The sequence below is a fragment of the Lutjanus erythropterus genome, chromosome 17, assembly GCF_056507025.1.
Source record: "Lutjanus erythropterus isolate fLutEry1 chromosome 17, fLutEry1.hap2, whole genome shotgun sequence".
Lineage (NCBI taxonomy): Eukaryota > Metazoa > Chordata > Actinopteri > Lutjaniformes > Lutjanidae > Lutjanus > Lutjanus erythropterus.
This window is the reverse complement of record NC_139333.1, coordinates 20,270,826-20,414,349: the sequence shown is the minus strand read 5'-3', so window position 1 is coordinate 20,414,349 and position 143,524 is coordinate 20,270,826. Positions and strand designations below refer to the sequence as shown.

At 39.0% G+C, this 143,524-nt stretch overlaps 10 protein-coding genes across 11 annotated transcripts in view; 3 read left to right on the top strand and 7 right to left on the bottom strand.

Moving 5' to 3' along the window:
* Positions 1-10,269, top strand: part of LOC146312150 (uncharacterized) — a 22,234-nt gene extending 11,965 nt beyond the window's left edge. The window contains exon 7 of the mRNA XM_084741092.1: positions 9,554-10,269. Within this exon, the coding sequence (XP_084597218.1) occupies positions 9,554-9,721 (168 nt within the window). The 3' untranslated portion in view covers positions 9,722-10,269. The remainder of the gene's footprint in view (positions 1-9,553) is intronic.
* A 15,381-nt stretch (positions 10,270-25,650) lies between these two features.
* On the bottom strand, positions 25,651-31,435 carry bub3 (BUB3 mitotic checkpoint protein). Of its 2 annotated transcripts, XM_084741553.1 has the most exons (8): positions 31,293-31,435; positions 29,657-29,851; positions 29,495-29,564; positions 29,206-29,357; positions 27,766-27,924; positions 27,446-27,623; positions 27,004-27,220; positions 25,651-25,951 (listed from the first exon to the last, which is right to left on the bottom strand). In XM_084741553.1, the coding sequence occupies exons 2-8, from the start codon at positions 29,849-29,851 to the stop codon at positions 25,942-25,944; spliced, it is 981 nt and encodes a 326-aa protein (XP_084597679.1). In that variant the 5' UTR covers positions 31,293-31,435; the 3' UTR covers positions 25,651-25,941. The 2 variants fall into 2 exon arrangements, with proteins under 2 accessions (XP_084597679.1, XP_084597680.1); XM_084741554.1 differs by lacking the exon at positions 25,651-25,951 and having other exon boundaries at positions 26,484-27,220.
* Positions 31,436-34,120: 2,685 nt separating this feature from the next.
* Positions 34,121-36,525, bottom strand: hmx3b (H6 family homeobox 3b). Its single transcript, XM_084740965.1, has 2 exons — positions 35,708-36,525; positions 34,121-34,897 (listed from the first exon to the last, which is right to left on the bottom strand). The coding sequence occupies exons 1-2, from the start codon at positions 35,988-35,990 to the stop codon at positions 34,302-34,304; spliced, it is 879 nt and encodes a 292-aa protein (XP_084597091.1). The 5' UTR covers positions 35,991-36,525; the 3' UTR covers positions 34,121-34,301.
* A 3,765-nt stretch (positions 36,526-40,290) lies between these two features.
* On the bottom strand, positions 40,291-45,613 carry acadsb (acyl-CoA dehydrogenase short/branched chain). The gene is made up of 11 exons (XM_084741137.1): positions 45,467-45,613; positions 44,976-45,141; positions 44,732-44,832; positions 44,420-44,626; positions 44,142-44,312; positions 42,932-43,057; positions 42,752-42,844; positions 42,576-42,665; positions 42,340-42,477; positions 41,550-41,649; positions 40,291-41,060 (listed from the first exon to the last, which is right to left on the bottom strand). The coding sequence occupies exons 1-11, from the start codon at positions 45,497-45,499 to the stop codon at positions 40,984-40,986; spliced, it is 1,302 nt and encodes a 433-aa protein (XP_084597263.1). The 5' UTR covers positions 45,500-45,613; the 3' UTR covers positions 40,291-40,983.
* A 180-nt stretch (positions 45,614-45,793) lies between these two features.
* LOC146312146 (zinc finger protein Pegasus-like) lies at positions 45,794-48,320 on the top strand. Its single transcript, XM_084741138.1, has 4 exons — positions 45,794-45,948; positions 46,184-46,339; positions 46,426-46,614; positions 47,288-48,320. The coding sequence occupies exons 2-4, from the start codon at positions 46,204-46,206 to the stop codon at positions 48,211-48,213; spliced, it is 1,251 nt and encodes a 416-aa protein (XP_084597264.1). The 5' UTR covers positions 45,794-45,948; positions 46,184-46,203; the 3' UTR covers positions 48,214-48,320.
* A 1,899-nt stretch (positions 48,321-50,219) lies between these two features.
* On the bottom strand, positions 50,220-53,701 carry pstk (phosphoseryl-tRNA kinase). Its single transcript, XM_084740886.1, has 6 exons — positions 53,409-53,701; positions 52,364-52,619; positions 51,721-51,922; positions 51,526-51,601; positions 50,657-50,750; positions 50,220-50,555 (listed from the first exon to the last, which is right to left on the bottom strand). Exons 1-6 carry the CDS (start codon positions 53,625-53,627, stop codon positions 50,338-50,340), a joined length of 1,065 nt encoding a protein of 354 aa, XP_084597012.1. The 5' UTR covers positions 53,628-53,701; the 3' UTR covers positions 50,220-50,337.
* Positions 53,702-54,629: 928 nt separating this feature from the next.
* Positions 54,630-66,825, bottom strand: adam9b (ADAM metallopeptidase domain 9b). The gene is made up of 22 exons (XM_084741458.1): positions 66,656-66,825; positions 66,234-66,334; positions 65,816-65,892; positions 65,652-65,730; positions 65,492-65,568; positions 63,730-63,925; positions 63,572-63,634; positions 62,610-62,681; positions 62,336-62,505; positions 62,134-62,224; positions 60,812-60,939; positions 60,510-60,681; positions 59,971-60,060; positions 59,050-59,239; positions 58,381-58,492; positions 57,660-57,840; positions 57,420-57,506; positions 57,231-57,336; positions 56,041-56,182; positions 55,409-55,502; positions 55,232-55,269; positions 54,630-55,110 (listed from the first exon to the last, which is right to left on the bottom strand). Exons 1-22 carry the CDS (start codon positions 66,720-66,722, stop codon positions 54,987-54,989), a joined length of 2,457 nt encoding a protein of 818 aa, XP_084597584.1. The 5' UTR covers positions 66,723-66,825; the 3' UTR covers positions 54,630-54,986.
* A 676-nt stretch (positions 66,826-67,501) lies between these two features.
* LOC146312143 (poly(ADP-ribose) glycohydrolase) lies at positions 67,502-93,910 on the top strand. Its single transcript, XM_084741041.1, has 17 exons — positions 67,502-68,061; positions 68,185-68,273; positions 68,379-69,136; positions 69,645-69,767; positions 70,319-70,405; positions 70,661-70,730; positions 76,604-76,698; positions 78,221-78,375; positions 80,498-80,577; positions 81,408-81,468; positions 81,653-81,728; positions 83,780-83,927; positions 87,625-87,703; positions 88,101-88,209; positions 91,496-91,601; positions 92,626-92,754; positions 93,360-93,910. The coding sequence occupies exons 1-17, from the start codon at positions 67,946-67,948 to the stop codon at positions 93,533-93,535; spliced, it is 2,457 nt and encodes an 818-aa protein (XP_084597167.1). The 5' UTR covers positions 67,502-67,945; the 3' UTR covers positions 93,536-93,910.
* Positions 93,911-117,117: 23,207 nt separating this feature from the next.
* On the bottom strand, positions 117,118-133,188 carry chatb (choline O-acetyltransferase b). The gene is made up of 15 exons (XM_084741264.1): positions 132,993-133,188; positions 132,310-132,426; positions 130,138-130,329; positions 128,779-128,897; positions 126,764-126,817; positions 125,690-125,870; positions 122,403-122,580; positions 122,132-122,301; positions 121,960-122,060; positions 121,748-121,876; positions 121,537-121,659; positions 120,545-120,686; positions 120,219-120,281; positions 119,272-119,409; positions 117,118-117,815 (listed from the first exon to the last, which is right to left on the bottom strand). The coding sequence occupies exons 2-15, from the start codon at positions 132,352-132,354 to the stop codon at positions 117,543-117,545; spliced, it is 1,908 nt and encodes a 635-aa protein (XP_084597390.1). The 5' UTR covers positions 132,355-132,426; positions 132,993-133,188; the 3' UTR covers positions 117,118-117,542.
* Positions 133,189-133,821: 633 nt separating this feature from the next.
* On the bottom strand, positions 133,822-136,865 carry slc18a3b (solute carrier family 18 member 3b). Its single transcript, XM_084741657.1, has one exon. It carries the CDS (start codon positions 136,178-136,180, stop codon positions 134,609-134,611), a length of 1,572 nt encoding a protein of 523 aa, XP_084597783.1. The 5' UTR covers positions 136,181-136,865; the 3' UTR covers positions 133,822-134,608.
* Between the last annotated feature and the right edge of the window lie 6,659 nt (positions 136,866-143,524).

The following is a 143,524-nucleotide window of genomic DNA, read 5'->3' as shown; positions in this document are numbered from 1 at the left end:
AATACATGATAATATTGAATTATTGCACAGACCTTTGCAGTAGCATATTTAATAAGACCAAGATTTTCCCTGTTAATGATTCTCTGACATCATCCAATTTGGCATCAAATGCTGGATTTCATCTCCAACAGAAACTTTTCTTTGGCCACTGGCCAGGATGTTAATTTTATCTCAGTAAAGCTCAGCTATTTGTTTTTGGAGACTCAGGATATTACAGTGATCCCCACAGTGTAGGTAGTGAGATATGATCAATAGGGACTCATGAATAATGAAGAGGCCGAGTGGAGCAGAGACACTTAATTACAGTTTCAAAAGCCATTCTCGTTAATTGAGGAGAATAAAGGTGGTGAAGTGGACTGAATGGCAACATTAGAATTTTTTTTTATCTGTGGCTTTCTTTTTTATTATTATTATTATTATTATTATTATTATTATTATTATTATTATTATTATTATTATTATACAGCAAAACCCTCAGGCTGGATTGCACCAACAAGGATTAATTTCTAAAACCTGATTAAATTATGGTTTACCTTTTGTTGTACCAACCTTTAAAACTAGCTTAACAAGAAAGTTTCAGTTTAAACCTCTTTTAAAACTTCACCTTAGTTATTACTCTAAACTTAGATTACGATTTTTCCCTTACTGAGCTGTTTTTACATCTTATATCATTTGTTGCATGTTGCATTAATTCAGCCAAGAAGTTATTCTTAAAGGAGGAGAAATGATACCTTCTCTGCTGAGCCATCATGAGTAGGGTAGCTAGTAAACTGTAGTATTTTGTTCATTTTTTAGCTGGCTAGCAAACAATAAAGGCACACATTTTATTAAGATATACAGAGCAGCTGTAAGTTAGCAGCTTTCACCCTTATTTTAGCACTACTGACTAGGTCCTGACAACATTTAGATTTATTTTTATTTATTTATTTTAATTTGGGCAAGCAATATGTTTGCGACAGGAAAGAGGAAGACTCCTGTATAATATAGGATCATCCTGTATTGGGAAAAAAAATGCACTGTTCATTACTGAATCAATACGGGATGCCAGTTGTCTGGTTTTACAGACTGTAATATAATACTAACCAATTGGACACTGGTTAAAAATAATCTATTGTTAGTCTGTTGGCTAGCAGATCCTTTTATGAGAGCTTTTTGGACTCTTCATTTCCTTTCATTTATGTTGAGAGTAGCAGAGGACTTTCAGACAGAGGAACATCATGCATAAAAGTACAAGTTGGTGCATAAAAATTCACCACAACGCAGGAAATAAAGTTTCTCACACTTAAAAATCTCATGGTGAAGGACCCCTAGACTCTCACTTGACCCCCGATCATGGGGGGTCCATAAACTTGGATTCACTAAACTGAGGTTTTTAATTGTGCAGCAGAGCCCTGCTTAATGTTGAATCTGGATTTACTCACTTTAAACATAGTTTTGCTAAATTCTGCTTAGAACTAATCTAATTAAATAAACTTTTGTTGGTATAACCCAGATGGTAATTAGCAAGGTCTCACTGTTTTCTGTTTGACATTTAAAACCCTAGTTTATTTTTGTCTATTTCCTCTGACCACCTGTACGCAGACTATCGTTCTTTTAATGTAGAGGATAATAGGCTGCATATCCAGACAGTGTGTGTGTGGCCGCTGTGTGCAGCAGATACAGTATATAATTGACAGCCCTGCCATCTGTTACAGTTATGTGAAATTATGGGTAAACTAGTTAACAGACACTTTGGCCCATTGTCTGTTGTTTTGATAATCACCCTTAATAACGGACGGCATCAATATGGTCTTTAAACCTGATTTGGGAGTTAATGGAGTCAGATGGGGGCAGTCAGTGTATGCTCTGGGGGTAATGCTGTTAGAGATGTTTGTAAAGAGCAAATTAAATCAGTCATAGATTGTGCCCTCTCAAGTCAGCCAGACAACCAGACCCATTGAGGAGAAAAAAGCAGGGGGATTCATATTTGAACCTCTCGCAGAAAATGCACTTATGAGGATGGAAATAAAGTCAGAGCTGGGTGAATGGATGTAAATGGTTATTGCTCCGAGTCTAATGGCTTCCTGTTAGCTGAGGTAGGTTGGTTGCAGGCAGAGTCGTAGCTATTTCAGAACTTGACCAGCAGGTCTTTTGCGTTCAAGACAAATGTAGTTAATGACGTAGGTGGTAATGTCACCAAACCAGAGTTTAGGCATCTTAATGAACGATCCACATCTGGAGTAGACCTATGTAAGAGTTCACTCATGTTGTTTGATTATGATGCTACTAGACTGATACGTTTATCAAGTTATCCTCCTCTTCAGCTAAAATGATTAGTCGATCAGTTGGTCAACAGAAAATTATTTGTCAGCAATTTTGGTTACCAGTAATCAGTGAAATCTTTTATCAAGGAAAATGTTGAAAATGTGATCCAGATTCTCAAATGTAAAGATTTCTTGCTTTTCTTTGTTTTATATAATTTTAAAATTAATACCTATTGGTTCTGAACTCTTCATTCATCAAAACAAGCAATTTGAAGATGTCGCTGATGCATTTTCCCACTATTTTCTGACATTTTATGCACTAAACAATCAATCAGCTAAAGCTGGGGAAAGCAGTTTACTTTTGGCCTCATTGGGTTAAAGTTCCATAATAACATTTAAGCATGATGTAATTCAAGTGGTCAGAGAGAAAACCAGACTTCTGCTCCTCCTCTTGGCTCTGTTTTCAGGCTTGCAGAAATTCTAGCCTGAGACACGAGATTTTGGCCAATCACAGGTCGGTACGATAGCTCATTTTTGAGTCTTGTTCCCAAAATGTCAGTATTTGACAACCTGGAAATGAGACTCAACATTCAGCTGTCTTTCTTTATCTTATCATACCTCTAATTAATCAGTTATAAATTAATGCAAAATCAGTGCATTGCTGCTACTGTCACAGCAATCATTACCACTAGACAAATAACACAATTTAAATTCTATATTGGCCCGAAGAAAGGGAGACGCTATATATTTTATATTTCAGGTTCAGGTGTGTTGTACCAGGATTATTTTCACAACAGGGAAATGACTAAAATGTCAGAAAAAAGACATTGATGCACACTTTTTTCAAATTTTGCTTATTGATTTTCTCCACAAGATGGCAATAAAGCAAGGTGCAATCACTCAATACACAATAAACAATTGTAAACAGAATCCCATCCACCCACACCATAGTACATACCTCAAAATACAATAAATGCCCTTAAAACAACCATAGTACATACCAGCATAGGCATAAACCATAATAAATTAGACCAACAGCAAGGTGACTGTATTAATAAAAGAAAAGAAAAAAGGACATTTCCACAACAAAAGTTTCCTCAGTCTGAAACTGCCTGAAAGACAGTATTCTTGACATGTGAAAGAAAGGGATTCCAGATTTGTTAGAGGAATCAGATAAGGTTAGTCAAATGTTTTCTACTTTGAGAAAATACGGCATATCCAATCCAATGTGTATGGGTAGGCAGAATTGGGGATTTCCATTTAAACAATGTCAATTTCCTGGTCAACAGAGAGTAGTGAAAGCTGTGACGTCTTTTAGAGGAAGAGGGATTCGAGTGAGTGTGTCACCCTGAATGAAACAGTGATGGCACTGGAAGTCAGATTTTCACTGGATACTTTAGATAAAGCGTCAAGAATCTCAGTCCAGTATTTACTGAGAGAGGAGCAAAGCCAGAACACATGCAAGTCTTTGTTAAGTGTTTTTGGCGCGATTTAGCCTTCGTTTGATAAAACGGCTTGCAGATAGACAGGAAATAGCGGGGAGAGAGGGGGAAGACACGCGGCATCGGTTGAGGGGTTCAAACCCACAGCTCAGCCTATGTACATGGGCCACACGCTCTACCAGCAGAGCACCCGGGGCGCCCACATACGCATATAATTTGAGTTCGTTGACATCGATGATACATACTTTACATGTTCATATCCATGTAACCTTTCATAGTATATGCAGTCTGTGAAAGTTCTACATAGTGCTTGTGCCCACGCTTTGCCACAGTGGGCGTTGATTTACTCTTTTATTCCCTTTAAAAGATATCGAATATGATCCTTTAAAAAGGCTGTTCTTCTGCTTGACAGCTCTGTTTCCTATCTTAGTATTTAGTGAAAAAACAGACACATTTTGTGTCTTTAAGCATAAACTTAAAAGCAGTTCTACTGTCTGCTCACCTTGTTGGAGAATAAGGATAGTTTCACACTAATTGTGTATGTGTATGTGTATTAAATGAATATACAGATCTGTGACCTGTCAAAAGGAATCATAACAATAATCTATCTTGAATTGAATCACTAACTTGAAGAATTTAATTTATAATAATATAATCCAGTGATTCGCACCTCTACTCAGCAGGTTGTTAATTTATTCACCCGTTGAGCCAAACCACACAGCGTTTACCTAATTGCCTTGTTAAATCCAACTGAAATGACAGCGAACCGCTTTTGGTCCGATTCCATCGCATTTGGCTCGTCGACGGAGATGTTTGGTACGCCAGAGGTGTGTTACTCAGTGTTCCTCCCCATGTGTGTCTGGTGAGACACGGCGTGGAACAAAGAGCCCGTCGTCTGAAGCTGGTGTGGCGTTACGCTCACTCAGAGTTCACCTGAAACACTGCACCCATGGCTCCAGGTAACGGCCCCTGCTGACTGATACCCCACCGGGATTCTTTGACTTTATCGGGGGAAGAATCTGAACTTTGTGAATGGCAATACAAGCAGGTGATGACACGTCCCTACCCAATTACACAGCTCCTCATATTATTCACGTTTGTCAGGGCTGTCAAGACCTTTAATCAAAAATAATCGCATTTAGACTGGATTGCACCAATAAGGATTAATTTAATCTAACATTAGTTCTAATAAGAGTTTAGTGAAACTTGATTTAAAATGAGTAAACCCAGTTTTAAGATTAAGCAGAGCTCTGTTGCACAATAAAAACTAATGTCAGTTTAATAAATCCAAGTCTGCTGATGTAAACCAAGATTAAAAAGAGTTAATACTTAAAGTTAATACTGTGTCACAGTTTAAATTGGAGTTTAAAGAGTTTAAGAGAGATTTAAATGTAATCTTTCTTAATTCAAGATAGTTTAAAAGTTTTGTTCAACATAAATTTAAAGGTTTAGCCATGATTTAATGGGGTTAAAAAAGAATTCCTTGTTGGTATAACCCAGTCTTAGATTTAGTTTTTTAGTTTTAGAAGTAATTCTGGTTTTCGGAGTGGTCATTTTGATGAGAGTCTGCGCCATAAACATCCCTGCAGGTATAGAGGATAAGCAAACCTGTGAGATCGCCATCAGCCATTTGTGAGGAGCTGTTTTGGATGGAGGATGAGCCGTCGTCTTGAGTTTAAGAGGTTAAAAGGTGAACAGTGAACCAGAGGCAGGATTTATGACTATTAGCAGACGGTAAATAAAGGAGACAGAGTTTGTCTCGTTGAAATGTGAGGACTGATGTCATTCACACGACTCCCCTGACACAGAAAGTGAGAGGGCGGATCAGGGGTAGACACCGTTAGGTGAGCTCTCAGCCCTTTGTGTGACACCCAACCTTAGCCCCAAGGGTCCTGTCCTCGCCGTGAAGTGTTATACACACACATTCAGGCCTGCCTCTGCTTGAAATACTAATGATTCTCGTACTTGTGGACAATACGCAGAGAAAAGTATTTATTTTTAGTGTCTATTGATCTGTTCTTATGGGCTTGTTGTGCTGTGCAGTTGTGACATGCTGCGTTTCATCTCAGGTGTAGGATGCAGGTTGCACTTTGAATGACGTTGTTTTTTTAGTGTCAGTATCTCTTTTACACTTTGTTCTGCTACTGTAAGTTAGATACAGTATCGTCTTTAGCCTCACACACTTGCCTCAAGTGGGTGAGGAGGTAACGTGCAGTGACAGGTCGTGTATCTGACACACCACCAGCTTGTCTAGACCACACAGAGCTCACCGCTTTGAGTTTGTGCCAAGGATTGCCAGCATATTTCCTTCCTGTGTGACACGCTTAATTCAGCAGTTAATCAAACGTGTTTTAACGCATTTGATTTATATAATTCAGTATTACTTTGTAGCTTCTCTGCTTGGTAAAAACATTTTATTTTTATGTTTTTAAGTTTGTGGCATGAAGCAGTGCATGCATGACTTAAAGAAATGTCTGTACATTAATTAAGGCAACAATTAAGGCATTTCAATCATCATCATTTTCGAGTTATTAAAGATGTTCTTATCCTCTTCAGAGGTAAGTCTGCAGTGCAAAAAACGGGACAGGGCAAAACACTGACCAGTTACAGCAGTTCTCAGTGTTGTAATCATCATTAACTAAGCATCGTGCTTCATGACTTCATCATGTTTGTGGACCTTCAGATGAAGTCGGCCCTTCTGTATGTTTTTGCATTGTGTATTTGGAAAAAATACAAATTCAGGACAGGCCACCACTTTATTTTACGGGCCACAAACATAATGAAGTAATGCAAAAAGTCATGATTGGTTAATAATATATCAGCACTGCTGTGACTTTTCAGGACATGAACATCATTAATAAGAAATAACTCTTACCATAAAGTGTTACCAAAATATCTTATGTCTTGTCATATGAGCAAATGTAGTTTTTATTGTATTTGTAGTTTCAAGATGAATCTATCGGTATAGGGTGTGTGCATGTTAGCTTCACTGGTGTTAAACTGGTGTATTCCCAATATTTTCTGGAGGCCTACAATAATTGTTTAGATTCGGTCATTTTCAGTTTCCAGATTGCACTTCTGAGTAGATGTTCATGCCATTTACACATTTGTGCACCCTGTAACCTTTGAGCTACAGTGCACCTGGTGCATTTGCAAGCAAATTAGATGTCATGTGCTCGTATGAACTCAAAGTAATCCTGCAAAATTTGATTGCAATATGCCTTTTGGATGATGCTGCAAAAACAGGATAAATTTAAATGGCTACAAATTAAATTTGGCACGATTCATCCTCATACAAAAATGTAATATTCTCCAAAGAAGTCATTGCCTGCCTTCAGCCAATCAGCATCACTGTCTATTATTATTATGCATATTTCAGTTGAGATCTGGATTTTCAATTAGATTATTTTAAGAAGAGAAAACCCAGATTCATCAGTTGCAGCCCTAAAAATAACATTTAGATGATTGTGCAGCCTTGATGGCGCTAAATGTTCTTTGGCTGCTTTCCCACACAGGCAATATGTGTGTTTGAAAGCCTCTTGAGCTGCTCTTTCTATATGAATTGAATAGTTTTTCTACATCTGTCCACCAGTATTGTGTCTGCGTCTCCGCAGCGCCACAAAGATGGAAGTCCTCAACTTTAGTTCCATTAAATTAGTTAATTGCTGATTACCTACGATTACATTTGGCTATAATTTGTTAGAATAATTCCTCTGTGATGTCTTTGTGTCGGTTTATGTGCCTCTCTGCCACCAGCTGTCATGAAGCTACTTTTTCATGCATCCCAAATTAATAGACACTCACTCGTTCTGAAGTGTCGGATGCTATTGTTAATACAAGCCATGTGGCATTCGGCCAGGGCTGCAATATAAGACACAATTGTTCCGTTTTTTTTTTTCCTCTCTTTCTGCCTGTTTTAATGCACAGTAATAAGTAAGTAAATGGTGGAAAGATGTGTGTCTGAAATCGCAGCGGCCTTTGTTGGAGATAATTAGGTTAGCAGCAAGAGTGTGCAGGTGTTGAGGGTGTGCTGTGCGCTCGTGTTGTGTTATCGACTTGCTCATATTCGTAGGCTGTCAGGGGTGTCGCACTTCCCATCAGCCCCAAAGCTCACCAACCTCTTCACTATTAAAATGATCACTTTCAATAGCAGACAAAGGAAAGAGGGAACATATCTAGTGCAGGGTATTTTCCCCACCTCTAATGCTTATCTGCCTTTTGATGTCGGCGTAATAAAAGGCCTATTGGGCTTCCACAATGACCTGCAAAATGGACAAGGGCCGATATACTAGGCTCTGACTGTCGCTACCATTAACTAAAAGGCCCAGACATTATGGAGAGCCGGGGATGAAAGAACAGGGGAAAAAAAAGTAATAATTGAAAAATTGCCTAATGCTAAAGTGAAAGAAAATGGAACTGTGAAAAGGCACTGTAATATTCTGTTATCCCCTGTAAATGCAGCCAAACAACAGATGCGGCGAGGCATTCTTTTTGAAATGGATGTGGTTCAATTACCTGCATGTCTAAATCTAGTTAAGGCTTCCATTGTCGGGCTCAAACATAACAGGCAGTTTTGATGTAGTGTTAAAGCGTATTATGCCCTACAACCTACATAAAATCAAGAGAGGTATGACTCCATTCAAGATGTGGAGGGAAATTAAAAAAGCTCACAGCGAGAACAAGGTTAATTTAATATTTATTCCGTTTCAGACCGCTGTTGAGATCACTGTTCCAAAAGAGATGCGCAATATTTTTGCAGGGGTTAAGGAAAATTTGACAGGTTTTTTTATTTATTTTATTTTAAACACCATTTCAGTGGATGACTAATTGGTTCCTAAAGAGGATATTCTCTCGAGTATTATCTTCATATAACATCAGAATTGGCCTCTTATGCCGTGTAATACATTTGGCAAAGTAGAAAACTACAGACATATTCACACTGGAACTGGAATCGACCTCCAAATAATTGGGGGTGGTTAGGGTACAGCGTAGTATTGCAGTGTTTTGCGTGGCAGTATTGTATCAGAGCATCAGTGCTGATATTGTCCGAATGATCAATACCGCAAATACAAAATAAACTTTTCTGTACTAGAATAATAAAATCAGTTGCTGTTTTAGTCCACTAGATGGTGCTGAGTTTTTTCAGCGGTCACAATTAGCAAATGGTTGGTGAATGTGTTTGCTTGATTGCATTTTGCTGCAAAACAAAAAGGATTGGAGTGAGACGAACACACTGAAAACTTTATCTTAGAAAAAGGAGATGTTGAGTTTTCCGTTGGGGACAAATTTGCAGTTGATGAAAAGTTGGAGTTGGAGTATTCATCATATCACTAAACGTTATATATTAAATATATTATTATGACTTAAGGATCACAATAAAATCAGCAGATTAAACAGTTGGTCAATTAATAGAAAATGAATTAGGAACTCTTTTATATAATCATTTGTGTAATTTTGCTTGTAAAAATCCCAATTGAATATCTTTGGGTTTTGGACTGTTTGTTTAGATGAAACAAGCATTTTTTGGTTCTTAGAAATAAGGATTTTTCAACAGCTGATAGACTAAACAACTAATCCTTCCATCAAGAAAGACCACTACTGAACTGAACCTGTGTATTATCTGAAAGCTGGGACCGTAGTCCATGCAGAACTTAGTCTTTGGGCTTGTAAACTGAAGAACTGAGCAACAGCTTGTACATTTAGATATCTAAAGTGAAAGTCATGAGTGTCTGCTTATCTCCAGACAGAGGTCAGGAGCTCTCAGTCAGGGTCATGACCCCAACAAAAGTCCTGAAGATCCAACTTGAAGACAGTTTGACTTTAATGACCTGTCTTTTCCTGTTAACTTCTCTTTGTCCCACTCTGCAGGTAACAGTTAAAATGTACAAGCGTGGATCTCAGGGCTGGCTGGGTAAATCCGTAAACGCCACCACCACCATCCCCTCCAACACCTTTGTGATCTTCAGGATCAGCGGCGAGGAAACGGACGCCAAAATCCCAGCAAACACCATTCACAGCATCACACTCAGCATGTGACAGTTTGTCAATGAAGAGGATAGCCATCATAACATGGCGCTGCAGTGAGAGGAAGTCTTCTTAATTACAAGTATCCAGATGCAAAAAACAGTTACACTGGGTTGCACCAACAAAGATGAATTTAATCTAAGATTAGATCTAATAAGAATTTAGCAAAACTAAAACAAAAAACTAGAGAATTAAACAGAGCTCTGCACAATTTAAAAACTAATCTCAGTTTAGTTCCAAGTTTAGTGACTTAAACCAAAATTAATCAACTTGGAGATGCTTGCTTACCCAAATTAAAATAAATAAATAAATTAAAAATAATTTTGAGTACTGTCAGAACCTAGTAAGTGTAAAAGGGGGGAACTGTCAACCATTATTAATCTGCTGTGCATTTACTAGCAAGCTAGCTAAAAAGTTTACAAAACATTACATTGTTTTCTAGCTAGGCAAAAAGTTATTGAAACATTACAATGTTTACTAGCTATTTAAAAAGTTAACAAAATGTTTTTCTAGCTAGCTAAAAGGTTAAACAAACAATATATTGTTTGCTAGATAGCTAAAAAGTTTAGCCTACTCATGATGGCTCAGGAGAGAAGCTCTAATTCCTCCTCCTTTCAGAAAAACTTGTTGGCCAAATTATCAAGTGGAGTGAAAGAAAGAAGAGATGCTTCATAAAACTAAATTAGGTTCGGTTTGTCCCTTAACTTTCTTCGAGGAACTTGATTGTTTTTCGCAATCTCAAAAAAAAAGTGGTCAATGGATCGATGGATACATACATAACATACAGTTAAATTTAAACTAGGGTTAGAGTAAAATCTGAAGTTTAAAGAGAGGTTTAAATATATTTTTCCTCATTTTAAGCTACTTTAAAAGTTATCATTTAAAGCTAAAACATGATTTATAAAATAAAGTTAAACCATTTAATCAGCTTTAAAAATGAATCCTTGTTGGTGCAACCCAGCCTTAATGTAGCTTCATCCTAAACACATTTTACTGAGTGCCTTTACTATGCAGTGTTTGTATTTTGTATATTGTATTAACACAAGTATTGAATGTCTTTAAGAGAGCATTTACGGAAAAGAAAAGAAAAGAAAAGAAAAGAAAAGAAAAGAAAAGAAAAGAAAAGAAAAGAAAAGAGAAGAAAAGACCCGTTTTCCAATTTCCCTGCTTCTCCAAACCTCAGTGGCAATATTATGTTAATGAAGATGGTTTCAGACAATTAGTCTGATTAACTTTCTCTTGTTTTGAATTTGTAGGGCTGGCCCACACTTTACACAAGCCATTAATTAATCATTATGTTAGCTGATTGTGTCACATCGGTTCAGGATTGAAGTGTTTAATGTGTTAATTGTGGCGGTTAAAAACTGGTGGCCTCTAGCACGATGAGGGCCCAGCATGCTACTGCCTCTGTGGGTCTAATGGGCGGTGATTTACGGTCTGTTTAGATGGTGTAACTGTAAGGTGCTTTATTAATATGCTCCACCGCACAGAGGAGATGATAACATATTCAAGGGCGCACAGGCGCAGCCACCAGCTCCATTCATAACTGTGTCTGAGTCACTTTCCATCAGTTACCAGGCTTACACAGCTGCGCTAACAGCTAGCAATTGTATTTACTGTGCCTGGTAGCGGCCAAAATGAAGTTATTTCTATCAAGATATCAGTGCCTTTAGCTAATGCAATAGAAGGAGCTCTCTGTGTTGATGGTATCTCTTTGCATGGCATCTCTCTACCTGAAACATCATTACACTGTACTCAAGCTCCTCACTTTTTTCAAATGTCTGTTTTAATGTTTTACCTGAGGCTCAGATCATCGGCGGTCGTACAGAACAGCACTGTGCTGTTCGCATTTGTAGGCGCACATTTTTCAGACTCTGGTTGTTCTCACATCTTGGTAAACATTGCTTGAATTTCCAAGTGTTTTGATGAATTTGTTGTCTTTGCATATTTAAACTTCACGAGTGTCCTCAGGAACCGTTTCCTCCACAACACTTGACAAACAATATTGACAATATCAGATGATCTGGGATTGGAAGGAAACTGCTTTATGTAATTCTGTTAAGTGATGGGTGCATGCAGGTTTTACTGTAGTTTCATTATACCTTAAAGGCATAGTTTGGGTTTTTTAAAGTGGGGTTATATGAGGTACTTAACCATAATTGTAGATGGTGGTCAGCTGGCCCCCGGCTTGATAAAGCAGAAGGAGTACTGGTGGGGAAAGCTAAGCAATACAAAGCTGTGGACAGTGTCGGCAGCAAAATGTATTTTAGGCTCCCAAAAGAATAAATGTCAGTTTAAATGTGCCCTATATTTAGAATATTTTCACTGCTTTACAGGAAACCATTGCTATATAAGCCAAATCTCACTTAGCAAAAACACTGATTTAACCTCACAGAGCACAGGAGTTGCTGCTGCCTCATTGGGTTATTTTGTTCATGTTATCGTGTGACTTTGGTGTTTTAAAAGGTTAGTTTGGATAAACTGAAATCACACAAACTAACCAATCGTGGTAGTCGTAGACAAGCAACTCCTGCCTTCTGCAAGTTAAAATGAATGTTTTTGCCAACGGAGTCTGGTGGCTTTCGGTGTGCGACGTAAATGGGTTTTTTCACTTGCCCGATTTGGCAAGTAGGACAGATATCTACTTGCCTGAAGTTAATTTTTATCACCCCTGTAAAAATTGTTTTATGTATTAGCTGTTATCAAGTAAAAACCCAAGATATTCTGTTTAATATGTTAATAAACAGAGAAAAGTGGTGAATCTCTGTTTGAGAGGCTGAAAACAACATTTTCTGCCATTTTTGCTTGAAAATTCACCTTAGCAATTAATTAACTATAACCAAAATATTTAAATTCTTTTTACCACTTGCCTGGTTGCAACTGTGGTTTTAAAGTCAGAAAAGACTACGTGGATGTTTTTTAAAGTGGCTAAAACACTGCCGTTGACCTCATTCAACGATTTCGAAAAGCCCAAACTATCCCTTTCATATAAACGTTTTGTTCTTTTTTTTTTTTAACTTCAAGCACTTTCAGCATCAAGCCAACAAAAGAAGCATGATTGTTTACCGATTGATTTAAGCATGGTTGTTTTATTCATTGGTGTGTGTGTGTTTTTTAGTCATGGTATTATGAAGTGTTTTTATGTTTACATGTATTTGTACTATCTGGTCTCATAATAAAAATATTTGAAGCAAAAAAATAAGGTGGTTTCCTTCACTTTGGTTGCATCCTCCAGATCTGCGTGGTTCAAATGATCTGTAATATTTAAAATCATTTGTCCTACTGGGTCACAAGATTTCCTCAAATCTTTGTTTGGGGGATGGAGGGCGTCCATCAACTGCTCGCTCTGCCCTTTGAAAGCATGTAGCACATCTCCAGCGCGGTAAAAGACTGGATATTAGGAATGGATGACTGGCCACAGGGACAATGCGAGCTCTGTTGGGCAGCGTGGTGGCGAGAGGGAGGGGAAGCTGAGCGGAAATGGACATGGAGATCAGACCAGAACATAGTGTGACAAGGTAACAAGGTAAACTGATCCAGGCTGCAATTCCTCTGGAAACTGAATCAATGAGGGTTCTGTTCAGATGGAAGTCCTCCCGGATATCGAGTTATGGTGAATCTATAGCACAATAGAATCAGCTGTAAATATGTGGTGGTTGTCCTCTGCAGTAAACATGTACGTCATGCAGCCTACAGATATTCTGACCATCTCTAAGTTACATGTTTGGACATATGGGAAGAGTTGGTGAGCCTGGGAAGTAAAGAACCAAAACTCTTGACCCTGCAGTAAGACCATGTGTCCAAATCTGACATCTTCCCATTCGGTCAGTCCCCAGGCTTGGCAGGTCAGGTGACTGGATTGATCTTTCTTTTGTTCTGGACATGGAACTGTGGACTGGGAAATCCTCCACCGCAGCGCTGTATTCAAGGACATAACTGTTTTCCTTTCACCTGCTTGAACACAGATGCAGTTTGACAGCCGAATTTCAGCGCTGAACAAACTCCTCAACCGGTTTGACCAGCTTATGTGAACCCCCCCCCCCCCCCCCACCCCATCATCTGTGATTTTGCTGCTTCAGCTTGACTGGTTCAAAGGTTGTGATCAGGCGCAGGTCAACACACTCTTTTTGACTGTAATATTTTCTGAGATGCAGCCTGTTTCGTCTGTAAAGGGCCCTAGAGATGAGATTGTGTTGTACTGAGAGTCTAACCCCGTGGGGAATGCTGTGTTTACTCTAAGTGGGGAAACAGTTAGGAATGACTCTTGGCTCTTATTGCACCCCTACGTAAACACAACGTGAACACCAACATGCAGTGTGACTGTTACTGCATTAATATTCAGCAATTCTTGAATCTCTTATCCACCTGTAATCATGGCAGCTGGTTGACTTCAACTGCTTCAGTAATAAAAGCATTTTATAACCATTATGGCAGCTTATAGGTCAGTTCAACTGTTTCTTTTTAAAAAGTTAATTTTCTCACTGAATGCTAGGATCTAGCCATGCAAAGAGATTTGGTTTAAACTTTATTTAAACAGAACTAAAGTCATGTTTAAGTCATGCTAGTAGCTGTATAAGCACAGTGGTGCTTTGAGCTAAATGCTAATGCCAGCACATGATGACACAATGACAATGCTAACATGCTGATGTTTAGCGTGTAGCTATAATGTTTACCATTCTCATCAACTTTCGCAAATTCGCATGCAAATATTTGTGAATTAGTACTAACACAAGGCCCAGCTGAGACCAATGGAAATGTCATTAGTTCTGCAGGTGTAGAGCGATGCAGGGATGACGTATTTCTTTAAGTCAAGTTCCCATTTACCCACTTCAGCATCGCTCTGGTTCCCTCCACAACAGGCCAATGGAATTTTTGGATTAGTGCAGAAATAAATAAGATCTGTGGACAAAATGTCCGATACTTGCATGTTCTGTTGAGAAAGCTAATCTTCACACCACTTTTATGATTTTTGAAGCATAAATGCAACTGGACAAATTAAAATGTTACAATTCACGACTGTAGCATGGCCGTCCATCAGTCCAGTACTTTTCAAGACATCTCAGTAACAAACCACAAACATCGATCTCATTGTTACACTAAAGGAGAAGTGAAGGGATCACCAAAGACATTAGGATATATTGTCTGCCCATCATGAATATCTGCACCAAATTTCATAACAATCCATCCAGTAGTTGTTGAGACACAGCACTGTTGTGGTAAAAAGACCAGTTTGTTTACCTGTCACAAGTGAACATACTCTTTTGGGAACAATTCTTAAACTGACGGAAGGGTGTGGTACAGTCAGGCTGCTGATGTTTCAGAGCCATGGTTAGGGCCATAGATTCTAACTTGCACAAACCTCAGTCAAATAAAGCATCGATGAGTCAGGCGGACTAGACTAAACAATCCTTCTACATTCTCTCTGCAGCTAGAGAATTTAGAAGAGGGATGGCAGGTTAACAGAGAGGATGCATTTTGGTCATTTTCTAACCAGGGACGTGTCATCCCCCTTCATATCGTCCACTGGCTGTCCCAAGTTACTCTGGTCAATCCAAAGACCCTGCTGTCAACAGTTTCACACAAACTACTTTATACTAAAGGCATAGTCCAAATAAGAACTGTTGATATTCTCCCCAACTTTGAGGCCGTGTGCCAGTGCTTCCCAACCTTTGAAACCAATGGTGGTGCCTAACATTTTCTGTTCTATTCTTGCAAAATACTTTAGAGCTCAATCCATTCAGGCTCCATAAAGTTTTTTGAAAGAGGGAAAATAACTCTTTGATGCTCACAACTCATAGATATGCGACATAGATATTCGGGGGTCAAAAGCGAAACAGTCTGAGAACCACTGGCACACAACATTGCTGTATAACTCTTGTGAACATGTAAATGCTCACATAAATACAGGATAAATACATACAGTGACTGAATCGCACCTGAAAAAGCAAATAGATATTTCCCCGAGACCTTTCTTAGCCGCAGTACTCATTCAAAGCTGATGTATCAGAAGGTTAAGAGTGCTTATGAGAAAAGAAATGCACTGATGTAATATACTGAAAAATCTTCTAATGCATTTTACAACAGGATAAAGTGTAATTGTGGTGAAAACATAACTACAAGCTACTTTTTGCAGGCTTTTATACAACTACTACAATGTGATGATGAAAGGAGTCAGGCTGTCCCTCTAATGCCCACCAACCTCTATTCTGTGACCGCTACTTTACTGAACAGCATCAAAGCTTTCAGAGCGTGAAAGCAGGAGGATTCATAAGAGATTAAATGTTTTTCCACCTCTTGCAGATGTTCAAAATTAAGTAGGGTACTCAAAAGTATCATCAAGACACTATTAAAGGTTTAGTTATTAATACACTTCAGTGTCCAGCATAAAAAAGAAAGAATCTTTCAATTGTGTATTCATGAAATAATAAATAAATGGGCACATGGGTAACAACAGGCAGGGGGCTGCAGAAATTAGCCAGTTTTGAAACAACTCTCAAAAGCAACACACTTGTAAAAACCCACAGCACAACAAAAGACTGACAGGAGTGAATGAAATGAAGCTTCCTTGCCAATTACTGCTGCGAACGTGGCGGCGGTGGGGCTTTTTGTGCTTCACACAAGCAGTCTTTTCTCCCCTTGTCCCCGGCTATTGAGAGGGATACATTAGGAGTGTGGAGAGTGTGGAGTGGAGAGGAGCAGAGCGGAGCGTTGGCAGTCATACAGCTCACTTCACGCCTGGTGTTACAGACCTCTCTTATGACTTCACTCACAGTGCTCGCACAGAATGTGATTTTTTACAATGTCATTTCATTCTACCCCATTTCTAAGACTCTGACAAAAATCCAGACATGTAAAATATCTGCCCTCTTTCATCTTGTTTGGATAAATTGCCTACATTCATGTGTGGTTTAATTTCTCATTGTGCTCATTTAAAATCTATTTTGTTGATTATTTACTATACTATAGTAAACAGTCAACTATAATCCCCCCCCCCACACACACACACACTTTTTCAGGACTATTTTCAAAGTTAAAGATCCAGTACATAGGATTTACTGGGATTTGGAATTAAATGTACGTAACATTCACAAGTACATGTGAAAATTAAACCCATATTATTGTAACTTGTTGCTGCTGTTTACATTTTCCCCAGATGCAAATTTTAAAAAATGTAGCACAGAATTATTTCCTGGGTGTTTACATGTAGGGGAGACTGGGGATGGTTACAACACTTTCTGCATTTCTCACAGTCACTCAGAGATTATTTTGATGAGACCATCCCATTACATATCATTTACAATATTTATTTGAATCAAAGAAGTCAGACAATGACAAAAACTTATGATATTGTCCCAACAGTATTCTGAAAATCCCTTCCTACAAAAACAGTATGACCCTGCAACGCTGCGATTGTGATGTATCACTTGTGACGCTGCAATGACGTCACTGCAACATTACAGTTACAACATTGCCATTAGTTATGATGCTTTTGCGTTTTTGAAATGATACAATTGAACAGATATTCTACTGTATTTTTGCAACATCTGTTCAAAGTCCTCTGCAGGATGTTTCCTACTATATGATGGCGTTGCTGCAAAGTTGCTAAGACATCACAGCATCTCAAACATTGGGACACTATACTGGCAACATTTAAAATAATGTTTTAAACTAAGTAAGATTTGAGCTTTGATTAATTCATACAAAAGTGGTCCTCTAATATTTTTTCCAGAGGCATCCTCTCATGGTTTTGTTCAGAAGACCTTCTGAACATCTAAATTAAAACCTGCTGAAATGTGACTGAAAAAAAAAAAAGAATATTTTTAGGCATTCAGATACAACTGTTGTTTTGACTTCATTTCAGTGACTATACTTCAACTTGTAGTCTGCGTCACGATGAAACATGACCATTCAAATACTGTTATAAAACAATAATTATTTAGACAACCAAAACACTAGACATATTATGACCTGCAGATGCTTGCTGGGCCGTAACACTGTGTGATGTTTTATTGCATTCTTTCACGTAAATGCCACTGGACCACTTCCATGAATGCTCGGCTTTTTGCAGGCTCTGCAGGGTCACAGCTATGTGCGGGTAAATGTGTTGCCTGTGACAACTATTAGCAAGGTTAATGCTGCAGATAACAGCATCCATCATTCAGTTTCATTAGCGCTGTCCTCTGACCTGTTCCACATAATGTTGTCAAATGTGTCAGGCGGCAGATTATTGGGAGGTATGATGATCAATAGAGAAATAAGAGAGAGCTGTGAGGCATGGCTGCAGAATAAACCTCCATCCAGCATTCTGCTGCCTGTCACAAATCTGAAAAACAAATGGACTAGCCTGAGGCAAGAGCCATCAATAATAATATAATGTGTGGACGATGATGAGTTAGAGCCAGATGTCTCAATGCATTGCTGTTCTACGCAGGGAAACATCAGCAGATGAATGCATTGATCTCTGGGCTCACATTAGTTTGCTTAATCTGCATTTAAGTCGATGAAACAACACAGTGTTTCACTTCACTGATTTCAGAGAATTTAATTATGTCCAATAATCAAAAGCTGTTTATGAGAGCACCTCTTTTTTGTGTCATTGATTTGACTGTGTAATGCACTGCGGTGTCTGATCACTCAGACAGAATGCACTTAGGAAATGACAAATGTATTTTATATTCAATAACATATAGATTTTTCCCTGCTTAGCCACAGGTTGGAGCTTAAACACACAGCCAAAACATTAATGTCCACATCCATAATAAGTATAGACATTAACTACTAGTAACATTCAATTCTTTCATTGAACTCTACCCTTACTTGACGTCTAAATATCTGTTTTAAAAATCTGCCTCCCAAACAAGATCAGGCAAACTAGCTCTTTAAACTTAGTTAAGGGTCCAGTTTGTTGGATATGTGGGGAATCTGTGTGCAGAATGTGGCAGAAATTGAATATAATAATAATACAGGCCCTCTTCCACATAGCTCACCATGTTGCATTGATATGTTTCTACAGTAACCCATAATGGACAAATCAAATACTTGCTCTAGATACAACCTTTTGCGTTTTGCACGAGTTTCATATCCACTGCAGGTCCTACATGCTTGGAAGGGGACAGTGAGACAAGGTGTTTGCAATCTTTCTTAGTGAAACAGGAGGCTGAGTTGAAGATTGATTGATGGCTGGATGTCAGGTGTTAGCAATTATAATAATTAAGGTTCTGTTCCCTTTGATGTAGCAGAGCCAATCAATATGGATGCCATAAAAAAGGTCAAATGGTTGGTTCAAACCAACCATATTTAAAGTCATATTTTGCAGGGCTTGGCTATAGGGATTGCCCAATTGTCCCGGGCAGGTAAAATGCCATATCAAGCTAATAAATCTTGCAACTTGCCTACCTGATTGTGCAAATGGTAAAAAATAATTAAACACATCATTTTTTTCCAGAGCTGATGAGCAGTAACAATTACGCTCTTGCGAGATGTAGCAGTGGGTAAAGTTAATGAGCTGAAGCACAAGCAAGCATTTCAATTATCCTAGAAGTTGGATGCAATGCACACTTTTCTGCAGGAACAAGAGAGGACACTGGGTCATTTTTCAAAGGCACATTAGACTCAGTGTCTCTTATCGACCTCTTTTCAACCAGCTAAAATGCAGTAACGTCATCAACGCGGCACAAAAAATATTTTGTTCATGTTTACGTTGAAAGAGTGACAGTATTTCTCCAAAGTCATACTTCACCGGTAGTCGAAATGTGGTTTAGACTAAAATGTGATTTCAACGCGTGTGATGTTTCACATAAAATGTCATAAATATGCTATTTGCACATTGTAGAGGATAAAAACTTTTCACTGTTTCAAAACATGGTCTAACAGTGAATGTCAGATGTCAAATAAATCATTTTTTAAACATCCTTTCAATGGAGAAATGCTCAATGGGATATATTCTGTAACAGTGTACGATATGGCCAGGGATGTGATCTAACAGGCATTTGACAGAGTCTTTACTGTTGGACCTATAACTTAAGAAGATGCATTCACATTACAGCCTACATATTTGCTATAGTTCTCAAACAATGCTGTGGTCAACCTACATAAACTTCTGTGGATTCACACATAAACTATGTAATATTACACAACACAGAGAAAACTAATATCAGAAAACTGCTTGGAGCTGCTTCATTTTAGCAGCGGTGTCACTTAAGAACCATGAGATCCCCACGGCCCACAGCTGCTACGACAAAAGCCTTGGTGTAAATGTTCCTGCGTGAGATCACAGAGTCTTGACCTAAATGTCACCGGGCATACCAGACGAGAAAATAATGACAAAACAGAGAAAAAATGTGAGAAAAAATATAGATTGACAATAGAACGGAAGTGGCCCATATTGATCTGAGGTGAAAACGAGGGCGACTCAGGAAGCCTTAGCTCTGCATGTCGCTGATCGTTCAGACCCTTGTGTGAATATATTTAAAACTATATAACCTGCGCAAGTTTATCCCTTTCCTCTGACTGTCCATTGTGACACCGACACTTAATTGGCTGATAATAGCTGGCTGGAAATGGTATTCTTCAGGGGATTTTGCCAATACCATCTAATAAAGCAGGTTGAAATGGATACAAGGAGTCAGTTAAATCTCGCTCAGAGGCACACAGGAAACTTGAGCCTCAAAGATGTGGTGCATTAGTTCTGCTAAGCTAACCGTGAATGCTAATTGCAGGAAGGACAAACTGTAACCCTTGCCCTGTGGCCATGAACCCATTAAACAGCACAGAGGGCTTCATAGACATGGAGAGCGTACAAAGAGGCTGGCCTGAAAAGACCTGCAATCTGATTTTCAGTTTAAATGGGGATAACATGTTACTGTTTTCCAAAGTCCCCCCTGGGATCTGCCCTCGTCGTATTTTTTCGCCGGCGCAAAGAAAACTGCCTGTCACTCCAAAGCTGACCGCAAATCATCGACACAATGCAACAGGTTCTATGTCTTCAAGTGGAATATGTTGTGTGATCCATGGTATGGTTCTCATAGAGCATAGCAGGTGGCTCTATAGGACGTGGATCAGTTATGTTTAAGTGCCTGTGGTTTCACCCCTTGAGGAAATTAACTAACAAGCCATGGTATAATATGACACCCTCTATACGGGAAAGGTGTCCTTCATCAAGCATGGTCTCTTTTTTTAGTAGACAACACCTGAAATATTTAATCAGAACAAACCCCTGAATAAATCCATCAGTATACATATACAACTGTGCTGAGCTGTTTCCTTTTCTCGGTGAGGAAAAGTGATAAACAAGAGTTCACTTTTCTCTTCACCTTTAATCTCTGCAGCTCTGGAGCCCCCTGGCCATACATTTTCAAACATGACCCCAATGCACTGACTGCCCCCACTTTCTTTACACATACATTCATCAGTTTGACAGGCGGCATGAATGCTGATTTGAATGCTGCCCCCTTTTTTTTGCACAAATTTCCACAATTCACCTTTTGAAATGAATGTTTACTAGGATTTCTGTTCGCTTGACTTTCAGGGAAGGAAAGTATGGATTAATACTTAAATGGTCTAAAAGTTGCTAAATGATAACGTGAGTGACAATAAAATCATTCCCCAACTAGAAAGCCTATATGCAGAGGTGAGGGCTCTATCCAAAACCAAAAAAATCTTCCTTTTGGTCTGGTGGCAAAGATGCATACAACACAGCCACATCAAGACTGGAGAGAAACCTTAACACCAACACCCAAAATATGTGACAAGCAATCCAGAACATCACACGCTGCAAAAACAGGAGCACTCCCATCATGTGAAAGGCCAGATTTCCAGATGATCTAAACTCATTTTAGGCTTGCTTGATTTATGATGGATACAAATGCAGCTACTTGGACTATTTATGATAAACATTAAGATAGTAAGTATAGAAAGTATAGAAACATGGTAAAACCAGATAAGTCCATTCTGAACATGAATATCTGTACAAAAATTCATGGCAATCCATCCAGTTGTTGTTTCGATATTTCAGTCTAGAAGACAACTGCAGACTGACCGTCGCTGCCATCTTTACATCAAAAATCAAGTATATGTCCTTAGTATTTTCTGGCTCTTTATGTTTAAAACCTGTAATATAAATTCAACATGCTACAACCATAAAATCTGTCATTCACATTCTGAATTAACAGTGATGAATTCAATCTGGTTTCTTAGTTTTTTTCAGGCCTGATTCTAAGACACCAACGCTACACATTTTTTACCAGTTGATAAATCTGCAGCACAACGCCTCGGAGCTACAGTGGTACCTCAAGCCTAAAATCTGTGACCCTCCTGTCACGCCCAGAGATGTTTGATTTAGTGTAACCCAGCTCCCCGGTGAGCGTCCCCTTCACAAGTCAGTCCTGCCTGCCTGGCCTGTAAAGAGATGGATGGCTGCGAGTGTGAAACCCAGCAGTGGGATACATGGCCTCGAGCTTTACCGTCTAATTAGGCTCTAATGTAACTACAATGCTCTCGAGGAGATGTTGTCTTGCCCACCAAAGCTCTTTAAAAGCCTCCTCGGGGCAGGGGTAGCTCTGAGTGAGGTGCTGAGGCAGACCACAGCCACGTCCAAGTGAACAGCTCGGGTTTCATTCCCCAGCTGGGATGTAGCGGCAACAGGACGCCGATTCTATACAGGACAAGACCAGGATCTTCATTTTGGTCCAGTCTGATGCGTCTGTACAGAAATCTTTTAGTGCGACCACCTCTGCTGTTTAAAATTAAAAGACAAACATCATTAAATTGAAATATGTTCCACTTCTACACCTGTTTATAACCCTTGTTCTCCATCTACATTTACCCATATTCAATCCACTTTTTAATCAGGTTTGCATTACAACATAAGTTTTTTGTTTTTTTTTAAAGTGATCTAATGGTAGGCCTTTTTTTAAAACAATGTTTTATAGGTCAGTAATAGTCATTCACATGGTGAGCTTTGGGTTGCCAGGTTGAGAAAAATCAGCCACATCCACCAGCATAAACTGGTCATTTAGCTTGTTCTTTTAAAACTAGAGTAAGTAGAGATGGAGACACCAGCTACGTCTTTGAAAATAACCATAGAAAATTACAGACATGTATATTTTTATTTTTGTCATAGCATCTCATTAATTGATTGCTGCCCCTTCCAGTGGACCACTGTGGGACTTAATTTCTGAAAAAATATAAACAACAAGAGACAAATTATTTTTTGATCCTGTTTAAATTGTGTCTTGATGGTGTTTGGCATCAGACTATGAAGACTAAGAAGTGTGTGAGTGACTTTGTCCCTCCAAAAGCTAATGTTAGCCACTAAAATGATAATGTCTGTGTGTTTTCATACTGGGACTGACTTCTCTGCTGCACTTTTCCATAAGAGAAGAGACTGACGTTTGCACTGAAGAGGTCCTCCTGTTATATTTGAATGCTAACAGAAGAGACAAAGACCTTATTCATGGTTTACATATATAAAGGATTTATTAACCATGCATAAAGCATTTACTTACAACAGCAACAAAAAAACTTATACTCAAATATCCTTTAATATAGCCCCTACAGATCTGAAACCATTTGTTTCTGTTCCTAGACAGCTTTAACAATAAAAACACAGACACACTTGCTACTGAGACAAGACCATTATCACAAAGAGCTGTTGAACTGGTGCTGCTATAGCTGGAAATCAGTTTTTCAACACCGTCTTTAGTGAAGCATGGCTCCATATGGTTAGAAAGCCCTGCAATTAAATAATCTATTGTTGTTGTGCAAAAACAGACTCTTATAAACTGAAGTAATGCTGCTGTATTACTTGAAATCATGAATTTACAAACTGCATTAATGCATGGTGTTACTGTATCTTCATCTCTGATCTATGGTATATGGCAATGAAACAGAAGACAAACCATGATAAATAATGCTGTCAATATTTTCCTGATGCATCATGTGATTTCCCCATTTCTGCTCAGCTCATGAAAGACGGTATCATCATCAGCTTGATATAATATTAGAAGCCGGTCCTGAGAGATAAGGTGTCTGGTTGAAGGTCATCTGTGCCCTCTTGAGTGAACATAAGAGCCTTTTGTGGTTGGGTTAAATGCACATGACAGGCTGTTGGAGCACAATCACCCATTTTAATTGTCATGTAACGGTTTCATGTAGAGCCAAAGTGTCTGCAACACTTCAGCGGTTGGAAACCAGAGCCTGGCCACACGACCGCAGATGTGGTTAACTGGGCCCTTTGCAGGAGAGAACTCTGTGGAGACAGGCTTGGAGGAAGATACTGACAGATAATGCAACACATTTATCTGCCGCAATTTAAATTACAGACCTGGATAAATCCTTTAAGATAGAGAATAAAAAGGGTCTCTTTGCAAAATGTGTCCTATGGTCACAAAAAAATACTAATTACTTTAATTCCCCTGACAAATTGGCTGCTAAATTACTTTTCCCGATCAAACAGCTAACCAATACAAACAAGAAAACCCTAACAGTTTTAATGCACACTCAAAGAACTCAATTTTCCAATTTAGCGGAAGCCAAAGATGACAGGAAACAAGGTAATTCGCTGTAGCCCCAACAACAAACCCCTGGCCTTTCTCCATCTGCTTCACGGGCAGTAATTACGTCCCAAAATGAATGCCATTTCATATTAAGCTGCAGTCATAATCCAACGTCAAAGATGGACTCATTATCGACAATCATGGGAATTAGTTACATCATTTAACCAATCCGAACTAATCATTTCCAGGATACCGCAGAAGCAGATAGAGCCATTAGAAAAAATTGGAGCTCTTAAATAGAATAATTGACATCTATATCTTCTCTGCTGCTTTGGCTGAAGGGCTCCAGAAATTGCATTAGTTGCAATTGAAAATCTGAACTGCGGGGAAAAAGATACCACTTAGACTTTTGCAGGGCACTGCTCTGTGTTTGCTATGCTCATTCATGTGATGCTGAATACTGCATTAGAAAGGTCTGTGTTGCATCAGACTCTGTCACCAATGTAACAACTTGCAAAACTGCGGCAGATAAATTCAGCGATAATGATGAAAAAAGTTTTAGCCCCCTGAAACATCTCTGCTATCACCCTGCATCTTCTATGTTACAGGTTCTGTGCAGAACTTTCACACAACCTGAGCTATTAATGGTACCAGTGGCTGTTAAGTTGTTGTCACTCAGCTCACTCTTGGTTTGTAGAAAGTAATCGCTATACAACCTTTTATAGTTACATCATTTATTTTTAGCTGGAGAAGTAATTTAGCAAGCTAGCCAACTAACTCATAGACTCAGACATTATTTTGCTAGCAATAACATAAGCAAGCTAGGGTTTCTCCACCTGCACACAGCAAACCAGACCTGGGAGTCTGCATGAATTAGTCAACGTTGTCCACTTAAGTTTGCTACGCTAGCTTGCCAGCAAGAGGGGCTTTCAGTTAGAGAGCGACGCTAACTTTCAAGATGAACTACTAAAATATGTCATCCCTGTCAGGAGACTATAGGAATCTGTCTGTAGGCTTGGTGATACAAAATGATTAATACATTTGTGTCAGAATTGTAATACTGCACCTTTAAAGAAACTAGTTGAATACACTGAACTTACGTACATTTATGGCTGAAGTAGTTAATAACATAATAATATAAAATGGATAACACTCAGGTCTGCTGTGTGCTTCCACCCTGGTCTGTCTGCCAGCTGGGTGACCCAGTTTGGTGGTTTTCTCCTAATTTTCTCCCAACAATAAAGCAGGATCTGGTGAAGGCCAAAGATCTCTGATGTCTATCAGCACAGGTCACTGTCTGAGGGCAAGTGGAGCCCTTGGCAAGACAAGTGAATCATCGCTTTCCGTCAACACATCATCAAGAGAACACCCTCTGACACATTCCTAACATTCCTCAGGTTTTCTTTCACAGGTAATACATGTGACAAAAGCTAAGTATGAACAGACTTTTCTTTTGGTTAAAAATCTTTATTATACTGAGTGACAAAGTCATGTTAAAACTGAGTATAAAAAGAGTGAATCAGTTTTAGTCACGAAAAACAACAAGAACATACACGAAACAATGAAATATTTCACATGAAACAGAAAAGAGAAGAAAAGTGTCAAACACTTCTTACAAAGAAAGAATTGTTGCATTGGAATAGAAAAATAGAGAACAGGAAACAATCTGGTGATGGTACATTGGATGCCAAGTATGATACAAGCTTCATACACAGAGGGAACCATTCCAAGGCAGAATTAAGTTGACCTGTAAAAAAAACAAAAACAGTAGAGAACAGACTCAATCAACTCAATCAGCGAACCACTGGAGACAAGCCACATCTCATTCATCGAATGCAATTTCATAATGTTATTTCTGTTGAAGACTCAGCACAGTCTGAGGAACTGAGGTACTGCTGATGTACTGCTAAGTGAGATAAGTTGATTTTTAATAACACTGTATATCTGAACTATTTTGATAATCAATTCATCATTTAAGTACTTTTTAAGCAAAAATTCCAAACATTCTCTTGTCCAAGCTTTTCAAATGTGATGGTTGGCTGTGTTTCTCTTTCTTCTGTGTTAGTAAACCAAATATCTTCTGGTTCTGGAGAGCTGGTCAGACAAAACAAGCTATCTGAAGACACCACTTTGGCCTCTACGAACTTGTGATGGACATTTTCTTAGCATTTCATTGACTAAACAATTAACCAGTGATGAAAAGAATTGTTAATTGCAGACCTAACTGATACAGTGTTCTTTTAGATGCCTGTTCCTTAACATTGAGTATCAGCTGCATGATATGTACTACAGGGCTTTAGCAGTTGTGCTACACCTGCAGTGACCAAAAACTAAATAAAAACATAACTGAAATGAACACAGTTCTCTTCTATTAAACAGTGTTTTTACTATTAGTAGTATTATGATTACATTCCAGTATAATACAAAACAATTCTGCAACCACAAACTGTCTCAAATATAACCACCTGACTGTCTTTGTATCAGTTTCTAGTTTTCACAAAGGTGATATTTCTTACAGGGCTGTTGTCATGGATTGAATCACAATGTACAGAAGGTTTCTATTCATCTGGCCACTGAGTATATATTCAGGAAGGCATAGACACACAAACGGCGGGGAGGATTTTCAGGTTTTTAAATCGGTCTATCTGTCAACTGTCGGATATTGAAGAGTGGATGGACAGAGATACAGATCAGCATATGCTGCAGCTGGACGTGCTCCTTGTAAATGCAGCTGCTCACGGATTCAGCGAGTGGCCAAACCGTCATATACTGAAGACACGGGAGGTGAGGGGCACTCACTTGGGCTTGGTCTCTGCATCTGTGACTTGACGGATGAAGATGGCGTCCTCCGGGTGGCTGATGTCACCCTTCTCGTGCATGTAGGAGGAGGCGATTGCGAGCATGGTGCCGTCGTTATTGAATGCCAGCGAGGCGATGCTGGTCGGGTACCTGTGGAACTGACACAGGCGCTTCTTGTTGAACGGGTCCCAGATGTTCACGAAGCCATCTGAACCACCTGGTAGAAGGAGAGGCTCAAGGTCAACCATCAAAAGGTTTAGGCTGTGTTACTGCTGAGATATGGATCTGTAATTACTGGGTTCCTCATGCAACCTTGACAGCTTGGTGCTAAAGGTCAGAGGAAAATCTGAGCTTTATAAAAAACAAATTGCCCCATTAAAGAAACAAACTAAATGTAGGAAGAAACAAATGCTTTTGTCAAGTACTAACGAGACAATCGTACCTGTGGCAAAGGTGTTATGAACACTGTGAAATGAGATGGCATTGACAGGGTAAACATGCTCAATTCCATCCTCCTTCAGCCTGTGGCACTTGAAGGCGTACTTCTTCTTCTGAAACTCCTGGCTTGGGTCCAGGTACTCCACAGCTACACGTCCCTCGATTGAACTCAAGACATAGCCCTGGAGCCAAGACAGAAAATATTAAGGTTCCAGGAATCTGTATCTGTAAGACGATGCTCTATTAGGAGTAAATTATCTGTCAAGTTTTAACTGTTGGCTGCACCTTTCATTGGAGCTCTATGATTCTGATTCAAAGTGCTACCTGTTTGTTGGGGAAGGCTCTGATGCAGCGAGTCTGATACTTGAGACTGGACTCTCTTCTTTGCTGTACGTAGCCCATGTTCCTCAAATCCCACACCAGGACTCGTCTTACGGCTGTGCCAACAATGAGGCGATCTCCAGCCACAGAGAGGGTATACACCTTTCACAAAGACAACAAAGTATGAGACAAGAGGGAGGCACAACACTAGCAATGCCAAAAGTCTTACATGATACCTACATAAGCACGTGTAACAATTAACAATGAAATAAAACCTACTTCAACTATGTAATATACAACTATTAGACAAGAAATGAACACAATTACAAGGTTTTAACTTTCAAATATATATGTGTCCAAAATCCAATTTAATCGATACTTTGTACACAAAAAAACCCTAAACCTCTGAAAGCCTTAACTGAATTTAAAGTCATACTCTTTCTTTCTTGCTCCACTGACACCCACACATGGAGCAGAACTGAGGAGAGACAGGTGACAGGCTTGGTAGTGAATGACACACTACCATGCGAATCTGTGTTTTTGCATTTTTAACTGAGCTAAAACAGATGGGAGGCACTGTTTTGTCTTCATTGTTCTCTGTGAAGTTTGCTAGATGTGATCTAATGTAGCTTAGTGTGTTGTGGAATGAGGACTGCACTGGACTCTGTTTACAAAATAGCATTTTAAATGCTGCATTGCTTATCAACAACCAGTCATATGCTTACTACAATTTGGCCTTGTGTGCTCGGATTTATGGGCATGCAGTTAACACACCAGTCATAATTTTGTTTTAATGAAAACTCAACTCATGGCATTTGCTCCTGGTGTTTTTCACCACTGTTTTGGAAGAAGGAAACAACAAGATTTGTGGGCAAACCAGCGTCAAATCTTTTCTTTTTAAATAAGTGCTCTTTAGAGGATCTAAATTATGTTGATGTTAAGAGCCGTTCATGTGAATTTAAACAAATATCTGATAATTATTCTTCAGTGAGTCTCCATTGGTAGGTAAACAAAGAAACGTTAGTGTTACATTTGAGAGCAGAATTTGGTGTGTTGGTAGAATGAGAATGATTTTTCTCCCTACACCCCCTCTCAGCCCATCCACCCTCCCCAAAGAACTCAACCTGCAGGAAATACTGTAAGCAAACAAGTATTGTCTCTTTGCCTAATATCCTACTAGTTTATTCTTTATAAACCATTAGTGTACACGTTATGTCCTTCATTCCTTTCTTCCTTTGCGAAATACATCAAATTAATAACTATGCAAGAAGCTCCAAAAATCCCATGTCACTGCAACTTTAATACTGTATCATTAGAAATTACACCTGGGACAAAAACTTGCACATAAAAACTAGTGGGCAGTGGGTAGTTTAGATAGTAATTCATAAAATCTTGCACATTTACTGCATTGCTGTACTGTACTGTGTCTCACATTTGCTTTACCTTTTCAGGCTGAGTGAAGGTGCCAGCATTGCAAGGCGTCCTTGGGTCCCACAGCCGAACTGATCTGTCCCAGCTACCCGTTACCATGACATTAACCTCTGGGCAGTATTCCACACATCGAATGGGCGCATCATGTGTTCCAACTATTGTATCTGTTTGAGGATAATATTAAACAATAGCATGAATGAACACATACAGCAACACAATTGCATAGTTATGAGAATCTCCGACAGGTTGAAGTGATAATGCCTGAGAGCTTTTATCAGTAGTTGGCCAGTTTGTGACATACCTTGGTCTGTGTTCAAATCATGAGTTTTTAATTGTGCATCTAACCCTCCACTCCAAGAATGTGTTGGGTCCTGCAAGTAAAAGAGGAAGGTTATCTGTGTGTACCAGACTTCTATGCCTTGACATTGAGGATCTTAAACAAACATAAAAATCTTGGACATACATAAAAAGCACAGTCAAGAACTGGAGCTGTGTGCTGGTACTTCATCCGCATGGTGTTGCTGACAACATCATAAAGACGGACGCTGCAGTCCCACGAGGAAACCAGCAGGAACTGGCTTGTGCTGGGGCTGAACTTGACAGCAGAGATGCTGTCCTCTGGTCCCTGGTTTAGCTTGTACTCATTTGAGCCTGTCATCTGCAGAGAAAAAACATACCATCAAGTCTGAAACTGAGACTAAGTGAAGTTCCAATGTGACTTTAATGAGTAATAATTGGCAAATTAATGACATATATAAATATAATAATACCTTAATAAAAGACAATATGGATACACAACATTGTATTTTTGCAGATATCCAATATGCTGATATTTTCGAACTCCTTTTAACAATTTGCAGATAATAATATATGCACAGTTTTTTCCACCTAATTCCAGAGAGCAATTACCATATTATTATGCCTACTCTTATCATGACTAATAAATCAATCACTCTATAATGGCCCACTGGCAGACGCAAACATAAAATATAAAGCTTCAAACACTCCAAAAACACCTTCACACCACAGACATGCTCTCATCACATGTTCATAATTTAAGTGTGACCTTCCTGGCCTGTTATCTAAACAGAAATGTTTATTTTGTGCCAATATGCTACTTAATTTTAAAGCCTTCATCAGCCAGTACTGATGCCATGTTGATATTATAGTGTATCCCTACAAAACGATACCCATGGATAGACAACAGTATAAACAACAATGCATTTAGTTTTATCAACACTTCTTTGGCTTTAACACCAAGTTCATATGCCTCAGTAATGGCTGTGTTGCAGGTATATTACATTAAATAAGGCACAGGTAGTGTTATTCCCCTGTTCGTTATTAATTATATATAATCTATCCAAAAACCAGATAAAGTGAAACTAAACTACAGCTGCTACTGACAAAACAAACTGATGTCTATAAAGTTCAGGATTCTTGTCTGCTAAATGGAAGTGACTTTAACATTCATAATGTTAGATTAAGATTTGTTATTGTAATGGTTTGCTTTGAGCTAATGCAAAACAAACAACAGTAGTTTTATGTCTTGAATAATAGCAGGCATGTCTAAAGTGAGTAAACTGCTTTCCAAAGCCACACACTGACAGTACAGGGTGAGGTCAATGCATTGAGATCAGTATGTTCCGATTCCGAGAATCAAAAAAAGCTATAAGCAAAAGTTACAAAACATCCGTGTTATGTCGTTTTGTCTACCTAAAAAAAACACCTCTCAAAAATGAAATTTCCAGAAATACATCTGGAGCAAACAACTGGCACACTGGTGGATCAATGACTCTCCTGCTTGTTGTTAGCCTAACTCAGTGACAGTGGCTGTGCGTTAAGCTAACAAGCCCCACAAAGAACTAGAATTGCAAATAGCACGATTTTCTGTGGCGAAAGGTGATGGAGCAATACCTTTGTGAGATTTCGATCGTTTTTGGTTTTATTTCACTGATGTAAACACGACTTATTCCTTTAAATCCAGCAATTACACCAAGCCCACTTCTACTTCCACCGGTATTTGCTAACTAGCTTTAGCATGTAACGTTAATGCTAAAGTAGGCTACGAGCCCCGCTGTTAGCCATTTTACTTCACTTACCGCTTCAGTTTGGTGTCGTTCAACTGCGACTAATTGCACTCCTTGAGAAGCCTTAATAATATGACTTGTTTTACAATAAAATATCAAACATATAACTTGGAAAATGCTATGAAGCAATGTGGCTGAGTGAAGCTCAATCCCTTTGCAACCGCTGTCGATACTCCGAGGTTGCTGATTGGTTGAAACGAAAGTTCAAGCTCCCGCCTGTGATATGATTGGCTGATTTAACCTAAAGCGATGTTTCCGTTGTCCCTGTACAGATCATGTGACACAGGACGGTCGTATCGCAGGGAAACCTAGACCTGCAAACCTCGCGAGATTTGTATTCGGTGTTTCTTCATTGTGCACCTTGTACTAACTAATAATGTGTTACAATGAGACAACGCTGTCGTTAAAATCTGAGGTTTAGAGACAGAAAGCTATTTGTTAGGATCAGAGAAACCTTATGGTTTGGGTTAAAATGATCACTCTCGCGAGATCTTTTGTCTCTGGGGTTCCCTTTTAGACCATACAGGACTGCTCTATCTCGCTCTGTCTCGCTGACAAAATTTTATTTACCGAGTATGACTAATTCTATCTTTAATTTAAAAATAGACACAGTGCAAATGTCTTAACAGTACTATATCCCACCATAGTAAAAAAAATTAGTAAATTCGCATGTGATGGGACTGACGTACAAACGAGGATAATCTTAATAATAGGAATTTGTTTTTCATACATATTAGTCTGCGCCTCTGGCTCAGGCTATAGTGTGATAAACTACAGGCCTACCATATAATAGGCTATATAATCGGAAACTTATTATATATTACAGCCTTCCTTCGTATTATGTTTTGCAGTTTGAGGAGAACTTTGCCCAAATAGATTTACTTAATAGAAAGCAGACCCTTATAGGCCAGCAGGTCATAGGCTATTCCATTCCTCTACAAAAAGAGCAAAAAAGAAAAATAATTTTGTCTTCTATACATAATAAGGTTAAAATGTGTGAGAAATTAACCACGAGGTCTAATTTGCATTTTAATCGTAGCAAATTTAGCATTTATGTGTGAGATAGTCCATCAGCATAATTACAGGTTATTTGAGAAATCACACATTATGTAGCCTATAGGCTATTCCCAAAATTTCCATGTCAAGGACCCTTACAATATGCTCATTTGACCACGGACCCCGAATTTCTGAGGAACTGCCTTAAGGAATCTCTTCTGTTTTTTTTTTTTTTTTTTGTTTTTTTTAAGATAAAAACATCTTCATAGTCAACTTTATTTTTCCCTTGGTCTCAACTCTAGGACCCACTCTAGGAGTATATCATCCTTCGTATCCTTCTTTTTTTTTTTTTGTGGTTTGATGAGAACTTTGGCTCAGACAAGAGTCTCTTATAGAGCAACAGGTCATAGACTATTTTCGTCATCCCAGACGCCAATAAAAAATAAATAAAAATAACCCAGTGTTAGCAGAATAATATCGTTAAAATGTGTGAATAATGAAGGACTGACGCCTAGACTATTTAATCCCTTGAAATTGCATATTAATTGCACCCAGTTTAGCACTTGCGCTTAAGATAGTCAACTTTTTCATGTCTGGGACCACCACTTACATACCCTGAATTTGAGAGGATTTTGTCTAAAGGAAGTCATTTCTTTATTCTTAGGTTTGAAGATAATAAAGTCTTTACCGTCAGTCAATAGGATCTCTAAGAATTACAATCAAAACGCTCAACACGATTTCTTCTTTCGTTGTTCAGACAAATTGATTTTTTAAAATGAATGGATTCAACCTTTTGCTGGAGACCCCCTACAACCCACTCAAAGGCCCCTGTTGGCCCCTGAACCCTAGTTTGAAAACCACTGAGATAGCCTATTGTCTCTCTGCATAATTATCGTCTATTTAAGAAAGCACACAACCTAACCATAGCTCTATAACAAGACGTGTTGTAATAGTCAAAATGGTGTCTTCCAGAATAAAATTTCAGCAAATTCTTCCTCGAATGTTATTTGAAATTAGGACACAATCGCTCATAATTTCTCAGGTCATCACATTAAAAAAGACTATTATTAAATAAAAGTAAAATTAGCCAATTTAGTAGCCTATTTTATTTAGGATAGCACCATCATCTCTGCAGACCTCCATCCTGCCTTACTGTTTCTTTATAATTACATTTTTTTAAGTCACAAATGTTTGAAAACAAAGAAATTTACAAAACGACTGAATGATTCTTTCCCCAAGTACATCACAATTATATTAAAGATAGATACATTTCTTTTTGGAACGAAATCTTTACTGAGTGTAAGACCATATAATATACAGAATTTCAATAACAATATCAGAGAAAAAACATACACAAAAACAGAGGCTATTTTTGGCTCTTTCATGGCTTTAAAATTACCGGCAAAACATCATAAAAACAATTGCGTATCACCTGCAGTTTGTCGGGGATTATTTTTTAAGGATGACATGATTGTCCTCACTAAGAGAAAAGGGATTTTTTTTTTTGTCTGTAAAAGTTGCCTAATGTGAAGCCAACAGTATTGCACAATATTGGAAAATATCAAAATATTAAATTCCACATTTGTTGCTACAAACACACACAAATTTCTGTAAAATACATATGGACAGTCAACCCTGTTCAAAACAAGTTCTTTTTTGTTTTCAAATCGAATACATTAAAATATATTAACTCACTTTTGAGGATCACTAATAATAATAATAATAATAATAATAATAATAATAATAATAATAATAATAACAATAATAATAATAATAACAATAATAATAATCGTTTTAGATTGTCCCTGTTACATCAATTGCATCGGGACTGTTTGCTCAAGGGCATTTCAACATGATAAATCATGAGTATGTAATAATAATAATAATAATAATAATAATAATAATAATAATCTACCATTGTGTCCATTGAATCTACAAAATATACAAAACTGTATTTTATTTTTTCCAATGAAGGTCCCTCTCATTTAAAAACATATGTACAACGCTATAACGACACAGTCAGTGTTAAACGGGCCTCAGCAGCGGCACCGGGTGGGAATAGTACATGTGGTGGGGAAAAGTCAGGAGTGACTGGCTGCCCGGTGAGTTTGCAGCGGGGCCCCCGGCCGTTTCTGGTGCTCCTCCGTTCTCATGGTAAAGTATGGGAACTCGCACAATCCTCTGCGCCGCCGCGTGGCTCAGGTTGGCCGCCTCCAGCTCCGCGGCCAGCTGCCGTTTCCACTTATTCCTCCGGTTCTGAAACCAGATTTTCACCTGCGTCTCCGTCAGGTGCAGGGACGCGGCCAGGCCGGCCCGCTCAGAGCTGCTCAGGTAGCGCTTTATGTCGAAGGTGGACTCCAGCTGGAAGACCTGACTCCGGGAAAACACCGTGCGCGTCTTCTTCTTGCGACAGGGCTTCCTGTCGGGGTCCAGCTCGTCCGTTTTTCTCCTCCAGTCGTCCTCCGGGTCTATTTCTTTCTTTGGCTCCTCCGAGTCACTCTCATCCAGCGCGATATCGTCGTCGGCGCTCTCCTCTTTGGCATCTTGGTCACTTTTTTGGAGATCCGGGGAGCGTCTGTCCGGTGGAGGTGATGCTTCTCTCAGGTTGGCCTTCTCAGACCCTGTAGAAAAATCATATATAGACCTATATAGACTTTCTCAAACGTTTTCACGTCAAGGACCCCTTCAAGACTTTTGCTGTCAGACGTTTTATTAATGAAAATATGCAGTGTTTCCACTGTAGTTTTAACACAGCTGTGCTGCAGTAACTAGTTTTGTCTCATATCTCTTGCTGCACTGGTCATATGCTTAAAGTTGAGGTTCTAATGTTAAAAATCGCAGAATTGTTACTTCTAAAGCACCTGGACTACACTTAGTTTAGTTATAGATAACAATAAGGCTAAATTGCAATGTTTATACTGTACATATTACGGTGGTAATTTGTGCTGGTGGAACACTGCTAAATGAAACCAGCCATGCATTCTGTCATCATGTTACTTATGGATGGAATTACAGTAAAAATGAAAATTATTACAAGTTAATCTGCAATAATCGCCTGTATTTTATTAATTCTAGACACTCGTTTTCCTTTTGTTAAAATATTGACATTTAGTTGTGAGTTTCAGGACATAATTCCTTTATTTAATGCTCAATTTTTAGGCTATCTCTTCATGATATAAAACATTAGGCCTTTTCCGTAAAATGAATCTAAATTCAGACTTTTCCAGACAAAACACTAATTTTCTTTTAACAGAGTTTCTGGACATAATTCCTTATCATTTAAGGTAATTCTGATATTTGCATCCCTTTGTGGTATTTAAATAATAGTTTTTTGCTGTAAATGAACATAATTCAAGATTTTTCCAGACCAAACACAACCCCTCAAGTCCTTTATTTCGTTTACATGCAGAGCTAAATTTGATCATATTTACCCGCAGTCCTCAGATGAGTCCCGAGCGTGTATGGGTACCACCAAGTAGACGCTCTCTCCAGATACTGCGCTGATAGTCCAATTCTCTGTGCGGGCAACTCGAATCGAGGGAAAGACGTCAAGTCCCCGAGCCGAGAGAAGAAGCTGCCTTCAAACACTCCTTTGGACGAGCCGAGGAAGCTTTTCGGCTTTGCAGGTTTGTCTTCGATGTTCAGCAGGTTCTTGATGGAGAACGGCGAGTCTTTTGCGGGTTGGCGAGTCTCTTGCGCATCAGAGTCTGCCATCACCGGTTACTGTCCGATGTGGATCACCATCAAAACTTACCAAGGGGAAGTAAACACCTGAAAAAGATCGTCTTGAATTGTAGTTTACGTTAAAATCATACGAGAGAGACGAAGAGAAAAGTGGCCCGCAGCTGCGTCCAGCTCCTGAGGATGATCAGAGTGAGAGCGCAGAGATCACTGCGTCAAACTTGAGCTGGATTGTAATGATGAAATAAAAAATGCCTCCTAGTTAAAACGCGCTCGGTCTCTGCTATTGGGCAGGTACAATAGCAAATGGGATTTGAGATGAAACCGCAAGGGGCTGTGACGAGAATAGACTCCAAAGAGAAAGGGCCGCCATCGGGCTCCACAGTACGCACCCACTTATCATCCAATTAGATTAAAGAGGAAAATGTCTCGGGGTTTTAGGGGGCGTGTGCGAGCCGCAATCACCTGTCAGTAAATTGAATAAACGGTCCGGGGATTATCACACCTAAACACAGAGCTGTAAACACTTGATATTACACAAATTACGCACATTTTACGCACCGAAAACACATGAACACTGCTAAAAATAGAAGACTTGGATTTAAATAGTAGTGCTACTTTTATTTCTTATAGCACAAGGAAAACAGACGCTGTTTGTTGGACGTTGTGACCCGCTGTGGATCAACCTGTCCTTCATCTGTTGTACCAAACACGCAAACCTCATCTGTTCCACCTGTGTCCACCAGCAAAGCATTATGCACTGTCTGTGTCTCTCCTGGACCGGAGCTCATTGACTTCAGTGTAATTTCATTAGTCAGGAAGCGCTACAGGCAGACATTAAATTGAATGCTTACCATTGTGATAAAGGCTTTTCAAATCAGCTCTGTACAAAAGCTTGCAAACCCACAGGGGCAGCAGCAGGTGATCTAATGCAAGAGGATGACACAACAAGTCTTGTTTCTGTCACATATTAACAGTAATAGCAGTGCTCGGATGTGGCTAATTATGTTTGCATGTGTAATGAGATGTTCATATTATCAAGTGTGATCAGATTAGATGATAAAGACAAAATGAACGGGGGTGGGGCATTGAAGGAACTATGTGCTTATAGTAAGTGAGATGTGTGGTGAATCCTGGATTTTTGAATCAACTGGATATGCATATATGCATCTGTCACTTAGACAATCCTAAAACAAACAGAAAAAAATTGGCCAGTGAAGAAATAAGACCTGAAAACAGCTTTTGGATATAGATTTTTTCTTTTGTACAAAAATCATAGGAATCTTGTGACAAATCCTTTCTCATTAACTTAAGATAAATATAAAGTTTTAGTTATTCAGGATGATCAAACTTTAAAAAAAAATCTAGTATTTATTTTCAGAAATGATAAACAGCTTACTGAATGAGCTTAATGAACTTATTGAACATGTTTCCTCAAGTACAACTGAATTAATATCAAGTTTATTTGATCAGTAAAGCTTATTTGTTTTCAATTATCACAAAATTACCTTGAGTTGTCTTTTCACATTCAGCCAGTTTGATTTATATCAGCACAGACATTCAGTTTTTTTCCATTAATAAAATCATTTTAAACAATTCAACTTAAAAACGTAAGTTCCCCTGTTATGTTAAAAATGTGAGTTGACTGAACTTAGGTTAAATCATTAGTTCTGAGTGTTTCTTTTTAAATTTAATTTGATGAGTTGAGGGAACTCACAGCAGTGCTTTTATTTAATTCATCATTTCAAGTCAAATGACTTCAACTCATTTTAGAATTTCTGAAGTCATCTGAAAGAAAGAAGAAATTTTAAGTTGAATTCATTTGAGGTTAATAAAACATATATAGTTAAGTTAAGTTAATGAGAAAAGATCAGTTGATTCCACTAAATTCTTGCATGATTTTTTTTACAGAGAGGCCAAAAAAACACAACCTGGGATGCCTTTAAGAATTATCATTCAAACCAGCCCTGAAGCAGATGCAGAGAACTAATCAAATCAACTGAATTTGCTCAACCTACAAACATGCAGCCTGTCCTTTTAGCTCATGGAGCGCTCTCCAGCTCTAAAGGACAACACAGTGTTTTGTGAAAAGCTACTTGAATCCCTGCATAATTAGAGGTCTCATAGCTGTGTTAAAGATGGGGGCGGAGAAAAGAGGCTAGTTGAGCTGCGTTTGCCAAGGCAAAGTGAAAAGCAGATAGCTGTGTGTTTTCATCAGATTATGTTCATTAAACCGGAGCTCGCACAATAGGCAGAACAAGTCAGAGTGGATCAGAGGGGAAAACAAAGTACACTCAATCAGTGATGCAAACGCAGGCCCGTGCTCCCCCCTTTTCAATTTTGGCGTTTTAGTGATTTTTGAAAATGTCTGGACAAACATGGAGCTGATCTTACTGACAACACTTTCCTCTCTGTCTGTCTGAGCTTCATTTCTTTCCTGGTCAGCCTGAGGTTAATCAGATCCAAGGCAAGGTTTAAAACATAAAGGTTTATATAGTGACATCACACATAACGCACTTTACTCATGTCAGATTATGAGCAACAGAGCCAGCAGACAAAGTCTAAATTAGATTTTACATCTTAAATTCACCTTTCAAATGTACCTGCATATAAAACTATACTCATGTGCTCTATATCAAAATTTGCACAAAATGAGGCAGCCATTTGTCTTAGATCTCTGTGTGAAGAGATAAATTGCCCCCAAAGCTGAAAAATTGAAGTCTGACTTTTGAAATTCCTTTGTGGTTTGGGTAGAAATGTTGGCTGTCACTCTTCTTTCACCAAATGTTTGGAGATAAAAATGGGACTGAATAATGACTTCATACTACATAAACTTCATAGGATAATGAATGTGAAATGAGCATTACAAGAGCATTTTTTTTTTTCCAAACCAGATGTGTAAAAATGTCACAAAAACACACTATTTACAATATTTAAGGAACAAATCTATGTTGGCTTATTTACAGGCTATGATAATGAAAATTCTCCAACTTTGTTTATTCTGTCTGACAGACATCTCAGAAACAAATAACCCAAGATTTTCAAAAGGACAGGAGATATTTCAAATGAATCTAATTTATTATGTGGAGAAGATCTTGCTGGAGTGTGTGTTGGACCTGGTATCAACAGGTAACACTGAATATTTATCAAACACTAATCAGGCATTAACAAAATCTCATCACAACACTGAATCTTAGGTTTTTTTTATGTAACATATTCATTTAGTGGCATTATAAATAAATAAATAATTAAAATGCACCATTTTTGCTGCTCTTGGGAGAATGCTTTGTCTTTATTTCTTTTTTCTTTCACAGACTGCTTCATTTTTTTCTGTAGTGTTAGATACATGATGTTTGGAAGCCCAAATAGAAAAACTGTTTTGTTATTTCCCCAATAAAATAAAGTTTATTCAGTGTGATGAAATGTGGCATAATCATGTTAACGTGTATTAGAACAGTTATGGCCAATGTGTATCACTGCAGCTGATTTTTATTAATCTGATTTTTACCCACCACTTTTAATAAATATTGTTAAATACTGTCAGAGATCAGTGGCTTTCAAGACACACCATTCATTTTTACAAGGGGTCATCATGGGTAATGAGTCTGTACACTTGGACGCAGCTTGTCTGCCTCCTGCAAAACAATGGACCTCATCTTACACGCGGCACAGAAATGTCATCAATCTCACCTGAAAAATTATCAGTGAGTCAATTACACGTGGCAGCCTCTTTTCATCTGAAGCACCAGCATAATTAAACTGATATAAAATATCATTAGAGGTGACAGGCTGTTAATAGACACAGTAATTGACTGCCCTTTCACTGAGATGTGCTGTTGACATGCTGGAGAATGCTGCCATCTAGTGACAGATCTCCGCATCACTCTGCTAACACCAGAGAAAGATGGTCGACAGCACAACAGCATACATTTATTGATAATGCCAAAGTTACTGACGGATCACTCTTCACAGATAATTTCTTAACAAAGTGTAAAATCACTTCCTCACTTTCCCGACAAACTGTACAGTATTTACGGAGTATGACTGTTACGATCCACCTACTCTAGAGTGTCCTGTAAAGAAAACACACGTCAAAAGTGATTCAATTCAGTCATAGCAGACCCTCAGAAGGCACTGACACTGAAAATTATAATAATTTTCATATTGCAACATATGGATCAGTTACATAGTGTGGACATAATTTATCATCACATCTCAACAAGAGGAGGAGGACAAATGATGATAAGAGGGAAGAGCTCGACATATGACAAACTTATTCTTAGACATTTGGAAAGGTCTGAAAAACAAACAGTATTATAGCAGAACTACTTTAAAGGGAGAGTTCAACTCAAAATCAAAAATACACATTTCTCCTCTTACCTGTAGTGCTATTTATGTTGGATGGATAAATTGTTATACAGAATTTTTTGGTGTGAGTTGCAGAGTTTTGGAGATTTTGGTGGTAGAGATGTCTGCCTTTTCTCCAATATAATGGAACTAAATTGCACTTATGGTGCTTACAGCATCCAAAAAGCAGCAAAGTCTCTTGCCAGAAATCATGACCACTTTACTCAGGATAATCCACAGACCTTATTGTGAGCAGTTTCACGTAGGAACTATTTTCTTTCCACTGTTAGTGGAACATTTCACAGCCCAGAAGGAGGCGTGCATCTACTCATGGACGAGAGGCTCATGCTCGTGTAGGTCTGGGTAGTATTCTGATTCAGATTCTGCATATTATTTTCGGTTCTTCTCTAGCTGATATCTCTAAGACTCTGCAACTCTCACCAAAAACATCAACATGGACAAATCTGTTCTTTGATAATGGGGTGAACTGTCCCTTTAACCCTAAAGCTGGGTAAATGTACCCACATCAGTAACATCAGTAGTGGGAACTACTTATATTGACAACAAACACATGAAACTGCAACAAAACTCTAGAAACACAAAAGCAATTCTACAGCAACGAACAAATTTGGAGTGTAACACAGCAGAGTGAAATCTATCAGGCTCCGGTCAGGTCATCTCAGTAGTCGTACTCCTTATCAATAAACTTGGCCATAGTGGTCAACTGGACATTTGTTGTGCCCTCATAAATGGTACCTGCACACAGAGACAAAACAGAGCATTAGAGTTAATTCCCGCTGTACAAAACAAGGTCAGTTTTGCCGAATTCCCCTGCATGAGCCTGCAGCTTTCACTATCAGGAGACAAGGGGGCTTATTATGCAGCCTGCAGCCAGAGCTCCAGCTGGAGAACCGGAGAGACAGAAAGGTGGTGATGAAAGGAAAAGTGACATTTTGCCCTCGCTGCTTCCTTGGCTGTCTGTTGGTATAATGGCACTCTGAAGGGGGTCAGCCGGGGGAATTCCTGCAGTGTCCGATTACAGCCACCGCTATCAGCCCCTCTCCCCGCCCTGCTCTTGTCCAATCACGAACAGCTACACCTGACCTGCCCACAGCCCTCTTGAGTTGTGTGTCCTTTCCATGAGTGTAACTTCAGTGGCAGTTACTTTATCAACAATCTAATAAACAGTGGCCAAACTCGAGTCAGTGTTTGTCTAGTGGTGCACATTTGTTCAGTCATACTCACCAATTTTACAGTCTCTGTAGTACTTCTCTATGGGGTAGTCTTTGGTGAAACCTACCCCCCCCATCCACTCGATGCATTTTGATGTGGTTAAAGTAGCAACCTGAGGAAGACGAAACACAACAGATATTACAATGAATTTAATTCAACCAGGAGGATGCTTCTCTGAGAGTGAACATATCTTTTTATAGGAGTTAAAGAAAAAACAGTTGGATAACATAGATGAAATTAGAAAAATGATGTTGAGTTGATCAAGTACTATTACAACACAAGAAAACCCTAAAAATACAGAAAACTGACTTATAAAAACATCTGATAACTCTGATAATCTTGATATATCTTAGAAATACGAGTAAACACATAACCATCCTGCCCTACATGCTGAATAAGCAATCGAATACAGAGATTTTTTAATGGAGTCTGGTAATTTCTCCCCAGCTGACAAAGGAACATATTGTGGTTCTGCACTCATCCTTCTCTTTTAGTGCGGTTATTACATCCAATAACACAATATAAAGTCTTTCTCTTGCTGTCTGTTTGTCTCATATCAACAATATCCACACATATATAATTATTATGTGCGCTTCTTTTATATTTGATTGTTTGTGAACCTGTGTGATTATTTTGTGTGCCTTTAAGATGTTGCTCAGATCTCTGATGTAAGTTCAAAATCTTAAAAAAGATTTATTGAATGAACGCACGTTTATTACAAATGTACGTTTTGTGTATTAACGGCTCCAAAGCCCTCAGAAAACCTTGTATTGATGTATAGTCAGTGAACGAAGAAACTCACCTCTGCAGTGAAGTATTTAGCCATACAGGCCTCTTTAATGAAAGGTCTTCCAGCTTCCTTTAGTCGAGCAGCGTTGTACGTGAGCAGGCGAGCGGCTTCGATCTGTGTTGCTACATGAGCAATTTGGTGCTGCATGCCCTGCAACACAAAGCATGACCATAACAACATCACTGAACACACAGATCTCCAGAATAATCAAACGTGTCACGTGAAGGGAGTGGATTTTGCATCTTTACCTGGAAGTCAAAGATCCGTTTACCAAACTGCACCCTCTGTCTGGTGTAAGGAATAGTGTTGTCAAAGCAACCCTGTGCCAGCCCGAGCATCTGAGACACACACAGACAAGGTTGGAACACGCAACATTTCTATTTTACATGTTTTCATCTTGAATAAAGTACATTTCATGATTTACCTGAGCAGCAATTCCAATCCTGCCCTCGTTCAACATTCCAATGGCATACTTGTACCCGTGACCGATCTGTCCCAAAATGTTCTTCTCTGGTACCTAAAACAGTGAGCAGGAAGTTAGTAAAACTCACAGTATGCGGTTGCTTCATATTGATCAAAAACAGTACAAGACGTGCGTTAATACCTTGACGTTGTCGAGGTTGAGCGGGCAGGTGGAGGATGCGCGCAGGCCGAGTTTGTTCTCTTTCTTGCAAATCTCAAGTCCCTCTGTGTCCCGGTCCACGATGAAGCAGGTGATGCCTCTGTAGCCCTGTCAACCAAAAGTCAGTTTGTCTTCACATTAAAGAGGCACACATTTCAGTACAGAATCATACTCTTTATTGCCCATCTTTGTGATTTCAGATGATAAGATTAGGTATTTTTACAGTCTCCATAAAGAGAAATATAAAAATAAATAAGGGAGATTTTTTTGGTATCACTTCCTGTGAAGGTCCTGTCTATAATGCATTATCAGCACATTCATAAGAAATTTATATGGCTCTTTAAGAGTCTTCATGAGTCTTTGTAATCATGCATGGCAACTCACAAGGTAACAAAATAAACAAGGCAAAATACAAGGACAACAATTAAAGTAACACAGTAATACAAAGTATTATGAGTGGTGTAGATAATGTAATATAAGTTCAGTGTTCATAAGGCTTTATAACTCCATCCCAAAGTGACAACAGTGTTTCAAAGAAGACTCAGAGTCTGAGCTGAATCGGACAGATGTAAAGGTTGATTGATCTTGAATAGTAGCCGGGCAAGAATCATAGATTTCATGTTAATTAAACAATAACACATAACATTATTCCATTTTTTAAAAAATTAGAATTTATAACCTGTTATGATATGTTAGACCAGTTCCCTATGTGTGTTTATAACTGGCTAAAAGTCATGGTGGTTATAATCTAATATATCTAATGGACTACTCTTATAAACTTGTTATAAGAGTTATGTAAGAGTTTTATTAAGTCATATAAATGCAATTAAATATCTTATGAAAGTGACATGGTGGTAAAAAGCAGTATGAATGCTGAGCCATTAATAATACTTAATAATTATTATTTGAGTTGTTATGCATGAATATAAACATTTCTGAAACTTTTTTAAAGCCTTATAAATGCATTAAAAAGTCTTATAAAAGCGACACAGAGGTACAACATATTATACATGCTGAACTTATAATACATTACAAACGCTACTTGTATTACTTGTACTTTACTTGCATTGTAATGTGTTATGAATGTGAATGTGTGTAACACATTATAGACATGACCTTCATGACACCAAAGTGTTCCCAGCTTTCTTATCTGAAAACAGGCACCAACACTTCAAGATGAGGAGTCACTCACAGCAGAGGGATCCACATTGGCCATCACCAGGAAAACACCTGCATGCTCGGCGTTGCTGATCCACATCTTGGATCCATTGATGACATAATAGTCTTTATGTTTCTCAGCACGTGTCTTTAGAGAAAAGGCGTCGCTCCCTGACTCTGCTTCAGAGAGGCAGAAGCTTCCAATCTGTGTGACAAGGCATGTAAGTAGGTATTTACAGTATTTACAACTGTGAGGATTAAACGATTGACATTCTAATAAAATCTTTGTGTCACAGCCATCAGATTGCTCACCATGTCGGTCGACAGTCGGCTGAGGTACTGCTCTTTCTGAGCTGGCGTGCCCAGTTTGACAAACAGCGTGTTGATCAGTGTGTTCTGGATGTCACAGAGCACGGCCACAGAGGGGTCCACCTTTGCCAGCTCCTCAATGACCAGAATGGAGGAGAAGAATGTGGAGCCGGTGCCGCCATACTCTGGGTCAATCTCAATGCCCATGAGCTGTTGTAAAAAACAAATACAAATCAATATCAGAGTCACTTGACAGAAAAGACAGACTGTCACTAACTTGATGGTAGTTCATTCATAATTTAATGAATTACATACACCCTGTTCAAAGAGAGATTTGAGCACTTCCTCGTCCATGACAGAATTTTCATCCATCTTCGACACAAACGGGGCAATGCGCTCTTGTGCATATTTTTTTACTGTCAAACAACAAGACAGATGATTACTGTTAGAGAAATGTCCAAATCCAGCTGTCAGCAGCAGTGCTACATACATTACCAGATTAAGTCAAGATAATAAATGGCTCTGTGAGGTGGATGGCTTTGAGATTCACACAGCTCACCTGCTTCCCTCATCATGCCCTCCTCCTCTGAATATGTTTGAAGGGGAGGGAAGGAGACCCCCGCAGCTGCCTGGTCTGAAGACATGTCTGGTGCAGGTCTGTTGGACATGCTCCTCCATCCAGCCTGGCTGCATGTACCCCATGGTCGACAGATCTGTCTGCAAGACTGAAAGCAGGACACACAACAGTTGACATGTCTAGTGCATAATCTGAATAGGCGATTTAGTTAGTCATGTCGGCCATTATTTGCCACTGAATTAATGTTTAGTTATTCAATGTTTCATTTAGTACTATTCAGCTACGTTACTGCGTTTGTGCTCTGAAGCTAACGTTAGCCGTATGTTAGCTACGGACGTCCCATCAGCAAGAGAGAGGTTACGTAATAAAGGATAAAGTGGAAAACACAGAGGTAAATACAGTCAAAGACACACTGAAATCAGCGTGGAAAGCTTGCAAGTATAAATAACTATGACCATAATATTCAGACTCACCTTTGAGAAAATCCTGACCAGCGGGGCAGCCATGATTAGTTACAAAATGTTTACAAATGATGCTGCGTTCAGTGGTCCTTGTACGAGTCAGACACTCGTGTTTCATGGTTGTGCTTTAGCATTAATGATTAAATTGTTGAGTAAAAACAAATTCAAGCAGTCAGGCATAATAATACTACTACTACTACTACTAATAATAATAATAATTGTTATCAGTAAGCAACTGTGTGTGTGTGTGTGTGTGTGTGTGTGTGTGTGTGTGTGTGTGTGTGTGTGTGTGTGTGTGTGTGTGTGTAAATTTATAAACGATTTTTTTCCGACAGTACCGGAAGGCAACAGTTGCATTTGGGGGGACACGGAATCAGACGCATCACAAAAACGGAAGCGTTCGCTTGGTAACAATTGTATCCGGATAATTTCTACCCGGAGTCAAATTTTTACATTTTTCATGTTTAACAATAATGCTACTTAGACACTGAAAGGTAAGATATGAGCCTTTTGAAGATATTGTGAGATAGCCGGTGTTATTAATGATTAAAATTGCTGTTAGGGTCGAGCTAGCTAGGCAACGTTAGCATTGTTGTTAATAGCTATAAGCTAATCACTAAGATGTTTTATAAGAAGCTATGTTATGTATTGTAGGTTAGCGAAAATTACATGTGAAGGCAGAGTTGTTGCACGTCTGTTTATGGACTTATCTCCTCCGCACATTTTAAGGTTTAACGCAGAAGAAGGAAATGGAGGAAATAAAGACCGAGCCGGTGGATTTTGTGAGGGAATTTCAAGAATACCTGACACAGCAAACCCAACATGTCAACATGATCTCAGGCTCTGTCTGCGGAGAAAAAGAGTCAGGAGACACGTTTCAAGCTGGTGAGAAGGACGTCTAATTATAAAACCACATATCTTTGGCAAATAAAGAATAAAACATTTTAAAGTCGTTGTGTGTTTGGTTTTAGTTGCCCCCAGGAGTGAGCAGAATGGTCTGGACGCTCCGTCTGTGGAGGTGAGCCTGTCCATGGAGGAGGGATCAGATGTACAGATGGACGGCCTGGAGAGGACCTGTGATGGAAAATACAAGTGCAGCTACTGCAGCTATGCCAACAAGGGCATGGCTCGATTAATAGAGCACATCCGCATCCACACAGGTCAGTGCTCCCACTGCACTCATTCACTTTGGCAACACCATGCCCAAAAATGTGCAGGCAATTCAGACAGCATGCTCAGCTTTGTAATTGTGAATATTTTGTTCTCTTCACTTCTTTATGACAGTAAACTGAATATCTTTGGGTTTTGGGCAAAACAAGACATTTGAGGACGCCATGTGATCAACAATCTTCAACTTTTTCTTACGTTTTATAGACTAAACAACTAATCCATTAATAAAGAATATAACAGATTAATTGACAATGAAAATAATCATTAGTTGTATCCCTATTGTAGTTCAACACCGGCTGAACACAGATGTGGTTAATTAATTACAAAACCCCAGCTATCCTGTAATTAATTAAGTTCAACTGATATGTCACTGGTTATCATTGCTCATGTGGCCTGAGTGGAATCTGCATATTATTTTATAAATCAAGATCTGTGCAATCTAGTAGAATGTTTATGTATTCATTTAATATTGTTGACCTACATTCACGTGACAGTTAAGGATGAAATATTGGGAGATCTTCTTGCTTTCTCTTTTTCTGTCATATCATCAAGCCTCCCTCGTACTTGCCTATTTGCCTCATCTGTTTACTCTTTCACAGTAAACTATGTTTGGTAATATCAGTATTATAACTGCAATTATGTCCTATCCTGATTGTCCCCCAGGAGAAAAGCCTCACCGCTGCCAGCTGTGCCCTTTTGCATCAGCTTATGAGCGACACCTGGAAGCCCACATGCGCTCGCACACGGGAGAGAAGCCATACAAGTGTGACCTCTGCGCCTTCCGCTGTAGCGATCGCAGCAACCTGTCACACCACCGTCGCCGTCGCCACAAGCTTCTTCCCACGAGGGTCGTCCGCCCTCCATTCTCAAACAAGAGGATGTTGAGCTCCCTGCAGAAGAGGACGGGCTCGCTGGGCTTCAGCAGGCGACTGCTCATCAACTTCAACTCTCCCTCCATTGGACTGCCAAAGTCAGATTATCTGAATGACTTGTCTCATAAGATCCACCACCATTTGAACAGCAGCGAGTACAAGAGCCTGCCCAGGGTAGATGAGACAGACAGTCGCAACAAAGCTGCTAATGGTTTAACTTTTAACAACCCACTGGACCAGCTGTCTACGCTGGCTGGCCAGTTGGCCGACCTTCACCCCGAGTCTCAGACTGCTGTATCCCCAGACAGCGAGTCGTTAACAGAGGAGAAGCCCATCCTCATACAGCAGGTCTCTAGTGAACACGTTGCAATGTGTTCAAACGGAGTGCAGACTTCACCACCTAAAAAAGAGTCTCCCACCTCGGGACGCACAAGTTCCAGTCCCGTACCCGGCCTTGGCGTTGAGAGCAACACTCTCACTGCGAGTGTTAGCAACAGCCAGCCGAGCACACCCGCCCCTGCCCCGACTGCACCGGACCAACAGCTTTTGCATAAATGCGAGCATTGTGATATTCAGTTTCTGGATAATATCCTCTACACTATTCACATGGGCTGCCATGGCTATGAACACCCATTCCAGTGCAACATCTGTGGCCACATGTGCATAGACAGATACGACTTTGCATGCCATTTTGCTCGTGGGCAACATAAAAAGTGATTCCTTGCAACATAGATGCATATAGAGTCACAGACCACATGTACACCTGGTATTAAATTGCGATCCGTATCCAGACATGTTATCCAGATAATGCAAATGTAAGCTACAAATGGAATGTGATTGGATTTGCCTGACCACATCTGGAGGTAGTCTGGCTCACATTATGTTCAGATCTTTACATTGGTATAAACACAATACATATCAGGTCAGGTCAAATCTTATCATTACAGATCCAAATTTTCCTCAGGAAGCTTCACAATCTTCAGAATGTGCAACACCCTCTGTCCTGTCCTGTAGAGTAAGGGAAAAAACTCCCTGAATAAATATTTTAACAGAGGAAAAAAAGAAAAAACCTCAGGGAGAACTGAGGATGGATCCCCCTCCCAGGATGGACAGTGCAATAGATGTTGCGTGTACAGTACATGTTAGCATCCGTACACAACATAACATTGATTGTTTAGTAGCCTTCAGGTACTGCAACACACTGGGACAAACTGACACTGTATTTTTAATACAAAGAAAGGAATAAGTTAAAGCATTACACTTACTGAATTTACAAGAGAGGACAAATAATTAAGAATATGGCATAGACAGTGTTTCACAAAGTTTACCCTAACTAAACAACATGTAAAACTCTGTCTTATTTAAGGGAATCAGGGGCTGATTTGCCGCCACCTGAAATTCATACCTGCAGGTTTTGCTATGTAGGACAGAAATCCAATCTCAATAAGGATAATGATAATGCATTAAAAATACCAGGCATTGTTTATTATCCACTTAATGTATCTGTTTAAGTTCCCATTCTAATACCAGGTGTAAATGGGGTCTTAAATCCTATACAGCATTTAAGCCCGAAGACACAGATTTATGTTTTATATTTTTGTTATGTACAGTTTGCTATTCCTTTTTAATTTTATACTCACTAACTACACTATGTTGCCTTACTGCAGCCCTCACACGTCTCCCAACTTTGAGCTTTTCATATTAGTTTTGGATTGATGCATAAAAAGGATGGTCAAAGCAGGAACATCTGGCAATACAACAGCTCTGCTGTAAAAGCACAAATGGAAGCTCAGCTCATACTACAGTCAGTATTAGTTAAGGCATTGTGATCACTGTCCTTTACCAATATTTGCCATGTCTCATTCCTGTGAAGTCACTGATTTTTCACTCAGCTCCTATAATAAAGCACAATTATGCAGGCAGCTATATATGACACATTATAAGTAAAATATCCATCAACAGTATTCAGCAACAAGCATTATGAGCTCCACCTGCTCAGTATCCTTTAGGGCTGTTTAAACTGTAATTTTTCCCACCATTTGTGTATCATTTCTATACAGCAAAGTTTCCATCAGCTGGACACATTTCACTTCAGACACTGATGGCTAATTGACTAATTTTCTGTTAAAAACAAGTCTGTGTCCAACCAGACACAAATATATATGTAGATATGTGTGTGTGTGTGTGTGTGTGCGTATGATCATGCTTGCTGTCCTGACATTTATTTATACCTCATTTCATAGACTGCAGGAAGGTGTCCTACCAAATCAAACTGTAAGTTAAGAGAGATTTCAATTTTGTTTTTCACTCTTTTTTTTTTGGTACAAGTTTATACCCATGAAACACTTTTCTACAAATATTTATACATTGTTTTGAGTAGTTTTGTGGTACAGATTTTTTTCTAGTGCATCTGATTTCACTTTAGCCACTTATTTGTACAGTAATGGGTGATGATATTTGTGTGAATTCTGGTCTAAAGTAAAGACTTTTTCGAATTGGTTAATTTGTTTGGATGTTATTATCTTATTATGGACAGAAAGTAAGCAGAGACCATGTAAATGACCACTAGTGTATCACTGTATCTTGATTTTGAATAAATCTTAAGGAAAGTTTGACTTTTAAAAAATATTTATTTCAAATTTTTAATTAGTAGGTAAAATTATAGTATCTTTACATTTTCTTTGTGACTTAGTGCCATAATGGTACAAAAACTGAAGCGCAAGTAACCAGTAAAAGTACATTTTAATATACATTTAATTAAAAACAAAGTATCACATGTTCAATTTGTGGCATTTGATGCAATTAAATCTTCCTTTGTAAAAACTGAAGAAGAGATTCAAGTCAATTATTTTCATTCCTGATTCTCAACAGGATTTCTTTTCTCTCACAATCAAAAACGTCCACTGCCCTTTTCACCACACGTTCCACATCCATGTCCTCTTCCTGAGTGAAAGACGCTTCCTGAAGCATACGTCTCCGCAGGTTGTGAAGAAATGTTGCTTTGGATTCATTCAGCTGAGCAGCCAAAGACCTCATGTGCTCAGGGGGAACTTGATTTGCTGGAGTCAAGATGACAAAATGATCATAAACGCTGGGCTGCAAACCACAAACTGAGTAAAATGTCAAATGTGTCGTATTAATGGAGCTCAGGAGGACTGACCCCTGGCTGTCTTCATGGCTTCAGAGATGAGCCGGCGACAGGCCTGGTCAGCCTGGTGAACCACACTAGTGGCACATTTCAGACGGTCAGCCTCCTGAAACAGTATAAATACAAATAAGTTCTCTACTTCTACTGTTGCATATTGAAAATTCTCTATTAAAGGGAAACTTTGGTCATTTTCAACCTGGATGCTATTTCCAGTGTTTCTGTGTCCAAGTGATTGTGCACTCTCAAAGCACGTCCACTTAAAAGTGCTTACTTTTAGCCACTGACAGGCTCAGATTGTTATGTTACCTGTCTGACAACATCATAGAAAGGATCCAAACAAATAGAGACCCTTTTTAAAGAGTACGATCCTTTTTGTTAACCAGAAACAGCAGTTTTATTGCTCTCGCCTTCTTGCTCGTCCTTCCACTGTTAAAACAATCACCGGCTCTAGTTTGGATGAAATAAACCCTTAATTCACCAAACTGTATGAGAAAATTGTCTGGTTGTACACGCTGCTCTCCTGATATTTTCAGATGAATTAAGGGTGTATTACAACCAAATCGGAGTTGATGATTGTTGGAACACTGGAAAGATGACCAAAGACATTTTTGGTGAGGTTCATTTTGAATGAAGTGTTCCACAATTTTATCAGGCTGTCAGTGGCAACGAGCTCATTTAATGGATGTATATTAACATGCAATTACCCATAAGGATCACATTGCTGCTCATTTCATGGCTGACACCTGCCTCAATACCGGACCAATTTCAAAAAATGTTGTCCACATTAGTCATTTAGACACAAAAACGAGGGAAAACAGGATCCAGGTTAAAAATGCCTAAATTACCCTTTAACAGATTTGATGGGAGCCACGATGACAAACCATTTGTTCAGTGTTGTCTTCAACTGGACTCAGCGGGTTGCTCAGTGCAGAGGAGATCAACTCCATCACTCTCTTGCTGAGGAGAAGCCATACAGGGAGAAAAACAGATGGAGGCAACAAGTCAATACCTGATTTAATGCAAACGCACTTCAGTAACACAGTTATATTCATTTATTGTTTATTGTGTTGTCTTACATGTCACGTTCGGACAAACTTTCTGTGGTGTTGAGTGAAATGCTGTCTTTCTCCCATGAGTTCTTCTGAGGATTTGGAGACTCCAGACGCTTCACCATCTCCAGGATCACCTCGGTGGGAATGGGTTCAGACCGGCTCTGGTTTCTGCTGATGCAGGACTCCAGATCACAGTGCAGATACACCTGGCAGAAACCCAGGGAATCTAAAAAGACAAAAGACAAATTAATGCAACTATAGGGACACTATTTAAAAGATATATGAGTGGTTTTGCGTGTGCCATAAATTAACACACTGATTTCCACTCATTCAAGCAGCCACTAGTATCAGTTTGTTTCAGTATAATAAAACAAATTTACTTGCAGATTCTTGAAACTTACTTGTCATATTTAATTCTCTTTAAATCTGTCAGATTTATGTTTTTGTGTTGCAAGAAAATATACACTGGTGCATTCAGGTGCTTCCACAGCTCAGATTTTCCCATTTTTTTAGGTATGGAATCAATATGAAAGCATACAGTATGCTTACAAATATCGTAAGCAAATCTTAAATATACATTTGCACTTAAAAATCTGCCAAAAAATGTGGTTCTTTATGAACATCCAGGTTAGGGGCCTGTGCTGTAGACAGAAAACTTAGTGCTTACACTTTCTTGCCAGTTGGTACACTTCATATCTCATGCTTGGATAGTAGAAGTTGTCATCCAGTAGAAAGAGAAGTGGTGCCCGGTCAGCCTGAGAGCGATCCAAAGCATCAGGCTGCATTAAAGATCGAATGCACTGTTCCCATGCAGCATTGTTGATCTGACAGCTGCTCAGAAGCTCGGCTGAAACTTGAGGTTTCTCCAAGAAACGCTCGATGCACTGCAAAACTGCTTGTCTGTGTAACTTCCACTCAGTGTGCTACAAAGAGAAAAGAAGACATTGTTATGGCACAAAACTATGGTGAATATTTAATAGGGGCACATAGAAGAAAAATCCGGATAACCTTATGCTTAGATGATTTCAGTTCTTATTAATCATTTGATCTATAAAATATCAGAAATTAGTAAAGAAAAATGTTCTTCACAAGTTACCAGAGCCAAAGCTGACAAATTCAAATAGCTTGTTTTGTCTGACCAAGAGTCCAGAACCCAAGGATATTCCTTGAAATATTAAAGAAAAATTGAAAAACCAGCAAACAGTAGCATGTTTGAAGCTGCAAACAGTGACCAGCTATAAAGGTCTGTTTTTATTTTTATTTATTTGTTTGTTTTACAGAAGGCATTTCATGTCTATTTGATCATCCTTTAAAAAACGTTGTTCTTTTCTGTTTTTCTTATTTATAGTTAATTATAGTTGTTAAAAAAAACAGACAGTTAAAGTTTACTGTCTCAGAGTCCTGATGACATTTTGGATTTTATATATAAATAAATTAGAGCTGCAACGAATAATAGATTAGTTGTCAACAATTGACTTAATAGCTAACTATTTCTTTGTTATTCTCACAATACAGTGTTATAAGTCCCAGTGTCATTAACATTATATTGGAAGTTTGCACTTTAAAATTACAGGGAAAAGTCTACTTACAATAATTTACATTGTGCTATTATAATTTTAGCTACAGTGTCATCAGATGGCATATTTTGGGTTTGCAAATTGACGTCCTGAACTCATTTTAAAAATCTGCCAGTTTAACTCATTTGTGTTCACCATTTCTTGCAGGTTGTCACCGTCCTCCTCCACTCTGGTCTGAAAGGCATGCTCGGGGATCAGGTCGTCGTACGGCACCACAGCGGCTCTCCAGCCGGTCTGTGCAGCGCTGCTGAGGATTTCCCGGGCCAGCGTGGACTTCCCGGCTGCAGGCAGCCCACAGAGGACGCACAGACAGGCCGCAGCCCGGCCGACAACTCCGGTCTCCTCTGCTGCCATCAGTACCAGAGTCCTGCTGTTAAACTCACACTTTTACATGGCTATGTATCCACGGGTGGCTGCAACTGACAGCTAACTTCCGCATCACGCAGCGTCAACATATAAGGAAAACATGTGACTTCCGGTTATTTTTCTTTCAAAATAAAAGCCCACACATTGAAGAAATGCAAGAAAATAAAGGAAAAGCACGAGTAAATGGGATATATGTTTTCTTTTTTTTTTAAAGATCTGAACAAAAGAAGCCACTGGTTGCCAGGGACTCATAGTGATGTACTAGACTGAGACTATCATGAAAGGTCACAAATAGAGACTGATTTATTTTGAAAAGTTAATGGCCAAAACCGGATCGACGGTCAGACATTGAGTTTTTTTTAGGGTCAAAGCATCGTCCCTCGCTGTGAACCCCTGTTGTTTTTCTTCTATCATTTTTCTTTCTTTCTTTCTTTCTTTCTTTCTTTCTTTCTTTCTTTCTTTCTTTCTTTCTTTCTTATTTTTCTCAGTTAGTCTTCTGCTTTAAAAATGTTGGGCCAATCATCATGAAAATGCAGCATATCTACCTTGCCTTTCTAAAGTTATCAAAGGAATCTTGATATGTAAATCCATTTGGATTTTACAAACAAATAGCTAATTTTCAAAAATTTGTACACAATGTTTGACTAATGCACATTGCGTTTCTCCTCTAGGGGGCGCCACAAATGCAAAAAAAATTATATTTCATGATTGGCTGCATGGATAGTACATGATCTTGAAGCATGCAAAGAGCATATTTTTTCAGGGCCATTCCCATGATGTTTGAGCATCAAAAAAGTCAACGACAAAGCAAAAAGCAAAGCAATTGCTAAAAACATTTTCTTGTTTATGTGTATTTGTGAAACCTACATAGGCCCAGTCTGTGCTTCTCATGTATTATCATTACAACAGTGACACTAACCAGAACAAACACTGGTGGTACAGGAGCATTACAACAGTTCCAAGAAACTTACAAAAACGGCTTGAAACTCATTGGCTGATACACGTTTTTATTACAATTCATGAAATCAAAATTCAAAGAATATTTTAAATACATAATACCATAAAATACAAAGGATTTGGTATTTTTTTTAAAAATATTTTATATGCACATATTTCAAATGAGTGATAAACAGGAACCTAATAAAGCACACATATTCCAATAAATATTTACATGTCTACCAGCCTCATCCACTACCACATATACAACAACTGACCTAAAATAAGATGCTGGCAACAAGTTACAGTGAGTCTATTTTTATCACAGTGATTTAAAATAGTCTCTTCATACAGTGCTGAGCTGTATTCTCTTTCACAATACAACTGAAAATACTTCATAACAAAAGAGGATCAGTTTTGTGGCTGCTTGGGCGGGATCGGTTTGGGCACTCCGGGGCCCTGCCTCGGAGGTGCTGGCTGTGCAGGAGGAACGTTTGTTTCTGAATTCCAGTAATCCAGTTCTCCATACCTGAAACTGACAAGTTGTGTGCAATTCAGTTAAACCAGTCATACAGGTTGGCTTGCACATTAAAAGTTTCAGTTTCCATCTTTGTGTGAGGGTTATATGTAATTAGTGGGAGAAAAAAAAATCATACCCAGATATTGGAACTGTGGTAGCTGGTGGATATCCAGGCTGAAATAATAAGAAAAAACAATTCGTAATCCTCTTTTGATCAGTTTACCAAGCTGATTTTCCTATGGCAGAATCAACAGTGCACTACTTTCTCAGCAGTAACGATTACAAATAAAAGCACATGTTACGTAATACTTACCGTATCCTGAGGAGCCTGTACTGGAGGTTGGGTTGTGGTCTGAACGTTGCCATTTGACTGGCCATTTACGTTTCGATTTTGAGTGTTACGTGACCTGCGAAGGCAAAAGAAATTTCTGAAAGGCAATAATCTTTTCATCAAAATATAAAATCAGGGTTTCTACAGGCTTTAAAAAGTCAAATTTAAGACTTTTAAAGACCCTTTTAAGACCATTTATGATCTAATTCACATACATACCGTCAAAAAAGTAACACAAGACGGAAGTTAAATCCAGCTTCATAAAAGTAACGCTAACCACATAATTTAATTTTTAAGACCAGTCAAATTGTATTTATCATGTTGTATTTAAGACAAATACAGTTTAAGATCTCTGTATTTCAGATTGTTTAAGGACCTGCAGAAACCCTGAAAACATTACAACTGCAGCCTTTAAAATATCCATCAATAGATTTGTAAACCTGCAGTGTAATTGCACTAATCTATCTCAGAAGTAGCCTATTTTCCGCCACAGAAAAGTGTTTGTCCTCACCACCGATCGCTTTCTTTTTTTTGACTGTAACAGAGTTTGTTTTTATCTCCTACTTGCTGTAGCCTATTTGTTTGTTATCCCTTCAATGTGAGGTGATGTTTACTTGAGACGGGTGGTGAGGCCTCCTTTTAGACACGGGTCAAGGGAATCTCTCCTGAAGATGTAGAGCAGCACCAGAATGACAAGGACCAGAAGAGGAACCACCAACAGGAAGAAGATCAACAGGCCGTTCCTGAGGGAGTAGTCTGAGGTGGAAGAAAAAAATCATGAGAGAATGAGGAACATGAAGGAACATTACAGCATATTTAACTGCATTACTTACAGCAAACAGTCAACAACAATCAGCAGATTACCTACAGTTACACCAGTGATCTACTATCAAGTTAAAAAAAAAAATAAGAAAGGACACATTTACCTTATACATTTTCAACATTATTAAAGCTGCTACAATAACTTCATAACTTGTATCAATGTAATACTGATGCCTCAAAAAATGGATTTAGCCTTTTTTCACTTCTTTTATCTTGTATTATTTAAAATAATGTACAAGAAATAGTAAAATATAAATGACAGAAAGTATAAAATCAGCCAATAATAAAAACCATAAAAAGAACAATAATAGGCCTAGCCTGCCACTTGAATAAGATATAGACAGCCATTTTCCTCCATTAATGGAGGATGTGTGGGTGACGCATGCTTGACTGGTGGATTTATATCTATATTTATAAGGAGTCTTATAGTCTTAGTTTAAAACATAATCTATGAGTTTTAAAATATAAATTAAAGGAGAAAGCTGTAATATATTCACTGTAATTAATCATAAAATGACAATGATATGCCATCAGAGGTTAAGGAAACGTTAAGATGAAATTCTCACTTTTCTGGCATCAGTGCCACATCTGCGGTGTCCTCTGTTAAAATCTTTATTCAAGTTAACGCAGAGTTCAAATTAGTGCAGAATATTGAGCAGGTGTCACCATATTTAATATACTATCTATGGCTTCAACTTTCTGTTTGGATTGCTGTAAATGTGCATACTGCTCCTTTAAAAATAAATATAAAAAATATTTGTTGAACTATGAAACTAAAAAAATAATAATAATTTTACATCATGATAATTTACATAAATAAATCTGAAATTTTTTCACACACCTCCTTGCATAGTGCCACAGACCCCTTTATTGTTGATTTCCATGTAAATGCCCGATTAAAGCTCATGGGCGCGACCTCAGGTGAACTGCAGTTGAGTGTTTTTGTGTCATGAAAAAAAAAAAATAAAAAATTTAAACACACCTATCTGAGCAGGACCGCTGTCTATGCTGCCACCTCGCCCTGCCTTGTCGCAGTGAGGCGGGGCCCACCCGTTGTCACAGTGGCAGTGCCCTTGGTCATTACATACCTGAAGGAAACATTAGAACAGTAAAGTCAGACGTTATTACTCATTATTGGCTTGTAAACAAAGTAAAGAAATTGCTGTTTTACCCCTTGGCCGTTGCAGGTGGTCTCAGCGTCACAGTTCAAGTTGGGCAGCAGAGCAGAGGCGTTCACACACTGAAAGTCCAGGCAGGTCTGAGAGAAAACAAGTATTTACGCAATCAAAGTGAGTCATTACGTGTCATCATTTCCACTTAAACAATGATAGTGCTATTCTGGAACAAGTCAAACCACTTATTACATTCCTTCTCTTATTAAAATAGCTTCCAGTCTTCAAAGTCTGTTTACCTTTCCCTTGTCACAGGGGCTGCCAGGGTTGACGTACGCAGGATCCAGCACATCTGGCCCCAAGTTGAAGTCCGCGTTAACACATTTTGACCCTTCAATTATAGTGGCGCTGATGTGGGCACCAGCGGGGATGTTGCTGAGGTCCACCTCGGTACACTGCACCTTTCCACACATGGAGTTTCTGTAGTGCAGGTTCAAGAAAACATAGTCAGGTCTTTGTGAGTGAAATATTGGATTAAAAAAAAGTTAATAACTTCTTTAGCTTAACTTATCCCAATTTATTTTTTTTCCAGTTGTATTAGCTCTTTGGTGGTTTTAACTACATACTTTTCTAATGTAGGACGAGGTTGTTCAGCAGAGAACGAAGGCTCTGTGAATATATGTTGTGTTTAGGTCTTCACTGTGCCGTTATATGAGAGAATAAAATGAAGTGATGACATTTTACATCCAAAAAAGTCAAGGTCAACTTCAGTAGACATCACAATGTTCTGCAAAAGCACGTCTATCAGTCCTCTGTTGAAACAGTCTCTAAGTGAAGACACACTGTAAAAATACAGCAGGCCTATATTGAGCGCTAGTAGTTTGGGAACCAGGTTTAACTGACAAAATAAAGGTGCATACCATCATTTTGCTTAAAATGACCAAGTGTTTTCATTGAGGAGGCTTTCTGCAACTCCACAGTTAAGTTTATCTCACTCATTTATTAAAAAACAGTACTTACACGACAGAACATTTCTCGTAGTTATTACCGCCTCCGATTCCACAGTTTCCAAACCTGTCTCCCCTGGTATTTAAATGCCTGAAACAAATATCGTCCGCCTTCTCAGCCACATCTGCCAATCAAAGAAAAAATATTTGTTGGGATGTTACACAAACAGAAATCGTACGTTTCTGTTCTTTTTCTCTGTTTGTCCTTTGAACAAAACATTTCCCTCAGCTGAGGGGTTCACTTAGTGTTGCATAAAATCTCTTAGGTTGTTTCCTTGCTTAAGCGTTTAGACTTTCATGGCAATTACTGCCATAATACAGTACTTCAGTTACCATGCATACACTTCACACACATCATTCTTTAATGTCACCACACAGTATTACTCTCGATTGTTAGCTGGCTTAGCTAAACTGGACAGAAAATGAGAATACTGTTCTCTTCAAAGAAAATGCAAAGAACAAGCTCAAAATCCAAAGACAATTTAACACAGCTATAATAAATACACAAAGTGACAAACTAACAAAATCATTAGAGTGACTCAAATTCATTTGAAAAAAACAAAACAACCATAGATGAAAATTTCCTGTCTTTTTTTACGATATGGGAAACAGCCTAAGTGGTTTTATGCAACCGGGCACTGGAGTTAACTTATGTATCTGTATCAAATGTTACTGAATGTACCTGCTGAAAAGAGATGTTTGCACTGGTAGTCATACGTCTGGCATCGGCCTTCATAGCAGTACGCTCCTGGACAGGGAAGGCCGTCCATGGCATAATAGTCGTTGGGACAGGAGGCATTCTTGCCATTACAGTATTCAGGAAGATCACAGACATTGACAGACCTTCTGCATTCTGTTCCAGAAACTCTGATCTAAAACAAAAATGATCCCATACAACAACAGTATAAGAACTACTTTTTGTCTTTTTGTAAAATGTAAGTAAAATGTACGCCTCGATTCAATGCAGCAATAAGCAACATAACTTAGGGAGAATTCGGATTATTTGAAGTGGGGTTGTATGAAGTACGTATCAATAGTCGGTTTATTACCTACAGTAACCGCCAGTCAGCACGCCCCGAATTGGAGAAGCAGAGAGGAGTCCCAGTGTAGGAAGCTAAGCAATGAACTGCTGTGGACAGGGTTAGCAGCAAAATGAGTTTCAGCCAGGCTGACCCCAAAAGAAGCGACTTCTTTGAATCTGAGGTCACACCAAGGTAACGCAATAACACAAACAATCTAACTGACCGAGGCAGCAGAAGACCAGCAACTCCCATATTCTGTGAGGTAAAATTACTGTTTTTGTCAACAGAGTCTGGTTGGTTTGGAGTGATTGATACTTGGTTTATATAACATAATATAATATTCCCATTAGAAAAGGCTGTCTGATGGCAAGGTAAGGTGGTGAAAATATTCTTAATATAGTGTAAGCTGAAAATTAGTTGTTTTTTTTTAAGTGGCCAAAATGTATTTTGCTGCTGACCCCATCCAGAGAAATAAATTTCTTAGCTTCCTAAACCAGTACTCCCGCCACTTCAACAAGTATCTCAAATAACTCCACTTCACATAATCTGAATTACCCCTTAAAGTCCAGCATAATGCTGACCTGACAGTTCTCGCAGCAGTCTCCGTGAGCACAGGCAGACCCACTTGTAAACTTGCAGGTGGCAGCATCGCAGCATTTATTGTCACATTCCTGTAATAAAATGGAGACAGAAAAGCTATGCTTACCACCACACGAAAAAGGTGTTAAAAAAAAAAAGAATATAAGCAGTGTTATTTTTTTTATAACATAAATGAGTTTGAAACAGTCTGTAAAGCTGAAAACAAAATATGTCTGTGCACATTTGTGCATTTGCATCATGTCTGAAAAATGCTCTTGATTTACATAGAAATACTGATTATAACTAGTCATATAATTAATTTGCACACATCTGTTTTCATATTCAAAATGCTGGCTTGTGCTGTACTAACTTCATTTTTTCTAAATTTAAAGTAAATTCCAAAGACTATAGCATCAGTTACATAAAAGTAAAATCATAGATTTTAAAAACAAAAATAGTTATCTTGCGTATACATCGTGAGGTGTTCAGTCCTGTACTTTGTGTTTATGTGTGTGAGTTTATCTGACAGGCAGTACTCTACCTCTGGTTTACCACAGTCACACTGCTCTCCATCCTCCAGCCGGCCATTACCACATTCAGCAACGCCAACCATATCTGACGGGTCGGGCTGGTTTTTCAGACACCCGCCTCCGCCACGAATGATCAGCTGCTCAAAGTCTTGTCCGCTGCATGTGCTGAAATTGGTGGAACCACTACAGGATAACAGGATAAACCATTAATGGAAACATCCATTTTATATATATATTGGCAATTGTATGAGGCAATATGGCTGTTGTAAAAGGCAGAGAATATACTTTGGTGGGATTTTAACACAGACATTACCTAATCGCAGCTGCCATGATGCAGCCTCCTCCATCACAGTTGCAGCGTGTATCATCGTGATTCATGCCCAGGTTATGGCCCATCTCATGGGCCACAATAACTGAGGTATAAGACACGCTGCTTTGGAACTGTGAAAACACACCCAGCACATTCAGTGCAAACAACAGTCCCCATCGTTCATACACCTACATTTATGACCCTGAATTGGAAATTAAAGGGACAGTTCAGATTATTTGATGTGGGGGTTGTATGAGGTACTGGTTAATGGGAAACAGCGGTTTCCCATCGGAAAAGGTCTAACAGCAAGGTAAAGTAGTGAAAATATTTCTCTAAACTGCAGGCATGCCGACTGGCATGTATTACGCTAGTGATAAATACCTTATATAACCCCACATCAAAAAATCTAAAATCGCCCTTTGAAATGATTAATCATTATTATTAAGACAAAATTCAAAAGATGCTTGGCTATAGATGAATCTTCTCTTTACAAGACTATTCTTAAGTCACAGTGAAAGAGAGCATTTCACTCAATTTATCTATCTATTATTGAATCAGGATGTTGGACCCAAATGTAAACCAATTGTATTTGAGTTCTAAAAAGGTTTCTTTTTTATTATTTGATGGGAAAAGAGATTAATTGATGAGGAAGTAAGAATAATTCATAAATGCTACATGACCAGTATTGAAAACTAAATGTCTGTATTCACATCTGTACATGCAATATTTATTCTATTTGCATGATTCATTGCAGTTTATATTATCATTAAAGTTCAGACTTTTTATTGTCCCTCTGAACCCTTTGCTTATCTTAAATATATATGTAAATATTTTCAAGATTTTTACCTTTTTTAGTATTTTGATACTTTTGTTACAATTTGTTTCTATCCTGGTATCCTTGTTGATTGAACACTTGTATGATTACAGCATTTTAATCCTTTATATGTCCTATACATATGGCTGAAATGACAATAAAGTTGACTTTAAACATTAACTTAATTATATTTTTTAACTTAAAATCTAAAACTTTTTTTTTCCACTTTTCTTTCTGGTGTGACTTCAAAGGATATCAAAACAACATAACACATTACCACCTAATAGAATGTAAGGAATCTAATAACCCAAACATGTCATGGAGGATATTAAAACTGTGTTCAAGTCTAACCTGTTTGACTACAGTGTTATTCAGAGCCTGTGTGAAAGAGCTGCACTTATAGGACATCCCATGAATAATTTAGACAGTATCAGTTTCCTCCCAAAAGCACATGCTGTCAAAGCACCAGGGTGTCAGCTGGTGTTAGAAGTTAAAAGGAAGTTGAACTAACCACGTTGATTCCTCCAGAGCTTGCTACGGAGCAGACAGTACCCACGAAGGCCATCCCTAATACGCCTCCATCGTACGGCGCGGGCCGACCACTGAGAAACAAGTGTACCAAGGGATGAGTCACAAATTTGACTCTACATTTCAGAGTGAAGCAATCTAATATGATGGGATTACATGACTTGAAAACAACACGCATTACTTACACAATGAGTTGACCGATGTCATGTCTGATCTTTGGCAGCAGAGTACTCTTCCTCCACTTGACAAACCTCCCCAACACGTCTCCTGCACGACCTTCCACACTGAAGGGATTACTATCCTTAAAAATCTCCAGGCCCACCAGCACCACACGAATATTCAGCTGCTTGTAATACTGGAACAGAAAATAAAAGCAGAAGATTAGAAATCATAGCACAATACAACATTAGAATTAATTAGAATTAAGCATAATTTATTTAAAAAAAAAAAAAATCTCACCCCATCCAGTAGATTTGCCATTTCCACCATTTCCTCTCGTACCGCCGTATCATTTTGTTTCTTAACATTATACTGCAAATACAATTTACACAATAATAAAACAACTAACAACTATGACAGACTGGTTAATACTTATGGGACAGCATATGAAACACACAGTACAGTTTGACTTAAAAAGCACATTCCTAACTATTTCAAAGCTGATGAGTCAGTGCATGGGGCTAAAGTGCTCATCAAAAAAAACAGTCAAAAAACTAAACCTGCTACAGCCAGTTTATGCTTCCTAAATCCCAACCAGTTGTGGCCACTTGTGCCATTACAGCAAAACATTCCCCACCAGCCCAAAATAGGCCACCATTACGAATGACATGTCTGTACAACATTTTTTTTTTTTTGATCCATGGAGTTTTTATATTTTTAAAACTTTCCTCAAGCCAAAAAAAGCTGTTTAAAAAGCTTTGACGTCATCACAATTGAAAGACTATGGAACAAGCAGGAACTTCCTAACCAGGAAGTAAACCCAGAAGCTAGAAAAACTTTTTCGGCTTATGCGCCAGGTGAGTAACATGCCATGTTTGCATACACTTCATTATAATATATTGATCATTTAAGTACAGGAAATGGGGAATGAAAAAAGGGTGGGACTTAGGAAGGTTCAGTTCACTCTTTCTTTCATACATTAACTTATAAACACCACCCAAATATTCACATTTCAACCACATCCTTTTATATTCCTCTATTTATTCCTAATTGCACTACTTGTTTATAGAGCCACTACAAATGTGCAATATCCAGAATCTCAGCTATCTTTTTGTTTTTATAGGTTACACTAAATTCTTTTTTCAACATCAATTTTTATCTATATAGCATGTTTTTCTATTTTTCTCTAGCTCTAATTTCCAACTGCTGTTTGATGTGTGTGAATACTAAGAGTGAAATCATTAACAGAGGAACACACTCACTGCCAGATTGTCCACAACCAGCGCCAACTCCACGTAACTGGTTTGAGGTAAATTGCGCTTCCTCTGTTGAAACAACAAACAGTACAGCAGTGTCACTGACAGCCACAGCCACCATTTCTAAAACCTGTTCATACTGTAATCGCAGTGATCCTCCTAACCCGCAGCAGAGAAGTCAGTGATTGGCCAGGCCCAAAGGGTTCGTGACTTGGCGTAGGTGATGCAGCCTCACTGATGACCCCGCAGGTGACACCATCGGCCTGAATATCCTTTAGCAGGTACAGAAGATGCTCGTTGGTGTCAGACTGTGGCACAGGCTCAAGTCCATAGACCTCATTTCCCAGAAGGATCACACCCCTACAGGGAAGTAGTGCACAGCAGACACACCATTAGAGAAACGCTTTCAGTCTATTCAAAAGTCAGAGTGTGGCAATACCACACCCTGACATCACCCATGAGAATATACTCATTGAGGAGCAGGAGGACATAGATGGATTTGTAAAGTTTGACTGATAAGAAACTAATAAACCCAATATAACAACAAGCAGGATAAAATATGGGAGTTGATGGAAAATTGTTTTAATTGATTGACTGATCCCACACTGGTTCAAAAAACGAATCACATCTTAATGAGAATATCTCACAATACTGATGTATATATTTATATTTTGTTATGTAATGAAAAAACACATGAAAGCAGTCAAACTTCTGTTCAGTGCAATGAACTGTGTTACGCATGCACCAGACAAAACTGTTAAAACTGTTCAGCACTCCAATAAAGTGACTATGGTCTTTAACTTCAAGTTAAAGTTCAAGACCTTATTTGTCTCTGGGGGGCAATTGGCTCTGTCACAGTAGCAATTAAAACAACAAAAGGCGAGACACAAGATAAAAAACTACACATTATAAAATACACATAAATACAGGAGTAAAAATTATGATACTAGAGAAAAAAAGAGGGGAGAAACAAGTATGGTTTATGCCGATGTGGTCTTTGATTCACAGAGGTGAGCAGTGAAATGGCAGAGAGTATGAAACAGAATTTCTATCTGTTAGTTTTGGCTGATGTTTGTCTGAGGCAGAAACAAGGAAGCAGGAACTTGTAGGGGTGGGTACTAGAGCTGCAAAGATTTGTCCATTGTCCAAAATCAATTGCCAACCATTTTGAAAACTGATTAATTTGCAAAAATGTCAAACATTTGCTGGCCCCAGCTTTTCATATGTAAGCATGTGATGCTTTTCTTTGTCATTTATGATAGAAAATGAAGAGGTTTTGAGTTTGGGGCTATTGGTCGGACAGAGGACACAAATTGAAGAGGTTCATTTGGGTTCTCAAAAACTGTAGTGAGTGTTTTTTACATTTTTTTTTTTTACATTTTAAAGACTAAAAGATTAATCACTTCATTGTGAAAATAATCGGCAGGTTCATCAATGACGAAAGTAATTGTTAGTTGCAGCCCTAGTGGGTACTGTCAGATATAGTGGATTCTGCTTTGTTTTTTTGTTAAGTGCCGATAGACATTTCTGCTGAGTGCCAAAAATTTTGCTCCCAACACACATCAGTTTTTCTGTTTGAGGCTGAGCGTATAAACCAGCAGATAAAGGAAAAAGTGAAAACAGACTCAAAAGATTTAAAAAACAAAGTAATTAGGGATTTGTCAACCTGGAACTTAAATAGTTTCCTCAGACAAAAGAGATGCAGCTGGCTTTTTGTACTGTGTTCCTATCGAACACCATCTAGAATACTCATAAGACTCAACAATCTCAACTCTGCTCTGGATCATTAATTTGGAAAACAAAATTGGGACATATAATCATCATGCAATCCCACCATATGCCAATAAGTTTTAACACTGAAGCACAGCTCTAGCTCAATTAATCACTCAGAGGAGGAACTAGAAAAAGGAGGAGAGGTGGTCAAACCTGAGGCCAGAGCATGTGCTGAGTGCTACCATTGAATTCTCATATCCCTCCACCTCTCCGTGGTAATAGCAGTGCACCTGGGAAAAGAAAAGTAAAAACAGGCTGAAAGGCTGATGCTCAAACCAGCCTAACTAACCGGAAAGACTGAGTGTTGACTTACATGTGGTTTTGGATATGATGATTTGTGGTTACCAGTGGCGTCATGTGAATACTGAACAAAATTTGGATGTAAGAAGTCTCTGACAAAAAGAGAGAGAACAAATGGCATAACTCATGTGAAGTATTAACAAGGACTTACACTAATGTCAATAACTCTGTGCTTACCTGTTCGTCTGTAGATGAATTAGGAGCTTTTCGTCATTTATGTTGAGTGCATATGATATTTTCTCTTCTCCATGTTTCTGAATTGGGTAAACAAGAAAGAATTCTTAATGTTGTCATATAAAAAAGATTATTTAATCAGGGTTGTTACCTACCCCATAAAAGGAGAAGTCTGAATTAATTGTGCTTGCTTAATGCAGTTCTATACCCTGCCAACCTTTTTTTTTTCTTTACAAGTGCAAACCTTGATATATTTACTTTGGATTATTGGGGAATTTGCTTTTTTCTCCTATCTTCTTTGTGTACACAATGTCACAAAATATATTATACTATGCCATACCATTTGACGAAAAAATAAAAAAACAATAAATAGTTCTATTTCCTTTAAAAATAATAATAAAAAAAGAGGGTCGTTACCTACCTGTCCCGACTGCCTGTTGATGCTCCTTGCCCATCTGTGAATGACCTGGGGATTTACAACGGTGTACTTGGAGAGTTTTGATTTAAACTCGTTAAAATCGTCTGAAAGACAGGAGAAATATAATAAAATAATATATAATACTCATACGGTATTCTGGGGTTAACTAATTCTATTTCTTTTCGGGACACAAAACCCCCACAAATAATTCTAACACATGCAAAAAAAAAGTAAAATTTAGGCCTCTTCTTCGGAGTTTCTCAAATTACTTTAAAACAACAAAACGAAAAAAGACTACAGCAGCAGGTTTGATGGCAAAAACACCATCTCAATATGCTCAATCATCGTTGCTGGCGTGTGTAATAGAAAAACAAGCTTTTTTTCCTGCTCCATCGAAACATGTAACCAAATCTGCCGTGCCTCACCTTCAGTGGTAAATCCAGAAACACAACACAGCAAAAAAACAGCGAATACGATGTATTTTCTGACCATGATCCTGGTTAAAGTGCCTTGATTATGTCCCCATTAAGCCTATGGTATGTGTGTTATCAATAAGCCCTAAGATCCTGCCTTTGCTTCCGTCTGCTGCCGGACAGGTGCGTCATGGTGGGTGTGGCTTATTGCAGGTGAGCAACGCCTTTACATATAAGCTTTAAGAAAACAAACCTGTTATAATGATGGAGTGACAATAAAGTTAATACTTGTGGGAAGATTTACCCAACATTAGTCACGCTGAAACAACTAGCACTAGAAACTGTCCTGAGTGGGTAAGTTTCTGTCATTTGTCATTCTTCCGTCCACTGGCATTGTTATATATGAAGACATAATAAGTCTACAATAAAACAGAGCTTCGTTTCGAGGTGCCTGAATTAGAAATGCTTTACAGTCAACTACAGCGAAATGTGTTGCTTACTTTGAATGGGGTTGTGTGTCCATAGATAATATGGTTGTGTCTATAAGGGAACCTCAGATCCGCGAAGTCTCGTGAGTGTGATCATCTTAACCCCAACCATGATCTTTTCTTAACACTAACCAGTTATTTTCTGTTTTTAAACCGACCCAGATCCTAATCATAGCACTGTCACATTACAAAACATTTCAAACTTTCCAGCTGATTTGAACAACGTGCACAATGAAGAGATGATGCATATGAATCTCGCGAGAGTTTAGGTAATTCAAGGATTCCCTTGTAGCCACGAACGTTACAAACGTAGAGAACGCCTTGAGAGATCTCGCGTTATTTTAGTAATTGCGACGTCACTCCAGTGCGGAAGTGTTTTGGCGTTGAGCAGCGGTACTGTTAAATTGTAGCAGTGTTCAGTAACAGTAAAAATACCATTGTGTGTTATCCAAAGACCAACAAATGTTTTCATAGTATAATTTAAAGGTATTTATAATAGACAACTGTCATTTTATACAATACTGGTTAAAGTGTCGGACGGTCTTCTAAACCCGGCTATTGTTTTGACAGTCCAAAGCTAGTTAGCATATAGTTAGCTACTACACTGTGCTTGGCTGATCGTTGTTTTTCTGTCAAGCTATCGTTGAACAACCACGTACGACGAGTCTGAATAATATAAAACTACGAAACTGAATTTCCCTCCCTCATTTGGTACGTAATTAGTTAATGCTTATTAGTTAGGTAAGGTAGTTCATTAACTATGTCTTCAACTAAGGCACCGGTATGTGCTTTGTTGAAATAGATTGTGTCATGTATGGCAGCATACCACATTTGGAGATTTGCTCACCTATTAAAGAGAGGACTGACCCAGAAGCAAGTCTGGACAAAACCAAATAACACCTCATTCGTGGTGTCAGCTCAAGTTGTATTGTGAGTATACATTTAGTATCTTTCCATGTTTAAGCTGCCCAGACTCGCCTCTGTTGCAGAATAGTCTGGATAAGTGTTACGTATTGGATGTGTGTTATTATGAGTTGCTTTCTTCTTTTGTAGAATGACTGCACTGACAGACTTTGAACCTTTAGCAAAGAAGCTCAGGGTTGAAACAAGTGCCAGAACGTCCCCTTCATCTTCTTTCAAAGGTGATTGGATTCGATGACATTTGTCTGGCAGAGTATATTTTAAACAAGTTATTGGTTCTATTTAATAAGCCCCTCTTCGTAAAACTCTTTTTTTTTATTCTTCAGTCCCGTTTTTAGGTATTCAGAGCAGAGACAATGAGACAGTAGATCAAGCAAGGAGACAAAACAACACAGAAACAACAATGGATATACGGCCAAAGACTGGAGCAGATCGTTTGCGAGGTGTAAAGACAAAAAGTTACCATCAAAGAATCGGCTCCAGACAGCAACAGAAGTTCAGAAACACTCTTGAACGATGGTTGGTTAAGCCCTCAAAAAATCCAAGTGTAACTGAAATGTGCCAAACCCAAGAGGATGTAGAAATGACCGATGACGGTGGCTTTCAAAGCACATCAGCGCAGTCTGTGGATTGCCAAGATCATGGAAAACCTGCTATCTCTGACTCGGATGAAGAAACCCAACCCTTGACACCACCAGGCCTGGTTGAGGACATTCCTGTGTCACTGGCAGCCTGCAAAGATGCTGCAGGGAGTGAGCTTATGCAGACACAGTCTCACAATTATGAGTGTGGGTTAGAAAACCCAGAAACGGAGACATGCTCAGCAAGCTCAGAGGGATCTGTCAAACACAGTACCAAAACAGACTTCTTCTCAGGGACGTCATCGCCAGGTTTACCTGTGGGACGGAGCAGGCCAGGGAAGTCTCCGGAGAAGCAAGATGCAGACAGTGAAACTGCTGCTGTTGTAAAGCCTGATGTTAAATGGCTGGGGACACCAATCAGTGAGCTGAAAAGGATGCCTGCATGTGGTGGACCGCTTTCTCCACTGAAGAATGTTCCCGGCCAGCACACTGTGATGATAAGGGTTTGAGCTGTTCTTTCTTTTTATACTATTCACAGCAATGCAGGTTGTTAAATAATTTATTGGCAATTTAATTGTCAACCCACTGCCTTTACAGGCACTGCTGCATTGTGTTTGGAAATGTAGAAGTTGTCATTCTAGCTTGTTTCTTCACACTTTTTAAAGCATTATTGCGCTACAAGACTCCAAACTGTATCACTCTTGTACAATGATAGTTTGAGATAGTTTGCTCTGATCAGTATTTTTATGACCTGCATCAGAATATGATATCATCCTTTCTAGAGGAAGATTGCAAGGATATTCTGTTGACTGGAAACATAATTTGAATGTACCTCAAGCCTCATGAGTTAATATCAGCATGCCAAGTGTTATATATGACATCATCTTTAATATGATGTTTTTTCTTTGAGTTTCTCACATACCTGTATTTTATAGTAAATAGGACAATTTGGTTTGCACACAGGCATTATATGTACTAATGTCATTTGTTTTTATTCACTCCTTTTGACAGACACACCTTCTTCAGAGTGGAAAAGTTCCTGTTCCATATCCCACTAAGTTTAAGGATACTTGGAATGATGTCCATGTCAAGATGCCCTGTTCCAGTTGGAACTTGTTTCCTGTAGAAAATGAGGTAATGATCCAGGTGTTTGTAGTCCCATCGGTATTAAAAACAATTGCGGTCATGGATTATGTTATGAAGACATATAAATGACACATGAAACTGCTGTTATTTGCACAAATTTTAAACCAGTGGGTCTATATGGGCCATGTAAACACTGCAAACACATTATCTGTTTGTCTGAAGGTATATTCAGCCATTTATTGCTACCAGTGAGGATAATAGGATGAGCACTTTGACAGTGAATTTTCTATTTTGTAAGTGTTGTTTGAAAAACGTTGACAAACCGCATTGGGTCAGACTGTCAATGGCTTAAAAAAAGTTATGTTGCATATTTATCCAGGCTTGAGCTGCTGTTCACATTTGCATTGTTATCTGTGTATGAATATAACATAATGGGGGATAAATGATTGTATGGAAATCATGAGGCACAGTACTTACTAAAGGAATTCATGAAATCACTGTAAGAAACCAGCACAACAACACAGCGCCGTTATTATTTGCATATTCAAATCGAACTGAATTCACCCTGCAAAGACCTAACAAAGTTTGTGCTTCCACAGGAAACACAGGAACGACAGAATAAGAGTCGGTGGGAGTTGATCAATGAGACTTTAAACAAGGAATTTACGAGCCAATCTGATTTGAAGGCAAGTGTCAAATCTGTCTTCTTAATGTATTTCACTTCATACAACAAGAAGCATGGTGCATTATAGTTGTTGTTACCAGACTTGACCATAAGATGGCGTCATAAGCCCAGAAACTGAGAGGCTCCCTCTCTCAGAATTTTGAAAATGTATTGTTTTAACACACATATACTGTGTTGTATTTCAGACTCAAAAATGCATTAATGCAATACATTGTGCTTCTCAGTTTAATTTTATTATTGTATTTGTTTGTTACAGAATGCAATATTGAAATACAATGCCTCAAATGCCAAGAAATGGGACTTCACAGCATTACATTTGTACTGCACTAAGGTAAACAATATAAAAAAAAAAGTTATGATAACTGATCTTTTATGAATATCACTGAAACCGAAAGTTGTGAATGAAATTACCTTTGTTCTCAATACTGGCATGCAGACACGTAAACACAGATGGACATACATGTTGAAGATGTTAGAGGATTAGCTGAAGACTAATGAAACATCAACCGTCCAATCATGACACTTGATTGGCCAACAGAAGGCATCGTAAACCAGCGTTGGTGCTTCTCAGAGCTTGGGTCAAAGAAAGTACAGATGGCCCATTAGTTAGTGATGATATTACCTTCAGTTTGTGGAATATACAGGATGTCTCATTTGATACCACATTAGATTAAGCATGGTATAAAGAGTATTTAAGTAGCACTGGGAATCAATAACGATAGATAGGAAGAATATCTTCATATCTCCATATGCAGAAAATAAGTCGCCACAATTATGCAGACATTTTTTCTTTTGTTTGTTTCTCAACTTCTTGAAAGCCAAGCCATGAGTTCGCACTGTATATTCCAAAATACCTTTTTTTCTACTCATCTTTTAAATTAAATACTTGGCTAAGGTTAGGAATATAGCCTAATTGGTTTGTGAAAAGGTTTCTTCTGTATTGTTAAACGGCTTTCTCAAGCATTTATGCATGTTTTTTCAGCATGTTTTTTCATTTATGTAAATAAGTAAAGTCATACATACCTAACGCCAGGTTCAGAAATTAACAACAGCCCATAGCCAGATGCTGGTAAAATATGAAAAAGGGTAGCAGATTTAAGACACAAAATAATGATTTACTATGGCTGGTTAATTTGAGCGTTTATCTGTCAGTGGATGGTAGATGTTCCCATTTTAAAAAGTTAATTTCCCACCCTGTCCGACACTAACACTTGCTCCTAATTAATAGAATGGAGTCTATTTTTACATATTTTATGTTCCTGTGCTGTCTGGACATCTTGGCTCAGATTATAAAGTTGTATTTTTAATGTGTTATTAATGTCACTTTTATTTATTTTATATTTTACTGTCCCTAGCTTAGTCATTTTCTTTACAGGCCAAGGGTAAAACAGGCCTGTGTTGCGTCATGTTGGCCAGAGGTCTGTTGGTTCAATGGTTGTCTTTTCCAGCCTTGTTTGGAGGCCATCCATCATCTGTTGTCTTGATACGCTCTGCGTCATCCTGTGTAGAGAATCAGGGAGGGCTGTACTACTGTCTGGCTCATGAAAGGGATAGGAATATTCCATTTGGGGAGATGGGCTATGTTGTGACAGGAGTGTTTGATTTAAGAAACCCTGAACCAGTGAGAGTAGACAGATAATAGGCTTTATTTTCCTTATAGTATGGGAGTACTCATCCTCTGTGCTGCACGACGTCATCTAGACTAAATCAGCTACATGTTTTTGTGATCTCTCGCATCTCAGGAAAAAAGTACATGCAATGCTTTTTTCTTGAATGCCAGTATGTCAAATGCGTTTCTGTCATTTTGCACAAGAACAGTAATGGATTTCACACGGGAGAATGTTGCAGCCCTTCAGAGGCAAAGTGGAAGTCTGGAGAAATAATTTAATCTTTTGCCAAAAGGTCATGTTTAGTAACTTGTCAAAAATGGCTGACATTACATCGCAGGGAATGCTTTACTTCAGCCTTATACTGTTGAATCAATTGTGTGCCATTTGTATGTCATAAATCATGTTAGAATGGGAATTCTTTCGATAAAATCTGAACATGTTGAGAGGCTTTGGCTTTAGGCTGGGCTTTTGTTGGTGCAGTTGGATTTGGATTGTGTCAAGTCTGCTGGAGCGGCAAAATTAGATTTTTGTCAGACTACAGAATGTCCAGTACCATCAAATATAGGGCTGCAACTAATAATTATTTTCACTTTTGATTAACTTCATGATTATTTGCTCGATTAATTGATTAGTAGTTTGCTCTGTAAAATGATGAAAAATGGCGACGAGTGTTTCCCAAAGCCCAGGAAGACATCCTCAAATGTCTTGTTTTCTTTACAACCCAAAGACATTACAAGGTGATTTATTCATCGTTGACAACAAGGTTATAAAATGACATTTTGTTGTCGTTCCCTCTTTGATTGGTTGATTGATTGGAGAGATAAATAAAAATATAGAACAAACTAATTTATATGGTGGAGTATATCCTTTGCTCTGTGCAGGCACCTTTTCTCCCTGATATCACTGATGCTTGGTAAATGGATACCAATGATGTTCTGGGTGTCTTCTATGACCCGCTGTAGAGGTTTTCTTTCCTGGGCCGTTCACATCCCACACCAGCCATACCAATTTTACTTAAGAAATTCTGAGCCTGCTTACCAGGGTTTAGATGTATGATGTCCATGATAGGTTCTCAATGATGTTTAAGTGTTTACCTGCTTCACCTCCGCTCCACTGATGTAGATAGTGGTGTGCATGTTTGCCTCCTTTCTCCGAACATCAACACTCAGCTTCTTGGTTTTGCTGATGTTGAGCAGTAGGTCGTTTTCTGTGCACCGCTTTGCACGACTGTTGATTTCCTCCCGATATAAAGTCTCATCCTTGCTTGAAATCCAACCGATGATGGTGGTGTCATCTAAGAACTTCACAATGGAGTTCTCTGCATTTTGGTGGCTGTGGTCATGGTTGTACAGCGTGAACAGGAGGGAGGTGAGCACGTAGCCCTAGGGGTTTGCTGTCATAGTGAAGTAAAGAAACCAGAAAATATTCACATTTAAAATGCTGTAATCAGAAAATGTTTACTTTTTAAAAAAAAAAATTACTTACACGGGTTAATCAATTGTCACACTAGTTGGCAATTAATTTAATAGTTGACAATTAATCCACCGATCATTGCAGCTCTAATCAAATATATTAAAAGAGGCGGATTTGAGAGATGCCAGATGAACTGTAACTAATGAAATCAAACACTTAATCACTCACTGTTTTGTTGATTGAATTAAACGCTGTAAATCTTATATTTGACCCTAAAATTGTGACAATGGAAAGTGTCACGATAGTGTTTCATGCTAGGTACGTGCAGGTGACTCTTTAGAGCCACATATGTCATTGTAGCAGACAAAATAATTTGCTTTATTTATGGCTTATATTATTGCAAAGACACACACAGTTCCTCTTAACGAAGACTATTTATTGCTTCTGTCCCATACAGAATTTATTCACAGCTTCACTGAGCAATGAATCTGTGTTTTTAATAGCCTAATATTCTGGGGCAGGAGCAATTAGGCTACATGTATAGTATCTGTAATATATTGGTAGAACTGGCTCATGTAACCCACAGAATACATTGTTGGTGTTTCATACATAATTTTAAAAAAACTAATCACAGAGGATCCTACATGTTTGATTTATTTCCAGAGCTGAACACATGTAAAATAGGGAATGGCAAACAGTGCAGTGTAATGTGCCCCATTTTTCACTTCCTTACTTTTCCCTGGGAGATGCCAGATTGAAGAAACTGTAGCAGGATGATTTTGAGTGTCAGAGAAAAGTAGACATGAATGGCATAGAGTGACGGGCCAGGCAACCTCATTGAATATTCATCTGGGCACGCACACCTTATGAATAACTGAAAAGCTGTTGACGGACAGCATCCGTTTCATTCATTTCTCTTTCTCCAGTCCAAACAGTGTTGTATTTACGGCTATGAGTGCGCAAGTGTTTTATTTTTACATGGTCACACGTCCACAGACGCAGCGAAGCACGTTGGTTTATTGCCCGGACCTGTGGGGAATCGGAACATGAGCGCGAGGGAGGCGTTCTGTTAAATCTGTATGGGAGCTCTGGTTTGTCGCTGCCCACACCCTTCGCATCTTACTTGATTACTTTGTCAGTTTGGTGTGATGTACAGACCTGTATCAAGTCATACAGAGAGTTAAGTTCAGTTGATTTGATGCACTGTCTTCAGCTGATTTAAAGAGCTCGGCTTATACTACCTCAGCTATATCCACCGCCTCACCCTGTCAGCCGCCTTCATTTATTACGCCCATAGGAGCGGTTTATGATGTCAACCAGGTCATTACTTATGACAGTGTTTAGTCAGGCTTCCTTTGCCATAATATAAATGTCCTGAGCTAAATCACCAGTCAAGGCTCCTTGTCCTGGGAACACACTGTCCTTTCTGTTTCAAAGGCTTGGTCATTTGCATCTCTTCCAGGAAGACTGTTTAATCAGCTGGCATGGCCGTGCAACCTTGATGAAATTGCTCTGTGATTGATCATTCTGACATTTTGAGCCAATATGGGTGTAAATAGGGGTTGTATATATTGTCTGAGATACGTTGGAGCACTTAGGCTGTGTTGTGAAGTCATGGATGATCACTGTAGTATTTGGTTCTGGTGATATATGGAAAAACTGTCCAGCTATTATATAACTATATGAGAGTAGATATGTTAGATTTTGGATATTTTTATATCCTGATATAACATTAGTGTTGTCTTTTTCTGGTTTTAAAGTGATGTCATTTTCTAAACTTACTAATCTGTTCTAGCTGTTATATTGTTTGCCTTTACCCACTTAGTCATTATATCAACATTAGTGATGATGCTTTATCAGAAATCTCATTTTATTAATATTTTGTGACAGCACCACTGTTTATCCCTGTAATGTTGATCAAAAACATCAGGGTCACTCAGCCATGCTATAAGATCATCATATGTTTGATCCAGGGCAGGAGTTTCATGGAGGCCATGGCCGCCGTGCCCCCTCAGTTTGGCCTTATGCCACGCAAAAATTATATGCTCTGACGCCACAGTGGCCTTGATGCCCCACCCTCACTGCCTCAGCTATTTCATCATTTTCTCCTCTGTCACTTTCCTGTCAATACAGTTTTTAGACATTAGTGTCTCTTGTTGAGATTCTAAATTCTGTTATGTTATGTTGACGTAGCTGACCCAGTGGCCTGAGAAGCATTGTGAGTCTAACAATTATTACAGGCTAATGTTTGGAACATTAATGTTAACAAATGTAATGTTGGTTCCCCTGACTCGCCATCGACATCATCAAACGAGTTCAGTGACTCTGATAAGTCCAGGGTTAAGTGTGTATGAACTTCTCACTCAGGAGTTTGTATATAACCGTTTTTAAAATTTTTATTCATTTATTTAGGCCTATTTCAAATAAAATCAATTTCATTCATTCTTTTAAAATAAATTCATGCTTAACCCTTAAGGTAAATTATCTCTGTGGACTTAAAATCATTGCTTTATTTGATGGACTTGTTGCTGTGGCATTTGGCCATTGTGCCTTCATTGTGCTTGTTTGCACTATTTGGAAATTTATAGTATGTTATTTTAGAGAAAATGTGCATATTGATCACAGCCTGACTGATGTATTGATCAACCAATGTTATCTGCACAATTTTGGCCTAGATGATGAGATGTATCCATATAAAACACAACAAAATGCAGACTGTTTTTATTTGTTGGCTTTATAGTCATCGTTTCATGCATATTTGGTCCTTTTTCTAAATTCAGGTTTAATATATACATATATTAAATAATTGAAAGTTTACTGTTTTAGTGCCCTGATATCACTAGACAAAAATGTAATAATATGAAACCATATAATTTAGTCCCTTTTAAATGTCCAATACTAAGTGTTTTACATCTGCATGCACAGTATAGTGGGTCAGGTAATAGAATTTTACTCATCTTTAAAAGAAGGATTTGCTCATTGATGTTCTGTATTGTTTATATTTCATTAATATTTGTTTCTCTGTAAAATTGTACATGAAGCCTCAACATTTGACATGAGTCAGAGCTGTCAATGTCATCCATCTGTCTCAAACTAATCATCCCAAACAGCTAATAATGTCACAGCTGAGTTTTGTGGCAAAACAACAAACATAAACAGATCTCTTGCTCTCTCCAAGGTCCTGGAGCCTGATGTGGCTGAACATCTGTTTGGCTCCCTGCTGCCAGACATGGTGCAATTAGCACTGAGAGCATCTGAGCTCTGTACCAAGGTAACAGCCATCACTAACCGACAGACACTGACTCACTGGCCTGTGACACAGTAGATCACTGCAGCAGGTTGATCCCAAAGGTCACGACATGACAAACTGGTAGTAAAAATGGTGAGGTCAAGGCATGTAGCTATTGACAGCCATTTGTTCGATGTTTTATAGACCTTTTAGTCATCGGGTTATTTGGCGTGTGGATGATTAAGAGCAATGTGTGTTTCCAAAAAAGTGTCATTAAAAAGGATTGTTTGTTTTCATTTGGCCACGCAGCTAATCAATTAATTTTATTTTTACATCTCTGTGTTAAATATATTGCTAGTTTGATTAATTTAACCCTCAAAGAGGCCCACACAAGTAAAACAGTGTTGTAGGATTTCAGAATTACACATCAGTCTACACTTGGGGTGGAAAAATCTCTAGGCACCTCATGATTTGATTCAAGACACATCAGAATTTTTGATTTCTCTACATGATTTATTTTCTGTCCCTCTCTGCCTACCTGCTACTTTTAAAACGGTGCATTCATGATCCATAATTAAAATAAACAGATGAATTTACTTCCATTATCCTATCACTTGTTTGATGGTTCGCTAGTTGGCAGCAACTGCAATCTTTCATTTTCCAACTCTGGGTTGAAAAGTGAAAGTGAAGTATATTTTTTCCATAATGTTTTGGTTTAGTGAGATGCAATTTGCATATTGTGTTGCTCCTCCATTTTCCTTTGTAACTTCATAGAAGCCAAAATGCTTCCATACATTATCTTTTAAGCTAGGTTGTGCTGGTCAGATTGTGTATATCTGCAGAATTCAAGATGTAGCTTAGCTTAGAATGCAAACATGATGCACATACTTCCATTACATTTCACTCCACTTCAGTCCACAGCCCTAATGAGCATACAGCCCAGGATTACAAATTGTAATAGTTATTATTGTGTTGTGTGTTGCTGTGCAGGAGTTGTTTTCTGTCCCTTGTTGTTTCTAACCCTAACCCTCAAACGTTTTATCCATAACCCAAAGATATTCAGTTTAATCTCATAGAGGACTTGAGAAACAACATATTCACATTTGGGAAGCTGAAATCAGAAAAAAATGACATTTCTTCTTAAAAAGCAGCTCAAAACAATTAATTGATTATCAAAATTGTTGGCGATTTTAATAGTTTTGGCAATTTAATAGTTGATAACTAATACTAAAGTAAACTGTTAAGTAGCTTGCAAATTGTATTGAATGTGTTGAATGTAGGAAAACATAAGTCTCTAGTCTCAATGCAACAAGCTCTACCCATTGTCATTACAGCATTGCTTATACAGATGCACTGTTTATTTATAGACCCATTGCCTTTATTAGGAGTATAGATCTCTTGTGAGCAAGGATGGCCATTGATTGTAATTATGATGGCTGATTCAAGAACCACAGAGTGGTGCCAAATTAGTACATCTATGCGACATGCTGCAATGTCTCGTTTGGCAAATTGACAAAGCAAATGATTTTGACCTTCCTCAGCTGTACCTCTGTTCCTCCTTTAGCCGATACCCCTCCTCAAGAGAGGCACGAACCACTCCATCACCATGTCTCAGGAGCAGGTGGCATGTCTGCTCGCCAACGCCTTCTTCTGCACCTTCCCCCGACGCAACTCCAGACGGACTGAGTACTACAACTACCCAGACATCAACTTCTTCAGGTAATGCAGTGATGTGGGTTCATACTTGGTGTTTGAAGTTGTAAATGATGCTGCTGTTACAACTTTCCATGAGGGGGCACTACTGTATATGCTTTCCTCACTTATCATTTTATCTGCTGGCCAACAACATTTACATTGTATGTAGATTTAGTTACACATGAGAAAACACTGTATTATAACAAGAGTGTATTGATTATGAGATGGTGATCAAGCTGAATTAAACACTGCTCTGAAAAATTTTACCTTTTAAAATTGAGCCCGTCAGTCACTCTTTTAAAATTTTTCTTTGTATAATCTCATTTTAAAGTACAAGATGTTTACTTTAGCCAGCTCTACTCCCCAGAACTATGCAATGCAATACTATTTGTTGGGATTCTGTCTTTCTCTGTTTGTCACTTTCAGTTTTAACAGAATAATAAATATGAGTACGACAAAGAGGAGGACAGGCGCGTCTTTTTTTTTTAATCCCTGCAAGCCTTCACTGTGGAGATCGTCTGCGTAGCGTAATGCAGAATCAGTCTGCAGATCACTGCTCAGTCATGTCCCCCCATCTCTGTTGGCATCACAGTGTAATTACCTAAATGGAACCAGGAATTAGATTAACATTGACTCAGATGGCTGCGTTTGACAATGGAGAAGGCCATTGGCTGTTTTGCAGAAGGCTGTAACAGAGTTCAATCGCATCAGTATTTCATTCACGTAAAGGTTTTGCAGCGATTTGAAAGGAAAGCTGGAGTCATCTTTATAGGCTGCTGCTAAAAAAATGTCCTGAATCACCAATGTGCTTTGAGAAACATTAAATGCTTTGAAATATGTTTTTTTTTATCATCACATATTTTTATTTTATCACTTTTATTAAAGATCTGAGAGATCCAAACTCTTTTTTCTTTTTTCCTGTATTTTTGTTTTATAGGAATAGGTAAAGGGAAAAAAACTGCAAATATCTGCAGATGTTCTTTTATCTCAATTCAGACTTCTTATTTGCATTGAGATGAAACAGACTATTAAGACTGATGTTGGATCTGTCATTCAAAGTATTCTTCACCAACCGTTTCTTATTATTTTACCATGGAGTGCATTTAGCTCAAACAGTGTTTCCAGGCTGGATTTCTCTGTTTTTTTGTGCTGCCGATGCAGAAACCCAGCTGTATACATACTGTAGTCACTTATACCCTTTTCCTGAGTTGCATCATAGCTTTGTGCACATCAGTGGGGGGTACATTGATGTTATGTAATTTTGTATTAATTCTCTATTCACCAAAGACCATCTTGCGATTTGTTACTAAAAGCCTGCTCTCACTAGTGGCTGGTTTTTGTCAAAGACGTTTGGCCTGAGGATTACACGGAGCACGATTGTTTCTAGGGGCCACACTGACAAAAAATAGAAATGAATGCAGGAGTTGACTGCGATGAATGAGTTTCCCCGGACCCTGAAGGGCTCTCAACGCATCAAGCTTTTGTCATTTCGCTCGCATGAAATTTCTTTCTCTTTATTATGACATGTGAGGCTGGCTGCGGGGTTCTTTATAGAGTTTGCTCGAGAGGGGAAGTGCATTCAAACCCACCCACTGCACCTCACCACCAGCAGCTTTGTGTGTGTTCGCTTGTGTGTTATTTTTCAGGGGGATTGACCTTTTTGCCTCCTGAGGACTCTGTTGCTTAAAAGGGACACAGGGCTTCTTAATGTATCCCCAAGGAGGGAGCCCTGTTTCAGCCCTTTTTTTTTGTGTGAGTGCTGTGAAGTGGCACATGAGTGTGACTCTGTGATGGAAAGCCTGGGGCAACTCCATTGTCGTAACAACGAAGGAACTCCGACATAATCGGCTAGTGACTGAAAGGGAAGCTGAGTGAGAGATGAACTAATTCATATCAAAAGTTAAAGCATGACTGAACTCACATGGCCAAAGTGGAGGTCTTGTGCCTCTATGGTGCTGGTTATACAGAGAGTCGATTTTCCTCGTCTTGGCTGTAGTTCACAGGCAAACCTGAAAGAGTTGGTGGTTGGCTGTAATGCAGTGTGTAACCTGCTTGCTTTAAAGTGTGCTTCATTTTTGGAATCGGAACATAATAAGTAGTCTAATATCAGCAAAAACTGAAATCCATAATCTGTTCTTGCCTTCAGGCTGTTTGAGGGGTCCTCTTCAGGGAAGATTGAGAAGCTGAAAACCCTGATGCACTATTTCAAAAGTTTCTCTGAGGAAAGTAGGTGGTCAGATTTTGTTTTCGAATTTTGCCGCAACACAATATTATTGATGTACACTCAACAAAAATATAAATTCAACACTTTTCTTTTTGCTCCCATTTTTCATGAGTTGACGTAAAAGATCTAAGACTTCTTCTGTGCAAACAAAAGGTTTATTTCTCCCAGATTTTGTTCACATATTTGTTAAAATCTGTGTCAATTATTGCACAGGTAGGCCTGGGACTAGTAACAATAAAAGGTCACTCTAAAATGTGCAGTTTGGTCTTGGAAAAAGCCATTTTTAGCTACTAAACTATTGCTATTTCACAGAGAGGTAAAGATACCAGTTTTTGTTTCCTCAAGAGGGCAAAATGACCTGTCCTGCTCTGCCTCTGATTGGCGTACCCTGATATTCTTGCTGTAACCCTAACCAATCACTTCTCACGCCTAAACCTAACCAACTAACAAAGGCAGTGAGTATAAGCCAATCAGAGGAAGAGTAGGGTGAGTTATGACTTTGCCGTCCTGTGAAAAAAAATCAGAGTTGGTACTGTTAGTGGAAATCTTTGAAAACACTTGGATTTCAAAGTACTGTTCTCAAGGTGTGAAAAGTGATTGACTTTTGGATAAAGTGCTTGAAACTCCTTGAAATTGTAATTATGTTACTTTCATAATAAATCACTATCTGAGTGATTAGTTCGCTTTTTAGGTAAAGAATAAAATAAGAGAGTGATGTGGCCTGTGATTGAGTGATTGTCTTACAAACAGGCAGCTTTGTTATGTTTTCGTTTAATTTTTCACCCCTCTATAGAACGCTATCACAAAACATTTGTTGTTTTTTTCTTTTCAGAGCCCACTGGACTTGTAACATTCACACGAAAAAGTTTGGATAAACCTCTGAATTGGAAAAGGTGCGTCATCTTTGACTGTAATCAAAGAAAAACGTTATTATCACTATTAGTAGTAGTATGTTAGTTATTTCTGCCCAAAATCCCTGCAGTCTGCTAAATCCAGTCAACTGATCTGAAGCAAGCAAAGATCCATTCTCTCATCTGAAGTCAATAACTGGAAAACAATTCATTCTTTGTGTTTCAGCTCACAGACTCCGCTCACAAAGCTCCACATTACTTGTGAAGGGACCATTGAGGATGATGGTCATGGAATGCTTCAGGTAAGATGCAGAGGAGGAGAAGTTCTCTTGTGGAAAGACAACATGATACTGTGATTTAGAGGCACTTTACCGTTCTTTTGCTTGGAGGAGCTCTTGGTTTGAGAGATATTCCTCCTTGTGTTTGGTTCCCATCCTCTTGTCCCTCTGTTGTAGTCAATCACCGAGGCACCACATTCTGGAGTCTTTCACCCAGAATGCTTACTACTGCTGAAAAGGCCTTTGAGGGAGCCTGTGACACGTCGTGGGGAGTGTGTGCTGGGACTGGGGTCGAGGCCTCTGAGCCTCCTCTGCTCTCCGTGTCGGCCATGCTTCCTGTACACTGTCAGGATGGCCCGCTCTGCCTTTCACCTTTTGTTTGCCTCCAGTTGCCACAAGCTGACAGTTGACGTGCACACATGACCAGCTCCGGGGCACGCCGCGGCCCGGATTGATGGATGCTCTGCTGGGGTGGGGGTGGTGCTGACAGCCTGTCAAAGCAGACTTTGGAGGCTAGGCTTGCTGTCCCAGAGTTGAGTGACCAGTTTGGGGAGATCTGCTGCTCGCCCCTTTGCAGCTTCTTCGTTTGGGCTGTGACGGGGTTGGCCTGGGCTGTCTACAGGCCAATGAGCAACAACTGTCAGTCCTGAAACTGGATTATACGTTCCACATGGCTGCTTTCTGACTAAAACAATGAGGTGTCATGCTTGTGTCTGAGCATAATTTCTTTTGAAACATAAACAGACCAAAATAAACAAATAAATTAGTGTCACAAACCCGAAAGAACAGAAGCAGCAGACGCTATCATGGGCATCAGTCAGCAGTCAATACAGCAGCAGGTTGTGACTGGAGGGAAATGTTTACTTTGGACTGTAGGACTGCTCTCTCATTGTGATACGTGCTACTGGCAGCAGCACGCGTAAGTGCTGCTCCTCGAGAGAGCTCATTTTGGCATCAGGGACAGATGTCTGAGTAATGCCAGCACCTCAGGCCACCTTCCCAATCAGCTTGTCAGAGATTCTGTCACAAATAAAAGAGAAAGGGCTGAGACCCTTTCATGAGGTGTTTTTCTCCTGTTTGCAAGTGCAGGTTTGGGAAATGAATTTCACAGTCAAAGCAGGATGTTCACAGGGTTTTATAAATTCTTAAAAAATTCAGAATCCAATATTCTGAATTTTAGGCCTTAAAGAAGGAGAAATATATAATATGTTTACTGTAATGAATCATAAAATGACCACTATATGCCATCAGAAATTAAGGGAACATGCAAAGTTAAAATACCCAGAATTACTGTTTTTGTTTGTGCATTTCATGTTAACTAGACTTCAAATTAATTCTGAATGTTTGCTGAAATACTTAATGTCTCTTTATTTTTAATTAGTAATCTTTTAGAAGGGCTAGATGTTTATAATGGTTAAATTCAGTAATATGTTAATGGAGTCTGGAAGGCAGTGAGGCGGGCAGTCTCTGAACTCTCCAGTGTGTATTTTCAGAGCAGTGTGCTTTTACTTTCAGGATAATGGGCTTAATTTTACATTGACAGACAGCTGACAGATATAAACAGCTGATCAACTTACAGTGTAGGACTTGTCCCTGCGCTCATCTTGTGCTCCTGCAGCTTTTCTGCAGCCTGCCTGAGCTTCCTTTAGTCTGGGCAGGAGGGAGCATGTGGAAACGACTCATATCAACCATAGATCTTCTATTAAATTGAATTTCATTTTATTTAATAAACGATCTATGGCGCCAACTCGTGATTTGGACTGGTACATGCAGTTACTAAATACTGCTCCGTTAACAAAGCTGTATAATAAAAACAGTTAAAACAGGTGAGCTGTTTCAAACCATGCTCTCTCATTTAGACATGAAACCTTTATACTTTCTTGCTTAAAAATTATAAATTACATTTATAATGGTCTTAAATTTAACTTGTTCAAACCTGCATAAATCCTGCAAACAAAACGTTTTTGCAGTTTAGTTTTATAAGAATATGTGCAGGTGACTAAACAATTCAGTAGATTCTGCAGGGGCATAGATTTTCCATAGTGTTTTGCTTCATCATCTGTCCTGATTTGCAGGTGGATTTTGCCAATAAGTTTGTTGGAGGAGGAGTCACCAGTTCTGGTCTAGTTCAAGAGGAAATTCGTTTTCTGATCAACCCTGAGCTTATTGTGTCTCGCCTCTTCACTGAAGCCCTGGATCATAATGAATGCCTGATCATCACAGGTCAGTGATCAAAAACTCTCCTGCACCTTGTTTAACAATAATTTCCACTGAAGGAATCCTACTATTCAATTATTCATGATTTAGTCCGTTGATCCAGATCAAATCAATAATGCCCCGGTTTCACTTTTCTCATGCTTGACCTATAATTTGACAGAACAAACATAATGGGTATTTCTAGTCACACACACAGCATGGGATTCACATAACACACCTCCAATTTACCCCATCCTGGCTCAGCAAGAGGCTGAAAGATGTTTGTGGCAATTGCCTGGTTTTCTGTATCTGTCCTTGTCACATGCTTCCTTTTGATTGGCTGCAAAGGGGAGCTGGAGATTGGGCTGTCCTGATTGCTCTGTTGACTGATTCCCACTGACTTCAGTATTGAGTGGCTGCAACAAACAAGGTTGGGACAGGCCAGTAAGACCCAGTAACAAGAGGTAGACTTAAGGAAGTCCCAGCAGGAGGCTGATGGCTCCAGTCTGTTTTTCTTCCTTTTTTTTATTTGTCTAACACTGTTTGTCTAGACTGTAGCTGGTTGATTGTCCTTGATGAACAGGTTAGAAAATTAATGTTATGTAACACAGTAGTATCTAGTGAAAGCCGAAGGAAGTCTACACAAATCCAGGTGTCTTTCCCTAACAAAAAAAAATATTTGCATCACTAATATGTTGATTTTACAGCAGGGTTATTAAAAATCTAATTCTATTTGAATAGATCGAATGAGTACTTCATAAGTACACAATGTTTGAATACTAGAGCCTCAACGATTTGTCCAAAGATCAGTTAGTTGTTAGCTATTAAATTAATTGCCAACTATCTTGATAATTAGTTGTTAAGAGTCATTTTTAAAGAAAAAAATGTCAAATTTTCAACCTTGTTAAAAAACAAGAGTGAGTAAGGCTTAAATTCACCAGAAACGAGATTCTGTTTAAATGCTAATGTTGCTTCATACATGCTGAATGTGTTAAGAATACACCCATGAACTACCTTGACATTACATAACATGTGGGTTGGTTTTCAATGGAACATGAGGCAACAGAGCCTCCACCCTCCTAATCAGCAAACATACCGTTGCATCAGGCCTTCTCGCTTTGGCAGAGTCACCTTCAGACTTCTTGCTGGCCATCTATCCCTCGCTTCCACTTACGCCACTTAACTTTATTACTGAGGCCCAGAATTAATTATAGCTGGAAGACCTGCCCAAGACCTGCTCTGCTAATGGACTCTTCCATTCCATCATCTTTATTAAACCCTGCCCGTATCTCTCGTCCCTGCCGTTGTAAAAGTCCAAGCCTTAGCAGTATTGTGGCCATGTGGTAAATCATATTCCCCAGTGATATGTTTTGGCATACAGTAGGGAAGCTAATGGACCTTACCTCTGCACTGAAATTTGCAAAAGTGCCCGGGCCTAATTGAATTTTCCTTGATTGCTAGATATGTGCCCGCCATTGGGGCGGTCAAACGTATAAACAGTATCAAGGAGAAGTCATATGATTCACTGATGGCTGCACTGACCATAAAAGTGCGGTGCAAGCTTGACAGAAAAGGGAGATGTATGGAAATTTTTCTTGAATCTGCACAAAATCTTGCTGTGGTTAAATTGTTTCATCAGTGTGGATGGTGATTTCACATACTTGAAAATAATCTTCAGAGAAACCCGAAGATGGCTTTTACAGATTTTTTAAAACCTCTTTCTGACGAAATTTACTTTTTTGTAGACAACCGTGATTTTTGTGATTGTGAGGCAGTGTTATCCACTTTTGTTCACATGCAGATGTCCTCAGTTGCCAGCTTTTGTCTTGACATGGCAATGAGATGCACCTCTGACCTTTTCTAGTCTCTTGTCCACCACAAATATGAAACACATTGTTTTGATGTATTTACACATGAATGGAACAACCTTTAGGAACATCATGAATTATACCTGCTGATTTTTATGCAACCTATTTGTTGTTTAGAAATAATTTCTGATAACCAGACACGTCTTTCCCTGGCCCAGATTGATGAATGACAAATGTGTTGCATAAAAAAAATCTAAATCTTACTTCATATTGTTCGTGAAGGTTGTTCCTTTCAAATTCAAATATGGTTGACCATAAAGTTTGATATTTTTGGAGCAAGAGCCAGAGATCAACAGTGTCAAGAAACTCTGTTGACTTCTGGGGCTGAGCGTCTGTAGTGGTATGGGGGTGTGTTAGTGCCCATGGCATGGGTAACTTGCATATCTGTGAAAGCCCCATTAATGCTGAAAGATACATACACATTTTTGAGCAACGTAGGGTGCCACCTGGACAACACCTTTTTAAGGATGTCCCTGTCTATTTCAGCAAGACAATGCCAAGATACTTTTGGTACGTGTTACAACAGTGTGGCTTCGTAGTATAAGAGTGCAGACTTGTGTTCAACCTAAACAAACAGGCAGTCCATCAGACTCCCATCCCGCAGGAATCTCACAAATTCCTGAGAAAATGTCAGCCGCTAACACCGGCCAGTGCTTTAATGTTAATCCTCCATATACTCACTATTATATAGGCTTACAGTTGCACCACAGTAACGTAACGAGTTGTCGTTAGGAGAGAAAGAATGACCGTAAATGACAACAAAATGCAGTAAAGACTGTCACACTGAGCTGAAATGAAACGACTGCACATAAATAAAAAAAAAATATTTCTTGTAGGGGGGATGGGGGTCTCCAAGGCAGTAGTAGGGGAAGCACTGGGTGATCTAGATAAGGTATTACAGTGACTTGTTCGTGCAGTAATTTTGCTCATTACTTTAAAAATAAACTGATAGCCGGGCTGATTATTAGTGAAATGTCTGTCAAGTGGAGTGTGCTCAGGAGATTCCCTCCCCCACATGTGCGCCTACTAATACCTGCTGACCAAGGCCCCACTACTAATCACTCGGTTTGTTCACTTTGCAGCGTAAAGCAGCTCAGCGAGTGCTCTCGACAGCCAGGTACTAATGAGCGATAATGAATGGGAAGCTAATTTGTGGCCTCGTTTGTTTGACTGTGCTGTTGCCTCCCCACCCTCCACTCTCCTTTTTAGCGGGTGGTGAGTGTTCCCCTGTGGGCTGGCGGTCAGTCGCTGCTTCACACGTCATTTCAAGAGGGGGGTAATAACTTGACCTTCCTCTTGTCAGGAGACAGCTGCTCCTGTTTCATCCTATCACATCAGGCAGAATCACTACAGACACATTTCCTGAAAATCTTTTGCTATTCTAATGATTTTTTTTTAAAGCAATTTGTATTGTGTTATTGCTGTTGACTTGTTAGTTGATTGCTTGTTTGTATGAATAAATATTTAAATTTATTTTGACGTTTATTCACAGTATGGTATTTGCCACACAATCTTATTAACGTAATTTATCTACCACTTGTAGTATATCAGCGGCAGTTATATCAGAGTTTATAAATCTCTGTTGGATCATAAACACATTGATTTTACCTACATGAGGATTATTTCACCACAACTGAAACCCTTTTATTTCCCTTGAACCATTTTTTGGCATCATCGGTGCCCAAACTGGACTTAACTTGCCTATTAACACTGTTTAATTTTACTTGTCTTTCAGTATTGCAGCTGAAACACAACTGAAAGTATTCTTTGATTCTGACTGCCAAGAAAAATGCCAAGATTAAGATGTTAATTGTTTGCAGTGGCGTATGACTAATGTCCATTTTTGTTGTTATCAGGTACACAGCAGTACAGTAAATACACAGGGTACGCTGAGACCTACCAGTGGAGTGGCAGCCACCAGGACACAACCCCAAGGTATTTATTGCACGTAGATGCTTTAAAGACCTTTAAAATGTTAAAATGATAACTAAATGCTACATTTAAAGCCTTCATTACAATCATGTTTATCTATGCTAGTGCATGGGAGAGTAATTTCTGTCCAAAAATCGCTATTGGAAGGATTGCCATCAGATTTTGTACAGGCTTTCATGGTCTCCAGAGGAGTCCTACTAACTGTTGGTTCTTCTAACGCCACCATGAGGTAGCCCTAGTTATAGTCAAATTTATGATATTCACCAAAACAAAAATCATATACAAAGTCACAGACACAAAGCAGGTTTTACTGATTTTATTTTGCACATCTTCCTATTTCTGATGTGGCTGCAGCTACAAGAAATTGCCCCATTTGACTAAAACCCAGCTGTCGTTTCAGAGATGGGTGGCAGAGAAGATGCACGGAGATTGTGGCCATTGATGCGCTGCACTTCAGGACCTTTCTGGAGCAGTTTCACCCAGAGAAAATCAACCGAGAACTCAACAAGGTTATCATTAATTTCTCTTTTCATCCGTGTATTTTCTTGTCTTTCTATTAAGTTTCTGCACTCTTCATGTCACAAAACATGAGTATTGGTTTGTGCCTTTCGCCCTTGTGCTTGCCACTGGTTTAGGTCAGACTGTGGTGTCAGCAGATGGGTGTTAGTAACTATATGGTGAGGGCTGCTGCAAGTGCACTTTTTTGTAGACAAATGAACAGTTTGTATAATTTATGACAGTGGAAGTGTAGGGGCAGTCTACCACTGTTCTTTGATGTTACGCTTTGATCTTCCATCATCATGTCTCTTAAACAGTTTATGGCTGCAGTAAAGTTGTGCTTTACAGGGATAAATAGATAGTTCAATTTATTTAACGTGGGGTTAAATGAGCTGCTTGTCGGTAGTCAGTATTAGTAGCTGTTGGTGACCCATCCACAGCAGATAATACAAAGGTCCACCTGAAAAAAAACCCAGCAGTTTTAAGTGTAGCCTATATTTGGATTTTTTTCCAGACCAGACCTTTCCCAAAGGAAATTTGTCCTTGTTTAGGCCAAATATCGCTCTCTCCAAACCAACCAAACTCTGTTAATTAGCTGGTGTTTCTGTGTGACTTTGGTGAATCTGAGCTATCCTTTTAAAACACCAATGTCACACCATAAAACAAACTAACTGATAGCAGCAGAACTGATGTTCATTGAGGTAAAATTACTGATTGCATTCATGGAGACAGTGGTATTTCGCTCATATAACAGCAGTTTTCTGTCAGAATGGGCTGTGTGATTGAAATGTAAAGTGGTAAAAATATTTTAAATATAGTGTACACTTAAACTGATGGTCATGTTGTTTTTTAGTTGCTAAAATGCCTTTTGTTGCTGACCCACAGCAGCATGTTGTTTAGCTCTCTCTGCTTCTCAAAACTGGGGGCGTGTGGACGGTATCTAGTGTAGGTAACACACTGATTATCGATAAGTACCGCACACAACCCCACTTTAAATAATTCAAACTATCCCTTTAACTTGATTTGCCATTTCTTTCCATGTTTGGTTTGCACAAATTGAATGACTTTAGTGTAAATCCATTTGGTTGATAATCTGAAATGTCATCACAAATGTCAGCTGAGATGACAATGACTCATGTTTACTTTTCTCAAGGTAAATATTTGAATTATAGATAAGAGTGTCATTATGAATGTAATACAGACTGATGGATTGTCACGTTTGTAGAGAATAAACTTAATCTTATTTATCACACTGTCCATTAGGCCCAGAATTGATTATAATGAAGATAATTGACCTCTGTGCGATTAATCACAATTATTGAATTTCTGTCACAGATTTTTTTAAGTGTGAATTCAAACACGTGAGCACTCTTCCCAGTCAGAGGTGTCCATTCGTAACAGAAAATCAAGATGTTGATGTTGTCAAGTCAGCTGTCAGAAAGCATGGAGGAGTTTGACAGCTCTGACAAGGATGTGAAGAATGCACCTACATGAAGATCAATCCTGTTTCGAATATTGTTCAGCTAACTGTCATTTCTGCCCTTTCAAAGGAAGAATTTATGACTGGTCAGGCAGAGGATGGGCCCTCACAATTCATTTTCACTATTCACTTCATTTCCAATGTGAAAATGGATGTCCAGGACCCCTTCTGGTCTTTCATTACACCGCTCCAGCTCTTAGAAATTATTTTTCATGTGACATGCATCCCACATGTTGCCATGTTGAGTGGCTGTTATTCATGCACATGGGTTTAGTTAGTAATATGCCATTATAACCATGTAAAACCCATGCAAAATTCACACCAATGACAATTCAGTTGGGGGAATAGGTGTGAAATGACACAATGTTAAAATGTATGCTCAGCCAGGCCAACCAACCTTTATGTGTTCATGCATTGAATGATGTGTCAAGCACAAGCCTACAGGCAAATGGAATTACTTTGTTCCTTTTCTGTATTACATTTATGTTTGATAGCAGGTCTGGTTCTTATAAAACATACCAGTGATCTGGAACAATAAGGTGATCCCGAGACCTGAGGCTCATCAGAGCTGATTCTGCCTTTATGTACGAAATGACACATCATTCCCCACTTTACTCGAGCAGCCATGTCTCACGCAGCTGATGACTTGATGTAATGTCATCAACGGAAACCCTAGTTCATTCACAGTTTTTATGACTGAAGGGCTTTGCTTATTGTGAGGCAATGCCATAATCTGAAATCACTCCCTATTTACTGCCTAGTGTATTATATTCATTCCCTGCCCCTTTAAACGTGCAACTGTGAAATTTCAGCCCCTCAAAATACCCAAACTGATATAATGTATATTTATGTAGTGTTTAAAGCATGCATGCTTCTTTTTTGCAAAAATAGCCTTTATCTTTAGGTGTGCAAAATCACTATAAACTTGTAGTGTTTTACTATGTAGAGAATCATGAATTATTTTAGACACAGATAGTGTTTTACAGTGTACTTATCTCCTTTTGTTTTCCGCAGAACAATTGTCCCGACACTTAACTGTGTTTCGCTTTGCACCAATGTTGTCACAATACCAGAATTTTAAACTTTGACAAAATAATAGTATATCAATAATAGTATATGACATTGTCAAGAATGACACAATAAAGATTTATGTCCATCATAGTACCTTCCATCAAACTGTCCTCTCCACAACAAGATTGAGCCAGCTGTACAATGTCCATGTCGGGAGACACAAACACATCATGTCAGATCAAAGTACAACAATCCACCTACAGATAGGAATTGACGATAAAAAATTCATTTATATATGTATATTAACATGTACATTTTTAAACACAGTTGCAGGCAAAACAACAGTTCAAGTGGACGTTTGTGCGAAGTTTGAAGAAATTCCTTCAAGGTGTTCTTGAGATATTACGCTCACAAGAATAGGATGAATCAAAAACATAATGCCAAATGGCCATGGAAAAAAATAAAAAACTTAATAATGGAGACCATTTTGTGTGGTAGTGTCGGAAAAGTCAAAATATCAGTACTTCAAGATTCAAGAGCGTTTATCATCATTGTGCAAGTACAATGACAGTGCATTTGAATCATCCTTACATGGTCCATTATATTTAAGACTTACACATGCTTACAAAGAATAAAGAGCCAAGAATATCAGTGATTTAAAAAAAAATACAGAAAAGTACAAAATCAGCAATATAAAGTATATCATATAAATATAAAGTGTAAAATCCAATTCATTTGTCAGTTTTTGGCAACTTTATTATACATTTCTTTTCCTAATAAGTTGCCTTTACTCTGTCTTCATTTAGGCGTACTGTGGCTTTTCTCGACCTGAGGATCAAAAACAAAACCTCGCGGCAGTGGCCACAGGGAACTGGGGCTGTGGGGTTTTTGGAGGTGACACACGTCTGAAAGGTAAGCGATGACGCAACGCCTCCGTCAGTGGATGTTGTGGAGAAATGTGCTCAGATCATCTTGCCTCACTTGGCAGTCTAAGCAGACTCTCTTTCCTGGATGTAACAGAATAAATTTCAGATTGAAAGGCTCCAGCGGATCAGTGTGGGCATCCATTTGTCTTCCGGGAATGCGTTCATTTAGTTAAGGCCTATTCGTCGCCTTCCTTCTATTGATCAAATGACAAAGTTAATATGTTTCATTAATAGTGAAATTGATTGCCTGCTCGAGTCCATCAATCCGTTACAGCTTTTTGTCTGAGCCTTGTCTTGTATCACTGTCACTGAGCAGGGAGCTAACAGTTTGCAGTAGTAGCTCTGTTTCTCACTTTGTAACTGACTGAGACCACTGTGCTTGCAAACTATACATACATCCATGCATATTTGTTAATTAGCTGTAGGAGGGTACAGCCCTCTGTAGGCATCTACTGTCTGCTTTAATGGCATGCCTCCTGGGGAGATGCTGTTCTCCTCCTGTGGCCTCACATAGCCACCTGTTTTTTAATTGTCAGATAATTTTTGAAAAGAAAAGCAGCTGAAACGGAGCGGGGAAGAGAAACTGCTGAAGTGCAGACATATGCAGCTTAGCCCTCTTTTAAAAATGTTGATTCAGTTTTGCTCGTTAACTCGCCACTGTCCCAACCTTCATTAATCAGCAATCATATTTCCAGTCTCTTAAAATATTTACGGCTCTCTGGGGCCAGACCTGGCCTGTCTTTGTAACTAATCCAGAGTTCTCAGTGGGGGTGAGACCTATTCCCCAGATTATTTACCTTTTACTGTACATGCCATAGAGGTTGATGCTACACACTTTTAATGGTTACATCAGCTAAAAGGGAACTTTCAGACCTCTGTTTATTTACACTTAGCCGTAGAAGACAAGAATGTGACCTGCGTAAAGGCTTTATATTCATTTACTACACTGAAACAGATTTTGTGCCACTCTCACCAGTGTTGAGGTTTAACACCAGGTTATTTTCCTCCAGCTCTGCTCCAGATGCTGGCAGCTGCTGAGGCGGGCCGAGATGTGGCCTATTTCACCTTTGGTGACAGCCAGCTCATGACAGATGTCCACAAGATGCACTCTTTCCTCACTCAGAGGAAGATCAGTGTCGGTAAGGCAAACAACTGCTCTGCCTTCTTCTTGTTTATATGGAGCTGTTTGTATTTCTTTCTTTTTTGTATTTCTCTGCCAAGGATGTGATGCATGAAATAATAACTAGGCTTGGGTGTTATCAAGGTATTCCGGTATTCTTGGGTATTTAGAAATCATGCTATAAATGTCAATACCATCAAAAAAACACATGCTCCTCTTTCTGTGTAGTTGATATGGGGATGCTGTATAAAGGTGATGTACAGCACACACACCAGAAGTCAGTCTCTAGGGTTAGGCAATGTATTCCAAATTAGAATATGAGGATGTCCTCACCATGTCCTTATCTCTTCTTAAATATGAATACCATCATATATCATGCACAATGGTGTAATGTCAGTAGGGTATGAAGGTATGAAAATATACACACAAACCAAGCCTAATAATAACAACATTATTATTCTTTGAATAATATTTCTTCTGAGGATTCTGTTGTCAATGATGTAATCTCATGAAACAATGATATGGCTGATTATTATTCCTGAAAACTTCACATTTTTGCTTATTGTGATGTCAGTCCACTTTTGCAAGAAGTCAACATACATTATCTCCTTGTCTCTGTCACAGGGGAAGTGTATGATCTCCTGGGGCAGTACTACAGTTCAGTGTGCAAGAGCTGCCTCAGTCGGCGCCCTGATGTCAGCCTCTACTCCTTCATCTACCAACAGGTCAGCTCCACCCTGGCGCCAGACGACTCCGACAGGGGCTCGGCCAGACAACACGTCCCCACAGAGGGCCGTTAAGGTCAGGTGGCTGATGAGTCACCCCACCTTATCGTTGGAAAACGAAACACTTACTGAATCAAAACCTTCTCAGTCTGCATTCAGCTGTATTTTGATTGTTAGACAGACTTTTAATTAACAGTTTTGGATATACCAAATGCGGTCGTCCACCACTGGCAGCTGAAAATGCAATCTATCTTGCAGATCCGTTTCGAGAACAACTGAACAGCAGAAGGTGATTAGTTATGACCCTGTGTGGTGCTGCAGTCCAAGCCGCGTTCATTTTGCTGCTGCTGGTAATACGCCAATGGATTGAGCTTCAGTACGACGCAATTGTGATTTTAATGGTGAAGCAAAGGTTGCCATCCATCTTCTGAGTTTGTCATGTTGCCTTTTTTACACCCACACATATCCAGCCTAATTGAATTGGCTGTCAGAAATCAAGTTAAAGGAAAAGAATAACAAGAATGGGCCTCGGAAGGCTTGGAGCGGTCTCAGGAAAACGGTTTGATTTAAAGAGCAGCCCAGCTCTTTGGGAAACAACCTCTTATACTCTGCATTTATAGCAAAATTGTAGTTCCTATCATGGATCCATGCATGCATTTTCTGGGGTTCTTTGGCGTGTGTATCACAAACAGCTGCACTTAATTAATTTGGTTTGTTCATGTTCTGTATTTTTGCAACTGATTGCAGTTGGTGTTATTTGTAGGCCTTATTAATTATTGTTTTCTAGCTACGCTTGAATTAAAAGATTTTGTTTTTCCTAAATAAAGTCAATTTAAACTACATGTAATATTCTAATTCTTAATATTGCCTGTTTTATTCTGAAGCGCCATCTGAATGGAGCCACAAATGTCAGTAATACATCTCCGAACAATGAAGACTGAGGGCTTCTTGTCCCACGAGCAAAACGAGCTTCTGCACAGCCTTGCCATTTATCTTTCCACAGCTATTGCCTCACCCTTTCACTCACAGTTTAATAAGGTCATACCTTTTATATAAACTGTACATGACACCTCATTAAGTAAAGAGTAGATCATAGAATATCCAGTCAGAGGCGAGAGTCAGGCAGTGGGGTTCCTGGACAATTTCTCTGTCCGTTGGATGAAACACTGCTTCATTTGCATCAAGAAGAAGCTGCCTTTGACCTTTGTCACTTTGTATTCAGGTTTGATGACATGCAATTTGTTTTAAGCAACATGCTTATTTTGTGGTATTAGTAGACAAATATTATTCTTGGCACACAATACAATTTCACATATGACAGTGTAGCATCAAAATGAGTTTGACACTGTTATTTTAAGGTAGAATTTTTATGTATTTTTGCTTTAACACCATTTCATTTTAAATGAATGTTTTTAGCCTGATCATTTGTTTATATTATTTCAGTGATGCAGGTTGGGCCTTTTTCTAATTGTGTTATTTTCTAGTTACACGCCTAATGAGCTGTTATCCGTCAGTTTACAGATTACCAAGTCAGCAGGGGTTTATTGACTAAATATTTTTAGTCAAATGTTAAATTAGCTTTGTCCCTGCAGTGCGGGGCACTGAATGGACTCCTGGGAGCCTGTAAGTGAATGAACGAGGTGTAGGCGTCTCTAAGCTTGGTGCTGTCTGCCTTCATGGAATCAGGACCTGGAGTAGGGGGTCTGTCTTTGTAGCTCGCTGAGTTCAAAAAAAGCCTTTGGTGGCGTCTCTCCCAAGGGGATCCACCACAGACACACAGGAGTATCCTACTGGATTGATCCCGCTGCAGTGAGCCCCATGTGTGTCTTTGACCTTTTGGCTACCATCTGTCATAAAGTCACGAACAGTGTTTAGTCTTTTAAACATGATCACACTTTGACACATGACTGCACTGCAGTTTGGGATGGAGAAGTTAGGTAAATAATGCATTTTGATTACAGATAAGACTTTGAATTTTATGTGCTCAGCGCAGAGTTAGTTGCCCAAAAATATCTCAAAATACCTGTTTTCTCTCAGAACATTACTTACCCCTACTGATTTATTATATTTTTAATGCACAGTAGAATTCCTATTGCTAAATGTATTTTTAGCCATGCTAGTGATGTGGCAATTCGGTCTGTCAGTGCTGTTAGGAAAAATTAGTCCTCACAGCTTTCTGCCAGAAAGCCCTTCTTGGTTAGGTTTTAGGGGGGAACATCATGATTTGAGTTAAAATAGTAACACTTCTGTCAAAAAAAAAAAAACCTTTCTGGCTGGAAGCCCAGAGGGCTAACGTCGTCTGTGGGTCCTGACTGAAATATCTTGATTGATCAGTTTTTGTTTTTCTTTTCTTTTAGCACCAGCAGTACATTAAAGGTCTCACTTATACAGTGAAATCTCTTAACATCTACTGGATAGATTGGCACAAATTTTGTACAGATATTTATAGTTTCCAGAGAATGAATCCCATTAACTTTGTTCATCCCCTGTCTTTACCTCTAGCGCCACAGTGGGATTGACATTTGTAGATTTTTCTTAAATAACTTAATTATTGGATGAATTATAAAATTTGGTACAGACTTTCTTTAGCCCCTCAGAATGAATTATAAAACTTTGTTTATCCCTTCAATGGCAATTTATGATCCATCAGGTCAAAAATTTCAGTTTGTCATTAGCACACAAGTGTCAGTAACGAACAATTACATTTGCACATTGGGTAGAATAGCCAATGTGGATATTTACACCTGCATTGAAAGTCTTAATTTGACCCATTCTTCCATCACAAACTCATCTCTGCATGGACTGGAAACTTAGATTTTATTTCATTACTAATGACACAGGCCATTGATGAAGACCATTCACTCAATTGGTAAATTCTACACGCCGAGTGTAGCAAAGAGAAATCTAGTTGGTATTGTAAAAAGCATTAATGAAGAGTGTTTCAGATTCCTTTTTAACATTGTGCGGAAACTTGAATTATTAAATTCAGCAATCAACTGCTGAAGTGGCAAATTTGGGTTTGAGGTTGAGTTCGATGTGGAGAATCAGGTGATCAGATCTTTAACAGTGTGCTCATACATTTGAACTGAGTTATCATATGCATACAGCACTACAGTAATGCCAGTTTTTTTTTTTAATTCTATAAATTATCAATTCACCCTCGAGAACAAAAATGCATCAAACACTTCATCATTTGATTCTTTTTGAAGCTGGAACGAAATTGCCATGTAATCTCTCCACTTTTGCTTTGTTTCCATCCAAGAATGTCAGCTCTGATAATGTAGGGTGCTCTATTATAAATGGGGAGGCCTATTTAAATTCATTAGAAGCTATTTACTTCATATTTCCTTATCATTTTTGATCATTAGTGGAAACTCCCTGTAGTGTTTGGGGGAGTTATGCGAGGTTCTCTTGGCCACAGATAAAAGGCATCAGCTGAATATTGATATGTTTGATGAAACCCTGGGAGCTGTGGCTTATATTTGTTTGGACGGAGGATATAAGACAAAAATAGGATTCGTTGTCATGAGCTCCCTTTTGCTAATTATTCAGACTCTGTCCTTTCCATGATAATCTTATTTTATGAAAAAAAGATGGATGTTGCACATACAGTACACCTGGGGCATTGGAGTGCTTGTGGGATGCAGCTTATTTGCAATTAATTCTAATCTTGGAACATTAGTCATGAATTATTACAGTTTCACACTATATCCATACCAGGAGAGATGGTCGACATGTAAAAGTCATTGATTCTAACATCGAAAGAGACAAGAAAGTCAGTTTAAAGTAAAAGTTAAATTAGGTTCAACAGCTTAACATCAGGGCAATGCTAACTATATTTGCCTGTTTATTTTCCTTCTTCCCTTCTTCACTAGGGTCAGTGAAAATGTATTGTTCTCAAGTTAATTTTGAAACATTAACTGTGTGACCAGAAGTCACCTGTTCAATGTTAAAAATGTAATTTTAGACATCAAAGAGCTCGCTCTGATGTGTTTATATTTCTTGCCTACTCTAATTAATCAGTGTGCTGCAGTTTTCAAAGGGAATTATTAAGAAATGGGATTTTGTTGGGAAGATGCTCAGTAGGATCTTGTTATAGTAGCTAACTTGCTGGAGCTTAAAGGGATTGTTTGGATTCTTTGAAGCAGGGTTGTATGAGGTACGTATCCATAGTCAGTCTGTTACCTACAGTAGGTGGCGGTCAACAAGCTCCCAGTTTGGAGAAGCAGAAAGAGAAATGGCGTTGGGAGCTGACGGGAAAAATGCTGTTTTATTAGCCAAGTATGGCTCTCTCCAAACCAGATTCTCGTGGCAGAGGTTCCCCTCTACCGCTGCCCTGCTCAGTTAGTTTGATTGTGCTATTGTGTGATTTTGGTGAATTTGAATTAACCCTTTAAGGCATGAAAGTGTCACAGCCATGTCTCCCTATTCCTGCATGGCTGTCAGGCGAGGCTTACCTGGTCACACTAAGAGTGTCAGTTTGAAAGGAGTGTGCCAAAGTCTTGAAGTGAGATGATGGGGAGCAGGTGTGGGACCCCTGAAGTGAAGAGAGGTGTTTGTTTGTAGGCGGCGACAAGAGGACCATCAAGTTTCCCCCTTTTCAATGAGGTAACAACGAAAAGCGATGGTGGACCGAGGAGAGTGAGCTGGCTGAATGACGAGACTCACAGCTGGAGCAGAACAGAAACAGGTGGGCCCCCACTCTTTACCTTTAGCCTTGCAGCCGTATGCTCAGTATTCTTGTGGTTTAATAAATGCACGGGCAATCAAGCCCTGGAGACCCTAAACAAACATATGCCAAGTCTTCCCAGGTTTGTGTTGCCACGACAATAACACAAACAAGCCAACCAATCAAGACAATGGTAGACCAACAACTCCTGTGCTACTTATTTCACCTACGAAGTCTGGTTCTGCAGGAGGGAGAATATTTTGTTTATATAAAAGGCTGTTTGATGGCAAGGTAAAGTGGAGAAAAAAATCTTAATCTAGCGTACACATATTTTCTTTTTTAGTCTTGCGATACCAGACCTTGAGAGATCTGAATGCCTTCCAGTTGTCTTGGGATTTCTAAATACAAAATGTTTTTTTTTTTGAACAGCTGCTAATAAACCTTAATCCCTTACATTTTTGTCAAGGGCACCACCCCAATATGAAGGGATCCTCTAAAGACTTTGGCTTGGTTCTGCAGTGCAGGTTTCTCTAAAACTCTCAAATTGTTTCCTCTCAATTTTAGCAATGAAAACTAGGAGAGTCTCCCTGTTCACAGCAGTACATTGCTTAGATTCTACAATCTGGGGCTGTGCTGACTGCCATCTACTTTAACAGCAAATCTGAATTTCACATCTGCAGTTAAACACTAAAGCAAGACACAAAACAGAAAGAAAAACAGCTGCAGGATCCAAATTGCTCAACACCATTCATCATTATCGAAACAAATTACAGCAACTAAAGAACGATATTCTGCTCCACACCCATCAGTGTTTGTAATATTCCTGCAGACAGGATGTTTGCCTTGTCATGCTCATGCTCTTTAAACACTGCTCTTCTGCTAAATCAATTTTGCGCCATCACGATTAACAAATCTTGCTGCGTCTCTAAATGTCCTCAGCTCTCAACTGCTGCAGCTGTGAGCGTGTTTGAACTCGGCGTGACCTAAATGTTTCACCACTTCCTCTGTGTCCTGTGTGGCGCCTCAGCAGTGTCACAGCCGCCATCGTTTGATGGTAATTGTGTCTCTCCTCTGGCTCTACACATGCTGAGATGGTTCCTCGACCAAAGGCAGTTCCTTCACCGCTCTGAAAACCTGCTTGCATTGTCTTTTCCTCTGTCTAAATAGCCTGCAGTCAAAAAGCCTCTTAAATATGGGCTGCTCTGGAGGAGGCGGAGGCGGTGTATAAATCCAATGCAACAGCAATTATTTATTAGTGACAGCCTTCTATGGCCATTTTAGTTCAAATGTTTTCACTGCAATTGATCCAAAAGAAAAAATCCATTTTTATGTGATAGCTTGTAGCTTTTAACTAAACTGACTGCTCGCTCCTTAAGGTCAAGGATTGAGTGAGTGAAGTTATTTTTGCTCCTAGTGTTATTAGATTGCCTATCTATCATTGGAGTGTCATGTGATTGATACTGACTCAGCTTGAATGAAAGATGGAGCAAGGCCACTGCTGCTCCCACAGAGTAGCCTCATCGCCACGGCAAGCTGTATGGAAGTAGCCCCTTAAAAGTGATAATACGGATGTTCGAAGTGGGGTTATATGAGGTACTTATCCACAGTCAGTGTATTACCAACAGTGGAAGACGGCCAGCACGCCCCCAGTATGGAGAAGCAGCAGGAACACCAGGGTCAGGAGCAAAATATTTTTAACCCACCAAAAATAAAATCAATATCAGTTTAAGCGTTTGCTGTATTTAGACTATTTAGTTTAGACTGTTTGAGTGTTTTCACAGCAAGTCAACAATCCAGAGGTCAGACATGTTAGAAGTATTGAACATAAGCGATGCATCCGAACTCGCAACTGTTCCTCATTATTTGCTGCCTTCAAATTGAATTGAACGCCCCTCTCTTGTGGTATTCACAAACTGGTTAAATTCCATTTGAAGGCAACAGTTTTGGTCAGCCAAATATAAACTTGTAAGAGGAACAAACTAGTTTCTCATCATAAATTGACATATTTAATAAATTGAAGTTGAAGACGGATCTTTTAGTTGTTACATATTTATGACAGATCAGCATTTTAATTCAAAAAGTTGTTCTAGTAGACTCTCAGACTCAAAATCCTGAAAGTCTTAGATAGTTAGACGTTCGAAATGTAAAGATCAGTTGATCGCCTATCAGTTATGAGTTGATACTTCCACACACCATCTGGTTGCAGCCTTCCAAACCTTGGAGGGTCGTCATTCCAAGATGAAGGAGCCAGTTTGTATCGATCTTCACCACCTATTAACCTTGGTTTTCCAAAATATTGCAGGCATTCCTGCTGACCCAGTCCTGCACTGTAACTTTTAGTAGCTTCCACATGTTTTCCTTAATTTTTACATGGTTTAGACATCCCAACATGTCCTTAAATTGAATATTCAATGTGTAAACCAGTCTGTTGTTTACATCCCAATATGGCACCACATCCAGGTTACTGACAAACCTGTGATATATTGGTGCAAACACTTTACAGGCCAAATATCACTCTCTCAAAAGCAACAAGATTTCTCTGGCAAAAACAGTAATTTTACATCACAGAGCATGACTGTTGCAGGATTACTAGCATTTCAATCTGTTAGTTTGTTTGTGTCACTGTGTAAATCCGACCAAACCCTTGAAAAACAGAAGTCACACAATAACATTAACCAATCGAGGAAGCAGCAGACCAGCATCTCCTGTGTTCTGCAAAGTAAAATGACTGGTTGCTTTCATGAGAGTGATATTTGGTTTGAACAATGGTGGTTTCCCATCATAAAAGGCTGTCTGGTGGCAAGGTAAAGCAATGAAAATATTGTAAATATAGCATTCACTCACTGCACTGCTGATCCTGTCCACAGCAGTCCGTTGCTTAAATTCTTTGTTTCTCCAAACTGCCACCTACTGTCAGTAATACACCACAGAAAAGTACCTCACACACCTCATTCCAAAAACTCAGAACTATCCCTTTAAGGATATATGGGGATAACAATGACACACTATGTTTTTCTTCATAAAACACAACACAACCTCAGCATTTTTAAGTGAAAAAAACAGCTGGATAGACAACTGTAGGATGATTAACTCCGAGTGTGCATGCAAACGCTGTTAATTTAGGGACAGTCCACATATTGCTGACCACTTATAACTTCATGAACTGCTCATTAGTTTTCATATATGCTTGCTGATTTTATGTTTTACCATATATTAGCATTTCAAATGTCAAATTTAACTTTAAATGCACCAGGTATGAACTTTTGATTTTGTGATATGTGTCTGACTTGGTTTGCTTTGCAGAGTTTATCTGTTTTGAACTTGAAGGCATCTCTTCAGGCCTTTAATTGCACACTTGTTGCTCCTTCCACCCATGAGGTAGATAACACCATCTGTTCTGTGTCCGCACAGGACCAATCATAATTTCAAAAAGAGAAAAATATATTCTGTTCCCTGGCAGAGATTTCACAGTGCCACAGGAAGCTTATTAGGGAATATGAAAGACACGTTTTTGCTTTAAAAATATTTTAGATTACACCATCAGAGGGCTACATGTTAGAATATGATACATAGATGTGTGCATATATGTTGATCTCAGGGTACTTTGGGCATGTTACCACATCAGACAGATGTCTCTGTCTGGGATTCAAAGGTGCCACAGACAGATGCTTCCCGTACATTTCAAAGGAGACATTTTACTAGCTTTTCGCCTTGATCATTTCATGATATTATTGGGTTCCAACACATGTCACCAAGTCATTAATGATGAGAAAAACAAAGTAAAGTAAATAAGTTTGACTGAATTTTGCTTTCTTAGATGTAGCAATGAAACAACTGGCCAGTTAGTCATTATTATTAAGGTATCGGAAAATTAATCAAAAGCTGTTTTGATGGTGGATTAATTTCTTATGGAATGAGAATTTTTCTCAAAATAATATTGGCTCTCTATTGTTTCTCATTATTTTAAGATACTAAGGCATTATTTTTGAGAGTTTCTCATTATTTTGAGAAGGTTTCTCATTTTATTGAGATATTAAGCCATTATTATTAGAGACTCAGTCATTAATATGAGATAATAAGTCATTATTTTGAGATATTAAGTCATTGTTTTGATTAAATGTCCCATTTCAACCAATTTGAAGATGTGTACTCTGGTTCTGAATTTTTCTGTTATTAATCTAACTTGACACAGGACTAATTGATTAATTAAAAAAAAAAGAAGGCATGATTAATTAATTATGCAAGTAATCATTAACTGCAACCTTATAATTTTGTAGTCAATACGTGGAGACCGGGACGCTGAACTGGAACTTTTGTCACATCTCAGAGCTCTTGATGTGTTGTTTGCTGCATGTATGTGAGGTCTCTGTGACAGTGCACTGCGGGGAATAGCAGAACAGAGCAGCTCGGGGCGAGGGCCTGTCACGTGTCGCAGGTTGACTCTGCGTGTCCACAGAGAGGAGGGAGCTGTCTGCATGTGCATTTAGTGCTTTTCAGAGTAGCCTTGGCAGAGTGGACCTCCAGGCTCCTGCCGTGCACGGGGCTTGTTATGGAGCTGTCACTGTTAGGGTGGCAGCAGAGCACAAAGAAACAGCCCCCTTTCCTGGAAGTTGTATATGGAGTGTAAAAGACATGAGTTGTGTTAAGACCTCCTGTTTGTGCTTCTTGGACTGTTACTCACAGATAAACGAAGACTGTTAGTATTTGTCTGTTATTCTATGACGAAACCGTAATTATAGTGTTTTGAAAGCGCAGTTGATTCACCAGCGAGGCTGCACAGGGGGTTGAGGATTTCCTGGTTAGAAAGTGAATCCCTGCTGGGCCTTTTTACTGAATGTTAATTGGATTTCATCTGTGAAAGCCCTCCAGTCCTTACAGAGACATCCTTTTTAATCAAAACATAAATGAGACATGCTAAAGTGATTGCAAGTATCATAACTCAGGGGGATTTACGACCTCTAATTGAGAGTGCTTAGATAGATTCTTTTATCTTTGCACTCTGCTTAACATCTTATGATCAAGTACTTAATTTAGGATTAAGAGGATATATTAAAACACAGAAAAAACTGAAAAAAAAGACTAAGGGATTTGGTGCCAGGGCTGTGTGAAGGGTGACTGACAGCTGATATACAGTATAATGCCATTATCAAAACAAAGAAATGTCATGTATACTTAAGTTATTTCATGCGTATTACCCTCTATTATACATGTTATCTTGGCCATTAACATGTTGTTTTAGGTGGAATTTTTATTAATTAATGAAATGAAAAATTACATTGCGTTATACTGTAGATTTCAGAATGTAACTGTTGTTTAAAGGACCAGTGTGTAGGATTTAGCGGCATCTAGTGGTGAGTTTGCAGATTGCAAACACCTCGTTGTCGCCCAAAGGTATATTTTTGGTGGCCCAAATCTAAACCTATGGGAAAACAATATAGAAAAGGCAATTTCACGTAAAATAATGCAGCCTGTGACATTTGTGTGAAATCGCATCCCACGAAATCCCGCGAGATTCCATGATCTTGCGAGATCGCGTTTACCCGATTCATAATCTTAATACAAAACTATAATAAGGCCTGGCTGTAACCTGGAGGACTTTGGAGAAAATTTAAATAGCATTTAATGAATATTTAATAGTCAATGCCTTATTATGAACATACAATTCAATGTTTACAAGAAAAGTTGCAAAAATGTTTGTGAATGCTGTCAATTACAGTCCTTAGAAAGACTGAAAATCAGAATTGGACAAAATTGGAATCGGCAGGTCAGACCCTTAAAAAAATCAGAAATCAGAATCAGCCAAGAAAATTGAAATCGGTGTATCTCTTGACTTATTGGCTAGTTGAAGCAACTGGCAGCACACAGATGTGTTAAGGGACAGTGGAGTACAGCATGTCAGAAGCAACATCATTCAACTGCATTATCCTATTCATTATAATGTATTAAGTATTTAACGCTAGCCAGTAACAGTTTTAGATTAGATTTACTGTCATTTAGGATGGGAGAAACTTGTTAACAATTACAAAAGATGATGGTAACTGAGGAAATATAGGCAAATGTTTATAGCAGCGTACAGAGAGTTTAGGGATGCATCTAAATACACAGTTCAGGAAAGCTCAGATGGAAACAGATATTTCTTCTACCCAAAGTTGCATGTTATTATTTGGGAAAGAATAATTTCCTAAATTTAACACACAAGCATTGAGAGTACTGCTTTTTACTTTTATTTAAGTACATTTTCACACAAGTACATAAAATTATAGTATCGATATGCTGCATATGTGTAATGTTTTAGTACCATAAATTGCAGTTTAACCTATCAAGAAACATGAACGCAGCATCACTGCAATTTAATGTTTTTCCCTTCAACTTAAGGATGTTTTCTTTACTGATCTTTACTGTAAAGAGTTCCAATTTCCAATGCCAAACAGAATTTTTGGATTTATAAACACTTTTTTTCCAGTTTCTTTTTGCTCAACAACCCCCAGTTAAGTGATAGTGGTGGTGGGGTTCAGTTATTAGATTTGTTAACATTTTTTAAAAAAGAGTGAGAGAGATGTAAAGTACAGTAGGGGGGTGTGGAAATATGCCAAGATTAAATTAACTTTATGCTTTAAAAGCACAACAAATGCGTTGCCAATGAGTATTAGGTTATAAAATAGAGAACATTTTCCCAATTTAACGTGACTTCCAGCATAAAATGTGCCCACTTCTGGGCTACTATCTAAATACAGAAGGATTGTTTTGTTGGTTGAACAGATTCCCAAAATTCAGTTTGGACAGCACTAACAGTTATCAGTGCTAGTTATCGGCCTTGTGAGTGCAGGAATCGGCCACTGCCAGTTATCTCAAAATGCCAGATCATCAGCTCATTAATCAGCCTGTTACTAATGCGTGCAAATTTACAAGCTGTCCGTTAGTATCATATTGTGGCTCAAGCACCTTGATGGTCATAATTATGATCTCCGTCGCATTTTGAATCATTTTGTTGCTTTAGATACCTGTCAGTATTTTGTTTAATTGTGGAAGTGAAAGCCTGACTTTGCAGTTGTTTTACTTTATGTTGTAATGTTTGTCTTCGGACTGGCAAAAGCAACAGCGAGTCTATGTCAGTTGATTTTTCTCTGAGTCGGTTTAGAGACTGAAAATGCTATATAGTCTGTCTCTTTGTTGGGTAATTGTAAACTATGGAGACAATGCCTATTTGTTGTGGCCATCGGAGCTGTCTTGCGGGCCAGTTTCCCTGACAAGTGTGGTTTGAGGGACCATAAAGCGGCGCTGCCACCATTCCTCAGTCCTGTCCTCTGTTACATATGAACTAGGGGCTAAACTGACAGGCTTATTTGCACCAGGACACATGAAGCTCTGATGATACCATCGCTCCAGTGCCAAACGCCGCTGGTTCACAGACATATCTCATTGACAAACTACTAAGCAACAGAGAGAGGGTAAAGAGAGAATACCAATATCAATTCACCAGTCATTTAGTTTGGATACACTTCCTTTACGGATAAGTGCATTAGACCTTTTTTTCCTCCTGCTGTTCAATTACCCAAGCACCCATAAAAACCTGAAGTTCTGTCTCCGGAGTGAGATATTGTCGCGCTGCTCGTGGCAATAAGAGCGAGATTTAGGATGAGCCTCTCCACTGTGACAGAGGCTCGGCGGAGGGACCCTCTCTGTCACCAGATATTGCGGTCCCCAGCCGCTCATTAAAGATGGAACCATTACTTTGCAGCTCTGGCTCGGCTTCTCTCCGCGCCTCCTTCACTTACCTTCACAGCCCCCTGGAAGTAAATAAACACAAATGAGCTCAAGAATGTATAGAGAGCGCGTGAGCCGAACCTGTGACCAGCGACCATACAGTATTACTTCACAGCTGTGTGGTCCATTAAGTTCTTAATGCCTCTTATCATATTTCTCATAACATCTTAGTGCTTGGATTAAGTTTATTTCAGAAGAAACTCCCCTGTGAACTGCACTGTAATGTGTTTGTTGATCATAGTGTGCGAGTTCCCCACGGTGCTCTAACTGTGTTTGCTTCATCAGTAGGAGCAGGACAGTCACAGAACTCGTTCATTCATTTCTGCAAGTTTGGGTTATTGTCTGTTTATCTCTGAGAGTGAAATAGTGGATGTGTTTAAAAGTGTAATTTCGAGTATTGCATAATGCCTTTTAACTCTCCTGTATGTTTAGTTGAGCCACTGCAGGGGGATGTGGGTAACCAGGGGAAAACTATGGAGTGAAAATAAATTAAATGAAAATGATTTATGAAGGGAAAATAAGCAGACATGAGTTTGCTGATACGATCATGGTGATCTTTATTTCACTGAATTTACGTGGATCCTTTTTTTTTTTAAATCATCAGTTGCTTCCTCTAACTTAATGATTGATTAAATAACTTATGTGGCAGGGGGTGTGCACTTCTGTCAGCCTCTGAAGGGGGAAACAATGTACGTTTGAGAACCGCTGTGAGAGTACTTTATTCATCCTCCACCCTCCATCATGAAAAAAAAAAATTCTTAAGGTGGATATCAGGGATGGCCAGTGCCCCCACCCCCATCCTTCATAGCCCACCTTATGTGTTTCTGATTCTTCTGTGAAGATTGCGTTAGCAGTTTGAGTAGGCTTAATAAACCCCTACCTATCATTGCTGTTTATGTTGACTGTTGAACTGAAAGCCACAAAAAAATCAGGATGGTGATTGGTGAAGGCTCACGGTAGGGATAAAACTTTGTTGCCTCAGTACCTTTAATGTTTGTTTTGTTTTTAATATTTTTTTAGCAGAGATATTATTCTTTATTTCCTACCCAGGGACTTCAGATGTAAATTTGCTGGCTTCAGTACAGCTAAGAGCTTTGCATCGTCCCTGTCAAATAAACAAATAAAATAAAACTAAAAACGTTTTGTGGCCGAAGGCCATGTGGCCGTAGTTAATGTCAAACCCTGATTTTAATTTCTTTTATTGAAAGAGGTTTACAAACATGAAAGGACCACTGTGGCCACTGTGATTTATTGGCATTTTGCAGTGAGCTTGCAGACCTCATCTCACCCTCCTCTTCCAAATGAGTGGGAGAACCTATGTTGGCTGCAAAACCTGCAACATGGTAGCATGGTGGCCGCTGTGGAAAAGGACCTGTGTCCTTTTTAGATATAAACAGCTCATTTTAAGGTAACAAAAACAGAACAACTCCTTTTTTCAAGTGGCTATACACTTTTGAAAATGGAATATTCCAATTCTGGTATATTCTTCTAGTGAAACCCTGTAAATGTTACACACTGATTCTGATACATGTTAGTTCAGCAAATATCAAATTATATCAGAAGAATTTTACCTGATCCTCATAAAGGAACCATATAAATGTCATAAAAAATAAGAATGATCCAGTCTGGAAACTTTAAAAAGTCTCTTTTTGTCCTTTTAAACCAGAGGCAAAAAAGCCCATCAAAATCAGTATTATTTGTCTCTTTTTTTTCACCAAACAAGCGGATGAACACACCTCTGTTCTCCCATCTGCTGAAGCTGTGTTCGTTCTTCATAATGGATCACTGTAATTGGTGGAGTCAGGAAGCGGGCGCTGCTCCATGGCGTGTGGTTTAGTTACTGGAGTCCTTAGAGTGATGGAGCCACTGGCAGCTGTGGGCAGGAGGATGCTGCTGCTGCTGCCGCCGCTCATCGCAGGCCCCTGATCATCTCCTCTCCACCCCAGACTGCACTGCTCCACAGGGACAATGATACTGGGACAGATGTGGCCATCTGGGAGCCGAGCACGTAATGAAGCACACCTTTTTTTACTCCTTTTATCCTCAGTCAACCCCCTTTTTCCCAACACCAACAATCCCTCCATCTCACATCTGGCCTGGCAGTAGAACCGATCTGTTGGGGAACTCGGGGAATTGCGTTTTGCAAAGTGTGCGTCTCATGTGACCAGAGCCACGAAGCCTACATGCATGCAAACTCATGCCTTTTTATTTGCCTTCATGACAGTATAGCTATTAGCTGCCTGGTGGTTGTTTTCACTTGTCAAGCGTTAGAAGATATCCTTCAGAACTCATGGCCACTTCACAAATTTCTCTGCGTTGCCGAGATGGGGTTTACGAGGAGAGAGCAGCGCTCCTAATGAGTTCCCTCCATCTAACTTTTCTTCCTCCTGTCGCCTTGGATCCATTCATTTTGGCACTTATGCAACCAGAGCTGCTCTCATGCTGAACTAGGAAGCCACGCAGGCGGACGGGCGGTTGTTACTCCAATGTGAGGAGAACATTTAAGTGATTGTCTCTTTGCAGTGCTTTTGTGGATGATTGACTCTGGTCTTAAGATGATGGCCTGGCACAACCATTTACCTTCTCAACTCACATCCAGTGTCATGAACTCTCACTCACTCCCTCTTTTTCTCTTTGTTTATTTCCACTCAGATCTAGTAAGTGCATGTCTGCTTCATTGAAATCGAGGCATTTATCCTGCTGTGAACTGAACAGTGTGATTATGATAATAAAGCTAATAAGGCTGCTGAGGCGAAAGATTTTACTAGTTGACTAGTAGCCATTAACTCAAGCCATTAATGTAGTCTGGTCATGATATTAATTTAATTATTTAAACGCACAATATGTAAGTTCTGCCACTAGGTGTCTCTCCCACATGAAAACAGTAACAAAAGATGAGTTTTAGACATCTGCAGGAGCATGGGATCATGGGAGTTGATCATTTTGGAGTAGTGCAGAAAATAAACTCTGTGGCAACCAAAAGTTTATGATACTACATTTTGTTCCGCAAGATAAACTAAATGATTGAACTCAACTTTTATGAGCATTTTGAAGCATTAATGCCATCAGCGGAAGTAAAAAGCGAACATTGTGCTATTAACAAACTATATCATGGTTGCATGACTACACATCACCACCAGTGTTCAGCGTAATGACGTTTAATGTCCCTGACAGCCCCGATCCTCTTATTTAGCCACTTGTTAGCAAGAATCTTTTTTAAGACACCTAAAAGCGTCAGATTCAGTGGGTGGTGAGTAAAAAGCACTTGAGCTTGGATTAACCACAGACCTTTTTTTCAGCTCGAGGAAAGTTTTACAAATGTAAAAACCCCTTGGATCAAAAATTCATTGTAAAAAGAGTCATAATTTATAATGTTTTCAGTCCTGTCAACAGTTTTATAGAATGAGGTGTTTTTTTCCTGTGACTAATGGATAAATTAAAACTTGGTCGACTAAGACTCACCTCGACATTTTAGTCGATTATTACGGGGCAGCCCTAAGAGCTAATGATTAATGAGTGTTGAGATTTTTCCTCTCCGCACCATTCATTACTTTCTGCACTTTCTCTAACTGAAACACCCTGACCCTTTGGCTTCCCATCCCCGCTATTCACTGAGGCCACTCAAATTAGCTCCGGCTGTTCAGTGAGAGCCCAACCGCTACAGGACATGTTGCAGGACCGAGGCATAAATCATTCCCCAGAGCAGGAGCTGTGGCAGGCCTGGACGCACATCCACCACCCGAGATTTACGCTGCACATCGAAGCGCAGCCCCGCAATCTGGATCCTCTCCACCAGGTCATCTTCAAATTGGTTATTGATCTTCCAATCACAAAATGAATCATACGTTGCCAACACTGTTTAGGTTTACAGTAGCGTGGCTCGTGTTAGTGCTGATATGCAGCCTGGGGATGGATTATTGTTTAGAAACCACGAGCGAACAAGCACCTGTACTGAATGGGTAGTAAATAGGAAAAGAAATTAGAGGCAGTCCACCTTGAGATGAATAAGTGTCATGTTGTCATCCAGCAGAGCCTCATTATGAGATATCAAAACAGCTGAAGAAACTGTTGACAGTCACTGAAGTGAAGAGCTTGAAGTTGGCTACTCTGCTGTGGTGATGTGCAACAATGTGTGATTACGACTGCAGTCATTTTAATATTTTCACTTGAGGATAATTGCAGTGCTTATCATATTATAATACTGCTGTTCTTCAGAAAGTGTAAACAGATGGATTTTGGCAGCTTGTCTTTTATGTGATGGAAACAATTCTGATTCATTCCCAGTTTAAAAAGCCGCTCCGTCACTATATGACGTGGAAATGCCCAGGATTCTGTCACAGCGCTATCAGTGCTTTTATCTACATCTAACTTAAATGGGACAGGCTCCATGGAAGTACCTCGTTTCAGCTCTTGGCATATACTATATTGTGGCGTATCTTTTAATGGGGCTTCACTTCTTGCCCAATTAGGCTCCAAGATGGTGTGTAAATGTAGCTTCTGCCCTGGGAGCAGTTTCCTCATAAATGCCAGAATGGCCATTATCAGAATCCCTTTGTGAGTGAAAACAGACAGCTATAATATAGACTCAGCCTTAATTGAAAGATTGTAAGAGTGGCAGTGGTACTATCTTTGAATTTCCTGTTAAATGTCAATATCTAAAACACAAGACTTTTTTTTCCTGTTCATTTTTTGGAGAGAAAATGTCAGGCTCAGTTTCATTTTCAAAGATGGCTTCACGATGATGCTCATGGCGTCGGCATTACCTAATATATTAATGGTGTGGGGAACATATTGGGATGACAGGTTCAGTGTAACTAATTGGCTGTTGAATGGAGTCACATTGTAATCGTGTAGCTGTTATTTTTGATTCATGTGCACATGTTCAATTACAGAGGCTCATTATGACTACATGGTGATTAGTGCTTCCACCATGTGATGTGATTTGTGAGAGCTGATGCTCCTCATGGCTTTTGAAGCGTGTCCACTGGTCAGCTGTAAGAACAGTAAGCATAGTTTTTACTAATTGATGCCTAGTGGAGTTTTTTTTTTTTGTCAGAGTTGTCATTGTCATTGTTTAAAGCAACATTTTTCTCTCCCCTCTAAAAATATTTATCCATCGAGATTGTTTTGTTGTGAGTTGCCGAGGTTTGGAGATATTGGCCATGGAGATGTCTGCCCTCTCTTGAATTTGATGGAACTAGTGGAGCTTTTGCATCGTCATTTTTGGCTGTGCCAAGTCAGACTGTGCCATGTTGATTTGCATTTCTATTACCACTTTTAATGCACGCTTGTGCACTTTTAATCGCACAAGCAGACTGCAGTGTCGTCTTGCTGACTGCGGCCAACACGTGACGACTGCCCCCTCTTCCCCTCAAAAAAGCACGTGTTTTTTGCGAGTTTCTGCTTATGTCTGCACTGGAGCCCAGTGAGAAAGTCATTTTTAAAAGTGTGTGTCTACTCTCCCTCTACTTTTGTAGGTTCTAACTGAATCTCTGTGGTTTCTCTCCTGCATTGCTGTTTATACTTTCATCTGTCTCCTGCTTATCTGCTTTGTTTTCCTGTTTCATGTTCACTCCCAGCTGTATAGGGGTCATGTTAAGTAACTTCTGATGAAAACACATTTCATGATTTTCCTGCTTCATCATAAAAGTGTTTAAATAACCAAATAACAGGGGACGTTTATTGTCAAGAATTGTCAAGAACTACTTTCTTATGACCAAACAAAACTTGCTAAACAGTGCTGATGTTACATCACAGCCGAGATGGATGTTTCATCCTGCATTATTACAGGCACGAGCCTCTCATCAGAGGCCTTTCATTTCTCTTGGACTCTAAACAGGGAGGAGGAAATCTGGATGGACAGCTCTGCTCCCCTCTGCTCCCCTCTCGAGTCGATAGCAGCCAGCAGGTAAGGCTCTGTCTCCGTCTGCGGCGTGGCTGACACTTATTAGTGGTAATGTACTCCCATCATCCATCTCCAGGTGGGCTTCCGCCATTGATCTCAATGCCAAGGCTTGTCGCTAGCTGCTCCTCACACACTGAAAGCTGTGGTCGCCGACGGCACTGGCTTTAGATGACCCAGCTTAATGTTCTGTCAATAGATTAGTGAATGGACAGCCGGCATTAGAACTACGAGGTGACACGTTTTCCCCATGGTGATCTTCAATACCTAAATTCAGCCTAGACAAACCGAGTGAGGCACAGAGATTTATCAGACCTGAGGTATTAATCTCCTATAATCATATTCATACGGCAGTGAGTTCAGAAGACTTTACTCAGTGGGAAAATTTAAATCTATGTTCTCTTTCACTTAATCAGAAAGGACTCTTGTATCACAATGAATGAGATAAAATTTTCTTTGCTTCTAAAGCACAGTATGAGGTGCAGGACTGCTGGTACTTGTCAGATTCACTAATGTAGTGCCTCGCCTCAGATTGTGTTCATGGACAAAGTCTCTTTGGTTTCTGGGCAAAGCCATGGAGTGTGTTCTCTGTGGTGACCTCAGGATTACCTCTGCCAGTGATGTAGTTATCTTAGCTGGATGTCTTTGAGTTGGGAGTGGGTTGCTGCGCTGGTGAAGGACTTCAAGTATCTGGGGGTCGTCCTCATAAGAAGGGGTATAATGGTCTGTAAGATCAAATCTGTTGAGTGCCTCATCTGCAGAGATGGTGGCACTGTATGAGACTTTTGTGGTGAAAATATTTACCAGTCAGTAGTTGTGTTTCCACCGAAAGTACCTAAAATTTTTAGCATCAGATACTACTTTTCAAGGAACTAAAAGAATCTGTTACTGTATGAAAAACGACAGTTTTTCATGTTTGTGTGTGATTATACAACAACAATTGTGCTATATAAAGTGACATGCCTGGACCTTGACGTCGGTCCATTTTTCATATGCTTTCTTCTGTAACTCAACACTGATGTGTTGAAACACAATAAACAAAATGCAAGCAGTGTGTGGCTGCAGATTTTTTAAAATGGTGGCTGAGATACAATGCTGCGAGCACTCGATCAATCAGAAATGAAACCGCACTACCTAACCTCAAAGTTGCTTTACTTTTGGAAAGTGGCTTATTTATTTTTATTTTGAGGACTGAAATATGTCCCCAGAACTTCATTTAGACCTTGGTTCCTGCAAAGTTTCCTAGTCCTTGGGAAAGTTCCTGTTGTAGAAATGTGGCTAATCTGCCTTCTGACCCTCACCTGAACTTTAGTGCCCAAGAAACTGAATTTGTAGATTCAACTGACTGAAATGAATTTCACTGGCAGGGTGTCTGGGCTCACTCCAAGGGACAAGGTGAGAAACCTAAGCCGTTTTCTCATATGAACTGTGGACAGTGTCCAGAGAATCACGTCCAGATATTGTCTAGAAATTGTCTTTTCACAAATCTAGCAGGGTGGTGCCTGGGTAGAGCAAGCAGGAGACAGGAGAAGACGAAGAAAGTATGCTACTGACATTGCGGTATTTTGTTTACATTGGTTCTGTTTTCATGCCAGTCGCATTGACAAAGACCTGCCCTTGTCACAGAAGGGCTCAATCAGACATTACAAGTCTTTGTAAATTTATAAAGCTGGGAGGGTAAAGTCTGTTAAATGTTTGGTCCAACTGATTTTGACTTTTGCATTGTCAAATTATGCCTCCTCTGCGTAGATAAGGTCAGGGTTCAAATATATGTGTGAAAGAGACTATAGACATCCAGGAGGACTAGAAGGAAGTAGAAATGCTGCTGCTTTGAATTGAAAAAGTTAGTTGAGGTGGCTGGGTATTTGATCAGAATGACTGTCTCAAGTGGTGGGAAATCAAATACATACCGGAGAAGGCCTTGAATCCCTCAGAACGATATGGGATGTTGTGATAAAACACACAGCCATCAAATACAGAGGCAATAATAAGCAGCATCATGGAACTGGACAGTTTTGTGCTTGTTACAACTAACACACTGAACTTGTTTAATCCATATGAGTCTGCATGATTTATTTTCATCCCAATTTGTATTCCAAATTTAATTGGACCAGCTCATGGAAGCTTGACTAAATGTTTAATGTTTTTTGGGCACTTGGTCGACCTGGTTCAGTGGTTTAACCAATGGAGAATTAAATTTGTGTCTCTCCCCGAAGACCTTATCAGATGCCAGTGAAACGAGGCCATCTGTTGGGAGTGTGTTAGTGAAGTGGCCATAACGGCAAACAGAGAACCCTATGCAAATGAGCTCTGTTGTTTGTCCAATTAAAGTTGTGCTTGAGACCGATCATCATGGTTAGATTTTACCTCACACCCATGTTTGCTTAGCATTAGTTTGTTCTTGTGTGTTTGATTTCCCACTTCAGGATGAGACAGTGGTTGTTATCTAATATTTTATTCAACTCAAATTTATCACTCAGTTTTGGATAAATGCCAGGCATTTGGATCATCGATTTGAAATGATCCCTTCCTGAGGGTTGTAGCCTGTAGCAGCTAACATGCACTATTTTTATTGAGATCCTTAAGTGAAGTGAGCAACATCTGTAAGTGAAATGTCTTACAACATCTGAATGCTTTTTTTTCCTCCTTTAGGCTAAAGGTAAACATCCTGTCTGGGGTCAGTTACAAATCCTCTTTGTCCAGCCAGTGCAGCTGTCCTGATAACCTGGAGACCAAGGCTGTAGGATGATGTTTGTACTTAACCTTATACCAAACAGACTGACACAGAATTTGAGTACAATATGATTTATGTTAATTCAGGAAAAGTGTAGTTTCCAATACTAAAGTCAAATACTCCATGACAGGAAGATATCTTCAGAATTAGATGGCAGTTACACAGTGACTGTTAACATGCATAAAATATTCCAGTTCTTTAGTCTCAAATAACCTAATATCTGAAAACGCTCCATTCAGAATAACTGATACACTTGTATTGTTCCTCTGTTCTCCTTGATAGAACTTCAATAAAAGCTTAATACATCAAGATCTCCTGAAATGATGGCTGCGTTCCTCTGCATCCACTATACCAGACTTTAAACAAACTAATTTGAGAATCATTTATTATAGAAAACTAGCCAGACAGGGCTTCAATGTTAAATAAAACACTGAGAGTATTAGATAGAATTGTTAAGGTGATTTTATTTGATGAGTTCAGTTTTTGCTCCACAACAGTTATATTACAGTTGTCCATCAACAAAATATTGTTGTGGCTTAAAAATAAGTGATTTGTTTTCTTTTTCATAATGATAAACATGAGTTTTCACAGAACATTCATTAAATATGAAACACTTTAATAAAACACTATATTCCCCCTGTCAGTGACGTGTTACACATTAATAAGCACTCACAAAAATGTCACCATGGATGAGTGTAGCATTAATTCATCAGGCCACATTAATACTTCACTGTGGTGCAACAGATATAATATCCGGATTTACTCACAGGGACTATGAGTCGGTTTTTATGAATGAGACAAAGGGAAAACCCACTGAATAACACAACAAATACTACATTCTTTTACATGTACCGCTCAGTTTAGACAGCAAACACCAAGTAGAAACCGATCAAATTAACATCAGAGGTAAAACATTAAACATTTAGAGAATATTACATCTGGCAGGAACTCTGGGAAACAGCTTGCATCGCTTTATTTTAAGGCATTTTTGTTACTTATATGTACCCTTTACCAGTATTTTACCATATCATTTTATTAGCCTTTCATATAAAAATACAGTTAGTATGTAAGAATAAACATGCATGTGTGTCACTTATCGTCTTTTCTTTTTTGATCTACATGGTTCACATTCACTTTGGCTGATGACCGATAGATACATAACAGACACGTGTCAACAAATGTCCTCACATTTTCACCGCTAAAGACCGCTGATTCGATTGGCTGTAACATGAACCACCACAGACTGAAACAAGACCCGTACAGATAAACATTTGTCGAAGCCACATTACACTTTGAATGGACAGTTTTGACCAAACACAGCATGCATGATGTAGATTGCCACAATTCTGCCTAATGTTACAGAGAACGTCTGATACTTTTGAATATCAAAAATAACAACTATAGTTAATTCAGTATTACTCCATGCATCTAGTGAAATGATTTTAATTGCACATATACCGTCACTGCACTTGCTAACGGTGTTATTGCACAAAGTACCTACAGTAGGCTATGACGACACATCCTACCCTCTAAGTGCAAATAAAAAGCACTTATGTACACATGAACACAGTGGTTTGCCTCAGTCACCACTGGACTGCATTTTGTTTATAAAGTAGTGCTGTTCATTACACTCTACAACTATTAACTATTGCTATAATATTGAACACATACATACAGTACAACTAGATGACTTCAAATGTGCCACTGAAACCATTTCACGTATGTTTTCCATCCAAACACATTATTTACCACCAGGGTTGGGTCAGATTACTTTAAAATGTAGTCAGTAACTTGAAATTGTTTCAATTAGTAACACGTACCCCATTAATTAAAAAAATTAATCTAATCTGAATACTTTAAGATTACTTTTGGATTATTTCAAAAAGCCAATCAAATATTGACAATATTGAAACATATACTAAAAGAATGGGTGCAGTCACAAAAATCTGAGTTCCACAAATATTCTTCTCAACGTCTCAAAACATTTTCAATGCAAATAAAATTCATTTTTGCTTGGGGTTCTTTTTAATTCTGCTGTTAGGAGAAAAGTTGAGAATTTGTCTAAGAAACCCCACATATCAGATGCACCTTTTCATTTTTGAGTTAAAAGAGAATTGGTTATCATGAACAAAAAAGCTTCGTAATTTTAAAATTGGCATATTTTAAAGGAGTAATCAACTAATCGTTGAGGTAACTTTAATCTACTGACACATTTTTTTCAAATATAATCTGTAATCTCATTAGTGTCTCTTTTTTTCTTCTGATTATATAATCCCAATCTGTTATTACCCAACCTTGTTTACAACCAACCCTCTACGTTAACAGTACAGTTATTCATTCATATCTTTCGTATAAATATCTTAAAGTGCCTCGTCCGACAGACCTCACATACACACAACCTCTTTGGCAACCATGTGGTGTCAGTGGAATCAAATGTACATAAACAGTATAAGAATAAACAACTTCAGCACATTAAAGTGGATCCCCTTTGTGGAATACACAAAGTGAAACAGATTTTCAGAATCACATTTACAGGATGTCATGATTGTTATAAGACACTTATATATATACGTATATATATACTGTAGTTTTTATGTTTTTTTTTTTGTTTTTTTTACAGAATCCTGTCATTATGTTACATTACTGCTCTATGTGTGTAAAATACACACTAGGATCACTCACGTCAGTGCTACAAAGCGGGCATGGCTTCAGTTTCCTAAAGGCAGCAGACCAGTTCAGTCTCAGTCTACCGAGTCAAGTGGGGTCCTAGCTGGACCCGAAATCACTCTACATTCTACACACACAAAAAAAAGTTTTCTACTTTTCATTCATAATTTTTTTTTAAATATTTACATACTATATTTGAATTTTAAGGCTTTGCATTTTGTTGTTGAAGGAACACTATATTGCACAGACAACAAAGACACACGAAGGCCTCTCAACTACTGTGTCTAAAGCTAAACTCTAAGTCTAATAGCGGAGCAGCTGAGTGGGTGTGCTCCCACAGTATGGCTTACTTCCCTGATTTATGAGGCTGGCCGGCGGCTCCCTGGCTGCTATCAGTCGGTTTGGTAGCAGCCGCGGCGCCGCCTCTATTGCACAGGTCCCTGATTTCCAGCAGGCCCTCGTTCAGGGCTTTGACGAAAACGGCAGAGCTCGTCTCTGTGTTCTCCCAGAAACTAGACACGCAGAAGATGATGTGGTCTGACTGCGGGTTGTAACAGGCGCCGTAGCCGTTGGGCACCACTGGGCCATAGCAACAGAACATTTCCACCGTGGTGGGGACCTGGAGATAAGAGGACAGACTAGTTCATCTAGACAAAAATGGAGAAAAATGCTCAGTAAAAGTCCACATCCCACCACATGCAGCGACCAAACACTGCTTTCACCCTAAGTGATGTTAACACTTCGGCACATTTCCAAACATCGTAGATGCTTAGGCTTGAGATATAGCTGCTTTTTAAACGACAACATACAAAACCATCGCTCCTAGAGAACGCAGGATATGTGAGCCACAGACGATCCATATGAGAACACGTAGTTAAAAGCAAGAACATCTCCAGGCCTTAGTGAACCACTGGAAAAAAAAAATTTACATTTTCATAGATGCTGCGTCTTTTATAAATGTGAAATGTGTGCCAGCAGACGCAAAATGTTTAAAGTGGCAAAGTTATTATGAACATGGCATAGACTGAACGGCCAAAAATACATTTGAATGGTATGGCAGAAACAAAGCAGTTCCTGAAACATGTATTTTGGATTTTGGACCACAGTCATGCACGTCTGTAATCACGTCCCAGTAAGCTGAATAACAATGCAGCTGTCAGGTTCTGTGAATGTTTACTTTAGTGTAGTCAGTGTGTGTGTGTGTATAGTTAGGTGTGTGGCTGCCATAGGCAATTTTTATTACTAAAATAAAATACTTTAAGTGTGGGGCTCAAATGCTGTCAGGAAAGCTACACCCAGAGATGGTCTAGTTGAATAAACTCAATGGCAAGGGCAGTAGTGGAGTCTGGCAGGGTCTCCAATTAATGTGGCTGCTGCAGGAAACACAGAGCCCTCAGTGAGGATCCCAAACACCAGCCTAAACTGAACATTTTTAATTAGTCTTGTGCATTTTATAAAGTTTTGTTGTGTTGCAAATGCACTTTTGCAGTCTCAGTTCCTGTTGAGGACTCTGAGGTGCCTCTCTCTCTCTCTCAGCTGTTTGTTCTTCCTCCAGGGCTGTTTTTCTTACCTTGAATTATGTGTTAAATTACTGTTAAATCTGCAGAAAACACAACATTAGCAGGCTTGATTTCAGGTGGCAGGCAGGTTAGGTAATGAAAACTATATCTCCTTTTACAGCTTAATCAGACTCAAATAGGAATCTCAATTTGTATATATTTTATATCTATTCCTGTTGCAGCGACTGACAGTGTTTTTACTGTAACTCTGCACACAAGAGGAGGGAGTCAGGATGGATTATACAAAGCAGCAAAATATTATATTATCGGCACCAGTGTTTTCTCAGCAGTATTCTCTATCGTCATTAAATGATAACTCCTAAAACCATATCATATTTCTCTTTCTGGTTCTGTGGAAGAATCGCTCTTTAAAGCACCTCATCCTGAGGCAAGACTAATGTGGAACCTGTTAACTCAGGGTTTTGGGGAGGGACAATATGTGTAAATATGCTGTACTGACTTAAAAGCAATAATCTCGAATAAGAAGCTGTTATATTTTAGAATAGATCTCGTTACCTGACTTGTGGAAAGGATGAACCGGTTACTGGCCAAATATGTCTCATCACAGAAGATCTCTGGCTTCTCCATGTTGAGCTCCTTGGAGATCCTCAGAAGCCCGAGGAGATGATTGTCTATTGCCATTCCTGTAATAGCCTGCAAAACATTTTTTTTATTATTAAATATTTTTAATATGAGCACAGAAATGATTGAGATCAAACTGCATACAACTAGTTTGGGAAATACATTTATTTGCTTTCTTGCCGAGAATTGATACCATTCTCATATCTACATGTTAGATATGAAGCTTCAGCCAGTTAGCTTAGCTTAGCATGAAGACTGGAATCTTCGCTGTCCAAAAATAAAAAAAAAACAACACAAAAAACAGCAGACAGGACCTCCAAATCTCATTTATGAATCCATTTTATCATATTTGTTTAATCTACAGATGAATCTACCAGACTATTTCTTAGCTAGGAGTAGTGACTTCCTGAAGTCTCCTCTGGTTGCCTGGCAACTTCATGGCGAGAGTAAGACTCCAACAGGTCACTACATCTGGCCAAGAAGTAGAACAAAAAAAACACAAATGGGTGTTTGTACCCTTCATTTTACTTCATTTATTTAAAAAACAAGATATAATGTGTTAGTGAACTTTGGATGTGCTGGTGGGCTAGCTATTTCCCTCTGTTTCAAGTCTTTGTGCTAAGCTAAGCTAACTATGTCATGGCCGGAGCTTCATGACACACTGTGCAGGCATGAGAGTGGTTTCAATCTCTCCATCCAACTCTCAGTGGTGAGAGTGAGTAACTGCCTTTCCCAAAATGTGAAAACTATTTTTTTTTTACATCTCCATGGAATTTGTGTTTGATTCTCAAAAGATACATTTTGAATGGAACAACATTTTCATATCATGTTCTGTTGTTAAATTTACAAATTCTTTCTGTCGCATAAAAGCAAATACTTACTGCAACTGTATAATTTGTTTGGGCATTAATAGCATCCCTCAGTCGCTTAATTTTTTCTGAATCCTGTTGAAAATGAAGAAAAATAATTTAGAGAAAGAAGTAAACACAGGGCATTTTTAATATTGTATGAAAAGAGAGCAGGACAACCAGTAAATATTTTTTTCATAGACCCATTAAATCTGCAGGGAGATCATCTGTTTGAATGGGCAGACTGGGTTTGGCGTGCCGAGACTGCTGCTCGCACCTGTTTCATTTAAGCAGGTGTGATGAACAGTAATGTGGGAGTTACTCAGTAATTGAGGATCAAAGTGAGAAAAATGACTCACGGTGAAAGTGGCCCTCTCATCTGTCATGGACTGCACAAAGGCCAGGGCCTCGAGGGTTGCAGAGCGAATGTTATCAACCCGACCTTGTTGGAAACGTCGGATAGACGCACTCTCGTAAGTGGACACGAGCCTTTTACTGCATCTGAGTTCATGACAGACATGATCGTGGCAATATCGGCAAAAGGGCATATTAAAAGGGTAGTTCTGATTATTTTGAAAGGGGGTTGTATCAGGTACTAAGCCAAAGTCAGTTTTATTTACAGTAGATGTTTGGAGAAGCAGCAGGAGTACCAGTGTAGGAAGCTAAGCCATGCACCGCTGTGGACAGGGTCAGCAGCAAAACATATTTTAGTCTCTTAAAATAAATAATACCCACCTAAAAAAAGTGTGCCCTATATTTAGATTATTTTCTCTGCTTTACTTTGCAGTCAGAAAGCCTCTTCCAGTGGGAAACCAATGTTTTACAAGGCAAATGCAGCTCTCTTGCTCAACCAAACTCCACTGACAAAATCAGTAATTTTTCCTCCTACATCATGACAGTTGCTGACCTTCCACTGCTTCGGTCTGTTTGTTTGTTTGTGTTATTGTGTGACTGCAGTGAATCTGAACTGAACTTTTAAAAGACCAAAGTCGCCTAATAACACAAACAAACTAACCCATCGAGGCAGCGGTAGACCAACAACTCCCATGTTCTCCTTTTGCCAAAGAAGTCTGGTTGGTTTGGAGAGAGTGATATTTGGCTTATGACGGCAAGGTTAAGTGGTTAAAATATTCTAAATATAGTAGACACTTAAATTGATACTGATTTTTCTAAAGTACTTTTTGCTGCTGACCTTGTCCATTGCAGTACATTGCTTAGCTTTCTACTCAGTACAGATTGAGTGATAAGTAATACACTGATTATGGATAGTACCTCATACAACCCAACTGAACATGAATTATCTCTTTACGAGATGAGATATTTCATAAAGTAGTTAATGACTGTTCTTTACTTGTAAAATGCAAGCTGTAAGGCAACTTGTATGAATGCATCTGGACTCATCTTCTGTTTTTTAATGAATTCTTTCCCGTAATCTTTGAACTTGAAAACATCCATGTCGAGATTGTTCACCAGCCTGAAGGAGAGAGAACAGAGGACATGAGACTGGATATCTGTAGACAGACTTAAATGTAGTCATGGTAGTTTGTTTGTGTTGTTCTTGCCTCTGCAATCTGTCTCCAGATGCTGCTAAGAGTCCCTGGATGTGTGGGTTACATTTCCAGAGCAGCTTTCTTGGAGGGGGAAGCTCTCTGACGCTGGACGCCCCCACCATCTTGGACGGACTCCCTCTTCTGTTCAAGACAACAGCAGCACTTCCCTCACTGTTTGCCTCAGCAGTATCCATTAAGAGAACAATATTCAGTGACTGACTTACATGTACTTCATCACAAATTCAGAGCACTGCACCAGAACTATCCCCTCGAATGGCGAATGTTCGCACACGACTCCACACACCCCGTCCATTCCTACAACAAACTGAGAGGTGGTGGATTAGCAGGCAGCCCAAACTCTACCTGTACAGACCATTTGAAGTGCCTTGAACGTACCTGCATTGACTTGTCATACCAGCGGTTTGCCCCGTTCTTCTCTCGGCCGCCACCGTGCAGCATCATCAGTGCTCTGGTGGTATCCCGAGGCTCCAGGCCACAGGGCTCATCCAGACACACCAAACACAGACAGCTCTCGATCAGGGCCAGAGAGTCCCTGTTGGTCTGATCTGTATACAGGAGGGAAGGAGATGAGATAGCTTATTTGTCTGAAAATTGTTCACAGTTGTTTAAAACATCTGAAAGTGATTTTTTAAAAAATGAGAGAGACCTTTTGTCAGTACGTCTCTGGCCTGTGCCCATTCAGTTCTCCCGTCAGATGTCAGGATACCAAAAGGAGGGAGCCTCTCTTCAGCGTTTTCTGCCATTTTCATGATTTTCTCCAGCTGGGATAAGATCTCTGTCTCGTTGAGCTGCTTGCTGTTTGCGACTACATCCAACACGAAAAACTAGAGAAACAGATTACAGAAATCATATCTTTCTTAACTCTCCCACTGTAACATCTAATGCAACTTCAGTAGTGAATACATGTATTTAGGTGTGTCCTTCACTGCTACAAGGTTTGTATAACGTCTTGAAAATGCTTAAATTTAACCATTATGTTTTCAAGGATAGGAGTATGCTTAAATTTGAATATGGTTGATTCTCATGATATGTTGTTTTTATTATTATTATTATTATTATTTAAAGGAAAAGGCACCATGGCGTAGACATAAGCTATGATGCACATTTTTGCTGATAAAATATTACAACTTTCTGAAAAAATTGATGTATAGGCAACATGTTTTTACAACCTACAACAATGATAAAAAAAAAGAACAGTTATTTATTTCCTCCTAATTTTTTGCCAAAGCCACAGGAGGGCACTGAAGAGGGGCAAAAGAGCTGTATGTGACTCTGGAGCTGCAGGCTGTAGACCCTGAAACTACACAGAAACTCATGTAAACCAAAATCCTTATTGAATATTTGAAATGGAACAATCCCATCATCACGTTTTTTGTAGCATAGCTAGCTAAGTCCTCTGTTGATCCCTTACTGTACTCTGGAATTTAACAAGCCTTAAATAATCATCATCACCAAAACATACAATCAAAGTTAATATGAACAGCTGGTAAAATAGAAAAAGTGAGAATATAAATTGATTTCTGTGGGTTTAAAGGAATTTGCAGTTGCATTTATTGTAACAATTTAGATGTGATGATAAAGACTTTGAGAATCTGGAGATTTTTGCTTCAGATCCCTTGAAAGTGCTTGAAAAGTGCGTGAATTTTACTCAATCACAGACTTGCTGCTAATAGTCGGTTATATCTGAGCTTATTGTTACTGTGGCAGCGTATTTAAAAATCTGACATAAATAGGACACTAGTAATAATGGTAGGGACTGAATACAGCCAATTGCTGCCTAAAATATGGCTCCTCTCCTGCGATCAGTTAAACATGTGACTCAAGGAGGCTCTCAAAGTGGCTGATTCAATCAACAGTAATTTGGTTAACGGCCTGTATCTCCATAGGGACGGGCCCTTATGAGCCACCAATTGATAGTTCCCAGAACCATTTCCAGGTGAAAGCTCCTTCTGTGACTTTTTCCGTGGTAATTTAAAGGCACAATCTCAGACATAAATTTAAGAAGGACTGGAACTGCAGATGTTGGTGGGAGGGTTTGTTTTTTTAAATGCATTTATGGGAATTTCTGTAGAGGGTTTTGGAGAAATGGCACATACTGCAGATTGTATGCAGGCTGGCTTATAGTACAGGGGATTTCAGGAACGGACTGGTGTGGTCTTAAAGAAACAAAGTCACAAAACTCAACTAGACGACCGATAAGTTTGAAAACACTGGATTTAAAACTCAATTTTTAAAGTGGGAACAGAAAACTTTTCAGCCCTGGCGGGTTTTTGGGTGGTATTATTGTTGCCCGACTCAAAGGTAAGAGACATGAAAACACACGGAATGTGGACGACCCTTGTCAAGTCATTGTGATTGGCCAGTTATGTACCTAGCTAACTCTGATTGTTAGTTTGATTCTGACTGGGTAGAGCTTGAAAACAAAACAAACAAAAAACAACTAAATTTAAAGCCTCAATCATACAACATATATACAATACAACATACAATGTTCAAAATTATCTATTTAAACCAAAAATTATATTGAAATAATATTGTCTACTGCAGCTTTAATTATGCATCAATTGAGAAACACACAAAATGCTGATTTTGCATTTGCAAACAACCATAAATAATAATAAATATATGGTCTCTAATGATCTAAAAGCTTGTCTTGCTGCCTTCCTTTGAATAAATAAATAGTATATAGTCTTGTTTGATTTGGTCACTAAGAATAGCAGCTATGTTTGGAGCAGAGCTATATTAATAAATCATATGTCCTCTTACAATTTACACTTTGCTGACATGATTCATCAGCTGTAGCACAGCATTAAGTTTCCATCATACTCTTAATTTGATTAAAGCCTCTTATGAATCAAAAATCGTCCCGTTTAAAATTCACAGGGATGCTGGGAGAGTTTTGTCTCTGTCTCTCTCTCAGCTTCTGCTGCTCTGCTTTCGCTGCAGCTCAGAGATAAGATACAAACATGACCATTCCACAGTGTCTGGTGTTTTAGATATTCAAATAAACACTTAAACTCTCTCTAGATAGCGTTATACTAGATAGCAATTTCAAAAAAGGCACAGTGTTTTCAAACTGATACTATAAGGCCTTGCTCTCCTATCAATTTAGAAATGTAAATTATAGATAAATTAGTCAAATAATTTCCTAATAATGAAAGTCATATTGTCATGCCTACACCTGGTCTCTAAGATGGCAAAGGGTAGTATTAATATGTTTGGTTTAACATGTTGTGCTGTACTTCTTTGTGGTATTATTTTGTACCTTCCACTATGTTCTTGCAAACTGTATTACATAATTGGAGCTAGCTAGCTTTGCTTTAGGGCATAGCTAATGGAGATCCTAACAAATAAACAAATGTTTTTTTGATTAACTCCTTATTTATTTAATGGACACCATTGATCTCTTCTCTTTCTTTAAGACGTTTTTGTAATTAAGTATTTTCTATACTGTATTCTAAATTGTCTTTAAAATTTCCACAGCATGTTATTGGAAAAGAAACCTCATATTTAAGTTATTTGGGGGATTTTGACTTTTTTTTAGGTCCCTTTATCTGTAACATATTATATTGAAAGGTGTCATCTGGACAGAACATGTCTACTGTAGTGAGTTTAGATGCTCACAGAAGCCCTGTACTATATGTGAAGGAATAGTTTATCTGCACTAGAGGCCAGTATTGCTGCATGTACAGTGGAAAACCCACCATCTCTGGTGGTAAGAGAAAGACATTTGAACCATAAGAAGTCATGTTTTATATCTTATGTGATGCACTGACTAACTCTCACATTTCAGCATCTATTGATTAAGTAAATAAGCTATCAAAACGTCTTTATATGTGCTTATATTTTCTCTCAAATTGGCAGGACAGCGTCTCGAGTCAGATGTGTAACAGAGTGTGAAAAGCCTCCTCAGTCAGAGGCCGGCATCCTGACCTGGTTCTTGCACGCCACAATGATGTGCTCTGGCGCCGAGGAGGCTGCGTTCATCTGGACCTTCAGCGTGTCTGTCTTCAGCCCTGGGTAACGGTAGGAGGTGAAGAGGCGGTAATACTGTTCCATGCACAGAGGGGTCCCAGCTAGCTGGCCTCGAGCAAAATCCACTGGCAGTGATCGCCTGAAAGAGGCATTAATACACACATCAAAACAAGGTTACTGTAGTTAAATAAAACTAAAATAAATAATAATACTAAGGTGGCACTTTATTTTACAGTCCATTATTAAGATGTAACAAGCTGTATTTTGTATTAAAGAAATAATATCTTCTTTTCTAGACAGTATTAGAACCCTTATTAGACTTTTTTAGAGAGTTATTAGGGACACATAACAACAGAGCTGCACTGTAAACTAAAGTGTATTGTTCCACACTTTGGGACCTTTATTAGACATTAGACACATTACAACAGAAAATAATACAAAAAGATACAAACATACAACATATGCCTTTTCTTGGTAGTTCTGGTTCATATGTCGTTTTTATAAGGGGAGGTAGCAGATTTCACTTTAGTTTACAGTACAGTTCTGTTTCTGTACAAACCCCAATTCCAAAAAAAGTTGAGACATTGTGTAAAAGGTAAGTAAAAACAGAATGCAATGATTTGCAAAAACCTTTTGATCTATATTCAGTTGAATGCAGCACAAAGACAAGAAATTTATGTGTCCATAATTGCCCTTTAATAAAGTCTAATAATGGTCTCATAAGGGTCTAATTAAGAACAGCTGTCAAATGATCTTCATATTATAATAAAAAAGCACAAACAGATACAGAAACTAATAAAAACTACACTAAAACTAACATATAAACAAGTAAAACTAAACTGAAATGAGCAAACCCACTTTGGAAGCTTAAACTAAACTGAATGAAAATCAAAATTTAAACAAGAAATAATGTACATAAAACTGATACTTTTGCATCAGAGGACTCTCGCACTTACACTTCATTTTATTTTCACAGACTTTACAGAGGTGGACAAAAAGGACGACAGGTAATCCATTACAGGTTAAACTTACGAGTCAGTGAGAGCCTTGTAGTCCAACACTCCTCTGATGAGACGAGCAGCAAATCTTAAAAGAGTGAGAAGTTTGAAATTAAAACAGAGACAGAGTGCAGAACAGAGAGTATAATTAGATGTACTCTCATCTCTCAGAGGACTCACAGTAATCACATTATGGTAAATTACTAGGATACAGGGGGCGAGCTGTGTGTGTTTATCTGTGTTAGTGAGAGACAGTCTGTATGTGTGAGTGGGCGGTGTGGCCAAACAGGGAAAACACAGAGCCCTGTCAGGTCTCATGTTGTGTGTCGTTTGTCTCGGTGTTATTACGTTCAAAGCCAGATCAATACAAAGGAGGCGGCCGCAGCGCACCACACCCCTAAATGAGGCCTGACTAGCAGTCTCTGCGGAGAGCTTGGTCCTGTCACTCCCAATCTAATGAGTGTCTGTGTCAGTAGATTACCAGCTCGGGGCTGCTCTGGAAATATTCAGTTAGTGCGGCACGAGCTGACAAAAGCTAATGTTGAGTTACAGAGCTGGATGGACTGCTGTAATGTCTGGTGGAGCATGGCTCATTTAATAACAAGCGGGGATTTAGCTAAGAGATGATGCCAGTGATTTTTTTTTTCTCCATGTCTGTAATTCAGATCCCAATCTGAGTTTGTGCCTGCTGAGAAGAACATAAAACCTGTCAGTGGCTGCAGGATGCAGTGATATACTGTATACTGTTAGTGATGGCCTTTTATTGTGGTCGGATAATTAAACTTTTGCATTAAGTGTATGTTTACTTAGTTTTTAAGAAAACTTCACACACTCTCAGATACTTTCAAGCAGAGTGCAAACAATAATCTATGATGTTCAGTGCCTTCTCTGAGTCACTATATGATGTACTGATGAACTGTGATTTACTTTTTTGTGGAACTTGTTGCATTTATGTACTTCTATTTAAGTCTGGGGTTTCCTAGATTTACAAAAACGACTGTGTCATATCCATTCAGCTTTGTTGGGTTTAAATCCAGGAACAGGGTAACAGAGGTTTCCAACTGAGCTGAAACAATCGCAGCAACCTGCAGCTCAAGACAGAATCCTGAGGCACACCTGAATTCATATCCATGCAAAATATCCTCTAGAACACATGCTATCGCTCCTATCGCTCATTTTTATTTTAATTTTCTCATGAAATACTACTTAAAATAATCAAGATTCATTTCAAAAGCAGCAATGCACCCATTTAAATCAGACTGGTGAGAAACTTAAAATGAGGTGATGCAACTGAAAAGAGGGAGAGACACTCGTAATTCACACTATCTCACTGCACAGAGGATGGTTTTTAAAGGAATTATTTAGGGTAAAAATGTTCCTCTGTATTGGAAAATGAGTGCACACAAAGTACTGATACATGCTACAAATTAAAAATGCATTCAACATTCTTTTTGTACAGCTGTATATTGCAATATTGTTGTCACAACATGCCAAGGCTCACAGTTTGGGAACCACTGAATCAGTCGCCCAAAAACTTAATCTGCAACTGTTTTGATAGTCAATTAAAAAGTAAAACATCTTAAAATTTTCAGCTTCCTCAATTGTTTTATGCCTTTTCTGTGCATTATGTGAAAGTAAAATCAATATCTTTGGAAGAGATCACATTGGATGGATTCTGTGATTTACTGACATTTTTTGGACAAATCTGCTAATCAAGAAACTGATCATGAGATGACTTGATTAAAAATAAGTGTTGTATTCAGTGGATTGTGTCATCACACGAGAAATGTTTTTTCCCCCTGTATGATCATTCATTTATGTCTTTTCACTTTGATTGTGTGATTTAACTTTTACCTGCCTGAAATATATTCTGCTGTTCACCTTAATTGTGAGAAAATCTAAATATTGTTCTTGATAAGTTCTTGATAAGTTTAAGATGATAAGATTTTCTCTTTAGTTGCTCTTCTCATCGACCCATACAGTTTGCAGTAGTGGTTTCTGTCAGAGGAATACCTTCACCAGAGTCTCTGCCAGAAGTCCAGCACATACCTGAGGGCATCTTTATGATCTCTGAACGTCTGCTTAGGAAACACCATGACAGGACTGGAGTTGACGGGCAGGGCCAACCTGTTGTTCAAGTACATGTCCTCCAGCCAGTAGTCATAGACCTAAATGAAAAGACAGGGACGCACACCCTTTGAGAAATGTTGGTTCGTTAAGCGTTTTGGACTCCAGTTATTACTTTCAGAGTTGAGACCTGTGTGCAATGGAGTAAAAAACCATTATAGTGTATCACTGCCAGATGAAAAAGAGAGTGGGAGAGAGTGGGAGTGTGATAGATTTCACTGAGCTGGATGAGTTGTGGACTGAGCGATCACCCAGACGTAGGAGCAGAGATTGAAGCAACAAGGGACGAGCAGAGGCTACTATAAATCTATATCAGCAGGTGAATCACTTTTTTCAACTCCTTTATGAACATATTATACGTTGTTTTTGGATTGAAGAAATTTTTAGTTCTATTTTCAGACTAAGTAGAGAAGATGCAGAGTTCAATACCTTATTATTACAAAAAAACCACGATCAAAGCTTGTAAAAATACAGTTTTGTGAAAGGTCAGCGATTATAATGATAATGAATTATACAAGAAGTATAATGACTGAATTCATTAGTCAGTCATTTTGCAATAACTGTGATACTTTCCAAATGGATGTTTGATGAACTCTAAAAAGGCACAAAGGAGAAACACATTCAGCCACTACAGTCATAATTATGAGAATTCAAGATGACTTTTTATCTATTAATTTTGATTTTTTTAGCTCATAATTATGACTTTTTATCTTATAACTTTTTTTTACCCAGAATTTTGACTTTTATTTAATAATTCCAAGTTTTTTTTTTTATCTCAGTATTAGGATTTATCTCATAATTTTGAATTTCTTTATGTCATCATTGACCTTTTGAAACTCAGAATTATGACTTTATCTTATAATTATGACTTTTTATCTCATGATTCTGACCTTTCATCAGATAATTTTGACTTTCATCTCATAGTTGTGACTTCTTAGCACATAATTTTGACTTTTAATCTTATAATTCTGATTTTTTTAGCCTGTAATTTTGATGATTTATCTCGTGATTTTAATTATGACTCTTAATCTCATCATTCTGGCTTTTTAGCTCATAATGTTTGCCTTTTTTTCATATCCTAATTATAACTTAAAATGGTGATATTTTGTTTTACCTATAGAAATTGGCTTCCATAAACTTCTCTTATTTATGGACTAATAAAACCCAAAAAATACAGGAGGAAACTGAGACTGATTTATTATTTTTTCTGTCTTTTTCCCAGTTCATGCACCCGCAGTAAAGAGCATTCATGTTCATTATCTTGTAGATCTGAGAGTTTACCCAGTTGGTGGTCTTGTCCCTCCTCTCTAAAAGCTTCTTTTGGAGAACCTCTCCGACGCCTCCCGGAGCTCCAAACTTCTCCACGATGGCCTTTGTTTTCTTGAACTGCTCCTCCTTCGTCAGGTGTTGGACACACTTCAGGTACGTGTCGAGGGTTTGCTTCAGCGGCGGCACGGGGACCTTTGGCAACACCTGATGTCATGAAAACAACAGATTGGTATAAATACTCATCATGACAGCACAGCAGCTGTGCAGCATTTTTATGTCTTTCCCCTGCTTCACCGAGGGTTCATTAGTTAAAGGGGTAATTCCCTCACATCTTTTCTTTTCTGCCTTTATTAGTAAAACCTGAGTTAATAATTCATATTAAATGCTTGGAGTGTTTTCAAGTCCCACAGCCTCTGTGCTTGGAAACAGTCTTGTTTTTTTAAGGATGGAAAATGCAAATTGATTATCTTTTCTGTCTGATGTTTGATCATTTGCATAATGGCACTGTTACTGTAGTAACCCAGCATGTTAATATTGACCAGTACATTGGAATTGTAAAATAAGTTGTCAAGCTGTAGATTCCTAGAAATGGGAACTGTGCAGAATTATATAAAATGCTCATTGCATTAAAATATAATGCACCACCGGGTCAACATTGAGTGGTGAAAGATGGGAACCACTTCACAATAAGACAACTCTCATAAATGATTTAAAAGGGGTTTATAATTAGCTTACTGATTAGGTTGTAAACACTATATATTAATAAATTAATAAACAACTCAAAAACAAGTTCTAACACAGTTTTCAGACATTGATGTGGGCTCACTGTTTTGCAAGATCCAGTTACTGACTAACAATAAACTGACTTACTACCATTTCTAACTGGCAAAAGGGAGCTTTGCTGTCAACTGTAAAATGCCACATGATGAAAACGTCAATATAAACAATACTGCCAAAGCCTCAGTGAATGAATGTGGTGATTTCATGTGTTAATTTGATATGCCAAATAAAACTTTTTGGCTACTAGGATATACTGATGGCTATAGTATAAGTTTAGTAAGAGTATAAATGCTGCTGATGGAGAAGACAAAGTAAGCCAAGTAAGCAATGAGATCCGAGACTTATCATATAGATAAATATTGGCTTACTGTTTGGCAAGCAACAGGTCACAGTTGCCATCTTTATCTAAAGTGTTATAACAGCTTATTGATTCATTATAAACCATTCATAAAAGGTTGTCTAATTGTAAAGTAGTGCTGCAAAGGATACTTAACAAAAGTAAAAGTACTGCCGTCCCTGTCAGTGTTTTACTAATATATTTGATATTTTTGGATTAATATATGTTGTATGTATGGATTTTACTGCTGTACATGTTTAAAGTGGAGCAAAATTTTAACAACTTTATACACTGTTGCAGAGTTTAAGCTACAGCAATGCATCGTATTCTTTAAGATTATGTTTGCTGTGAAAACCATATATCTTCAAAAAGTTTTCATTATTTGAGAAAAAACAGCCTGTTTTCAGCTTTTCTACAAGGTTTGTCTGGTCTTATCCCAGGAATACTTAAAGGTAGAGGAAGAGGGAAATTGTTAAAGCTGTCCCTAAATGCACCAGAAGGACAGTTGATTATTTCTTTGATTGTTGATCGTTTTTGTCTCATTCGTAAAATGTAAAATGCTGATGTTTGGAGTTGGTAAAGCGTCCTTAGGAGAGCAAGTCAATGAGAAAAAAGAAATGCACGGCTGCAGGGTGGGGTCTCTGCAGACGCACCATCATCTGGTGGGGTGTAGGTGAAGATTGAGAGGATTTATTTTTACATGAGTCTGCATTGTTTTTCCAGTAAAATCATCGGTTGCTTTAAGGTTTAAAGTTATGTAAAGGTATAAAGTTGTGTAAAATGTAAATACTCAAGTGAAGTACAAGTATCTCAAGTTTTACTCATGTACCTGAGTAATTACACTTAGTTACATTTCAATTAATGAAGTTTTACACCTCTAAAAGATGAAAGGCCTCTCGTCATTTTCGCCCCTAGCGGTCAGTCAGCGTCAGTGAAGCTGTCTGTCGCTGTCCGTGGTGCTGGAATTCACTTTGCCAACTTCAGAACCACAGACAGCGACTGCAACCTGTATTAAAACCTTCTAAAAAGTGAAGATACGAGTGACATAAAGAAAGAAGTTTTCATACTTGGCTGTCTCGGTCTCTGGCCGTCTCTTTCTCCAGGATTGGCATCTTTGCATTCCAGACCAGTCAAGGCAAAATACTGAGGAAAGCCTGTAGAGACTCCTTTGAGTTCAGTCCTCCCTGCACCGAGCATGTGAAGACATTTGAGAAAGACAGCAGAAAAGTAAAGAAGAGGGGGAAAAAAATCAGTAATGATAAAATAAGGCCTGTCGAGGAATGGAGCTATGTCGTGCTGTCTGAAAGTGAACCAACAGCTTCCATCCGTCATCATTTTGCAGCCTAATGCAATTTGCTGCACGTCCTTGAATTCCAGCTGCGCCTCATTGCTCACCGCTGCAAAGGGAAATGCATCTTGAAAACTCCTTTTATCTCTATTTCAGCCTTAAAAGCTTAATTTTTCCTAACAGAAGTGAACAAATGAGACAACTTATTCCCAGTTTAGTGTCACTCTTTAAAGGTAAAATAGCACCAACATCTTCAACAAAAAATATAGAGAGAATTGTAGATAATCCTGTAACATCATTGGTCTGATTGAAAACAAATGAAAATATTAATGACTAGGAAACTTTTCAGTAGTCTTCAGAACTTTTAAGTCGCCAGGAAGCTCACACAAGTGGAGAGTGAGTTCTTAATAAACACGAAATCCCCGTTTTTATTATTTGAAAGAGAAAAGAAAGTCACCTTACCTGATCAGCGCGCCACTCAAGAGGTCAGAGAAGTGCGTGGAAGTTCACATCGCCTCCCACGTCAACGCAGTGAAATCCCATTTTAGAGTAAAGCTGCTCCGTGCAGGCGGTGCTGGACTGCTCCCCCGTCCCCTCGCCTCGCCATACGGCTGTGACTCCACATTAAAGCGCGCCGTGGAAAAGATGCTGAAGGTGTTTGCGTCTACCTACCCCCTTGAGGCAAGAAACTCCTCCCATCGAAATCTATTCGTGGAACATATTATCTAACAGCTTGCTTCACCCCCCTCCTCTGCCCACATCCGATAATTTTAATATATAAAAAGAGGAGTGAGAGTCGGGGTTTGGTGTGTCATTCACCGGTAGACACGTAGAGAGTCATGGTGCGTTTACTGCTCACATTTAAGTCTTGTGTTTTCTGCAGAGTTTGTCAGCCTGACTTTAGATAGAAATAATCAGTTTTGCGGCTGTCGCCTGATTTTCTAGACCTTTCTGCACTTAGATCTGTTAGTTTACATCACTGTTATATATTTTTTGTTCTCATATTGTGGCTAATGTGCGCTGCCTCTGTCCTTTTTGGTCTGTGCGTCGCGAAAGCTGCAACATGTGGGAATCAAACGTCCGAATTAAACTTTATTCATTATTTTCTCATTAATTTCAGGATACTTCATATTTTTTCACCTTTCATGCATAATAAAATTAGACTTGTCTTTTTTCCACTCTTTTCTTTAAATATTATATCTAAATTAATTATATTTCCAACGGAACAAGTCCCATATTTCTTTTGTTTTTATTCGTTTAACTCTTGAAATAAGAATGAAATCACCACCGATCACACGGATCCAAACAGAGATTTATTAAAACGACATATTGATAAATGAATACATATTTGTTTTCATTTTAAGGAGACTTCATTGGCTACGTCTTGACAAAATGTTTCATACATACACGCCCGCGCACGCTCACAAACACACACACTTTGTAGAGGTCCATGTATGTTTTAACAATTTACATTGTGCATATATTCACATATGTACAAAAATCCATTTATTTATTATGATACATTTAATTTCAAACAACCAAAAAACATTTGAAACAAAAATAAATTACAGGCCCACTTGTTACAAAATTTAAATCCACGATTTTTTTTTTCAACAACAAAAACAGAAATCAGGCCTTTGATGTGCAAGTAAAAAAAGTTTCCTCAGAGACTAAAAATATAGGCTATTTTTGTGTTAAGGGGGGAAATGTGCTGCTTATTATTATAGTTGGTCCCATATAATCTTGTACGCACATGAATCTATTTATATCTTTTTACAATACTCAGTGATACACACAAATTCAACAGTAGCTGATAGATCTCTCACAGTTACACGTCCATGACAAACGCTACAGAGACTTTGTTCGACACAATGAAACCACAATCAAAAAAAGAAAATTACAAAGATAAACTTTGGAAAAACGCGTCACACAATCATGATTTTGGTGATTGGGTGATTATATTGCACATCGGTACTTACATAAAAGTTTAAATTACTGGACTCTAACCTTCCTGCCTCATCTGACGAGCTCTCCAGGGGAATGTTTCGGGGCGGGGGGGCGGTCAGAGTGTGGCCGGTCTAAGTGCACTCCGGCCCGGACGACTCTTCTGACAAGGACCGCTGTGCTTTGAAGGGATCGAACCCGTTTTCATCTACTGACAGACAGTTCCCTGCCGAACTGTAGCCCTTCTTTTTAGCTCTCCTCTCCTCCATCTTGATAGTATCGTACAGCCCCTGCGGAGCTTCCTCTAACAGGTTATCTCTCTCGGAGTAGGACGGTTTCATTTGGCACACGTTGCGCAGCAGCAGCAGAGCTGGCGCGTAAAGCACATTGACGAGGCCCATACCCAGATTGAGTTGTACAAACCCGAGACTGTGCACTATCTGACCTGCTACTATGGGACCCATGGCATAAGCAACAGAATAAGAAATATCTGCTATAGCATAAACACTACCATACACTGAAACATGACGCACATCAACTAAAAACGCGAGTGTGGGCAGCAGGGCGGTGTCGACCAGCGCGATGCCGAAACAGATGCCGCACAGAGGAGCGATGAGCTCCCCAAAAGTTTTGCATGCAGGGACTGTGCAGGAGCTGGCGCCTATGATCACCATACCTACAGCTCCGTAGAACCACTGCAGATTTGGATGTTTGGCTGCTAATTTGACCGTTATGTACACACCGAGGACGTGAGGGAAGAAGGCTGGCAGCCAGGTGAGCCCCATCTCCCACTGAGAGGAGTGCATGGTGGTCTCCATCCAGTTGGCGATGGTGGGCTCGAGAAACGCCAGCGGGATGTTGCACACTGTGAGCGCCCCGGCCACCACCGCTATGTAGGGGTCAATCATGAGTTTGTATATGGGGGTGCCGACTGGCATGTTCTCTCTAGTCCTGTTGGAGAAGGGTTTGATGACTGTGAGCAGCAGGAAGCCGTCCGCCAGGCAGATGCAGGCGAGCACGATGAAGGGGACCTTCTTCCCCGCGAACTCGTACAGGACGCCCCCGAAAGGAGGCGCCACCAGACTCCCGAAAGAGATGAAGGCCAGCGCGATGCCCAGCGCCGTGCTCCTCTCAGACTCCTCCGTGTACTTGTCGGCTATCATCGCGATTCCAGATGTGTCCGCGAACGCAGAGCCGAGACCCTGCAAACTTCTAGCCACGAAGAGCGTCGCATAGTTCTCTCCAACCGCAAAAATGCAGGTGGACACGAACATAACAATCAGTCCGATTAGAAGCGGGATGTCATATCCGACCCGATCTATGAAAGTTCCCGACAGCGGGTTGACTAACAGCTGCAGGATGGCTTTGGATGCGAAAAGAACTCCTATCTGCACATCTAAATTGTCCTTGTTGCTCTTGTCTTGGCTTGTGCTGTTGGCTGAAGAAGTGTTGGGGTGCATCACTACGTGGACGTGCTCTGACTGCTCACTCTCCAGCTCTGCGAGATAGTCTGGGATAATTGGCACGATTACCATGTAGAGCATATTGTCCAGCAGCAGAGCCACGCAAACAATCACTAATATGATCCGTCTCTGCTGGTGGGGGTCCTTCATCGCGGTTCCTAACTGTTTGGTTCTCTCGCCCATCTCGGATAGTTTTACAGCGGCTGATTTGACCAGCCCGGATGATCCTCCGTCTTCATCCATGGTGTGCTTTTTAATTTAAAAAAGTGATTTTCGATTTAAAAAAATGTTGTTGTGCTTCTCCCGTCTGCTGCCGGTCTCTCAACACCTCGGACGACTCATTGGTGTTTTCTTTACATTGATGTGATGCTCTCCGTCCTCACCTCGCCTGTGCGTAAAGGGAGAGGCGAAGAGGAACTTGGTTGCCTCATCGGTGAAGATGGCTTTCCTCAGCTTCCTTAACTTGTCCTCGCCTCAGCCACATCCGATGCTGTTTCATGATCTCCCGAGAAGTGACGTGGTGAAATCGTAGGATTTCTGAGGCTTCTTTCGGCCGCTTTAATCTTACATGGCAAAGTTAGTTTGGAGCGATTTTTAGTTACTTATTTGCAACACCTCGGACGCTCCAGCTCCCTCGTCTCTGAGTCCATACCTCCTCCTATCACCTGTGGCACTTTTGCGCTCAGCTCTGAGACCACGAGTGACTTCGTGGCCATTGGTGCACATTAACCCGCAGCTTCGGCGCTATTTTAGTCCCTTTTTTGTCTCCCCCTTTTCACCAAGAGCGATGACGCATCACCAGCTTGCCCCCAAGTGGATCCCTTCACCACTCGCCTCTTTTATGTTAATTTCCAACCATGGCAGCAATCACTTCAACCAATAAGAGCCAGTGAGCACCACATCACCAGCCCTTTACAAGAGCCTGCAAGAAAAAAGGCTTTCTTATTCTTAATGTCCAGTGTGGGACTCTTGACTCTGGTGTTAAGGAAAACATTCTCCAGTGTTCATACATACATTCATAGACGATACGCACACGCACAGCTGAGAAACCTGCATTAATAAATCTTTACTAAAGAAAATCTAGACAATATTAATCTCAGGTTAAGATAAACATACAAACAACATAAGGTAAAGTATGCATAAGAATCCGTGCGCACAAACACAACTAAGGTGGATACATACTCTCAACCTATGAATAAATCTAAGGCAGAGTTTAAACACCACAAACATAAATTAAACAACCATAAACTCACCTTTAGCCAGTGAGTTACAATATAAATGTAGTTTTTTTTTTATTTTAGTGGCAAGATGTTTAAGCTAAAATATTCAAGTCAGTGAAAAAGCGTTCAGATTGCAATAGCTTTTTAAATTAAAAATTTCCACAAACACTGTATTAGACACGAGCTCAAGAACCAGCGCCGCTGCTGCAGGAGCTGACGAGATTTCAGCGCCACGAGGCTCCAGTCACCACACACACACACACACACACACACACACACACACACACACACACACACACACACACACGAGGGAGGAGTATTTCCCACTTTCTGAATGAAAACTACTCACTTCAATAAAACGTAGCCAAGAAACCAAAAATATATCAATGAAAGTTCGTCTTAATTTTAAAAGTGCTGCGCGCAGCTCTTAAATCCTGAGATGGATTCGTGCCAGACGCACAGACCTGGGATTGAATCTGCAGGAGCCTTTTTATTTCAACACAAGACACCGGCGACACCTTGTGGTGAAAATCGTCAAGTACACACAACAGAATCATCCCATTTCCTCTGTTCAGTAAGACTGTCCATGAAGTTAAAAAAAAAAAAGAAATTAACAGTTACAACGTAATGTTATTCCCTATTATCAATTAAGATTCGTGATTAGATATTTTTATGATGGATTCAGTTTGTTTATTATTTATTCTTTTTGTCTCCTATAGTTATTTTAGATTAGTTTATTTCATCCTGATGTGTAAAAAAAAAAACTGTTAAAAAAGAAATCAGAATTGTGTTAAAAGTAGGACTATAAATAACTTGTTTATTTATTTATTTTCTAAATAGATCTATTCTTATATGCCAGTAGAGGGCGATAAAGACCTGCAAATAATAACATGTAATCCATGATTCAACTGTGAAACATAGGGTGGCACCCATCAAAACTGCAAACACAAGACTGGAACCTCCTTTCTGTGACAGTACATAACAACCAACCAATGGAAATTAATCTAAGAGATCCATCCTAATTTTTTTCAATAAATGCATATTATTTTCTGGTGCCACAAAATGCTATAAAATGTCTGTATTTATAATATTTGTGAAAACATTCAGTTGGCAGGTTGACTGTCATGAGTGTAAATAATTAATAAAAAAAAAAAACTTTGGGCATTTAAAGGTAGAATCTTCCACATTTTCCTGAAGAAAACAATCAATTCATGTGGCATAATCCCTTTCTGTCATTACATATGACCCCCTGGAAGGTTTTTGGTGTTGACTTTATCTATAAAGACCCTTCTGCCTGTATTTCCTTATTTTTTCTCATTGTTTTGCTGAGCTCTGGACGTTTCACCAACCCCAAACGTTGGTATTTGACCTCCTGATGCATTCAGGTCCAAGAGATTTATCTAATTTCACTAACACTACAACAGCTAATAATAATGGCAACACTTACTATGACACCCTTGTCTATAATGTATAATAAACATAAAACAATCCATTATAATGTGCTCATAGCGTCACATAATTATAAGCACTAAATATTCATAAAGATTTATAATCATAACACTAGAAGAAGGGCAAGTATGGCAATTCTTCATAATAACTGGTCACTCATTGACTTTTCTTTTTTGCAAGGATCATAGCGGATTCATATTGTATTATAAATATCATACTTGTAACAGATTATTAGTTATTATGATACTTGACCTTATAAGTCTAATAAGTTGTAATATTGTTATAATTCTAATTATAAGTTACCATGAGCAGATTCTAACATATTATTAGTATGTTTATAATGGATTATAGACACAATTGTTATAGAAAGTGTTACCTTAATTATTATTAAGATAAAAATACCAATCAAATGATGTATCACATGATATTTGCTCATTTTCCTATTTTATATCACTTTATATATCTGTTTTCTCCTGGATGTGACAGTCATTTTATTACAGATGTTCATGTATTTCTACAGTAGCTGCTGATATCAACACTTAGGATGATTACAGTGACATTGGAGGGGTGTTTCCAGTGTGTTTAGTGGATGATTTGATGCAGAAGAGGCAGCATTAATACACCAACAGGAGGATTAACACACCACAGGAAATAACTGCCCAATTTCACTAATGAGAGAGGCTTTTCCCCACAGCAGCCGCTAAATAAACACTTTTTATTATATTATGGTCTTATGGTTTTATACTGTAGCCATGCTACAGTTTTTTAAATATATATGGAAAGAGATTTCATATGAGTGCAGGGATGTGACCACATGAATAATCTCTGCTGACACATTCTGGTAACCCGTCAGCATCACCAGGAGTTCAGAGTGTCAGCTTTGTCCTCTGTGATTGAGATACAGACGGTGGTTTGGACTCCGATGTGAAGATGATATACGAGAGAGGTTTAATAAAGGAGACAAGACTGTTTAAAGGCCAGTGACGCAAATATCATCTAATCCAGATTATACTCTGGCAACAATCTTTTGAAAATGTGTGTCAAGAAATGGATAAATGTCACAGCTTTGACACATTTATATTAAAATCAAAGTATCAGATAACGTTAGTCAAGGAGAAATGATTATGGTTTATGTACAGACACATGCAGTGTTATGTAAGATCTTTGTTTTTGTCATGTGACATGTCTGGTTCCACTGCGTCATCTAATCTGACCTGTGGACTGTAATGTGTGTTGTTTAATGTAAGCTTTTTACTCCGACCTTTGCTTTGTTTTTCTGATTAGTAGCTCTCACCTTTGACCCGGATTGTCTCGTACATGAGGGTGAGAGAACATACTCCTCATGATTATTTAAGTATTATTTAACCTAAACACCAAAGAGTGTGCTTATCGGGCCAATAGAAAGTGGATCATTAACTGTAACTCTGCAGCAGATCTTGTGCACTTCAGAGTTAGCACTGGACTGATGATGTTGTACCATAAGTACACACAAAAGTACTGCAAAGAGACATCCAGCCCTCACAAGGAGACACAAAAGAACCACAAGAGACACAGAAGTACCACAAAGAGACACTTAACTACTACAAAGAGATACAAAACAACTACAGAGACACACCACAGATGAGTGAAACTATCACAGAGACATACAAGTACCACAATTGATATAAAAGTACCACAAAGAAAAACAAATATACCATAAGAGATGCACAACTATCACAGAGACACACAAAAACGCTGTAAGAGGGACACAACTACCACAAAGAGATACAAAACTACTAGAAAGTAACACAAATGACTCCAAACAGGCATAAAATGACTACAGAGTCACAAAAGTATCATAAATGAGGACAAAATTGCCACAAAGAGACACAAAAGTAGCACAGAGAAACAAAGCTACCATAAAGAGACTTGTAACTACCACAAAGACACACAAAATGACTACAAAAAGACATAAAACTACAGAGACACAAAAATACCACAGAGACACAAAAGGTTCACAAGGAGACATAAAAGTACGGCAAAGAAACATCTACAATGACTACAAAGATGGACAAAAATAGTACAAAAAGACACTGGGTCCCTTTCAGTCTGGGCGTTCTCCTATAAATGATGGGTGCGGTCCTTTTACATGTCAGTGTCTGGGGACCTTTGTCTCACAATCTGTCCATCAAAGTGTTGAAACATGTCAACCTGACAGAAGACTTCTTTGTGAGCTGCGGGTTGCGCCGGGGGAAATCATGACCTCAGTATTTCTAAATTTCTGGCTACGGCCCTGGTGATCTGGTGCTCTTAAGGTCAAAACCTGACTCTGATTAACTAAATCTCTCTGAACACGTCACATGTGCACCCATGTGAGGTGGGGCAGCGTAAGGTTTTTCATGACAGATGTTTTTCCTTTTTTTTTACACCATCTGTCTGTGACCAGCATTAGATTTAACACACTTATTACTATTCGGGCACTGCCAGGGACACCTTCACCTCACCTTGTGGGTGGACAGTGATGTCTCCACTGAAAGAAAAGGGCTGTTGTAGACAGATTTAGTTATTTGTACAATGTGTAGGAGGAAAGCTCAGTGAGACTATACCTGTCTGTAACAAGTCGTCCTCCTTTCTCCCTGAGCTTGTTGCTATTATTGCTGCTTCTATCTTCAGCTCTGACTGAATTAGATCACTAGTCCACACACTCACCATCTTGCAATCAGCTGTCACTCAAAAGGACGACTGTTTCCAAGAATTTGATGCTAATCTGTTGGACTCCTCTGTCTTTCCTGAGAAAACCTGAGGGGACCGACATAATACGGCACAACATGTCTGCTAATTAGAAGTGCTTGCTCGTGCTGGAGGGACATCTGACACTGAAGAGTCGGCTGCATAAAAGCAATCCTGAGTTTCAACCACCTTTTGGCTTTTTGGATGTGCTACTTTTCTTTGTCATTTATGAAAGGAACTGAAGAGTCTTTGGGTTTTGGACTGTTGGTTAGACAATAGAATCAATTTGTAGACGCCACTCTGAGCTCTGAGAAAATTTTTCAAAATGGATTGACATTTTTAGACTACACTAGTAATTGTGATAATTAAGAAATAAGATATTTTAATGCCCGAAATCTTTGGATTTGAGACTTTTTGAAACTTTTTAAGGAGCTGCACAAACCCCAGACCTGTAACTGGAAAACTCAGTTGTGGACTAGATTTTCTTAAGCTTGAAAACTGATCCAAAAGAAGGAGCAGAAGTTTTCACTCAGACCACTTGAATTACATTATGCTTAAAGGTTATTATGGAAAAAAACAAACCGCTTCCTCAAGTTTCAAAGTAGATTTTAGCACACACTTGACAAGCAGCAACACAATGTTTTTATTGTAAGTGGTCTGACAGAGACGGAGGAGCAGTGCAGGTTAAATACAAATTGCTGTGGAAAGAAAAACTCAATCCAAAATTGATTGAAAATGGATAAATTACCTGCATCACACTGTAGATTTTACACAAATCTGGCATGAGGCGGCTCCAAATGGAGAGACTGTCCTGAGCTTCAGCTACTTTTTCACATGTGAAGACAATACAACTGTACAAACATCTAAATACCACACTGACGTTTTCATCACCACACCAATGAGGAACTTGGAATTAGACCAAATCTTACTTCGGAATTTTGGCCAGAACATACATTTCAATTTCATTTTGGCTTCTTAACAACCGGTTCGACAATCTTCTGTCCTGTGAGGAAGTGCCAAACCCCGCCTCGGTAAAACTCATTACCAAACGAGTAGAGGAGAGCGTTGAAGATGGGGTGTGTCTTAGCCACAACTGGAAGCACCTGAGTGTGCCACTGCTAATTTGTACTGATCTAAAGAAAATTAGTTGCCAGCTATTTTTTTGACTGACCAATTTCAGTCATTTCAAAGCATAATTGTCAGACATTTCCTGGTTCCAGCCTCTTAAATGTAAGGATGTGCTACTTTTTTTTATTTATGAAAGGAACTGAAGAATCTTTGGGTTTTGGACTGTTGGTTCAACAAAAGAATAATTTGAAGACGCCTCTCTGAGCTCTGAGAAATTGTGATGCACATTTTTCAAAATGTATTGACATTTTTAGACTACACTACTAATTGTGAAGATAATCGGCTGATTAATCGATTGAAAACAATCAGTACATCAAGCCTTAATTTGAAGGTACTTGGTCATAAACCTAAGCACTGGACAAATTAACGATTTGATCTGATGATGTTCGGGTCAGGAGATGACCAAAAAAGATGTTAATTCATCCTAAGAACATGAATATGTGTACCAAATTCAAGAGTAATCCCTCTAATAGTTCTTGAGACTTTTCATTCAAAAGCACAAATGTCAGTCTGCAATGGCACTACAGGAAAATTCAGTCACTAAAGTCCGAATTGTCTGTATAAAATTCAGCAGTCCAATAGTTGAGATATTTCAGTCTGGACCAAAGTAGTGGACATACTGTCTGACTGACATTAGCATCCCTAGAGCAGTCCAGCTAACGGAAACTTATTTTACATTAAAAGAAGAGTTGTTGCACTGCAACTCCAAACTTAAATACAGTGTGTTTATTTCTAGTGGAAGGAGTCATCAGGACTATATCTGACTCTGAATCTGCGTGACTGGGCCGACTCCTCCTCTATTAAGATGGGCTGCCATTGACGGTGAGAGGATTTCGCCTGTGGAGACATGCAGTCACCTCTCAGGTTAGTGTGACAGAGGCTTTGTCTCACTGTGGCTTATTTTTGGAGTGGATGCATTTAGCAGCTCAGAGTAGTGCCTTTGTTATTTCTTCTCTGTGCCCTCACTGACACTCTAACACTTTAAGTGAGGATCATATTTAGAAAAGACAGAATGGCATGCATGTAATCCAAGGAAATGGGTACAACAGAGAAAAGGAGGTTTTAATGTTGTGGCTGCCAT

Bases quoted from the DNA above. Each gene is read 5' to 3' on its own strand.
- slc18a3b (XM_084741657.1), bottom strand. From the start codon at position 136,180: ATGGATGAAGACGGAGGATCATCCGGGCTGGTCAAATCAGCCGCTGTA.
- LOC146312146 (XM_084741138.1), top strand. From the start codon at position 46,204: ATGGAGGAAATAAAGACCGAGCCGGTGGATTTTGTGAGGGAATTTCAA. The intron at 46,340-46,425 runs GTGAGAAGGACG...GTTTGGTTTTAG, and splicing joins AGGAGACACGTTTCAAGCTG to TTGCCCCCAGGAGTGAGCAG. The intron at 46,615-47,287 runs GTCAGTGCTCCC...ATTGTCCCCCAG, and splicing joins GCACATCCGCATCCACACAG to GAGAAAAGCCTCACCGCTGC.
- pstk (XM_084740886.1), bottom strand. From the start codon at position 53,627: ATGGCAGCAGAGGAGACCGGAGTTGTCGGCCGGGCTGCGGCCTGTCTG. The intron at 52,620-53,408 runs GTGAACACAAAT...TTCTCTTTGTAG, and splicing joins GTGACAACCTGCAAGAAATG to CACACTGAGTGGAAGTTACA. The intron at 50,751-51,525 runs GTTTGTCATCGT...ATACTGTTTCAG, and splicing joins AAGACAACACTGAACAAATG to GAGGCTGACCGTCTGAAATG.
- LOC146312143 (XM_084741041.1), top strand. From the start codon at position 67,946: ATGGCAGCATACCACATTTGGAGATTTGCTCACCTATTAAAGAGAGGA. The intron at 83,928-87,624 runs GTCAGTGATCAA...TGTTGTTATCAG, and splicing joins TGAATGCCTGATCATCACAG to GTACACAGCAGTACAGTAAA. The intron at 87,704-88,100 runs GTATTTATTGCA...CTGTCGTTTCAG, and splicing joins CACCAGGACACAACCCCAAG to AGATGGGTGGCAGAGAAGAT.
- acadsb (XM_084741137.1), bottom strand. From the start codon at position 45,499: ATGGCTGCCCCGCTGGTCAGGATTTTCTCAAAG. The intron at 41,650-42,339 runs GTGAGTTTCTTC...CGTCTTCCTCAG, and splicing joins CTAAATACTTCACTGCAGAG to GTTGCTACTTTAACCACATC. The intron at 41,061-41,549 runs GTGAGTATGACT...CTCTGTGTGCAG, and splicing joins CTACAGAGACTGTAAAATTG to GTACCATTTATGAGGGCACA.
- bub3 (XM_084741553.1), bottom strand. From the start codon at position 29,851: ATGACAGGCTCAAATGAGTACAAGCTAAACCAGGGACCAGAGGACAGC. The intron at 29,565-29,656 runs GTATGTCCAAGA...TTTTACTTGCAG, and splicing joins TTCTTGACTGTGCTTTTTAT to GACCCAACACATTCTTGGAG. The intron at 27,221-27,445 runs GTACGATTGTCT...TCCTTCTACCAG, and splicing joins TCATAACACCTTTGCCACAG to GTGGTTCAGATGGCTTCGTG.
- chatb (XM_084741264.1), bottom strand. From the start codon at position 132,354: ATGCCAATCCTGGAGAAAGAGACGGCCAGAGACCGAGACAGCCAA. The intron at 122,581-125,689 runs GTCAGGATGCCG...CTGTTTCTCTAG, and splicing joins TTGTGGCGTGCAAGAACCAG to TTTTTCGTGTTGGATGTAGT. The intron at 121,877-121,959 runs GTAAGTCAGTCA...TGTCTTGAACAG, and splicing joins GAATTTGTGATGAAGTACAT to AAGAGGGAGTCCGTCCAAGA.
- adam9b (XM_084741458.1), bottom strand. From the start codon at position 66,722: ATGGTCAGAAAATACATCGTATTCGCTGTTTTTTTGCTGTGTTGTGTT. The intron at 65,569-65,651 runs GTAAGTCAACAC...TTCTTTTCCCAG, and splicing joins CATCATATCCAAAACCACAT to GTGCACTGCTATTACCACGG. The intron at 57,507-57,659 runs GTAAACAGACTT...GTTTTCTCTCAG, and splicing joins GCCCCTGTGACAAGGGAAAG to ACCTGCCTGGACTTTCAGTG.
- hmx3b (XM_084740965.1), bottom strand. From the start codon at position 35,990: ATGGCAGACTCTGATGCGCAAGAGACTCGCCAACCCGCAAAAGACTCG. The intron at 34,898-35,707 runs GTAAATATGATC...ATTTTTCTACAG, and splicing joins GACTCATCTGAGGACTGCGG to GGTCTGAGAAGGCCAACCTG.